Below are 144,179 nucleotides of genomic sequence, written 5' to 3'. Positions count from 1 at the left end.
CTGAACTTAGAACAAATGGCTCTAAGCAGTCGAGAAGTTATCACATGGAAAGAGACCAACAAACTGGCAACCTGTGACAGTGACGCCATCGTATTTATTTCACAGTCTCTGATGAAACCAGGTGTACTGTAATTGAGTAAACTAGCAGCAATTGGAGATCTAATGACTGAAATTAGGGCATAATCAGGGAGAAAGGAGCATTAAAGGGGAACAGCCAACCGGAACCATGACAGAATTCATCATCCTTTGGAACATCCCTGGAGCATTTTTCATCCCAAAGGGTAAAACATTGTACTCATATAATCCAGATGGTGTCACAAATGCAGATACTGGTGTCCCCCGCTTTTCGAATGTTCGCTTTGTCAACTCGGTGTTACAAAAGACCTACATTAGTTACCTGTTTTCGCTAACAGAAGGTGCTTTCACTGTTACGAAAAAAGGCAGCGAGCCCCAAGCAGCCGAGCTCCTTCCCCATAACTGCATTCTAGCCAGCATTGCTTAAACACGTGCCTATGAGCATCTGTGCTTTATGTTGATTTAGTTTGTGCATCCATTAGCAAGATGAGTTCTAAGGTATTGGAAAAGCCTAAAAAAGCGCATAAGGGTGTTACACTTAGCATAAAACTAGACATAATTAAGCGTTTTGATCATGGTGAATGAAGTAAGGACATACTGAGTTTGGCTAAGGGTTTGTGGAAGTTGACGAAGATGATGTTGAAGAGGTTTTGGCATCCCATGACCAAGAACTGAGAGATGAAGAGGAAAGGATAACGCAGTAGCGAATGGCCTGAAAGTGATGTCCAGGAACTGAACGGGAAGCAATTGTGTGAGATTTTCGCTGCGATTGACAATGCTGCAATGATTTCAGAAAAGTATGACTTTAACTTTGAAAGGGTACATAGGTTTAGGGCATATTTGCAGGACGGTTTGAGCGCTTACAAAGAACTGTATGATAGAAAAATACATGAGGCTAAGCAGTCAAGCATACTGTCATTTTTCAATCCTTCCACATCAGCCACAGCAGACGACGAAACTCGGCCTTCAACATTGAAGCAGGCAGACATAGAAAAAGGTGACCTGCCTGCCTCGATGAAAACAGATGATGATGAGCTGACACCCCAGTCTCCTATACCTCCCACCACCCAACCTCCGATGCCTCAGCCTAACACACCATCATCAGTGTCCTCACTGTCTTCCCAATTCTGGTAAGTGAAACTATACTGGGCATACATTATTTCTGCTTTATATAGGCTGTGTATTTTTATGTGTTATTCAGTAGTTTCATAGATTAAAGGTTACTGGAAAGAGTGTTTCAGCCAGGAGCACTTGTTCCGTGTGTTTTTACCACAAGTGCTTCCGAGAGCGCTTGCGTGAGATTTTCACTGCAGTGGACAGTGCTGCAATAATTGTAGAAAGGTACTCCTGCATTATATAGGCTGTGTATTTATCACATCATTCCTGCTTTTACTATATGTTACTGTTATTTTAGGTTTTATTTGTTATTTAGCATGATTTGGTAAGTTATTTTTTGGGTCTGCGAATGCTCACAAAATTTTCCCATATAAATAAATGGTAATTGCTTCTTTGCTTTACGACATTCTGGCTTACGAACCGTTCCAACAGAACGTTCTACCTTCGAATAGCGGGGAGATCCTGTATTTCTTTAGCCCTTTCTGTCAAAGGAACACACCAGTATCCTTTCAACAGGTCAATCTTTGTAAGGTATTTAGCCTTCCCCACTCTATCAATACAGTCATCCACTCTTGGGATAGGATAAGCATCTGTCTTGGTTATTGCATTAACTTTCCTGTAGTCAGTGCAGAATCTCATGCTGCTGTCCGGCTTAGGGACAATCACACAAGGTGACACCCAGTCTGAGGTGGTTGGCCTAATTATGCCGGCTGTTAGCATGCATTCAATTTCTTGTTCAACCATTTTATTTTTGTCTTGGTTCATTCTGTAAGGGTGCTGCTTAATGGGATCGACTCTATCTACAATTACGTCATGCACTGCAAATGTGCACGGTCTTGGAATGTCAGGGAATAAATCTTTATACTTGCTAATTAAGCTCTTCAGTTGTTTTTGCTGCTTTGGCTTCAAATGATGGACCTTTCTGTCAATATTTTCCAAAACAGCAGGATTTACGAATCTTGTGGGGACTACACTGAGCTCATTAAAATTATCTGGTATCTCAGTACCAGGCTCCACAATTTTATCTGTTGTCATAACAGAGCAAGCTGTCCATCATATAGTTCTGCCCTTCAGTTTCCAAGGAAAATCACAGACTTTCTGTTGCTCTTTCTCTCTCCCTGAAATAGCACACATGCTGTCCACTCCCTCCCTCTCTCTATTTAAAGGAACAGTCCACTTAGAATAATACTTCAGATCTCATCACAGTAGGCAGAGGGGATTGGTGTTGTGTAGGCAGACGGGATTGGGTGTCGTGTAGGCAGAGGGGAGTGGGCGTCGTGCAGGCAGACGGGAGTGGCTTGGTTGGCCATTTTAATTTAATCGGTTCAGCTCAACACTGTGGGCCAAAGGGTCTCTTTCTGTGCTCTACGTAGAGTTTCTCAGCCATAAGTAGTTTGATAAAGAGGGATTGTGATATTTTTAAGAGCAGCAGAGGCTGAGAGATGCAGAAAATTTATGGGAGGTATAGATGGGGCAGTTGGTCAGAATCATATCCCAAATTCACATGAAAGACGTCAGAAAACATTGGATCAAGGTGACAGGGAGAAAGTTTAAAGAAGAGCAGGAGATTATTTTATATAAATGGAGAGTAGTAGGTGCTGGGGGTTGTCGAAGCAGATGGATGAGATGGATGGATAGAAAAGATACTTTATTGATCCCAAAGGAAATGGAGCATCACTGTAGCATTACATGTGCACAGATATATAAATATTATAAGAATGAAATAATAAAAATAAGTTACCTTAAAGAAAGAGGTACCAGATTTACAAGTCAAAGATTACAAGATCACTTCCCCGGTTGTAGGTTGGCTCATTGTGGAGATGCTTCAGATAATCAGGCATCATGGTTAGTTCCTTAAGCTTGACGTAGTGGAGATGGGGATAATGGGGATAAGCTCCCACTGTCTATATTCAATGCTCTTAATGTCATGCATCTCATATAGTGTCTGACAACAAGTCCAGCTCCGGCCTTCATATGTGGCTTAGTTACTAAGCCTGGCAGTTTCTCTAAACCTGCCTACACTGGAGAGGGTGGGTGGGGATTGGTCATTTACAGAGCTGCCTACATTGGGGGGGAGGTGTTTACAGGCCTGCTGCCCACACTGACAAGGGGTTTTCAGACTTAGTTATATTGGGGGGGAGTGTTATTTACAGACTTGCCTGCATCGGTGTGGTGATGGGGGGGGGTGGTGTTATTTACAGACCTGCCTACATGGGGTTGGGGGACACTTACAGACCTGCCTACACCAGCGGGATAATTAAAGACCTGTCAAGACTGGGGCATTTAAAGACCTGAGTACACTGGGGGCATTTACAGTCCTGCCGACAATGGTGGGGGCATATACAGACCTGCCTACACTGGGGGACATATACAGACTGCCTGCACTGGGTGGGGGGGGGGGTTAGTTACAGATCTGCCTGCACTGGGGGGTGCAGTTAAAGACCTGACTACACTGGGGGGTGGGGCTTTACAGAAACTCATTCACCCACTTACTTAACTGTGGATGAAAGAGGAACCCAGAGCTGATACAAGCACAGGAAAACTCACAGAGCAACACACAGAAACTGCTGGAGGAACTCAGCAGGCCAAGCAGCATCAATGGAGGGGAACAAAGAGTCAACATCTCGGGCTGAGGTCCTTTATCAGTGCTACATCCCTGAGTCTTGAGAGAGGTTGCTGAAGAGATAACGGATTCATTGGTCATGATCTTTCAAAAATCACTTGATTCTGGTATAGGCCTGGAGCATTTTGAACAGGGCACAACAGAGCAAGCGCATGTAAGTCAGCCAGTGAGAACAGCAGGAAGAGTTTAAAAAGAAGATGGCTTTACAGAGCATGCATTACAGTAGTGGGAGACAGAATAGGAAAGCTTTGGCTCCTTTGGCAATAAAGGGTCGAGGCGAAGTAGATATCTGAATAGAATACAGAAAAAGTATGTGAGTGAGGCTGGTTTTCTGTGCTCGGTTTCAGAGATGGGAGGTCCTGGAGCCTCCCAGCCTCCCAGATGGCCACATCTGCAGTGTGTGTCGAGCTGCAGCTCCTTAGGGACCATGTTAGGAAACTGGAGATACAGCTCGAGGACCTTTGTCTGCTCAGGGAGAGTGAGGAGGTGATAGAGAGGAGCTATAGGCAGGTAGTCACCCCGGGGCCAGGGGAGACAGATAAGTGGGTAACAGTCAGGAGAGCGAAGGGCAGGAGTCAGAGGCTAGAGAGTACCCCAGTGGCTGTCCCCCTTGTCAATAAGTACTCCTGTTTGAGTACTGTTGGGGGGGGGCAGCCTGCCTGGGGGAAGCAACAGTGGCCGTGCCTCTGGCACAGAGTCTGGCCCTGTGGCTCAGAAGGGTAGGGAAAGGAAGAGGATGGCAGCAATGATAGGGGACTCTATAGTTAGGGGGTCAGACAGGTGATTCTGTGGTCACAGGAAAGAAACACAGATGATAGTTTGCCTCCCTGGTGCCAGGGTCCGGGACGTATCAGATCACATCCATGATATCTTGCAGTGGGAGGGAGACTAGCCAGAGGTTGTGGTACATATTGGTACCAATGACATAGGTAACAAAAGGGAGGAGGTCCTGACAACAAACTACAGGGAGTTAGGAAGGAAGTTGAGAAGCAGGACCTCAAAGGTAGTAATCTCGGGATTACTGCCTGTGCCACGTGACAGTGAGTATAGGATTAGAATGAGGTGGAGGATAAATGCATGGCTGAGGAATTGGAGCAGGGGGCAGGGATTCATATTTCTGGATCATTGGGAATTCTTTTGGGGCAGGTTTGACCTGTACAAAAAGGACAGGTTACACTTGAATCTGAGGGAGGAGGCAATATCTTGCAGGGAGGTTTGCTAAGGCTACTGGGGAGAGTTTAAACAAGAATTGCTGGGGGGTGGGAACCAAACTGATATGATGGAGGAAAGGGAGGTTGGCTCACAAATAGAGAAAGCTTGGAGACAGTGTGAAAGGGAGGATAGGCAGGTGACGGAGAAGGGACGCACTCAGACCGATGGTTTGAGATGTGTCTATTTTAATCAAAGGACTATTATGAATAAAGCGGATGAGCTTAGAGTGTGGATCAGCACTTGGAACTATGATGTTGTGGTCATTACAGAGACTTGGATGGTGCAGGGCCAGGAATGGTTACTTCAAGTACCAGGCTTTAGATGTTTCAGAAAGGAGGCAAAAGAGGTTGGGTGCATGGCACTGTTGATCAGAGATAGTGTCACAGCTGCAGGAAAGAAGAAAGTCATGGAGGGATTGTCTACGGAGTCTCTGTGGGTCAAAGTCAGGAAAAGGAAGGGGTCAATAATTCTACTGGGTGTTTTTTTTATAGACCACCCAATAGTAACAGGGACATTGAGGAGCAGATAGGGAGACAGATTCTGGAAAGGTGTAATAATAACAGGGTTGTCGTGGTGGGAGATCTTAATTTCCCAAATGCTGATTGGGATATCCCTAGACTGAGGGGTTTAGATGGGGTGGAGTTTGTTAGGTGTGTTCAGGAAGGTTTCTTGATACAATATGTAGATAAGCCTACAAGAGGAGAGGCTGTACTTGATCTGATATTGGGAAATGAACCTGGTCAGGTGTCAGGTCTCTCAGTGGGAGAGCATTTTGGAGATCCTTTACCATAGTATTGGAGAGGGAGAGGAGCAGAAAAGTCAGGAAAACATTTAATTGGAGTAAGGGGAAATATGAAGCGATTGGGCAGGAACTTGGACGCATAAATTGGGAACAGTTGCTCTCAGGGAAACATATGGAAGAAATGTGGCAAGTGTTCAGGGGGTATTTGCTTTGCATTCTGTATTGGTACATTCCAATGAGACGGGAAAGGATGGTAGGGTACAGGAACCATGGTGTACACAGGCTGTTGTAAATCAAGTTAAGAAAAGAAGAGACTATGAAAGGTTCAAAAAACTAAGTAATGTTAGTGATCTAGAAGATTATAAGGCTAGCAGGAAGGAGCTTAAGAATGAAATTAGGTTGATGATGAAATTCAATAAAAAAATAAATTACAAAAAAAAAGAATGAAATCAGGAGAGCCAAAAGGGGCCATGACAAGACCTTGGTGGACAGGATTAAAGAAAACCCCAAAGCATTCTACAAGTTTGTGAAGAGCAAGAGGATAAGATGTGAGAGAATAGGACCTATCAAGTGTGACAATGGGTAAGTGTGTATGGAACCAGAGGAGATAGCAGAGGTACTTAATACTCTACTTCAGTATTCACTATGGAAAAGGATCTTGGTGATTGTAGGGATGACTTGCAGTGGACTGAAAAGCTTGAGCATGTAGATATTAAGGAAGAGGATGTGCTGGAGCTTTTGAAAAGCATCAAGTTGGATAAGTCACTGGTACCGGATGGGATGAACCCCAGGCTACTGTGAGAGATGAGGGAGGAGATTGCTGAGCCTCTGGTGATGATCTTTGCATCATCAATGGGGATGGGAGAGGTTCCAGAGGACTGGAGGGTTGCGGATGTTGTTCCCTTATTCAAGAAAGGGAGTAGAGATAGCCCAGGAAATTATAGACCATTGAGTCTTACTTCAGTGGTTGGTAAGTTGATAGGGAAGATCCTGAGAGGCAGGATTTATGAACATATGGAGAGGCATAATATGATTAGGAATAGTCAGCATAGCTTTGTCAAAGACAGGCCGTGCCCTCTGAGCCGGATTGAATTTTTTGAGGAAGAGCATGTTGATGCAGGAAGAGCAGTAGATGTAGTGCATATGGATTTCAGCAAAGCATTTGATAAGGTGCCCCATGCAAGGTTTATTGAGAAAGTAAGGAGGCATGGGATCCAAGGGGACATTGCTTTGTGGATCCAGAACTGGCTTGCCACAGAAGTCAAAGAGTGGTTGTAGACAAGTCATATTCTGCATGGAGACCGGTGACCAGTGGTGTGCCTTGAGGATCTGTTCTGGGACCCTTACTCTATGTGATTTTTATAAATGACCTGGAATAGAAATGGAGGGATGTGTTAGTAAATATGCTGATGACACAAAGTTTGGGGGTGTTGTGGATAGTGTGGAGGGCTGTCAGAGGTTACAGAGGGCATCGATAAGATGCAAAACTGGACTGAGAAGTGGCAGATGGAGTTCAACCAAAATAAGTGTGAGGTGGTTCATGATGGCAGAATATAGCATTAATGGCAAGACCCTTGGCAGTGTGATCAGAGGTATCTTAGGGTCCGAGTCCATAGGACACTCAAAGCTGCTACGTAGGTTGACTCTGTGGTTCAGAAGGCATACAGTGCATTGGTCTTCATCAAAGTAATAGCCAAGAGGTAATGTTGCAACTGTATAGGACCCTGGTCAGACCCCACTTGGAGAACTGTGCTCAGCTCTGGTCACCTCACTACAGGAAGGATGTGGAAACCATAGAAAGAGTGCAGAGGAGATTTACAAGGATGTTGCCTGGATTGAGGAGCATACCTTATGAGAATAGGTTGAGTGAACTTCGCCTTTTCTCCTTGGAGAGATGGAGGATGAGAGGTGACTTGACAGAGATGTATAAGATGATGAGAGTCATTGATCATGTGGATAGTCATAAATGGTTTTCCCCCCAGGGCTGAAATGGCTAGCATGAGAGGGCACAGTTTTAAGGTGCTTGGAAGTAGGTACAGAGGAGATACCAAGGGTAAGTTTTTTTACATAAAGAGTGGTGAGTGTGTGGAATGGACTGCCGGTGGCAGTGGTGGAAACGGAAATGAAGGGTCTTTTAAGAGATTCGTGGTTGGATACGTGGAGCTAGAAAAATAGGTTATGGGTAACACTAAGTAATTTCTAGGGTAAGGACTTGTTCAGCACAGCTTTGTGGGCCGAAGGGCCTGTATTGTGCTGTAGGTTTTCTGTGTTTCTTTGTTTCTATGAATGGAAGTTTGCAAAGTCACTCCACTCTTCAAGAAGGGAGGATTGCAAAAGAAAGGAAATTATAGGCCAGTTAGCCTCATCTCAGTGGTTGAGAAAGTGTAGGAGCTATTATTGAGGTACTTGGAGACAAATAATTAAAATAAGTCAAAGTCAGCATTTCTGTAAAGGGAAAACTTGCCTGACAAATCTGTCAACGGAAATCTTATCTGACAAATCTATTAAGAGTTCTTCGAGGAAGTAACAAGCAGGATGGACAAAGGAGAGTCAGCAGATGTCATTTACTTGGATTTTCAGAAGGCGTTTGATAAAGTGCCACACATAAGGCTGCTGAACAAGATAAAATCCTGTGATGTTACAGGAAAGATACTGGCATGGATAGCAGAATGGCCGTCAGGCAGGAGGCAGTGAGTGGGAATAAAAGGGACTTTTTTGGTTGGCTGCAGTGACTAATGGTGTTCCTCAAGGGTCAGTATTGGGACTGCTGATTTTCACATTGTTTGTCAATGGTTTGGATAATGGAATTGATGGCTTTGTGGCAAAGTTTGTGGATGATATGAAGATAGATGGAGGAGCAGCTAGTGCTGAGGAAGCAATGTGATTGCAGCAGGACTTACACAAAAGTGTTGGGAAATGTATGGTGATGCATTTTGGTAAAAGGACCAATATTGTGGACTATTATCTAAATGGTGAGAATGTTCCAACATCAGAGGCGCGAAGGGACTTAGGAATCCTCATGGGAGACTCCCAGAAGATTGAGTCTGTAGCAAAGGCGACAAATGCAATGTTGGCATTTATTTCAAAGGGAGTAAAATATAAAAGCAAGGAGATAATGCTGAGCCTTTTTTAAGACACTAGTCAGGCTGCACCTGGAGTATTGTCAGCAGTTTTGGACCCCATATCTCAGACAGGATGTGTTGTCATTGGAGAGAGTCCAGAGGAGGTTCACGAGGATGATTCTGGGAATGAAGGGGTTAACATATGAAGAGCGTTTGGCAGCTTTGAGCCTGTACTCAGTGGAATTGAGAAGAATGCAGGGGGATTCTCATTGAAACCTACCAGATGTTGAAAGGACTAGACAGGGTGGATGTGGAGAGGATGTTTCCTATGGTGGGGGTATCCAGAACTAGAGGGCACAGCCTCAAAATTGAGGGGTGACATTTTAGAACAGAGGTAAGGAGGAATTTTTAGCGAAAGAGTAGCGAGTCTGTGGAATGCTCTGCCACAGACTATGGTGGAGGCCAAGTCCGTGGGTATATTTAAAGCGGAAGGTGATCATTTCCTGATCAATCAGGGCATCAAAGGATATGGCAAGAAGGCAGGTGTATGGGGTTCAGTGGGTTCCAGGATCAGCCATGATTTAATGGCGGAGCAGACTGATGGGCTGAATGGCCTAATTCTCCCTTTATGCCTTATGGACCAGAAAAGAAAGGCTGGTCTCACTGAGGAGGAGCATAAAACCGTAAAGTAGTGAGACGTCACACAAGGCAAGGCTTTCCAGTGTACCTCAGTACTTGTGACAATGATCAACCAATTTACTGAAACCAAGGAGTCCACTTGAGTTGCAGAAGCACAACAGCTCCTGGCTCGAAGGCAACTTCTGCCTCACTGTTATAAAATTCCTGAACACCCATCTGTACAATAAATTGCACTGATGATCTCCCATATACCCCATCATGGGCCTTTGTACCTCATTCAGCACCTGATTCAGGATTAGTTATAGCCCTGCAGACACTTGCCTCAGCACTGAACTGTCTCCAAGCCTGTGGACAAACTCTGCAGCTCATGTTCAATGTATTATTTGTTTTATTTTTTCATAACTATTTGCACAATGAGGTCTTTTGCCCAGTGGATGTTTGCTGCTCTTTGCTGTATCAGGTGTTTGTTTGTGGACTCCATTGTGTTTCTTTGTTTTGTGAATGCCTGCAAGAAGGTGACTATCAAGGTTGTAATGGTATACATACTTAAATAGTAAATGTGCTTTTAATTTTTAAGTTGCCTGCCTGCATTGCACTCTATGTAACTGTAACACTTTATCTGCATGCTGTTATTATTTTACCTTGTATGACCTCGATACACTGATCTGATGAAATCACCTGTATGGATTTTCCACTGTACCTCAGTCCATGTAACACTAATAAATCACAAGACCATAAAATATAGGAGCAGAATTAGGCCATTTGGCCCATTGAGTCTACTTCACCATTTCATCGTGGCTGATCCAATTTTTGTTCAGCCCCAATCTCCTGCCTCCTTCCTGATTCTGTTCATACCCTGACCAATCAAGAATCTATCAACCCGCCTTAAATATACACAAACACATGGCTTCCACAGCTGCCTGTGGCAAACAATTCCACAGATTCACCAATCTCTGGCTAAAGAAGTTCTTCATTTTCATTGTAAAAGGACGTCCCTTATTCTGAGGCTGTGTCCTCTGGTCTTAAGACTCTCCCACCACAGGAAGCATCCTCTCCACATCCACTCTTATCAAGCTCTGTCACCATTCGAAATGTTTCAATGAGGTCACCCTCATTCTTCTGAATTCCACTGAGTACAGACCCAGAGTCATCAAACACTCTTCATATGACAAGCCATTGAATCCTGGAGTCATTTCATGAAACTCCTTTAAACCCTCTCCAGTTTCAGCACATTATTTCCAAGATAAGGGGCCCAAAACTGCTCACAATACTCCAAGTGAAGCTACACCAGTGCTAGAAAGTCTCAGCATTACATTCTTACGTTTATAAGAGCATAACACATAGAGGCAGAATTAGGCCATTGAGCCCATTGAGTCTGCTCCGCCTTTCCATCATGGCTGATCCCGGATCCTACTCAGTCCTATACAGGTGCCTTCTCACCATATCCTTTGATACCCTGACTGATCAGCAAACTATAAACTTTCACCTTAAATATACCCACGGACTTGGCCTCCACCACAGTCTGTGGCAGAGCATTCCACAAATCCACTACTCTCTGGCTAAAACAATTCCTCCTTACCTCTGTTCTAAAAGGTCCACCCCTCAATTTTGAGGTTGTGCCCTCTAGTTCTGGATACCCCCAATATAGCAAACATCCTCTTGGCTACCTCCAATGACAACACATCCCAAAACTCTTGATGATATTCCAAGTGTGGACTGACTAGTGTCTTATAAAGGCTCAGCATTATCCCCTAGTTTTTATATTCTATTCCCCTGGAAATAAATGTCAACATTGCATTTGCCTTCTTTACCACACTCAACTTGTAAATTAACCTCCTGAGAGTCTTGTGTTACACCTGTGCCCCCCCTCCCTCCTTTTTGAGAATCGCAAGATCGCTATTAAGTCAGGTCAGGAGACCCAGGAAATGAGAGAGAGACGTTTGGAATGTCTTGGCCCCAGCGATACAAGCCACGGAACAGATCATTGTCTCTTGGAGACGGAATTGTGTATTGAATACTGTACTTCATGGAAGCCCTCGGGCAACGTGGGCTGGTTGGGGGATGGCATCATTCCACCCTGATTGACATCTGAGACCCTGTGAGTCAGGATAAAAGAGGGTCTGGGGAACAGCCCCTCAGAAGAAATGCTAGAACTACTGTAACAGCGTAATAGCGAAAGCCGGTGGAAAGTCCACCTTAGACCTTTGAGCTTGCCTAGCACTTTTCCTTTGTAATAGCAATGGCACTCACTCCTGCTCCCTGACACTCACAAACCATTAGAACACTGCTAGTGTCTTCTACAGTGAAGACAGATGTAAAGTACTCCTTAAGTTTCATCTGCCATTTCCTTCTCCCTATTACTACCTCAGTGGTCCAATAACAACCCTCACCTCCCTTTTACTCTTTATATAATCGAAAAAGCTTTTGGTATCCTACTTCGTATTACTGGCTAATTTGTCCTCATATTTCATCTTTTCACTTCTTTTACCTTTTATAGTTGCCTTTTGTTAGATTTTAAAAGGTTCCCAATTATCCAACTTCCCACTCAGTTTTGCAACTTTATATGCCATTTCCTTGGCTTTTATGCAGTCCTTAACATCACAAGTGAAAAGGATCTTGATCTGGATGAGGTCGAAGTTGAGCAGGCCTGTCTGCTGGACAATGTGGAGATTAAGGAAGAAGTGGTGCTGGATCTTCTTAAAAACATTAAGATTGATAAATCCCCAGGGCCAGATATGATACACCCCAGGTTGTTGTGGGAATTGAGAGAAGAGATCGCAGGAGCATTAGCTATGAGCTTTGAATCCTCTTTGGCTACAGGGGAAGTGCTGGAGGACTGGAGAATGACAAATGTAGTTCCCTTGTTTAAAAGCTAATAGGGAGAAACCTGGGAACTATAGACCTGTGAGTTTTACGTCGGTGGTCTGCAAACTATTGGAAAGGGTTCTTAAGGATAGGATCTACAAGCATTTGGAGAAGTACAGTCTACTCATGGATAATCAACGTGGCTTTGTGAAGGGAAGATCGTGCCTCACAAACCTGATTGAGTTTTTTGAAAAGTTAACAAAAGAAATTGATGAGGGTAGGGCAGTGGATGTGGTCTACATGGACTAGCAAAGCATTTGACAAGGTCCCTCACGAGAGACTCATCCAGAAAGTCATGAGGTATGGGATAAATGAAACCTTGGCTGTTTGGATAAAAAATTGGCTTGAAGGAAGAAAGAAGAGGGTAGTTGTGGAAGGAAAGTATTCTGCCTGGAGGTCAGTGACTAGTGGAGTGCCGCAGGGATCTGTCCTGGGACCCCTGCCATTTGTGATTTTTATAAATGACCTGGATGTAGAGGTGGAAGGATGGTTGAGTAGATTTGTGGATGACATGAAGATTGGAGGAGTTGTGGATGGAGCTGCAGGTTGTCAAAGGTTACAAGAGGATATAGTTATATATATAACTATATATAGAGGATATAGAGGCTGCAGAGTTGGGCAGAAAAATGGCAGATGGTGTTCGATCCGGACAAGTGTGAGGTGATGCAGTTTGGAAGGACAAACCAGAAGACTGAGTACAGGATTAATGGTCAGTTACTTAAGAGTGTGGATGAACAAAGGAACCTTGGGGTTCAAATCCATGCATCCCTCAAGGTCGCTGCACAGGTTGATAGGGTAGTTAAGAAGGCCTATGGGATGCTAGGCTTCATTAACAGGGGGATTGAGTTCAAGAGTAGAGAGGTCATGTTGCAACTCTACAAATCTCTGGTGAGACCACACTTACAAGAGTATTGTGTTCAATTCTGGTCACTTCATTATAGGAAGGATGTGGAAGCTATGGAGAGGGTGCAGAGGAGATTTACCAGGATGTTGCCTGGTTTAGAGAACAAGTCATAGAGAACAAGGTTAGCAGAGCTGGGACTTTTCTCTTTGGAGTGTAGAAGACTGAGAGGGGACTTGATAGAGGTCTACAAGATTATGAGAGGCATAGATAGGGTGGATAGTCAGTACCTGTTTCCCAGGGCACCAATAGCAAACACAAGAGGGCATATGTACAAAATTAAGGGAGGGAAGTTTTGGGGAGACATCAGGGGTAAGTTTTTTTACACAGAGGGTTGTGAGTGCCTGGAATGACTTGCCGAGGATGGTGGTGGAGGCTAAAACATTAGGGGTATTTAAGAACCTCTTGGACAGGCACATGGATGAAAGAAAAGTGGAGGGTTATGGGGTAGTGTGGGTTTAGTACTTTTTTTAAAGGATTATATGGGTCAGCACAACATGGAGGGCTGAAGGGCCTGTACTGTGCTGTAGTGTTCTATGGTTCTATTCTTTAAAAGCCCTGGTTGCCGACCCCTGCCATTTAAGAACTTTTTCCTCTGGGGGCATATCGATCCTGCATCTTGTGAACCATTTCCAGAAACTTCAGCCACCTCTGCCATGCCATTGTCTCTGCCAGTATCTGCCTCCAACCCACTCCACTTGGATTGGAGGAGCTATGCCTCTCGTGTGCCTCTGCAATTCCCTTTATTCCACAGTGATACTGCTACATGTGACTTATGCTTTTCCCTCTCAAATTGCAGTATGAATTATGATCACCTCCTAAGGGATCCTTTACATTAAACTTCCCAGTAAGATCTGGGTTATTACACAACACCAAATCTCAGATAGCCTTTTTCTGAGTAGGCTCAAGCACAAGCTGCTCTAAAAAGCCAATTCGTAGGTATTCAACAAATTCCCTGTCTTGCTATCTGACACCAATCTGATTTTCCTAATCCTCTTCCATCTTGAACTCCCTCATTTCAATTGTCACTACCCTTGTTAAAAGCCTTTTCCAGCTCCCTTTGCAATCTCAACTCCTCATCTTGGTGACTATTTGGAGGCCTGTATATGATTCCCATTGTGGTTTTTTTATCCTCGCAACTTAACTCCACCCACAAAGATTCAACATTCTCTGACCCTATGTCACTTGTTTCTAAAGATGCAATTCCATCTCTTAGCAAGAGCCACACCACCGACTACGCCTTCCTACCTGTCATTCTGATACAAAGTCTATCCTTTGATGTTAAACTCCCAACTATGGCCTTCTTTCAGCCACGACTCAGTGATGCTCACAACGTCATACTGACCAATCTCTCTCCGTGCCACAAATCCATCCACCTTATTCCAAATGCTACGCACATTTAAATACAACACCTTCAGTTCTGTAATCTTCACCCTTTTGAATTCTGTCTCTGTGGTACAATTTAACTCTTTGTTCTGTCTGCATTTGTACCCAATCATTGGCTTGTCCTTCCTTACATTCATGTTACACCCATCATCTCCTTGTACACCTGCTGGCTCATCCTCAGCTCTATCATCCAGGTTCCCATTACCTCTGCCATATTAGTTTAAACAACTCCCAACAGCTCTAGTAAATCTGCCTGCAGAATATTGGTCTCACTCAGATTCAAGTGCAACTCATACCTTTTGTACAGGTCATACCTGCCCCAGAAGAGGTCCCAATTGTCCAGAAATCTCAATCCCTGCCCCCTCCACTCCAATTCTTCAGCCACGCATTTATCTATCACCTCATTCTATTCCTATCCTCAATGTCACATAGCACAGGCAGCAGTCTCAAGATTACTAACCTTGAGGTCCTGCTTCTCAGCTTCCTTTCAAATTCCCTGTGTTCTGTTTTTTCTTGTCCTATATTCTTCCCTTGTCATTGGTACCAATATGTACCATGACTTCTGGCTGCTCACCCTCCCTTTTCAGGATATCGTGGGTGCGTTCGGAAACATCGCAAACCCTGGCACCTGGATGGCAAACTACCATCCATGTTTCTTTCTCGCATCCACAGAATCACCCATCTGTCCCCCTGACTATAGAGTCCCCTCTTCTTCTTCAGTTCCCTACCCTTCTGAGCCACCAGGCCAGACTCAGTGCCGGAGGTCCGGCCGCCTTTGCTTCCCCCAGAAAGGTCTATATTCTTATCCTCTTGAAATGAATGGCAATGTTGCAATTGCCTTCCTCACCAAAGACTCAACCTGCAAATTAACTTTTAGAGAGCCCTGCACAAGGACTCCCAAGTTACTTTGTGCCTCAGTTTTTTGTATATTCTCTCCATTTAGAAAGTAGTTGACCCTTTCATTTCTCCTACCAAAGTGCACGACCATACACTTCCCAACACTGTATTCCATTCTGCCATTTCTTAGACAGATTAGGAGAATGGGCAAAGTCCTTCTGTAGTTTCTCTAATGCCTCACAACTACCTGCCCCTCCACCAGTTTTCATATCTGCAAACCTTTCAAAAAAGCCATCAATTCCATCATCCAAATCATTGACATATAACGTTAGAAGAATTGGTCCTAACACAGATCCCTGTGGAACACCACTGATGACCGGCAGCCAGTCAGAAAAGGCTCCTGTTTCTGAACCCTGCAGTGTACAAGAAATTAAGTGGCTTATTTGGTCTAAGTGACTTAATACACTACTAACTGCTGCCCCAGTCACAGGCAGCACCCCACCAGACCGATCCCACTCTCCCTCCTGCACCAGCCCACATGGAAGGAACAAAAGCACGGAACATCTATTGTGTTTATTCAGCAACAGTGAGCTGATTCTCTACATCAGGCAGAGACACCCCAGCCTGCTCCAGGCACCTAGTCCAGGGGCCGAGAGGGAGCATCGTGTTCTGCAGGCTGGCACACAGGGCACCACCAGGTTGATCTCTGGAGACCATGGGAAGGGCCAAGCTCTGCCCTCTTCACTGCATGACCCCTGGGGCATTGGTCCTTCTGATAGATGTGATACTTCAGACCTGTACCCTTTTGCTTGTTGTCGAGCCATCCCTTGCTGAAGAGAAGAACGTGTTCCAGGAGACTGCAGAGTTTCTCAGCGCTGAGTTGGGAACCCAGCGACATGGGATGGATTCCAGACAGGTACAGCACCTCATTCTTGATGATGTTTCCTGGAAATAGAGAGCAACAAAATCCAATCATTGTGGCAAATCATAAGCACAAGAGATTCTGCAGATGCTGGAAATCCAGAGCAACGTAAACAAAATGTTGGAGGAATTAGGAAAGTCAGAAGGGGCCATGAGAAGGTCTTGAACCCCAAGGCATTCTACAAATATGTGAAGAGCAAGAGGATAAGATGTGAGAGAATAGGACCAATCAAGTGTGACTGTGGAAAAGTGCGTGTGGAACTGGAGGAGATAGCAGAGGTACTTAATGAATACTTTGCTTCAGTATTCACTACGGAAAAGGATCTTGGCAATTGTAGGAATGTCTTACAGTGGATTGAAAAGCTCGAGCATACAGACATTAAGAAAAAGGATGTATTGGAGCTTTTGGAAAGCATCAAAGTTGGATAAGTCTCTGGGACTGGACGAGATGTACCCCAGGCTACTGTGGGAAGCGAAGGATGAGATTGCTGAGCCTCAGGCAATTATCTTTGCAGGAGGATTGGAGGGTTGTAGATGTTGTTCCCTTAATCATCAAAGGGAGTAGAGATAGCCCAGGAAATTATAGACCAGTGAATCTTACTTCATTGGTTGGTAAGTTGATGGAAAAGATCCTAAGGGGCAGAATTTATGAACATTTGGAGAGGCATAATATGATAAGGAATAGTCAGCATGGCTTTGTCAAAAACAGGTGTGCCTTATGAGCCACATTAAATTTTTTGAGGATGTGACTAAACACAGTAATGAAGGTAGAGCAGTAGATGTAGTGCTTATGGATTTCAGCAAGGCATTTGACAAGGTACCCCATGCAAGGCTTATTGAGAAAGCAAGGAGGCATGGGATCCAAGGGGATATTGCTTTATGGATCCAGATTTGGCTTGCCCACAGAAGGCAAAGAGTGGTTGTAGATGGGTCATATTCTGCATGGAGGTCAGTGACCAGTGGTGTGCCTCAGGGACCTGTTCTGGGACCCCTACTCTTTGTGATTTTTATAAATGACCTGGATGAGGAAGTGGAGGGATGGATTAGTAAATTTGCTGAGGACACAATGGTTGGAGGTGTTGTGGATAGTGTGGAGGGTTGTCAGATTTTACAGTGGGACATTGATAGGATGCAAAAGAGGCTTTTCTCCAGGGCTGAAATGGCTAACACAAGAGGGCACAGTTCTAAGGTGCTTGGAAGTAAGCATAGAGGAGATGTCAGGGGTAAGTTTTTTTTTTAAACACAGTGGGTGGTGGGCGCATGGAATGGGCTGCTGGCGAAGGTGGTGGAGGCAGATAAGACAGGTACATGGAGCTTAGAAAAGTAGAGGGCTATGGGTAACCCTGGGTAATTTCTGAAGTAAGTACATGTTCGGCACAGTATTGTGGGCTGAACGGACTGTATTGTGTTGTAGGTTTTCTATGTTTCTATGGACCTCAGAAGGCCAGGCAACACTTATGGAAAAGAGTAAATAGTAAGTCGATGAAGGGCTTTAGACACCAGTCAGAGTGACTGAAGTACACAGACATCTGGCATACCAGTGACACAGCAGCCCACATACCGGACCTCAGTCCTTTACTGCATCGCAACAAACTGTCCCACCCGCATGAAACATGGACACCTCCACATCAGGTGCAAGGTCTTTGATCAAAAACCATTGCCCCTCTCTCCTTCAACCCTGCCAGATCTGGCCAGAGTTTCCAGCATTCTGCTTTGCTGAGTATATAACCATTATCGATCAAAGGGGAAAGTGGAGGAGGTAGGAAAGCTACTTGAGGTGGAGGAAAGAGTGAGGGGCACACAATGAACATATTTCAGAAGGTGCTGATCACCTACTCCAGCAGAGTGCTTGTGGATGGTCACTGTCCTGTGTATACCAACCATTAAATACCCGTTTATACTGACCCTATATCCCCATTGACCAATGGATGGTCCACATTCAGTGCATTTGTGATTCAAGTACTCACCCAGGCACCCACAAAGTGATTATTCTTTGCTCCATCCACACAGAATCAGGTTTAGTATCACTGACACACGTTGTGAATTTTGCTGTTTTGTGGCAGGAGTATATTGCAATACGTAATAATTAAACTATAAATTACGATGAACATATATACAAGAAGAAAAATAGGCAAGTAGTGAAAAAAGTGAGGTGATGTTGGGTTCATTGTCCATTCAGAAATCTGATGGTGGAGGGGAAGAAGCTGTTCTTGAAACACAGTGTGGGTCTTCAGTCTCCCTGATGGTAGCAATGAAAAGGCGGCATATCCTGGGTCATGGGGACCCTTAGTGATGGATGCTGCCTTTTTGAGGCATCACCATTTGAAGATGTCCTCGATGCAGGGTAAGTGAGTGCTGATGATGGAGCTGACTGTTTACAATGTTTTCCAATCTTGTGCATTGGCCTGTACACACCAGACGATGGGTTAGAATGTTCTCCACAGTACATCTATAGATATAGTAGATGCCTTTAATTCTTCTCAAACTCCTAATGAAATATAGTTGCTTGTAAATATGGAAACTTAGGTAAATATTGTTGTAAAAATGTCTAACTTGAAAATATTGCAAAAAATGTGTATAAGTGAGAGAATATTTGTTAATTAACTCCTCAAAAGTCATCGATCGACCATCACAAAATAAATCTGTAAAAGAATGAATATTTTTCCATAGAAGAAAAATGGGGTCAGTTGTTGAAGTTTTAAATGAGAAGTTTCGATATAAAAAACAAGTAACTTAAATTGTTTAAAATTTTAAAAATTACAAAACTGAACCCAAATCCGTAGGGATTGTTTAATAACCGGATAGTGATTTTAATTTGGAATTTTAGAGAGCTGTAAAGGTAATGGAGCTCCTAAAATTGAAGCTACTTTGTCACATATGTTCTGGTCATGTTCTGCATTAAAATCGTTCTGAAAATCTTTATTTTCTACAATCTCTAAATCTTTGAAAATTAATTTACAACCTAATAGATTGACTGTTCTATTTGGAATAGTGTCACATCATATTAAGGGTATCTCATTTTCAGATCAACATGTAATCACATTTGTTACACTACTGGTAAGAAGGGTTATCTTATTAAAATGGAGAGATATTTCTTCCCCTACATTAATTGAATGGTTTTCTCAAGTAATGTTATGTCTTAGTTTGGAAAAAATTAGAAGTAGAATTTTTGATCCTCGATTTGATTTTGAGAGAAGATGGAGTTCCTTTGCCAAATATTATCATTTAATTTGAATTGTTATATGGTATCCTTCCAATTTTATTATTTTTATATAAATATGAAGTGGCAGTTGATGACTTTTTTAATATATTTGACGATGGTCAAATGTATTGCTCCGGGGGGTTGATTCCTAATGGGTTTTTTTTTGTAGTTAGTGGGGTTTTTTTTTCCCTAGTTAAATGGGATTCTTTTTTTCCCTTCTTCTTCCTATATATAAAACTTTTTTTTCCCATTTTTATATTTTAAGATCAGTTTTTTCAGCTTTATTAATTGTATACATATTAATCTGCTGAAGTTTTGTATCATTTTATAGCTGTTGAAGATTATAAATAAAAAATTCTAAAAATGAAATATAGTCGCTGTTGTGTCTTCCTTGTAACTGCGTCAATATGTTGGGCCCAGGAGAGATCTTCTAAGATGTTGGCACCCAGGAACTTGAAACTGCTCACGCTTTCCATTGCTGATCCCTCAATGGGAACTGGTGTGTTCCCTTAACTTCCCCTTATTGACGTGCACAATTAATTTGTTGGTCATACTGCCACTTCAAACATTGCATTAACCTACATTACAATGTTGCCTTTCTTACACCAACCTCCACCGAACATTTACTATCACTGAGATACAATGTGAAATAGTGGGTGCCTCCTTTCAGCCATATTTCTAGGAATGACAATGTGGTCATTTACCTGTCAAGCTCTGTGCATTATCAGTTTAGTCTTTTGCTCCTCCCTATTCAGTGTACCTCAGCTATGAGCACTGTCTACCAGATGGACTTAGTTATCCTTTAGCCAGTGTGGTGAATCGGTGGAATTCATGGCTGTGGAGGCCAAGTATATTTAGATCATAGAAATCTACAGCACATTACAGGCCCTTCGGCCCACAATGTTGTACTGACCCCATAACCTACTCTAGAAACTGCCTAGAATTTCCCTAACACATCATAGCCCTCTATTTTTCTAAGCTCTGTGTACCTATCTATGAGTGTCTTAAAAGACCCTTTTGTATCTGCCTCCACCACTGTCACTGGCAGTGCATTCCATGCACCCACCAGTGTGTGTGAAAAACTTGCCTCCGACACCCCCTCTGTACCTACTTCCAAGCACCTTAAAACTATGCTCCTTTATGTTAGCCTTTTTCAGCTCTGGTGAAAAAGCCTCTGACTATCCACACAATCAATGCCCCTCATCATCTTATACATCTCTATCAGGTCACCTCTCATCCTCCATTGCTCCAAAGAGAAAAGACCGAGTTCACTCAACCTATTCTCATAAGGCATGCTCCCCAATCCAGGCAACATCCTTGTAAATCTCTGCACTCTCTCTGTAGTATCCACATCCTTCCTGTAAGTGAGGTAACCAGAACTGAGTACAGTACTCCAAGTGGAATCTGACCAAAGTCTTACACAGCTGTAACATTACCTCACGGCTCTTGAACTCAATCCCACTGTTGATGGAATGCCAATACACCTTAACAACACTGTCAACCTGTGCAGCTGCTTTGAGTGTCCTATGGACACGGACCCCAAGGTCTCTCTGATCCTCCACACTTCTAAGTATCTTACCATTAATACTATATTCAGTTTCAAATTGGACCAACTGAAATGAATCACTTCACACTTACCTGGGTTGAACTCCACTCACCTCAAAACCTGATGCGGAACCCCCTACTGCACCAGCTGACTCTTCTGTATCTCATACCCCCGCCAAAACAGTTTAGAGCCACAGCAGCCAGAAACAAGCCCACTTGCACAATTTCTCCACGCTGACCAATATAACTACCCAAAGGACTGTCACCATCCAGAACATGACCTCTTCTCATAACCAAACATCAAGGAGAAGGTACCGGAGCCTGAAGACACACATTCAATGTTTCAGCAGCAACTTATTTCCCTCTGCCGTCAGATTTCTGAATGTCCATGAACCCATGAACAACACCTCACTTTTTTTTTAAAAGAGGCCCTTCAAGTTGCACTGCCCAATAACCCCAAGCAACCCCCAAATTAACCCTAACCTAATCATGGGACAATTTACAATGATCAATTAACATACCTGGTATGCACGGACTGTGGAGGTAAAGCCGAGGACCCAGAATAAACCAGACATCCCACAGGGAGGACCCAGAATAAACCAGACATCCCACAGGGAGGACCCAGAATAAACCACACATCCCACAGGGATACCAGGACTGAACTTTAAACTCTGACACCCCAAGCTGTCGCACCATAGCACTAACCACTACGCTATCAGGCTCCCCAAATCTGATTCTGAATCCTCTCCTGCCGGTTCTTAGACCCACTCCTATTCAAACACAACCCACCCGGTTTAGAGAAGACATACGTTCCCCATAAACAGGCTCTCTCTGCTGCACCAGCTCCTCAGCCATGCAGTCTCCTGCCCACACCTGTGGTTCAGTATGCAAAGCCTGGGGATGAGGGGAAAGAGCAGAAGTGGACCTGTATAGGAGTGAGAGGAACTGTTACAGGAGCGGGGCAGGAGCGGCTGTCACAGAGAGGGGTTACAGGGTGCAAGCACACTGTGGAGTGGCTGTCTGAGTCACTAACTGGGGAAGGGCACTGAAGGTAATACCTTGGACATTCTGAAACGGCCTGGTCACACCAGCAGGGTAACTGTGAACAGAGGTCGATAGCAGTAGGCAGTCTGAGTGGTTCGGCAAGGACTGGATTGACCGAGCGGCCTGTTTCTATCTGTAGTGTTCTAAGACCATAACTACACACTCCCCTCCACAGGGCCAACTTTCCATATCTTGGTGTCCATCCCACCCAGCATGCCCCATCTCCACCGTTACTGCAGTACATCACGGACCCAGCCCAGAGAAGAGATGCTGGCACAGCAGGGTGTAACAGACAGGCTGAGCACGTTGGAGGGCACACAGAGCTTTGGCCTTGTCAAATTCCTGACTCAGGATGTCAGTGCGAGGGTCCAGTCGAGGATCACCACAGACACAGAGCCGGCAGTTGTAGAACACCAGGAAACGATCTCCAGGGAAGTAGAGAACCAGCCTGCAGAGAGAGGGGTCAGGATCAGCGTGAGGCACAACTTTAACGCTCCCTCCCTAGAGGTCACCCCAACACTCAAGCATATCGATTTGAGAGCAGACAGTTGGGTTCAGAGGTCAGTTTTAAATAGCATTCTAAGTACATTTATTATCAAAGTATGTATATGTTATACAATACTGAGATTTATCTCCTTACAGGCAGCCATGAAACAGACTCCCAAAGAACCTGTAAAAAAGATGCGCAGAGAAGGAAAACAACAAATCACGCTGACAGTAACCACAAGCAAACTGCATTCTGAACTGCAGTCCACAAAGAGAGTCCAAACCCATAGTTCAGCGCAGAGCCAAGGGAACATTGGAGCAGCAAACTGGACCTCACCGCCTCAATTCAGCCTGTACCTGACATTTGCGATTTGGCTGTGCTTAAATCTTTGTCCAAACATTGGGTTCAATCAGCTTGATTCTGCTCCAGGGCCTGGACCCCACCACCTCAATTCTGCCTGTACCCGACCTTTCTGATTTGACCCTGTTCTATCTTCATGCAAACATCGGGTTCAATCATCTCAATATGTTCTGGTGCCTGGACCCCAACACCTCAATTTGGCCTGTACCCCACCTTTTCAGTTTAGCATGATGCTTAAATTGATCAAACCTCAGGTCTTCGTCACTCCTGGTAAATGGTTCCGCTGCCTTTGGTTCCACATCAAATTGCCTCCAAGTCCAAAAGAAACATCTTCGTCAGGATGCTGTTCATCAACTCTAGCTCAGCATTTAATATCATTCCCACAATCCTGATTGAGAAGTTGCAGAACCTGGACTTCTGTACCTCCCTCTGTAATTGGATCCTCGACTTCCTAACCGGAGGACCACAGTCTGTGCGGGTTGGTGATAACATATCCTCTTTGCACTGGTGCACCTCAGGGGTGTGTGCTTAGTTCACTGCTCTACTCTCTGTATATACATGACTGTGTGGCTAGGCATAACTCAAATACCATTTACAAATTTGCTGATGATACAACCATTGTCGGTAGAAACTCAGGTGGTGACGAGAGCGCGTGGAGAGAGTGAGCAGCTTCAAGATCCTGGGTGTCAAGATCTCTGAGGATCTAACCTGGTCCCAACACACTGATGTAGTCATAAAGAAGGAAAGACAGTGGCTATACTTTATTAGGAGTTTGAAGCGATTTGTCATGTCAACAAATACACTCAAAAACCTCTATAGTTGTACTGTGGAGAGCATTCTGACAGGCTGCATCACTGGCTGCTATGGAGGGGCTACTGCACAGGACCGAAAGAAGCTGCAGAGAGCTGTAAATCTAGTCAGCTCCATCTTGGGTTCTAGCCTACTAAGTACCCAGGACATCTTTAGGGAAAGGCAGCATCCATTATTAAGGATGTCCAGCACCCAGGGCATGCACTTTTCTCACTGTTACCATCAAGTAGGAGATACAGAAGCCTGAAAGCACACACTCAGTGATTCAGGAACAGCTTTTTCCCCTCTGCCATCTGATTCCTAAATGGACGTTGAAGCTTTGGACACTACCTCACTTTTTTTAATATACAGTATTTCTGGTTTTGCACATTTTTAAGTAATCTATTCAATATACAAAATTGATTTACTTGTTTATTTATAACATCATGCAGATGTTTCTGTAAGAAAAAATGAATATTATTATTATTCTCTCTGCTATATTATGTATTGCATTGAACTGCTGCTGCTAAGTTAACAAATTTCACGTCACATGCTGGTGATAATAAACTTGATTCTGAAGTTCCAGTCTATTATTTACAATGATCATCTGGGACAACCATTGATCCTTGTAGATGGACAATGCTCCTGTGTACATCAAGAACTGATGTTGAGAGGGTTCAGAGCTTCAAGTTCCAAGAAATGAATTTCACCAATAGCCTGTCCTGGTCCAACAGTGTAGGTCAGAGGTTCTCAACTTTTTTATGCTATGGACCAATATCTACCATCAAGTAAGGGGTCTGTGTACCACAAAAGCTTATCCATACCTCTACTTCCTCAGGAGACCAAAGAAATTCAGCATGTCACCGTCATCCCTTACCAATTTCTATCGATGACCCATAGAAAGCCTCCTATCTGGATACAGAACCACTCTGTCCATCACGAGAAACTGCAGAGAGTCGTGGACGCAGCTCAGCACATCAGGGAAACCAGTCTCCCCTCCACGAACTCGTCTACACTTCTCACAGCCAGCATCGAAGTCCCCATCCACCCCGGACATTCTCCCCTACACCATCAGGCAGAAGGTACAAAATCCAGAAAGCACATCCCACCAGGGTCCAGGACAGCTTCTGTCCCACTGTTATCAGATTGTTGAACTGATCTCTTGTATGATACGGACTCTTGACCTCGCAATCTGCTTCCCTGTGATCGTGCACTTTATTGCTCACGTGCATGGCCCTTTCTCAGTGACTGTTACACGTTAGAAACATAGAAAACCTACAGCACAATACAGGCCCTTCATTGCTCACTCGCATGGCCCTTTCTCAGTAACTGTTATACGTTGTTCTGAATTATTCTTATATCACCCCATTCTGCCTAATTCCACTGATCCGATCAAACAGTTTGCAAGAGAAGTTATTTCTTTGAAACTGTCTCTTGATCTTTGTGCCAATAATAAACAAATTTCAATAGAGGACAGGATGATGATGGGGTCACCTTCACCCCTCGGTGAATAGACATTGGGGGAAAGGGCAGAGATGGGGTCACCTCTCCTGGTGAATTATCAATGGGGGGGGTGGTACAGAGATGAATCAACAGTGGGGGGAGGGCAATAAAGACAGCCTGCCCCAGCCACCCTTATCCCAATGCCCCAACACTTGCCCACTCTCACCCGCTGGAGACACGTTACCTGGGGGAGGGATCTTGCCAGTCTCCTCTCTTGTTTGCTTGCTTTGCTCGGGCAAACTCGTCACATCGGACGCTGCCGAACAAGCCGAAGCAGAAGCGAAGCCAAAGGTTTGGGGTGGGATTGCCTGAAATGCCACTCCCATCAGCAGAGACAGGCACACTTCTCCCACTGGGAGACACAGACTCCGGATCTTCAGTGAAAGCAGACCCGGGCCCATGACCAAATCCCAGGAAGAGACATTTCCCATGAACCTGAAGGAAGGGACAAGAAGTGGGTCAGGTAGACAGGTGGGTGTGGAAGGAGGATGAGGCATTCAGACAGGGAGAAATGGTGGAGGAGAGGAAGGGACATTCAGACAGGCGGAGACGGTGGGGGGGAGGATGGGGCATTCAGACAGGCGGAGACGGTGGGGGAGAGTAAGGGACATTCAGACAGGCGGAGACGGTGGGGGGGGGAGGATGGGGCATTCAGACAGGCGGAGACGGTGGGGGGGGGGAGGATGGGACATTCAGACAGGCGGAGACGGTGGGGGGGAGGATGGGACATTCAGACAGGCGGAGACGGTGGGGGGGGGAGGATGGGACATTCAGACAGGCGGAGACGGTGGGGGGGAGGATGGGGCATTCAGACAGGCGGAGACGGTGGGGGGGGGAGGATGGGGCATTCAGACAGGCGGAGACGGTGGGGGGGGAGGATGGGACATTCAGACAGGCGGAGACGGTGGGGGGGAGGATGGGGCATTCAGACAGGCGGAGACGGTGGGGGGGGAGGGAAGAGACGGGGGAAGGGAGGGAAGAGACAGGGGGAAGGGAGGGAAGAGACGGGGAAGGGAGGGAAGAGACGGGGAAGGGAGGGAAGAGACGGGGAAGGGAGGGAAGAGACGGGGAAGGGAGGGAAGAGACGGGGAAGGGAGGGAAGAGACGGGGAAGGGAGGGAAGAGACGGGGAAGGGAGGGAAGAGACGGGGAAGGGAGGGAAGAGACGGGGAAGGGAGGGAAGAGACGGGGAAGGGAGGGAAGAGACGGGGAAGGGAGGGAAGAGACGGGGAAGGGAGGGAAGAGACGGGGAAGGGAGGGAAGAGACGGGGAAGGGAGGGAAGAGACGGGGAAGGGAGGGAAGAGACGGGGAAGGGAGGGAAGAGACGGGGGAAGGGAGGGAAGAGACGGGGGAAGGGAGGGAAGAGACGGGGAAGGGAGGGAAGAGACGGGGAAGGGAGGGAAGAGACGGGGAAGGGAGGGAAGAGACGGGGAAGGGAGGGAAGAGACGGGGAAGGGAGGGAAGAGACGGGGAAGGGAGGGAAGAGACGGGGAAGGGAGGGAAGAGACGGGGAAGGGAGGGAAGAGACGGGGGAAGGGAGGGAAGAGACGGGGAAGGGAGGGAAGAGACGGGGAAGGGAGGGAAGAGACGGGGAAGGGAGGGAAGAGACGGGGAAGGGAGGGAAGAGACGGGGAAGGGAGGGAAGAGACGGGGAAGGGAGGGAAGAGGCAGAAAGTTCACCCCCCACCAGCCAGGGACAACACCTCATCCCCCTCTCCCCCCCAGTCGGTGGCAGCTCCCGGTGACATCGCCCCAGCACCACGGTCCGGCGGTTCGGGCTCGGACCTGGCTTTGCTGCAATGGCCGCCCCTCCAGCTGCCGGACGTCGAGCTGCCGAGTGCTACCCGCCGCCCGCTGCACCACAGAGCCCAGCAGCCGGCGGCTCCGCCCGTGAAACACCCGTAAAGACGGTCCCTCGGGCATCGCCGCACCGGGACAATATGAAGGAACCAGAGCAACGACCGACGGCTGCAGAACCTCCAAAAGCCGCAACACGTGCGGCGTACACCTCAGGACAATTTCGCCCCTCCCAGGCCACATTCCCCTCGTTGTACAGCCTCTCCTGCCTCGGGTCCTCAGGTCCGGCCAGTTCACCGGTGGCGGGTCTGCCAGCGACCCAGCAAGCGGCGTACCCGCTGGCAGTCAGCAGGGTCGGTGACTGTGAGAGCTCCACGCTCTGGCGTAGAACCAAACCGTTAACTCCTATGAAGACGGCACAGGAATGGCTCCACGAACCGAGTACGGCTGTCCCGACATGGCACACCCCCTCCCAAAGCAGAAGGGTACTGTCGAGGGACCTCACTGGGCACACCGCAGTACAGTAGTTGTCCAGCAAAATATGCTCGCAGAGTCCCAAGAAGGTATTCGTGGTCCACTCCCCCCCAGTCAAACGTCTTCTCGTCACGGGAGAGAAGAGCGGCTGACAGACCAGCCTCTCGGTGGATATTGTCCAGGATCGACTGGTTGGGGTGGGCCGCTTGAGCCAACATGGAGCCCAGGCGATTGGCCATTGTCCAGGCAAAGATCTTGTACTGGGCATTGAGGAGAGATACTGAGCACCCATTCTTTAGGCAATGGAGATCACCCTCCTTTGAGAGCAGGGCTGCAAGTGTACTGCACCAAGAGGGGGGCATTTCAGCTGTCCTTAGGCTTTTCCCCAAAATCCCTGTGACAGCCCCAGCTGTCAACCCATCCAGCCCTGCCAATTTGCTTCTCCTCAGCTGGTTGAGGGAACCGGACAGCTCCTCCAAAGATAGTGGAAAATAACACCATAAGACAATAAGATATAGAAGCAGAATTAGGCCATTTGGCCCATTGAGTCAAAAGGATTTGAATACAGGAGCAGGGAGGTTCTACTGCAGTTGTACAAGGCCTTGGTGAGACCGCACCTAGAGTATTGTGTGCAGTTTTGGTCCCCTAATCTGAGGAAAGACATTCTTGCCATAGAGGGAGTACAAAGAAGGTTCACCAGATTGATTCCTGGGATGGCAGGACTTCCATATGAAGAAAGACTGGATCAACTAGGCTTATACTCACTGGAATTTAGAAGACTGAGGGGGGATCTTATTGAAACGTATAAAATTCTAAAGGGATTGGACAAGCGAGATGCAGGAAGATTGTTTCCGATGTTGGGGAGGTCCAGAACGAGGGGTCACAGTTTAAGGATAAAGGGGAAGCCTTTTAGGACCGAGATGAGGAAAAACTTCTTCACACAGAGAGTGGTGAATCTGTGGAATTCTCTGCCACAGGAAACAGTTGAGGCCGGCTCATTGGCTATATTTAAGAGGAAGTTAGATATGACCCTTGTGGCTAAAGGGATCAGGGGGTATGAAGAGAAAACAGGTACAGGGTTCTGAGTTGGATGATCAGCCATGATCATACTGAATGGTGGAGCAGGCTTGAAGGGCCAAATGGCCTACTCCTGCACCTATTTTCTATGTTTCTATGAGTCTGCTTTGCCATTTCAGCATAGCTGATGCAATTTTTCTCTCAGCCCCAATTTCCTGCCTTCTCCCCGTATCCCTTCACGCCTTGACTAATCAAGAATCTATCAAGCTCTACCTTAAATATACATAAAGACTTAGCCTCCACAGCTGCCTGTAGAAAAGAATTCTGATAAGGGTGCAGAGGTGAGCACAGCCCAGACCTCCCATGTCCTCCAACCAAACTCCAGGTGGCTTGATGAGTCGTCAGCTCCAAGTTTGGATTGCACAGTACTGTGAATGGGGCTGTGATTCTTCGAAGATCATGACCATGCAAGTGTATGACAGTGCATTTTCCAACATTGTGTTTCATTTGCCACTTTCTTGCCCATTCTCCTAATCTGTCTAAGTCCTTCTGCATCCTGCCAGTTTCCTCAACACTACTTGCCCCTCCACCAATCTTTGTATCATCTGCAAACTTGACAACAAAGACATCTATTCCGTCATCTAAATCATTTATATACAGCATAAAAAGAAGTTGTCCCAAAACCGACCCCTGCAGAACACCACTAGTCACTGGCAGCCAACCGGACAAGGATCCTTTTATTCCCACTCGCTGCCTCCTACCAATCAGCCAATGCTCTAACCATGTTAACAACTTTCCTGTAATACCTTGGGCTCTTAACTTGGTAAGCAGCCACTTGTGTGGCATCTTGACAAAGGCCTTCTGAAATTCCAAATATACAACATCCGCTGCATCCATTTTATCTGTCCTACTTGTAATCTCCTTAAAGAATTTCAACAGGTTTGTCAGGTAGGATTTTCCCTTCAGGAAAACATGCTGACTTTGTCCTATCTTGCCCTGTGTCACTAAATAGTCCATAACTTCATCCTTGACAATTGACTCCAACTTCTTCCCAACCACTGTGGTCAGGCTAACTGGTCTATAATTTCATTTCTGCTGTCTTCCTCCTTTCTTAAAGAGTGGAGTGATATTTGCAATTTTCAAGTCATCTGGCACCATGGCAGAATTCAATGATTTTTGAAAGGTCATTAATAATGCCTCCACAATCTCCACCACTACATCTTTCAGAGCCTCAGGGTGCAGCTCATCTGGTCCGGGTGACTTGTGTGCCTTAGGTCTTTCGGCTTTTTGAGCACCTTCTCCCTTGTAATAGTAACTGTACCCACTTCTCTTCCTACACACACTACAGCATCTGGCACACTGCTACTGTCTTCCACAGTGGAAGATACCGCAAAATACTCTTTTAGTTCATCTGCCATCTCCTTTCTTCCCTGTTTTTATTTCTCCTGCTGCATTTTCCAGTGGTCTATATCCACTCTCACCTCTCTTATTGTTTACATGCATGAAAAAGCTTTTACTATCCACTGTGATATTATTTGCCAGCTCGCTTTCACATTTCATCTTTTCCCTTCTAGTGATTCTTTTAGATGCTCTCTGTAGGTTTTTAAAAGCTTCCCAATAATTTTTGCTTTGTCGTATGCCCTGACTTTTTTTTTACATTAGCTTTGACTTCCCTTGTCAGCTACTGTTGTACTATTTTGCCATTTGATTATTTCTTTGTTCTTGAAATGCATCACCTTTGTCGTTTTTCCCAGAAACTCATGCCATTGCTGCTCCCTGCCAGCAACTCCTTCCAATTTATTTTGGCCAACTCCTCTCTCATACCACTGTAATTTTTATTTACTCCACTGAAATACTGTCACATCAGACTTTACCTTCTCCCTATCAGATTTCAAATTGAACTCAATCATATTATAATCACTGGTTCCTAAGAGTTCCTTTACTTAAGCTCCAGAATCGCCTCAGGTTCATCACATAACAATCCAGTATAGCTGATCCCCTAGTAGGCTCAACACAAACTGCTCCAAAAAGCCATCTCTTAGGTATTCAACAGACTCACTCTCCATTACCTACCTGATTTTCCCAGTCAACCTCCCATGACTATCATAACATCCTTAATCAATTTTTAGAATATACTAGCAGAGTTGGTAAATGTTTTGGGCAGATAATTAGGGAATATATGTGAGAGTATGGTCTTGGGTATTTGAGGATTAGCCTACTGTGGCCTGGCCTGGAGTTGCACTGTGGAAATTTCTGGATGTGGAATAGATTTGATGTATCTGAGGGATAGAAAGGGTATTATGAGTGAGAGGGTGTCTGGTCATTTCCAACAGCAGTATTTTTCCTTTGCCTCTCTTTGCAGATGCTTCAAAAGACCAAGTTAACAAGCGGGTGAGCTCTGGGATACTTCTCCCCTTGTTTGATGTGGAGCTGGGGAAAAGGTTGCCAATGGGTTGTCTGTCTATACAGCAGAATTTTTGGCCATTATCATGAGGCTGCAGTAGTTTGAGCAAGTTCAGCCAAACAGAGTCGTGATCTGCTTGAACTCTGCCTCGGTACTGCTGTGGTTTGGAATTGAAGTGTTCAAGGAGACCTGATCTGTTGATGGAAGTGTACTATGACTTGGAGAGTGCGGGATTAGCAGAACAGTTCTATGTGGTCCCTGCACGTATAGGTGTATCAGGTAATGAAAGGGCAGATGTTACAGCAGAACAGGCACTTAATAAGTCAGAGGTAGATGTTATAGTCTTGTCCATACTGCACCAACCGCCACCACTGAGCTATAAACTATAAATAGTTAATATAGAAAAGTATGAAGCCGACTCTTGTATTAGGTTGGATCGGATTGGGAAATGGCAGAAACTGTGGGATAGGAGTGGATCAGGGAGCTGGTAATACAATTTGTTTCGGAGATGCTCCTTTTTGAGAAGGAATAGGAGGAAACAATAGAACAATACAGCACAGTACATGCCCTTTGGCCCACGATATTGTGCCGACCCTTAAACCCTGCCTCCCATAAAACTCTCCACCTTAAATTCCTGTCTAGTAGTCTCTTAAATTTTACAAGTGTATCTGCCACCACCACAGACTCAGGCAGTGCATTCCACGCACCAGCCACTCTCTGAGTGAAAAACCTTCCTCTAATATCCCCCTTGATCTTTCCACCCCTTACCTTAAAGCCATGTCCTCTTGTACTGAGCAGTGGTACCCTGGGGAAGAGGTGCTGGCTGCCCACTCTATCTATTCCTCCTAATATCTTGTATACCTTTATGATGTCTCCTCTCATCCTCCTTCTCTCCAGAGAGTAAAGCCCTAGCTCCCTTAATCTCTGATCATAATGCATACTCTCTAAATCAGGCAGCATCCTGGTAAATCTCCTCTGTACCCTTTCCAATGCATCCACATCCTTCCTATAGTGAGTCGACCAGAATTGAACACAGAACTCCAAGTGTGACCTAACCAGAGTTTAAAAGAGCTGCATCATTACCCCGTGACTCTTAAACTCTATCCCTCAACTTATGAATGTTAACACTCCATAAGCTTTCTTAACCACCCTATCTACCTGTGAGGCAACTTTCAGGGATCTATGGACATATACCCCCAGATCCCTCTGCTCCAACACACTTCCAAGTACCCTGCCATTTACTTTGTACTCTGCCTTGGAGTTTGTCCTTCCAAAGTGTACCACCTCACACTTTTCCGGGTTGAACTCCATCTGCTACTTGTCAGCCCACTTCTGCATCCTATCAATGTCTCTCTGCAATCTTTGACAATCCTCTACACTATCCACAACACCACCAACCTTTGTGTCATCCACAAACTTGACCCCCACATCCAGGTCGTTAATAAAAATCACAAAAAGTAGAGGTCCCAGAACCAATCCTTGTGGGACACCACTAATCACAACCCTCCAATCCGAATGTACTCCCTCTACCACGACCCTCTGCTTTCTGCAGGCAAGCCAATTCTGAATCCACCTGGCCAAACTTCCCTGGATCACATGCCTTCTGACTTTCTGAATAAGCCTACTGTGAGGAACATTGTCAAATCACATCCACTGCACTACCCTCATTTGTATGCCCGGTCACCTCGAAGAACTCTATCAGGCTTGTTAGACATGATCTGCCCTTCACAAAGCCATGCTGACTGTCCCTGATCAGACCACGATTCTCTAAATGTCCATAGATTCTGTCTCTAAGAATCTTTTCCAACAGCTTTCTCACCACAGACGTAAGGCTCACTGGTCTATAATTACCCGGACTATCCCTACTACCTTTTTTGAACAAGGGGTCAACATTTGCCTCCCTCCAATCCTCCGGTACCATTCCCGTGGACAACGAGGACATAAAGATCCTAGCCAGAGGCTCAGCAATCTCTTCCCTCGCCTCGTGGAGCAGCCTGGGGAATATTCCATCAGGCCCCGGGGACTTATCCATCCTAATGTATTTTAACAACTCCAACACCTCCTCTCCCTTAATATCAACATGCTCCAGAACATCAACCTCACTCATATTGTCCTCACCATCATCAAGTTCCCTCTCAGTGATGAATACCAAAGAGAAGTATTCATTGAGGACCTTGCTCACTTCCACAGCCTCCAGGCACATCTTCCCACTTTTATCTCTAATCGGTCCTACCTTCACTCCTGTCATCCTTTTGTTCTTCACTTAATTGAAGAATGCCTTGGGGTTTTCCTTTACCCTACTTGCCAAGGCCTTCTCATGCCCCCTTCTTGCTCTTCTCAGCCCCTTCTTAAGCTCCTTTCTTGCTACCCTATATTCCTCAATAGACCCATCTGATCCTTGCTTCCTAAACCTCATGTATGCTGCCTTCTTCCACCTGACTAGATTTTCCACCTCACTTGTCATCCATGGTTCCTTCACCCTACCATTCTTTATCTTTCTCACCAGGACAAATTTATCCCTAACATCCTGCAAGAGATCCCTAAACATCGACCACATGTCCATAGTACATTTCCCTGCAAAAACATCATCCCAGTTCACACACGCAAGTTCTAGCCTTATAACCTCATAATTTGCCCTTCCCCAATTAAAAATTTTCTTGCCCTCTCTGATTCTATCCTTTTCCATGATAATGTTAAAGGTCAGGGAGTGGTGATCACTGTCCCGCAGATGCTCAACCACTGAGAGATCTGTGACCTGACCCGGTTCATTACCTAATACTAGATCTAGTACGGCATTCTCCCTAGTCAGCCTGTCAACATACTGTGACTGGAATCCGTCCTGGACACCCTGTCTAAACCATTGGAACTAATCAGGTGCCAATCAATATTAGGGAAGTTAAAGTCACCCATGATAACACCCCTGTTATTTTTGCACCTTTCCAAAATCTGCCTCCCAATCTGCCTCGGTATCTCTGCTGCTACCAGGGGGCCTATAGAATACTCCCAATAAAGTAACTGCTCCCTTCCTCTTCCTGACTTCCACCCATACTGACTCAAAAGAGGATCCTGCTACATTACCCACCCTTTCTGTAGCTGTAACAGTATCCCTGACCAGTAATGCCACCCCTCCTCCCCTTTTCCCCCCTCTCTATCCCTTTTAAAGCACTGAAATCCAGGAATATTGAGAATCCATTCCTGCCCTGGTGCCAGCCAAGTCTCTGTAGTGGCCACTACATCATAATTCCATGTATGTATCCAAGCTCTCAGTTCATCACCTTTGTTCCTGATGCTTCTTGCATTGAAGTACACGCACTTTAGCCCTTCTACCTTACTACCTTTACACCCTTTATTCTGTTTCTCTTTCCTCAAAGCCTCTTTATATGTTAGATCTGGCTTTACTCCATGCATTATATTTGCAGTTCTCACATGACCTTTATCCTCCTCCACCTCACTATCTGCTCTAACACTCTGGTTCCCCTCCCCCTGCAAATCTAGTTTAAACCCCTGGAGCAGCACTGGCAAACCTCCCCACAAGGATGTTAGTCCCCCTACAGTTCAGGTGCAACCCGTCCCATTGGAACAGGTCCCACCTTCCCTGGAACCTTCCCAATTGTCCAGAAACATGAAGCCCTCCCTCCTGCACCAACTCCTTAGCCACGTATTTAGCTGCAATATCTTCCTATTTCTAGCCTCACTAGCATGCGGCATGGGTAGCAATCCTGAGATTGCAACCCTGGAGGTCCTGTTCTTCAACTTTGTACCTAACTCCCTAAATTCTCTTTGCAGAACCTCCTCTTTCTTCCTATCCACATCATTAGTCCCTACATGGACCACAACATCTGGTTGCTCACCCTCCCTCTTGAGAATACTGAGAAATCAATCTGAGATATCGTGGACCCTGGCACCAGAGAGGCAACAGACCATCCGGAATTTTCGATCTCTCCCACAGAACCTCCTATCTGTCCCCTAACTATCGAATCCCCTATCACTACTGCTCTCCTCTTTTCCCTCCTTCCCTTCTGAGCTGAGGGTCTAGTCTCGGTGCCAGAGACGCAACCACTGCAACTTGTCCCTGGTAGGTTGTCCCCACCAACAATATCCAAAACGGTATACTTATTGTTGATGGGAACGGCTACAGGGGTGCTCTACTCATTCTGTCTATTTCCCTTCCCTCTCCTGACAGTCAACCAACTACCTGTCTCCTGACTCTTCGGGGTGACTATCTGTTATTTCTCCTGGTGACTATCTGTTATAAACTCCTGTTTATTTCTGCCTCTGCATCCCGAATGATCCAAAGTTCATCCAGCTCCAACTCCAGTTCCCTAACTCAGTTTGTCAGGAGCTGCAACTGGATGCACCTTTTACAGGTGTAGTCATCAGGGATAATTGTGCTCACCCTGACTTCCCACATACTGCAAACGCAGCACTCAACTGCCCTAACTGCTGCCTCCATTACCTACTCCTAAGTTAATTCGATCAATTAAAGGAGCTTACCTGGCCTTACCTGCCTGGGAGCAAGCTCGTCCTCAGCCTCTGCTCACCGAAGCCTCTCGAGCCAAAGCCTTCCTACTCTGTCTCCCACTCTGTTAATCTGCTCGGTTTTTAAACTTTCCCAGTATATCACGGGCTGACTTTCACACGCTTGCGCAGTCGTGCCCCGTTCAAATTGCTGAAGAAATGACCAAGATATGGTCATACACGAGGAAATCTGCAGATGCTGGAAATTCAAACAACACACACAAAATGCTGGTGGAGCACAGCAGGCTAGGCAGCATCTATAGGAAGAAGCGCTGACGAAGGGTCTCAGCCCGGAACGTCGACAGCGCATCTCCCTATAGATGCTGCCTGGCCTGAAGATATGGTCATGTCTTGACCATATGTGAAGATATGTGTTTGGCGAGATTGAGGTCAACATGGGTTTGCACTTTGGCACTTGTTGGTAAACATGGAAACGGGTGGAGTGACTTTTGTAAGGTACCACAGTGATGCACCATCACACTGAGACGTAAGGCGAGATATCGGCTTTTATTGACTGGAAGAAGGAACCAGGAGTGAGTGTCTATCATACAATGTCTTGGAGACTGAGGCCGAGCGTCAGGCCGCAGATCTCCTTTATACAGGGGCCTGTGGGAGGAGCCACAGGAGCAGTCAGCAGGGGCGTGTCCCGACAGGCACATAGTTCACCACACACAGATAGTGGAACATGTGATCATGGTGTGCCTCAGATACTCATTAGAGTATAGGAAGCTGTTTTTGGGTAGATCTGGGGGGGGGGGGCCTAGGTTATAGGAAATTGTGGCAAGCATTTGGTCCATAATGACAGTTGAGGAAGCTTGTTAACTCAACAACCGTTCCATTTTTTTAAAACAAAATATACTTTATTCAAAAATAAAATTATATACAATAAACTAATGACTCTCAGTCCTTTACAAATGTTTCCATTACAGTCTTTACATTTCCACACTTCAGCCACCCAGGTGGCACTCTGTTACTTCATATTTACATACACTTGTTTAGGGGTATACACCCCGCCCCCTACCCCTCAACTCCCACGGGAGAAGGACCCTAGACTGTAGTCCTTCCCCACTGGGCCCTTGCGGTGGCTGCACCAAGTTTGAGTGCGTCCCTCAGCACGTACTCCTGCAGCCGAGAATGTGCCAGTCGGCAGCATTCCCCCACGGACATCTCCGTGTGCTGGTAGACCATCAAGTTTTGGGCCGACCAAAGAGCATCTTTCACCGAGTTGATGATCTGCCAGCAGCACCGGATGTTGGTCTCGGTGTGCGACCCCGGGAACAGCCCGTAGATCAGAGAGTCCTCTTTTATGCAGATGCTGGGGATGAGCCTCGACACTGTCCCTTCCATCCTCCTCCACACCTTCTCGGTGAACCCACAGTGTCCAAAGAGGTGGGTGACCGACTCCTCCTCACTGTAGTCCTTCCGTGGGCAGAGGGGTGTGGAGGTGACATTCCGGGCGTACAGGAGGGATCGGACTGGGAGGACCCCTCTCACCAGCCAGGGGAGGTCTTGGTGCCTGTTAGTGAGGCGTTTTGCCAGATGAACTTGTGATAAACACAAAACAGATCAGGCACCATGACCCTGAGAGTGAACCCAACCAGTCTCACACCCACGGGGGGGGGCTAAAAAATCTAACAATAAATGAAATGGAACATCCCACAAAAGCATTTTAACAGAACAATAAACAGCTGGTCATGAGAGGTGCAGGGGAGCGGGCCGTCGACCTCGCCCCGCTCTGCTCCGGTTTGGGAGGCAGAGCCGCTCCATTCCGGTAGGTGGCGCAATCCACCCCCGATCGGTGACCAGCTCCAGGACGTCATCATTCGGCGTCGGACGACAATGGCGGCGGCAGGAGAGCCCAGTGGCCCGAAGGCTGGCGCTGTCTGTCTGATCGTCCTCGGCATGGCGGGTTCTGGGAAAACCTGCTTCGTCCAGGTACCAGAGGAGGGACAGGGACTCGGGGAAAGCTGACGAGTTCGGGACTGCAGTGTCGAGACTCGGCTGGGGGAGTGGGTTCCCTCGGCCCGGCCAGAGGTGATGGCCGAGGTTGGGACGGGGACAGCGGCTTGGTGATTAGCGGCGGTCCGCTACCATCAGTGACTGGGATCTCCTGATGTGATGATCTGGGTGAAAATGCAGGTGGTTTTCAGGGCGATCTGCAGTCGTAGGTGCTGAGGAAGCATGTCAGGATACAGTTGCAAACACTGTTCGATTTCCTCTGCTGTCTGTAAGGGGTTTGTACATTCTCCCCGTGACCGTGTTAGTTTCCTCCGGGTGCTCCGCTTTCATTCCACAGTCCAAAGACGTACCAGTGGGTAGGTTAATTGGTTATTGTAAATTGTCCTGTGATTACATTAGGGTTCAACGCGGGGGTGAGGATGCTATTGCTGGACAGAGCAGATTGAAGGACTGGAAGGGTGTGTTTGCTGTGTCTCAATAAATAAACAAAGGGCAGATCGAGTTATACAGCACAGAAATAGACCCATTTTGATGAAGCACAGAGACAGGGTGAGCTGCAGAGGATGGAAGGGGTAGCGTGTGGATGATGGGGGTGGGGCTGGAGGAGGGAAAGGTGAGGTGTGAAGTACGGAGGGGATAGGCGCAGAGGATTGAGGGACTGGATTGAACATGATCTTGAAGGAAGTGGGTGGGATGGGCAAAATGGGGGTTGAGGCGGGGATTGGGGATCGAGGGAGTGATTTGGGATTGGGTATTGAGGTGGGGATTGGAGATTGAGGGAGTGATTAGGGATTTAGGGGGGATTGGGGATCGAGGGAGTGATTAGGGATCAAAAGGGGATTGGGGATCGAGGGAGTGATTAGGGATTGGGATTGGGGATCAAGGTGGGGATTGAGGGAGTGATTGGGGATTGAAGTGGGGATTAGGGATCGAGGGAGTGATTGGGGACCAAGGGAGTGATTAGGGATTGTGGGGGGATTGGGGATTGAGGGAGTGATTAGGAATATAGGAAGTGATTAGGGATTGGGGATTGAGGGAGTGATTAGTGATCGAAGGGGGATTGGGGATCGAGGGGGAATTGGGGATTGAGGGAGTGATTGGGGATCAAGGGGGGATTGGGCATTGAGGGAGTGATTGGGGATCGAGAGAGTGATTAGGGATTGGGGATTGAGGCGGGGATTAGGGATAGAAGGAGTGATTATGGATCGAGAGGATTGGGGGTCGAGGTGGGAGGGATTGAACACGGTGGTGGGTGATTGAACTGGGCAGGCATGAACAAACTCTGAACCTCTGATTTCTTTCTGGTCCTCAGAGACTGACTGGTCATCTACACACTAAAGGATCTCCTCCATATGTGATCAACCTGGACCCTGCAGTGCATGAGTTTCCTATCCCAGCTAATATTGGTGAGGGCTTGGGGCTGGAGGTACAGGGTGGGTGATGTTACAACAGGATGGTGAAAGTTCTGGCTGCTGGGAGCCACAATGTGATGCTACTTGTTTTTCAGATATTCGGGACACTGTGAACTACAGGGAGGTGATGAAGCAATATCCTTTGGTCGTGGAGACGGGTGGTGGAAGTGTGAGCAACAAACTGTAATAGTGTGTGTGCAAACCTAACACTATCACTCACAAGAAGAGGGGGAGGGAGGGACAGAAGGTGACTTGTAGTCCAGTTGGCCTGAACTTTTGTCAAAATCCTGCAATCCATTAAGAATGAGGTAACAAATTGTACGTTCTTGTGGAAAGTATTTGAAATGATAGATAAGAAGGAAGGAATATCTTTTTTCAAAGACAATTTTATACTGTGTAAGAGTCTTGGGTTTGCACACACATGGTGGGGGGAGTGATAGAAAATGTTTCCTCTGCAAGCCATGATAGCCTTCAATAGCCTGTCCACTACACCATCAATCTTGGTGTCATCCACAAATTTGCTGATCCAGTTAACCACATTATCATGTAGTTTGTTGATGGAGATGACACCGGACCGAACACTGATCCCTGCTTCACATCACCAGTCACAGCTCTCCAGAGAGGCCACCCTCTACTGTAATACCACTCTCTGGCTTCTCCCACAAAGCCAATGTCTAATCCAATTTACTACCTCATCCTGAATGCCAAGTGACTGAACCTTCTTGACCAGCCTCCCATGCAGGACTTTGTCAAGTGCCTTGCTAAAGTCCATGTAGACAACATCCACTGCCTTGCCTTCATCCATTTTCTCTAACTTAACATAGAACAGTACAGCACATTACAGCCCCTTCGGCCCACAATGTTGTGCCAACCCTCAAACCCTGCCTCCCATATAACCACTCACCTTAAATTCCTCCATATACCTGTCTAGTAGTCACTTAAACTTCACTAGTGTATCTGCCTCCACCACTGACTCAGGCAGTGCATTCCACGCACCAACCGCTCTCTGAGTGAAAAACCTTCCTCCAATATCCCCCTTGATCTTTCCACCCCTTACCTTAAAGCCATGTCCTCTTGTACTGAGCAGTGGTGCCCTGGGGAAGAGGCACTGGCTGTCCACTCTGTCTATTCCTCTTAATCTCTTGTACACCTCTATCAAGTCTCCTCTCATCCTCCTTCTCTCCAGAGAGTAAAGCCCTAGCTCCCTTAATCTCTGATCATAATCCATACTCCCTAAACCAGGCAACATCCTGGTAAACTTTTGTACCTCTGTACCCTTTCCAATGCTTCCACATCCTTCCTATACTGAGGCGACCAGAACTGGACACAGTACTCCAAGTGTGGCCTAACTAGAGTTTTATAGAGCTGCATCATTACATCGCGTCTCTTAAACTCTATCCCTCGACTTATGCAAGCTAACACCCCATAAGCTTTCTTAACTACCCTATCTACCTGTGAGGCAACTTTCAGGGATCTGTGGACATGTACCCCCAGATCTCTCTGCTTCTCCACACTACCAAGTATCCTGCCATTTACTTTGTACTCTGCCTTGGAGTTTGTCCTTCCAAAGTGTACCACCTCACACTTTTCTGGGTTGAACTCCATCTGCTACTTGTCAGCCCACTTCTGCATCCTATCAATGTCTCTCTGCAATCTTTGACAATCCTCTACACTATCCACAACAGCTCCAACCTTTGTGTCGTCTGCAAACTTGACCCCCCACATCCAGGTCGTTAATAAAAATCACGAAAAGTAGAGGTCCAAGAACCGATCCTTGTGGGACACCACTAGTCACAACCCTCCAATCTGAATGTACTCCCTCCACCATGACCCTCTGCCTTCTGCAGGCAAGCCAATTCTGAATTCACCTGGCCAAACTTCCCTGGATCCCATGCCTTCTGACTTTCTGAATAAGCCTACCGTGTGGAACCTTGTCAAATGCCTTACGAAAATCCATGTAGATCACATCCACTGCACTACCCTCATCTATATGCCTGGTCACCTCTTCAAAGAACTCTATCAGGCTTGTTAGGCACGATCTGCCCTTCACAAAGCCACGCTGACTGTCCTTGATCAGACCATGATTGTCTAAGTGCCCATAGATCCTATCTCTAAGAATCTTTTCCAACAGCTTTTCCACCACAGACGTAAGGCTCACTGGTCTATAATTACCTGGACTATCCCTACTACCTTTTTTGAACAAGGGGACAACGTTCGCCTCTATCCAATCCTCCGGTACCATTCCCGTGGACGACGAGGTCATAAAGATCCTAGCCAGAGGTAAAGCAATCTCTTCCCTTGCCTCGTGGAGCAGCTTGGGGAATATTCCGTAAGGCCCCGGGGACTTATCCGTCTTAATGTATTTTAACAACTCCAACACCTCCTCTCCCTTAATATCAACATGCTCCAGAACATCAACCTCACTCATATTGTCCTCACTGTCATCAAGTTCCCTCTCAGTGGTGAATACCGAAGAGAAGTATTCATTGAGGACCTTGCTCACTTCCACAGCCTCCAGGCACATCTTCCCACTTTTATCTCTAATCAGTCCTACCTTCATTCCTGTCATCCTTTTGTTCTTCACATAATTGAAGAATGCCTTGAGGTTTTCCTTTACCCTACTCGCCGAGACCTTCTCATGCCTCCTTCTTGCTCTTCTCAGCCCCTTTCTTGCTACCTTATATTCCTCAATTGACCCATCTGATCCTTGCTTCCTAAACCTCATGTATGCTGCCTTCTTCCACCTGACTAGATTTTCCACTTCACTTGTCACCCATGGTTCCTTCACCCTACCATTCTTTATCTTCCTCACCGGGACAAATTTACCCCTAACATCCTGCAAGATATCCCTAAACATCGACCACATGTCCGTAGTACATTTCCCTGCAAAAACATCATCCCAATTCACACCTGCAAGTTCTAGCCTTATAATTTGCCCTTCCCCAATTAAAAATTTTCCTGTCCTCTCTGATTCTATCCTTTTCCATGATAATGCTAAAGGTCAGGGAACGGTGATCACTGTACCCCAGATGCTCACCCACTGACAGATCTGTGACCTGACCCAGTTCGTTACCTAATACTAAATCTAGTATGGCATTCCCCCTAGATGGCCTGTCAACATACTGTGACAGGAATCCATCCTGGACACACTTAACAAACTCTGTCCCATCAAAACCCTTGGAACTAATCAAGTGTCAATTAATATTAGGGAAGTTAAAGTCACCCATGATAACAAACCTGTTATTTTTGCACCTTTCCAAAATCTGCCTCCCAATCTGCTCCTTGGTATCTCTGCCTCGACCAGGGGGCCTATAGAATACCCCCAGTAAAGTAACTGCTCCCTTCCTGTTCCTGACTTCCACCCATACTGACTCAAAAGAGGATCTTGCTACATTACCTACCTTTTCTGCAGCTGTAATAGTATCCCTGACCAGTAATGCCACCCCTCCTCCCCTTTTCCCCCCTCTCTATCCCTTTTAAAGCACTGAAATCCAGGAATATTGAGAATCCATTCCTGCCCTGGTGCCAGCCAAGTCTCTGTAATGGCCACTACATCATAATTCCATGTATGTATCCAAGCTCTCAGTTCATCACCTTTGTTCCTGATGCTTCTTGCATTGAAGTGCACTCATTTTAGCCCTTCTACCTTCCTACCTTTATACTTTTATACCTTCCTACCTTTATTCTGCTGCTCTTTCCTCAGAGCCTCTCTATATGTTAGATCTGGCTTTACTCCATGCACTTCTTTCACTGCTCTATCGCTCCGGGTACCATCCCCCTTGCAAATTAGTTTACTAACTTCCTGGAAAAACTATAAGATTGGTTTGACACGACCTACCGAGCACATGACGACAACCCTTAATCAGTCCATGTCCATTGAAATACTCATATATCCGGTCCCTTAGAATATTTTCCAATAACTTTCCCACAACTGATATCAGCACTCACCAGCCTCTGATTCCCTGGTTTACTCTCAGAGTCTTCTTAAACAGCAGAACAACATTGGCTATCTTTCAATCCTTCAGCACTTCACCTGTTGTGGAAGATGATTTAAATATCCCTGCGAGGGCACCATATATTTCTGCATTTGTCTCCCAACAGGGTCCAGACGAACACCTTGTGAGGCCCTGGGGATTTATCCACCCTGATGTGGTGACATGACAAGATGCAGGACCTTAAATACCAGTCTGAAACGTAGTCCTCATAGCCTAACTCTAAACTTGGCATGCTGGTGTATGTCCAGTGCATTCTGAATGAGTTCTTGGGAAGAGCCTGCACTCTGGGCCCTGCCTGGTTGTGTCCATTGCATGTCCCTTGGGCAGAGCTTGCACCTGCTGATTTCTTTCCCTAACCCAGTGGTTCAGATATGGACTTGGGCCCAATGGTGGTATTGTCACGTCTTTGAATTTGTTTGCGACACGGTTTGATCAGGTGAGCTTCTGTATTTCATTCCTGCCTTCGGGATTGGGAAGGAGGGATGGAAGGAGTGGGGAGGGGGACAGGGGATTAGAGGGAGGAATGGAGGGACGAAGAGAGTGGGGCAGAAAGAGGTGAGGTCTGCGTGGGCATATTGTCCGCCAGCAATGGGGGTGGGTTATTCACACTGTTTATTCCCTCCATCTTCTACAGGTTATGAAGTTCATTGAGAAGAGGCAGCAGGATTGTCGGTGAGTGGTTTCAATGTGCAAAGCCACTCTGGCTTTTACTGATGATGAGTGGGTGATCCCTGTCACAGCTTGAGGACCATGGTGTTGTTCAGCATAGAAGCAGGACCCTTTGGCCCAACCTGTCTGTGTTGACCTGAAATGAAAATGTAGTACAAATTTCCATAAAGTGGGGGCTAGATCTGCACACAATGCTTGTGTATGACCTGAGCGCCATTTTGTAGCCCTGTAGCATGCTGAGTACTGATGAAGGCAAATACACCAAGCACCACCTTCAGCACAGTTGCCACTGTCGGTGAACCATGTACCTGTACTCCCACTTCGACCATACACTTCACACTTGACTGAGTTAAGTTCTACCTGCCAGTCCTTTGCCACTTTCCCAGTTGATCTAGATCCTTTTGTAGCTGGAGGCCTTCCCCACTGTCCATAGCCTCAAGATTCAGGGGAGTAAATTTAGGATGGAGATGAGAAGGAACTGATTTTCCCAGTAGTGGTGAATCTGTGGAAATCTCTGCCCCATTATTGTGTACAGTTTTGGTCTCCAGGGTTAAGGAAGGACATCCTGGCTGTAGAGGAAGTGCAGCGTAGATTCACGAGGTTAATTCCTGGGATGTCTGGACTGTCTTATGCAGAGAGATTAGAGAGACTGGGCTTGTACACGCAGGAATTAAGGAGATTGAGAGGGGATCTGATTGAAACATATAAGATTATTAAGGGTTTGGACAAGATAGAGGCAGGAAATATGTTCCAGATGCTGGGAGAGTCCAATACCAGAGGGCATGGTTTGAGAATAAGGGGTTGGTCATTTAGGACAGAGTTAAGGAAAAACTTCTTCTCCCAGAGAGTTGTGGGGGTCTGGAATGCACTGCCTTGGAAGGTAGTGGAGGCCAATTCTCTGGTTGCTTTCAAGAAGGAGCTAGATAGGTATCTTATGGATAGGGGAATCAAGGGATATGGGGACAAGGCAGGAACCGGGTATTGATAGGAATTGATCAGCCATGATCTCAGAATGGCGGTGCAGGCTCGAAGGGCCAAATGGTCTACTGCACCTATTGTCTATTAAGCAGTGGGGTCTATCTCAGCAAATATATTTAAGAGAAAGTTGGATAGATTTTTGCATGGTAGGGGAATTAAGGTTTATGGGGAAAAGGTAGGTAGGTGGAGGTGAGTCCATGGCCAGATCAGCCATGATCTTACTGAGTGGTGGAGCAGGCTTGGCGGGCTGGATAGCCTACTCCTGCTCTTATTTCTTTTGTACTACCAGTTTAATGTTGTCGGTAAGCTTCCTAATCGAGCCCCTTACATTCTCATTGAAAACTTGAATATAGTTGACAAACAGCAAAGCCCCTGGCACTGCTCCCTGTGGCACACCACTGGTCACAGGGCAATCTGAGAAACAGCCCTCTTTCCACCAAGCCAATTATATATCTCATTGGTTAGTTCACCCTGCTAGAGGCCTATCTAAAGTCCATGTAGCCAACCTTGACTGTCCTACCCTTGGACTCACCTAAAAAAAAATTATGCTGTCTGTCCCTAATCAGACCTTGCCTGTCCAAATGCAGATCAGTCCTTTCTCAAAACCCCTGCAGAAACTTGCCCACCTCTGACACTAGGCTCACTGTACTGCAGTTCCGTGCTGCTCTTCAATAAAAGCACAGCATCAGCCATGACCAGTAACTCACCTGTGCTAACTAAAGTTCAAAATAAATTTTATTTTCCAAGTACACACATCATCATATACAACCCTGAGATCCGTTTTCCTGTGACATAGTCAGCAAATCTACCAAATAGTAACTATGACAGGATCAATGAAAGATCAACCAGAGTGCAGAAGACAACAAACTGTAAAAGCAAATATAAATAAATAGCAATAAATAACAAGAACATGAGATAAATTGTCCTTAAAGTGAGATCAGCTTGAGAGCATCTCAGTGGATGAACAAGTGAGTGTAGTTATCCGTTTATTCAAGAGACTGATGGTTGAAGGGTAGTAACTGTTCTTGAACCTGGTGGTGCGAGTCCTGAGGCTCCTGTACCTTCTACCTGATGGCAGCAGTGAGAAAAAAGCACGGCTGCTGGTAAGGTCTTTGATGATGGACACCGCTTTCCTATGACAGTGTTTCACATAGATGTGCTCAATGGTTGGGAGGGCTTTACTGGTGATGTACCAGGCTGAATCCACTAGCTTTTGTAGAATTTTCCTTTCAAAGGCATTGGTGTTTCCATACCAGGTCGTGATGCAGCCAGTCAATACACTCTACCACTACACATCTATAGAAGTTTGTCGAGGTTTTAGATGTCATGCAGAATCTCTGTAGACTCCTACTGTGATTTTTTTTTGCAGTTGCACTGGGTCCAGGACAGGTCCTCTGAAATAGTAACACCCATGAATTTAAAGTTTCTAACCTTCTCCACCTCTGATTCTCCAATGAGGACTAGCTTATTGACCTCTGGTTTCCCACTCCTGAAGTCTGCAATCAGTTTCTTATTCTTGCAGATATTGGTTTCCCACTCCTGAAGTCTGCAATCAGTTTCTTATTCTTGCAGATATTGAGTGAGAGGCTGTTGTTATGACACAGCATCTATAACATCAGCCATGCCCAGTCCCTCCCTTGTGGTTACCAGATTTACAAATATCTCAGCCAGCTCCCAACTCTCTCTTCCCTTGCTTCCCATGGTTCAACTGGTCACACTCAAGGCATTCTACACCAGCTCCTTCGTAATGTTGGTGTGGTCCCCTCCCCGAACGCTCCTGTCATGGTAAACACAGGCGAGGTGTTCATTTACAACCTCCTCCATCTCTTTCGGTTCCACACGTAAATCTCTATCTATCTTTAAGGGGACTTACAATCACTTGAGCTGCTGAACCGCCCTTTTACTCTGAATGTCCTTGTCGAATCTTTTGGATTCTCCTTGGTCTTATCTGCCAGGGATATTTCATGACCCCTTTTTGCCTTATAATTTCTGTCTTAAATGCATTTCTATATCCCTTATGCTCAAGGGATTTACTGAATTACCACTGACATGTGCCTTTTTACTGACCAGAACCTTAGTACAGGAATATGTGTCGCAGAAAAGTAATACAGATTAGTCGGACCCAGAGAGCATCTGCTTCAGAAATCTTTATTGTCACATGAAGAGCACAGGCTCTTAAAAGCGGAGCTTCGCAGCTCTGCCCAACAGAAGATGACACTCACATTTATATCCCAAACATATGTGACAAAAAGTACTAAAACCTGAAGGAGGAACTCCAGCAATTCTACTGAATAGGGAAGTAGCAAAAATATGTCCTTGAGCAGCTACACATTTTACTTAAGTGTTAGTTTTCAAAAAATGCATCAGGCCAGCTGGCTCACCACAGACATATGAAAATTCTCAGAACAAACAGTTGTTGTTGTTGTTCGTCCTCTGGAGTCGAAGACGACCACGACTTCTGTCAGGTGGAGGGTTTGTGACTGTGGGTCCGGAGGTGACTGGTGAGGCCAATCTGGGCCCTGAATGCTCACCCACATGTGGGACACATGAGTGTAAGTGGAGGTAGTTTGAGCCTTGTGCGCGGCGCGTTTCCTCTGAGCCTCTGCAGTGCGTCTGATTTCTGCTGCATACACTCCTTTAGTGGTTCTGCTCCACCAGGTTGGGCGATCCAGAGCAAACGATTCCCAGCTACTGGGATTGATGTTGAGGACTTTGAGGGACACTTTGAGGCAGTCTTTGAAACGTTTCTTCTGCCCTCCAACTGAGCATTTGCCCTGGCTCAGCTCTCCATACAGCAGCTGTTTTGGTAGTCGACTGTCAGACATCCTGACGACATGGTCAGCCCATCTGGCTTGGGCTTTCTGTAGGAGGGTGTAGACGCTGTGGGTGCTAGCCCACTCCAGTACCTCCGTGTCTGGGACTTTGTCCTGCCATAATACGTGGAGAAATCTGCGGAGGCAGCTCAAGTGGGAGTGGTTGAGCTGTTTAGCGTGTCTGCTGTAGACAGTCCAGGTCTCGCTGGCATAGAGGAGGGTGGTGAGAACCACTGCTCGGTAGACCTTCAGCTTGGTGGTAAGGCTGAGTCCTCTCCGCTCCCATACATTCTCACGGAGTCTCCCAAAGGCGGCACTGGCTTTGGCAATTCTGTTGCTGATCTCTGCATCTATGTTCACCGCTCGTGATAGAGTACTGCCCAAATAAGTAAAGCTGTCGACTGCCAGTAGCTTCTGCCCCTTTACTGTGATGTGTGGTTCCTGGCAGGGCTTTCCGGGTGCGGGCTGGTACATAAATTCGGTCTTTTCGGTGCTGATTGTAAAGTTGTCACAGGTTCATGAGAGCAGTCCATTTCTCGTTGCATCTTCTGCTCTGTGCTGGCATTGAGGGCACAATCATTAGTGAATAAGAGGTCTCTGATGATGGTCTCCTTTACCTTTGAAACAGCCTGTAGATGCCGGAGGTTGAATAGCCCACCACCAATCCTGTATCTGACGTGTATACCATCCTGACAATCGTGGAAGGCATCATTCAGCATAGCAGAGAAGACCATGCTAAAGAGTGTAGGGGCGAGAACGCATCCTTGCTTCACACCGTTCATCACTGGGAAGGCTTCTGACTCATCACCATCATCCAAAACTTTCACCATCATGCCATTGTGGAATTGCCGAACAATCGTGATGAACCTGCTAGGGCAGCTAAGCTTCTTCATTATCTTCCATAAGCCATCTCTGCTGACCGTATCAAATGCTTTGGTCAGATTGACGAAGATCATAAAGAGGCCACTGTGCTGCTCTTGACATTTTTCCTGGAGCTGCGTGCAGCAAATATCATGTCGACAGTTCCATGTTCTACACGGAAGCCACACTGCTTTCTGGGAGGAGACCTTGCTCAAGGTGTTGGAGAAGGCGATTAAGCAGGACGCGAGCCAAGATCTTCCCAGCTATGGACAGGAGAGAGATGCTTTGGTAATTGTCACAAGACTGGTGGTTGCCTTTCCTCTTGTAGATGTGGACAATGCTGGCACCTTTCAACTGTTGCGGGACCTTTCCTTCGTTCCACATAGACTGGAAGAGCTCAGTCAGCTTCTGCATCATGAATGGGCCTCCTGCTTTGTAGACTTCAGCAGGGATGGCATCTGATCCTGGTGCTTTGCTACAAGAAAGTTGCCTGATGGCTTTTCTGACTTCTTCTTCTGTGGGGAGGTTGTCAAGGTCCAGGTTGATCTCCACCCGAGGTAGGCGAGCAATGGCCTCATCATTGATTTCGGCAGGGCGGTTGAGGACCTGGTTGAAGTGTTCAGCCCGTCTCTCCAAAATCTGTTTATTCTCTGTCAGCAGCCGAGTCCCATCTGCACTGAGGAGGGGGGAGGAGCCAGAGGACTGAGGTCCATACATAGCCTTCAAAGCGTCGTAGAAACACTTGATGTCGTGACTGCGTAGCCCCAGATCTCATCGGCCTTATTGCTGAACCAGACATCCTGCATCTCACGGAGTTTCTTCTGCACTTTCCGTCTTGCACTGGTGAAGGCATCTATCTTTGCTTGTGATGTGGGATCGTTCTGGTGCGTTCCAAACAGTTGGTGTTTCTCTGACAACAGTGCCTGTATCTCCTCGTCATTCTCATCAAACCAGTCTTGATGTCTGCAGATTGCTGGTCCGAGGTGTTCGAGAGCAGTAGAGTAGACTGCATCTCTGAAAGCCGTCCACTGCTCTTCAATGTTGGTGTGGTCATCCTGGGGTGTGTCAAGCAGCCTGCTATCTAGGTCTTCACAAAATTCTTCTGCAGCTACGCTGCTGTTCAGCTTGGAGACATTGAGCCTCTTTGCAGTCTTCTGACCTTGGGGTCTTCTCACAGGCAGGATGCAAAGTTTAAACTTGGACATTATGAGTCGGTGATCCGTCCAGCAGTCAGCACCACACATGGCCTTTGTCACTCTCACGTCTTGCCAGTCCCTCTTTCTGGTGATGACATAGTCGATCAGATGCCAGTGTCTAGAGCGTGGATGCATCCAAGATGTCTTATTACAGGTAGGGAGGCGGAATAGGGTGTTGGTGATGACAAGGTCATGCGTAGTGCATGTCTTGAGGAGCAGCAGGCCATTGCTGTTACACTTGCCAATACCATGTCTTCCAAGAATCCCTTCCCAGGTCTGGTAATCTGTCCTCACTCTGGCGTTAAAGTCCCCGAGGATAATAAGCTTCTCTGACTGTGGGACTGCTGCTATGAGGGCATCAGGTTCTTCATTGAACTTATCTTTGATGACATCTGGATTGGTCATTGGGTTATTTTTATATATTAGTTGCGAGGCACATTTCAATCACACAGAGTACATTTGTTACAGATAAATGATTGTAGACTTTGAATCCACAAATTAAAACAGATCATTAGCCCCTCAATGCCTATTACAATATACAGCCTTATTATTTTCTTACACATTATGTGAAGTGAAATTTTCTGTTTTGTGGCAGCAGTACGATACAAAGCCACAAAATTACTCTAAATTACAAACAATGAGGTAGTCCATCCAGTCCCAATGTTAACTATTCCTCTCTGTTGATACTACTTGACCTGCTTGCTGAGTTCTTCCAGCTTTTTGTTTGTGTTACTTTGCACTTCCAGCATCTGCAAGAATCTCTGGAGTTTACAGTGAGGTGTTGTTCATGGGTTCCAGAATTTACAGTGAGGTGTTGTTCATGGGTTCCGGAGTTTACAGTGAGGTGTTCATGTGTTCCGGAGTTTACAGTGACATGTTGTTCATGGGTTCCGACAGTGACGTGTTGTTCATGAGTTCCGGAGTTTACAGTGAGGTGTTGTCCATGTGTTCCCGAGTTTACAGTGAGGTGTTCATGGATTCTGGACTTTACAGTGAGGTGTTCATGGGTTCCGGAGTTTACAGTGACGTGTTCAGGGGTTCCGGAGTTTACAGTGAGGTGTTCATGGGTTCCGGAGTTTACAGTGATGTGTTCAGGGGTTCCGGAGTTTACACTGAGGTGTTGTTCATGGGTTCCGGAGTTTACAGTGAGGTGTTCATGGGTTCCGGAGTTTACAGTGATGTGATGTTCATGTGCTCCGGAGTTTACAGTGAGGTGTTCATGTGTTCCCGAGTTTACAGTGAGGTGTTGTTCATGTGTTCCGGAGTTTACAGTGACGTGTTCATGGGTTCCGGAGTTTACAGTGAGGTGTTGTTCATGGGTTCCGGAGTTTACAGTGAGGTGTTGTTCATGGGTTCCGGAGTTTACAGTGACGTGTTGTTCATGGGTTCCGGAGTTTACAGTGAGGTGTTGTTCATGGATTCCCGAGTTTACAGTGAGGTGTTCATGGGTTCCGGAGTTTACAGTGACGTGTTGTTCATGTGTTCTGGAGTTTACAGTGAGGTGTTCATGGATTCCGGAGTTTACAGTGACGTGTTGTTCATGTATTCCGGAGTTTACAGTGAGGTGTTGTACATGTGTTCCAGAGTTTACAGTGACGTGTTCAGGGGTTCCGGAGTTTACAGTGAGGTGTTGTCCATGTGTTCCGGAGTTTACAGTGACGTGTTGTTCGTGTGTTCCGGAGTTTACAGTGACGTGTTCAGGGGTTCCGGAGTTTACAGTGAGGTGTTGTCCATGTGTTCCGGAGTTTACAGTGACGTGTTGTTCGTGTGTTCCGGAGTTTACAGTGAGGTGTTGTTCATGGATTCTGGACTTTACAGTGACGTGTTGTTCATGTGTTCTGGAGTTTACAGTGAGGTGTCCATGGGTTCTGGAGTTTACAGTGAGGTGTTCTTGGATTCTGGAGTTTACAGTGAGGTGTTGTTCATGTGTTCCGGAGTTTACAGTGAGGTGTTCATGTGTTCCGGAGTTTACAGTGAGGTGTCCATGGGTTCTGGAGTTTACAGTGAGGTGTTCTTGGATTCTGGAGTTTACAGTGAGGTGTTGTTCATGTGTTCCGGAGTTTACAGTGAGGTGTTCATGTGTTCCGGAGTTTACAGTGAGGTGTCCATGTGTTCCGGAGTTTACAGTGAGGTGTTCATGGATTCTGGACTTTACAGTGAGGTGTTCATGGGTTCCGGAGTTTACAGTGACGTGTTCAGGGGTTCCGGAGTTTACAGTGAGGTGTTCATGGGTTCCGGAGTTTACAGTGATGTGTTCAGGGGTTCCGGAGTTTACACTGAGGTGTTGTTCATGGGTTCCGGAGTTTACAGTGAGGTGTTCATGGGTTCCGGAGTTTACAGTGATGTGATGTTCATGTGCTCCGGAGTTTACAGTGAGGTGTTCATGTGTTCCCGAGTTTACAGTGAGGTGTTGTTCATGTGTTCCGGAGTTTACAGTGACGTGTTCATGGGTTCCGGAGTTTACAGTGAGGTGTTGTTCATGGGTTCCGGAGTTTACAGTGAGGTGTTGTTCATGGGTTCCGGAGTTTACAGTGACGTGTTGTTCATGGGTTCCGGAGTTTACAGTGAGGTGTTGTTCATGGATTCCCGAGTTTACAGTGAGGTGTTCATGGGTTCCGGAGTTTACAGTGACGTGTTGTTCATGTGTTCTGGAGTTTACAGTGAGGTGTTCATGGATTCCGGAGTTTACAGTGACGTGTTGTTCATGTATTCCGGAGTTTACAGTGAGGTGTTGTACATGTGTTCCAGAGTTTACAGTGACGTGTTCAGGGGTTCCGGAGTTTACAGTGAGGTGTTGTCCATGTGTTCCGGAGTTTACAGTGACGTGTTGTTCGTGTGTTCCGGAGTTTACAGTGACGTGTTCAGGGGTTCCGGAGTTTACAGTGAGGTGTTGTCCATGTGTTCCGGAGTTTACAGTGACGTGTTGTTCGTGTGTTCCGGAGTTTACAGTGAGGTGTTGTTCATGGATTCTGGACTTTACAGTGACGTGTTGTTCATGTGTTCTGGAGTTTACAGTGAGGTGTCCATGGGTTCTGGAGTTTACAGTGAGGTGTTCTTGGATTCTGGAGTTTACAGTGAGGTGTTGTTCATGTGTTCCGGAGTTTACAGTGAGGTGTTCATGTGTTCCGGAGTTTACAGTGAGGTGTCCATGGGTTCTGGAGTTTACAGTGAGGTGTTCTTGGATTCTGGAGTTTACAGTGAGGTGTTGTTCATGTGTTCCGGAGTTTACAGTGAGGTGTTCATGTGTTCCGGAGTTTACAGTGAGGTGTCCATGTGTTCCGGAGTTTACAGTGAGGTGTTCTTGGATTCTGGACTTTACAGTGAGGTGTTCATGGGTTCCGGAGTTTACAGTGAGGTGTCCATGGATTCTGGACTTTACAGTGAGGTGTTCATGGGTTCCGGAGTTTACAGTGAGGTGTTGTTCATGTGTTCCGGAGTTTACAGTGAGGTGTTCATGTGTTCCGGAGTTTACAGTGAGGTGTCCATGTGTTCCGGAGTTTACAGTGACGTGTTGTTCATGGGTTCCGGAGTTTACAGTGAGGTGTTCATGTGTTCCGGAGTTTACAGTGAGGTGTTGTTCATAGGTTCCGGAGTTTACAGTGAGGTGTTGTTCATGTGTTCCGGAGTTTACAGTGAGGTGTTCATGTGTTCCGGAGTTTACAGTGACGTGTTCATGTGTTCCGGAGTTTACAGTGAGGTGTTGTTCATAGGTTCCGGAGTTTACAGTGACGTGTTCATGTGTTCCGGAGTTTACAGTGAGGTGTTCTTGGATTCCGGAGTTTACAGTGACGTGTTGTTCATGGGTTCCGGAGTTTACAGTGACATGTTGTTCATGGGTTCCGGAGTTTACAGTGATGTGTTGTTCATAGGTTCCGGTGTTTACAGTGACGTGTTGTTCATGGGTTCCGGAGTTTACAGTGACGTGTTCATATGTTCCGGAGTTTACAGTGAGGTGTTCATGTGTTCCGGAGTTTACAGTGAGGTGTCCATGTGTTCCTGAGTTTACAGTGAGGTGTCCATGTGTTCCGGAGTTTACAGTGAGGTGTCCATGGGTTCTGGAGTTTACAGTGACGTATTCATGTGTTCCGGAGTTTACAGTGAGGTGTCCATGTGTTCTGGAGTTTACAGTGAGGTGCCCATGTGTTCCGGAGTTTACAGTGAGGTGTCCATGTGTTCCGGAGTTTACAGTGAGGTGTTGTTCATGTGTTCCGGTGTTTACAGTGACGTGTTCATGTGTTCCGGAGTTTACAGTGAGGTGTTCATGGGTTCCAGAGTTTACAGTGAGGTGTTGTTCATGTGTTCCGGAGTTTACAGTGAGGTGATCATGGGTTCCGGAGTTTACAGTGAGGTGTTCATGGGTTCCGGAGTTTACAGTGAGGTGTTGTTCATGTGTTCCGGAGTTTACAGTGAGGTGTTCATGTGTTCCGGAGTTTACAGTGAGGTGTCCATGTGTTCCGGAGTTTACAGTGACGTGTTGTTCATGGGTTCCGGAGTTTACAGTGAGGTGTTCATGTGTTCCGGAGTTTACAGTGAGGTGTTCATGGATTCTGGACTTTACAGTGAGGTGTTGTTCATGTGTTCCGGAGTTTACAGTGAGGTGTTCATGTGTTCCGGAGTTTACAGTGACGTGTTCATGTGTTCCGGAGTTTACAGTGAGGTGTTGTTCATAGGTTCCGGAGTTTACAGTGACGTGTTCATGTGTTCCGGAGTTTACAGTGAGGTGTTCTTGGATTCCGGAGTTTACAGTGACGTGTTGTTCATGGGTTCCGGAGTTTACAGTGACATGTTGTTCATGGGTTCCGGAGTTTACAGTGATGTGTTGTTCATAGGTTCCGGTGTTTACAGTGACGTGTTGTTCATGGGTTCCGGAGTTTACAGTGACGTGTTCATGTGTTCCGGAGTTTACAGTGAGGTGTTCATGTGTTCCGGAGTTTACAGTGAGGTGTCCATGTGTTCCTGAGTTTACAGTGAGGTGTCCATGTGTTCCGGAGTTTACAGTGAGGTGTCCATGGGTTCTGGAGTTTACAGTGACGTATTCATGTGTTCCGGAGTTTACAGTGAGGTGTCCATGTGTTCTGGAGTTTACAGTGAGGTGCCCATGTGTTCCGGAGTTTACAGTGAGGTGTCCATGTGTTCCGGAGTTTACAGTGAGGTGTTGTTCATGTGTTCCGGTGTTTACAGTGACGTGTTCATGTGTTCCGGAGTTTACAGTGAGGTGTTCATGGGTTCCAGAGTTTACAGTGAGGTGTTGTTCATGTGTTCCGGAGTTTACAGTGAGGTGATCATGGGTTCCGGAGTTTACAGTGAGGTGTTCATGTGTTCCGGAGTTTACAGTGACGTGTTGTTCATGGGTTCCGGAGTTTACAGTGAGGTGTTCATGGGTTCCGGAGTTTACAGTGAGGTGTTGTTCATGGATTCCCGAGTTTACAGTGAGGTGTTCATGGATTCCGGAGTTTACAGTGAGGTGTCCATGGGTTCTGGAGTTTACAGTGAGGTGTTCATGGATTCCCGAGTTTACAGTGAGGTGTCCATGTGTTCCCGAGTTTACAGTGAGTGTTCATGGGTTCCGGAGTTTACAGTGAGGTGTCCATGGATTCCCGAGTTTACAGTGAGGTGTTGTTCGTGTGTTCTGGACTTTACAGTGAGGTGTTCATGGGTTCCAGAGTTTACAGTGAGGTGTTGTTCATGGGTTCCCGAGTTTACAGTGAGGTGTTGTTCATGTGTTCCGGAGTTTACAGTGAGGTGTTCATGTGTTCCGGAGTTTACAGTGAGGTGTTCATGGATTCTGGACTTTACAGTGACGTGTTGTTCATGTGTTCCGGAGTTTACAGTGAGGTGTTCAGGGGTTCCGGAGTTTACAGTGACGTGATGTTCATGTGTTCCGGAGTTTACAGTGAGGTGTTGTTCATGTGTTCCGGAGTTTACAGTGAGGTGTTCATGTGTTCCGGAGTTTACAGTGAGGTGTTGTTCATGTGTTCCGGAGTTTACAGTGAGGTGTTCATGGGTTCCGGAGTTTACAGTGACGTGTTGTTCATGTGTTCCGGAGTTTACAGTGACGTGTTGTTCATGGGTTCCGACAGTGACGTGTTGTTCATGTGTTCCGGAGTTTACAGTGAGGTGTTCATGGATTCTGGACTTTACAGTGAGGTGTTCATGTGTTCCGGAGTTTACAGTGACGTGTTGTTCATGTGTTCCGGAGTTTACAGTGAGGTGTTCATGGGTTCCGGAGTTTACAGTGACGTGTTGTTCATGTGTTCCGGAGTTTACAGTGACATGTTGTTCATGGGTTCCGACAGTGACGTGTTGTTCATGTGTTCCGGAGTTTACAGTGAGGTGTTCATGGATTCTGGACTTTACAGTGAGGTGTTCATGGGTTCCGGAGTTTACAGTGACGTGTTGTTCATGTGTTCTGGAGTTTACAGTGAGGTGTTCATGGGTTCCGGAGTTTACAGTGACGTGTTCATGTGTTCCGGAGTTTACAGTGAGGTGTTGTTCATGGGTTCCGGAGTTTACAGTGAGGTGTTCATGAGTTCCGGTGTTTACAGTGAGGTGTTCATGGGTTCCGGAGTTTACAGTGACGTGTTGTTCATGTGCTCTGGAGTTTACAGTGAGGTGTTCATGGGTTCCGGAGTTTTCAGTGACGTGTTCATGTGTTCTGGAGTTTACAGTGAGGTGTTGTTCATGGGTTCCGGAGTTTACAGTGAGGTGTTGTTCATGTGTTCCGGAGTTTACAGTGACGTGTTGTTCATGTGTTCCGGAGTTTACAGTGAGGTGTTCATGGGTTCCGGAGTTTACAGTGAGGTGTTGTTCATGTGTTCCGGAGTTTACAGTGAGGTGTTCATGGGTTCCGGAGTTTACAGTGAGGTGTCCATGTGTTCCGGAGTTTACAGTGAGGTGTTCATGGGTTCCGGAGTTTACAGTGAGGTGTTCATGGGTTCTGGAGTTTACAGTGAGGTGTTGTCCATGGGTTCCGGAGTTTACAGTGAGGTGTTGTTCATGGGTTCCAGAGTTTACAGTGACGTGTTGTCCATGTGTTCTGGAGTTTACAGTGAGGTGTTCATGGGTTCCGGAGTTTACAGTGACATGTTGTTCATGGGTTCCGGAGTTTACAGTGACGTGTTGTTCATGGGTTCCAGAGTTTACAGTGAGGTGTTGTTCATGGGTTCCAGAGTTTACAGTGACGTGTTGTCCATGTGTTCTGGAGTTTACAATGAGGTGTTCATGGGTTCCGGAGTTTACAGTGAGGTGTTGTCCATGTGTTCCGGAGTTTACAGTGAGCTGTTCATGGGTTCCGGAATTTACATTGAGGTGTTGTTCATGTGTTCCAGAGTTTACAGTGACGTGTTGTTCATAGGTTCCGGAGTTTACAGTGAGGTGTTGTTCATGGGTTCCGGAGTTTACAGTGACGTGTTCAGGGGTTCCGGAGTTTACAGTGACGTGTTGTTCATGGGTTCCAGAGTTTACAGTGAGGTGTTGTTCATGGATTCCCGAGTTTACAGTGAGGTGTTCATGTGTTCCGGAGTTTACAGTGACGTGTTGTTCATGGGTTCCGGAGTTTACAGTGAGGTGTTCATGGGTTCTGGAGTTTACAGTGAGGTGTTGTTCATGGATTCCGGAGTTTACAGTGAGGTGTTCATGTGTTCCGGAGTTTACAGTGACGTGTTGTTCATGGGTTCCGGAGTTTACAGTGAGGTGTTGTTCATGGATTCCCGAGTTTACAGTGAGGTGTTCATGTGTTCCGGAGTTTACAGTGAGGTGTTGTTCATGGGTTCCTGAGTTTACAGTGATGTGTTCATGGGTTCCGGAGTTTACACTGAGGTGTTCATGGTGGAGTTTACAGTGAGGTATTCATGGATTCCCGAGTTTACAGTGACGTGTTGTTCATGTGTTCTGGAGTTTACAGTGAGGTGTTCATGGGTTCTGGAGTTTACAGTGACGTGTTGTTCATGGGTTCCGACAGTGACGTGTTGTTCAGGTGTTCCGGAGTTTACAGTGACGTGTTCATGTGTTCTGGAGTTTACAGTGACATGTTCATGGGTTCCGGAGTTTACAGTGACGTGTTCATGTGTTCCGGAGTTTACAGTGACGTGTTCATGTGTTCCGGAGTTTACAGTGAGGTGTTCATGGGTTCCGGAGTTTACAGTGACGTGTTCATGTGTTCCGGAGTTTACAGTGACGTGTTCATGTGTTCCGGAGTTTACAGTGAGGTGTTCATGTGTTCCGGAGTTTACAGTGAGGGTTTCATGGGTTCCGGAGTTTACAGTGAGGTGTTGTTCATGGGTTCCAGAGTTTACAGTGACGTGTTGTCCATGTGTTCTGGAGTTTACAATGAGGTGTTCATGGGTTCCGGAGTTTACAGTGAGGTGTTGTCCATGTGTTCCGGAGTTTACAGTGAGCTGTTCATGGGTTCCGGAATTTACAGTGAGGTGTTGTTCATGTGTTCCAGAGTTTACAGTGACGTGTTGTTCATAGGTTCCGGAGTTTACAGTGAGGTGTTGTTCATGGGTTCCGGAGTTTACAGTGACGTGTTTAGGGGTTCCGGAGTTTACAGTGACGTGTTGTTCATGGGTTCCGGAGTTTACAGTGAGGTGTTGTTCATGGATTCTGGAGTTTACAGTGAGGTGTCCATGGGTTCTGGAGTTTACAGTGACGTGTTGTTCATAGGTTCCGGAGTTTACAGTGAGGTGTCCATGGGTTCTGGAGTTTACAGTGACGTGTTGTTCATAGGTTCCAGAGTTTACAGTGAGGTGTTCTTGGATTCTGGAGTTTACAGTGAGGTGTTGTTCATAGGTTCCGGAGTTTACAGTGAGGTGTTCATGGATTCTGGACTTTACAGTGAGGTGTTCATGTGTTCCAGAGTTTACAGTGACGTGTTGTTCATAGGTTCCAGAGTTTACAGTGAGGTGTTCTTGGATTCTGGAGTTTACAGTGAGGTGTTGTTCATGGGTTCCGGAGTTTACAGTGAGGTGTTGTTCATGGATTCCCGAGTTTACAGTGAGGTGTTCATAGGTTCCGGAGTTTACAGTGAGGTGTTGTTCGTGTGTTCTGGAATTTACAGTGAGGTGTTCATGGGTTCCGCAGTTTACAGTGAGGTGTTCATGGGTTCCAGAGTTTACAGTGAGTTGTTGTTCATGGATTCCGGACTTTACAGTGACGTGTTGTTCATGGGTTCCGGAGTTTACAGTGAGGTGTTCATGTGTTCCGGAGTTTACAGTGACGTGTTGTTCATGTGTTCCGGAGTTTACAGTGACGTGTTGTTCATGGGTTCCGGAGTTTACAGTGAGGTGTTCATGGGTTCTGGAGTTTACAGTGAGGTGTTGTTCATGGATTCCGGAGTTTACAGTGAGGTGTTCATGTGTTCCGGAGTTTACAGTGACGTGTTGTTCATGGGTTCCGGAGTTTACAGTGAGGTGTTGTTCATGGATTCCCGAGTTTACAGTGAGGTGTTCATGTGTTCCGGAGTTTACAGTGAGGTGTTGTTCATGGGTTCCTGAGTTTACAGTGACGTGTTCATAGGTTCCGGAGTTTACACTGAGGTGTTCATGGTGGAGTTTACAGTGAGGTATTCATGGATTCCCGAGTTTACAGTGACGTGTTGTTCATGTGTTCTGGAGTTTACAGTGAGGTGTTCATGGGTTCTGGAGTTTACAGTGACGTGTTGTTCATGGGTTCCGACAGTGACGTGTTGTTCATGTGTTCCGGAGTTTACAGTGACGTGTTCATGTGTTCTGGAGTTTACAGTGACATGTTCATGGGTTCCGGAGTTTACAGTGACGTGTTCATGTGTTCCGGAGTTTACAGTGACGTGTTCATGTGTTCCGGAGTTTACAGTGTGGTGTTCATGGGTTCCGGAGTTTACAGTGACGTGTTCATGTGTTCCGGAGTTTACAGTGACGTGTTCATGTGTTCCGGAGTTTACAGTGAGGTGTTCATGTGTTCCGGAGTTTACAGTGAGGGTTTCATGGGTTCCGGAGTTTACAGTGACATGTTGTTCATGTGTTCCGGAGTTTACAGTGAAGTGTTCATGGATTCCGACGTTTATGATGGACCATAGCACTCCATTCCGTCTCCCATCCAATGTTCCCTCATCTCTGCAGTTTTCTGGATCTTGGAGCCACAGTGTGACTATGAGGCAGCAAACCCACTAGCTGTGCCAGTGTCCCAACTTCAATTTGCTTCTCTGGGTGCTCAGTCTGTGGTAGGTCCAGTTGCTGTCTTGGTGGTTCCTGGGAAGCCTGAGCAACTGCAGGAAATGTGTCTGGGCACTGGGGGGCGCTGCCTGCTCAGAGCAGTGAGACAGAGCTGGGATGCCTGAGGAACTGCAGGAAATGTGTCCAGTCACTTTTTTTTATTACAAAATCCTTTATTACAAATATCGGTGCTATACAATATATATAAAACACTGCAAACACAATTACTAAACTACAAATAGACAATAGACATTACACCAAAATGTTGCCATCTCTATCCACAATGGCATTTACACCCCGCGGATCCCAACGGTCTCGAAACTCCTCTAGGGTCGCCGTGGACTGCGCGTGTTCTTTTTCAATATTTACCGGGCACGAACATACCCTCTAAACATTGCCAGGCAGCATATCCAGTCACTGGGGGGCGCTGCCTGCTCATTGTTACGGTAAACTCAACGTAATTGCGGTGTTGAGTGATGGTGGGGGGAGGGGGGTTGGTGAGCAGAGGAGATTCTCCAGGATGGGCAGGAAATGATCACCACATCACTGAAGCACTGAAGTCTATGAATTAGATCAAACTAGAACATTCTGGAATGTCATTAGGGTGTTTGTAGAGCGTTGACAGAAGCTGATGAAGCCAATATATTTGTTTTAAAGGTATGTTGTAATAGATACTCCTGGACAGATTGAAGTCTTCACCTGGTCCGCATCTGGAACGATCATCACAGAAGCTTTGGTAGGTGTTGCCATGTGATGAGACGTGAGGTTCAGCAACTTCAAAGCAAATTTATTATCAAAGTGCATGCATCTCACCATCTACAACCCTGAAATACATTTTCCTGCAGGCATTGACAGTAGATACAAAGAAATACAATAGAGTCAATGCTAAACCACACACAAGCGAAGACTGGCCCACAGTCTGTGCAAATACAAAACGGAAAGCAAATTATAATCATAACAAATAATTAAAATTAAGAAGCTGTGTTTTAGAGCTTGAATAACTTTTGCTTTGCTCATACGCCTGGGCTTCAGTTGCTCAGAGTATTTCACTGAAGCTTCACTATATAGCTAAATTACTGCTGTCCCTCTCCTGGGAGTGATCCAGTGTAATGGACTAGTAAATCAGTTCAGTAAGATACACTGAAAAAGCTTCTCTTGCATACCGTTCATACAGACCAGATCTTTACAACGTACCTTGAGGTAGAACAAGGTAAATTAATACAATGAGAGGGTCCAGAGGAGGTTGACAACAATGATTCCAAGAATGAAAGGGTTAAGATATATTTGATGGCTCTAGGCCTGTACTGTCTGGAGTTTAGAAGAATGAGGGGGGAATCTCATGGAAGCCTATTGAATTTTGAAAGGCCAAGGTAAAGAGGATGTTTCCTGTAGTGGGGAGTCTAGGACCAGAGGGCACACCCTCAGAATAGAAGGGCGCCCCTTTACAGCAGAGATGAGGAGGAATATCTTTAGCCAGAGGGTGATGAATCTGGAATTCATTGCCACAGACAGCTGCAAAGTATACTTAAAGCAGAGATTGAAAGTTCTTGATTAGTCAGGGTGTCAAAGATTATGGGGAGAATGCAGGAGAGCAGGGTAGAGAGGAAAAATAAATCAGCTCTGATGGAATAGCAAAGCATACTTGATGGCTGAATGGCCTAACTCTATCTCTTATAACAATGCAGAATAAATTTAACAGTTATAGAAAGTGCAGTGCAGGCAATAACCTACAAGGTCATAATGAGGTCGTCTGGGAGGTTGAGTTCATCTTCTGTGAATTGGGGTTTAGGGTTCAGTGTTCACCCAATCAGAAATTATCCTTGGCATTCACTAAATGAACAAAAATACTAACTCAGCATCCTGTGACTTAATTGAGGTTTGTGCTCTCTCTTTATAAACCAGTTACCTGGAGGGAGCTTTTTTTTAAAAACTTTTTTTATTGATTTTTCAAATGATTACAGAAAGAAAAAAAAATACCCTTCCCCCCTCCCCTTAGCCCCTCCCCCCCAACATCCCAATAGAAAAAAAGAAAAAGAAAGAAAGGGAGAAAGAATGCCTGGATATCGGAAGATCCCCACATACTCCACGGAGTTCATAACTTTAGTATATATATTTCTTTCTTTCCCCAAATAACCAATTATTTTATCTTTGGAGCACCTATATATTTAATCCTATCTTTCGTAAATTTTCAAAAATGTTTCATATTTATCTCTTAAATTATAAGTAATTTTTTCAAGTGGAATACAGCTGGAAATTTCATTCTTCCAACGATCTATACTTAAGTATGAATCCGATTTCCAAGTAACTGCAATAGCCTTTTTGGCTACTGCCAGTGCAATTTTTATGAACTCTTTCTGATATTTATTCAATTTGGGTTTCGATTTTATCTCTTCAATATCGCCTAATAAAAATAATATTGGATTATGTGTAAGTTGTGTTCCAATAATTTGTTCCAGTAAAACTCTTAAATTTGTCCAAATGGTTGAATTTTAGAACAAGACCAAGTAGAATGTAAAAAAGTACCGATTTCTTGATTACATTGGAAACACTGATCAGATAAATTTGGATTTAATTTATTTATTTTTTGTGGTGTAATATATAATTGATGTAAAAAATTATATTGCACTAATCTTAACTGGACATTTATTGTATTTGTCATACTATCAAGACATAGTCTTGACCAATTTGTTTCTTCAATTTTAATATTCGAATCACTTCCCCATTTTTGTCTTGACTTAAGGATTCCTTGTTTAATTGCCTGTTCTGGAATCAAGCTATACATACAAGAAATAAATTTTTTAGTTTTTTCTTTTTGAATTAAAGTTTCTATTTCATTAGATTTCGGCAATAACATTTGACCTAATTTTTCTCTTAAATAAGCCCTTAATTGGAAGTAACAAAAAAGAGTATTGTTTGATACTTTATATTTATTCTTTAATTGATCAAATGACATTAATATACCTCCTTCAAAACAATCTCCTATATATCTAATCCCTTTTTGAAACTAATTATATAAAAGTTGATTACCCATTGTAGAAGGAATAAGTCTATTTTGAATTAAAGATCTCTTTGCTAATAAAGATTTCTTTATCTCATCATCAACATTTATCTTATTCCATAAGTCAATCAAATGTTTTAATATAGGAGATGCTTTCTTTTCCCGTATCCATTTAGATTCCTATTTATATATAAAATCTTCTGGTGTATTTTCTCCTATTTTATCTAGTTCTATTCTAATCCATGCCGGTCTATCTTTCTCAAAAAAAGATGCAATAAATCTAAGTTGATTTGCTTTATAATAGTTGTAACCCTCCTAGATCAAATTTCCATGTCAATTTTTCCAACGATATTCCTGATATCTTACCTTTCCAAAGGAACTTCCTCACATATTTATTGAACTCTTGAAAAAACTTCTGGGGTAGTTGTATTGGTAGTGATTGGAATAAGTATTGTAATCTAGAGAATATATTAATTTTTGTGGTATTTACTCTACCTACTAATGTTATTGGTAATATCATCCATTTATCAAGATCTTCTTGAATTTTTTTCAATAATGGTAAGTAATTTATATAAGTTCTTTATATCATTATTAACTCTTATACTTAAATATTTTATACCGTTTGTCGGCCATCTAAATTGAGTTATTAATCGACATTGACTATAATCTCCTTTAGTAAGAGGTAAAATTTCACTTTTATCCCAGTTTATTTTGTAACCTGATATTTTCCCATATTCTTCTAATCTAGAGGATAACTTATGCAACGAGTGCAATGGGTTTGTTAAATAAAGCAGAACATCATCAGCAAATAAGTTAATCTTGTATTCTTCCTGGTTAACTCTGAAACCCTTAATATCTGGGTCCATTCTAATTAATTCAGCTAATGGTTCTATCGCCAACACAAATAAAGCAGGTGATAATGGACAACCTTGCCTAGTTGACCTTGTTAACTGAAATGGTGTTGAAATTTGACCATTTGTCACTACTTTAGCTTTGGGATTAGTATTTAAGGTTTTAATCCATTTTATAAAAGATACTCCTAATCCATATTTTTCCAATACCTTAAATAAAAAATCCCATTCCAATCTATCAAATGCTTTTTCTGCATCCAAAGCAACTGCCACACTCATTTCCTCCCTCTTTTGAGCCAAATGAATTATACTAAATAACCAAGTTACTTTATTTGCCGATTGTCTATTTTTAATAAATCCTGTTTGATCCATATGTATTAATTTTGGTAAGTATTTAGATAACCTGTTAGATAAGATTTTTGCTATTATTTGATAATCAGTGTTTAATAAAGAAATAGGTCTATATGATGTTGGCTTTAAAAGATCTCTATCTTTTTTTGGCAATACTATTAAAATAGCTGTCGAAAAGATTCTGGAAGTTTATGCGTTCTTTCCGCTTGATGTATTAACTCCATAAAAGGAGGAATTAATAAATCTTTAAACTTATTGTAAAATTCAGGCGGAAAACCATCTTCTCCTGGAGATTTATTACTTTGAAGTGATCCTAGAGCTTCTTCGACCTCTTTTAATGTAAAAGGCATATTTAATCCCTTCTGTTCTTCAATATTCAATTTTGGAAGAGTTATTTGTGATAAAAACCTTTCTATCTTGACATTATCATTTTGTGATTCTGATTTATACAATTCAGAATAAAAATTCTTGAAAGTTTCATTAATTTCTAAAGGTTTATAAGTAATTTTATTTACTCTTGTTCATTTGTGCATTTATCATGCATGTGCATTTACTCTTGTGCATTTATCATTTTAGAAGTCTGGTCTGTTTTTAACATGTTTTTAACCTTATGTGATCTTTCACCTAGTTCATAATATCTCTGTTTAGTTCTCATAATTGCTTTTTCTGTTCGATATGTCTGAAGTGTATTATATTGTAACTTCTTGTTAATAACTTGTCTTCGTTTTTCTTCTGTCATATATTTTTGAGATTCTTTTTCTAATTTTGTAATCTCTTTTTCAAATTGATCTATTTCTGTCATATATTCCTTCTTAATTTTAGAAGTATAACTTATTATCTGACCTCTCAAATATGCCTTCATTGCTTCCCACAATATAAATCAACTGAATGTGAATTTGTATCTAAAAAGAACGGAATCTGCTTTTTCATAAAATCACAAAAATCTTGACCTTTTTAGTAATATTGAATTAAATCGCCATCTATAAATTGATTCCTCTTTATCTATCATTATCATTGTCATTATCAAAGGAGAATGATCTGACAATATTCTCGCTTTATATTCCATATTTTTCACTGTCTTGAATATTCGTTGATAATAGGAAAAAATCTATCCTTGAATATGTTTTATGTCTATTTGAATAAAATGAATAATCTCTTTCTTTTGGGTTAATTCTTCTCCATATATCAATCAAATTTAAATCTTTCATCAATGATATAGTTAATTTTGCTACTTTTGATTTTGTGACCTTTGTTGATCTATCTGGATCTAGACAAAAGTTAAAATCTCCACCTATTAATATTTTGTCATGTGCGTTAGCCAAATTCAAAAAGACCTCTTGTATAAATTTTACATCATTTTCATTTGGTGCATAAATATTCATAAGAGTCCATAGTTCTGAAAAAATTTGACAATGTATAATTACATATCTCCCCGCAGAATCAATTAATACATTTTGTATTTTAATTGGTAAATTTTATTAACCAAAATTGCAACTCCTCTCGCCTTTGAATTAAATGAAGCTGCAATAACATTTCCAACCCAGTATCTTTTTAATTGCTGATGTTCTATCTCTGTTAAATGTGTTTCTTGTAAAAAAGCTATATCTATTTTCATTTTTTAAATATATGTTAAGATTCTTTTTCTTTTCACTGGTCCATTAAACCCATTAACATTAAAACTTAAAAAATTAAGTAAATTAGTCATTATTTTTAATTATGTTACTCCAATCTATAATTATACCTAATCTTTCAACTTTCGTGGTATCTTGGGAAATCTTTTTAAAATTCTCCATGTTGCTATGTGTGTCCGCACCGATCATCCAGGCAGAAAGATAGAAGAAAAATAGATTATAAAGAAAAAAACAAAATACCCCCCTACTAATGTTGTGAAAAAAAAAGAACACAACATTACCCTCCTCTGTTGTACGGGGGCCATGATTACACACGTGAATCCCGCAGTAATCGATCCAAAGCTCCCCAGCCCCCCCGCAATATAAAAAAGTATATATATAAGAAGAAAAAAAAATACTATTTTCAATTAGTATTTCTGAAATTTTGTCTTTCTCCCTGTATCATCCTTAAATGTCCATCACTTCCATTCACTGTCTGTCTTCATCTTTAATCCATTACGCTTGGAAATCTCTATGTGTAGTTAGTCAATAGTTGGGAGTTTTTGTGCGAACTCCTCCGCTTCTCGATAATCGGTAAAAAATCTTCTTTTTCCATCCTCCAAAAAAATTATCAGTGTTGCTGAGTGACGCATTATAAATTTATAACCCTTTTCCCATAAAGCTTTTTTCACTGTGTTAAATTCCTTCTTTCTCTTCAAAAGGTTATAACTTATATCAGGCTAGAAAAGAACTGCTTTCCCTTCTATCATCAATAGCCCGTTTCTCTTTTTGGCACATTGGGCAGCTGACTTCAGGATCTTTTCTTTATCTTGGTATCTTAAGCATTTTATCAAAATTGATCGTGGATTTTGATCAGCTTGAGGTCTTGACCTTAAGGCTCTTTGAGCCCTTTCAATTTCAATTAGAGTTTCTCCTTCCATTTCCAAGTTTTCAGGGATCCATTTTTGAAAAAAATTTATTAGATCTTCTCCTTCTATATCTTCTTTAAGTCCAACAATTTTAATATTGTTTCGTCTACTAAAATTTTCAAGCTTATCCATTTTTTCCAACAACTGTTTTCTTTCTGATGTCCAGGCGGTAATATCATCTTCCATTGTATTCATTCTTTCAACCATGTCTTCCGTTGTAGCGTCCAAATCTATAATTCTCTTTTCCATTTTTTCCTGTCTTTTTGTCATTTTATCAAACATAATCTCCATATTTATCATTTTTTAATTACTTTTAATGCGTTTAATTTTTCTAATTTACGCATTATTTGCATCAAAGTCTTTTCTATATTTCCAGAAAAACTTTTACCTCCATCTTCGTCTGATTTTTCCAGAGAATCTGAATCTACCTCAGATTCACTTTCACTTTCGGTTTCAGTCGTAACTGGGATTTGTAGTTCAGGTTGCTCTCGTTTGCGCACGCTCCTTCCTTCACGTTTGCGCAGTTCTCGTTGGTCTTTTTATTTAGAAATGGTCGATGTTGCCGCAATTTCCTGTTCTGTATCGCCGGAGGTGAAATGTACCTGAGCCCGCGGTTCTTTGGCAGAAATGGGCCTTGATTCTGTTCCAATTTGCGTTGTCTTCACGGTAGTAGTTTTCTTCATCTTCTGTTTGTGAGGCATAACCTGAAACAATCCGGAGTAGTTTATAAGTAACTTTTAGAAAGTACTAACTAACTTTTCTTCACTTAAACGTTAATTTACTGATTTTTTACGGGAGAGCTGGGTTCCCGCGTCTCGATCCTACGTCATCACGTGATGTCCCCTGCAGGGAGCTTCTAACCCATGATGCCCCATTTCTTAGAATGTGTGACAGAAAAGTGTAGAGGGAGGTGTCAGAGGTAGATGAGTGTGTAGAAAACTTCGCCGGGGTGGTGACAGATACATTAGGGGCTTTTAAGAAGCTTAGATAGGCACATGGACGATAGAAGTTTGGAGGGCTAGAAGGAAGAGAAGGGTTAGATTGATCTTGGAATAGGTTACAGGGTCAGCAGAACATTGGGCCAAAGGGTTTGTACTGTACTGACGTATGTTCTCTGTTCCTAGGCATCCACGTTCTCCACCGTCATTGTCTACGTAATGGATACATCGCGGAGCACGAACCCCGTCACCTTCATGTCTAACATGCTGTATGCATGTAGGTACGTGTGTGGGCTTTGCACTGGGAGGAGTTGGTGTGCATATACCCATCAATGACTTTGTGCTGGGCCCACCAGGTTATTGGTTAGCATTGATGGAAATGGACACTGTAAAATGAAACACCAAGGGAGCTGCTGGGACACAGATTGGATTTGTTCAGGCAGAGCAGATGGAATTCGAAGCCTGAGACGGGTGGTCAAAAAGTAAGAGGAGAGGGCTTGAGGGAGTTTTGGCTCATGAGACCTTACAACTAGAAATTGATGTACAACCCTGCAGAGCAGCCAATAGAATAACAGGATTTAAGGAACATACTGTTTCGGATGTGAACATGAATTTTTTACAAAACTTACCTGGGGGTTGGTGAGAGTTTGCAGTTTGGCTTCTGTTGTACGAAACAGACGTGAAAGGGATCGAGCAGAGTACTGACTGTTTGATGTAAAGAAATGGTTAACTGAGATGAGATGGAGACAAATTACTGCAAAAGCTCAAAATTGAATATATTATCAGCCCCAAAAGCTGCTTCAGATATGTTATGACACCTTTGTAGTGTGGCCTCATGAACTTCAGGCGGAGTGCAATTCCATTGTCATCGGAACAGCATACATCCGAATATTCAGTTCATGATGGCAATGGAGAAGAATGGCTCCTGGGCATTGTAATATGATGGAAACTGGATGGTACCCTCGGGCATTGAATCTATTGGAAGCCTACTCACACAGCCTTATACCTCCCAACATAGAGTGGTTCTATCTACTGTAATTAACCATACAAAAGCTATTTTGGACCTGGATAGTCTCCAAGAGGAAATAAGACGATTGCACATGATGTTCCTACAGAATGGTTACAAGTGAAGGAAATCAGTCGAGCCCTTAAGAGGGCTGACAGGAAAACCAGGAAACCTAATGATGAGGAGGGAGCCAGTCACTACTGCTGTCTTCCCTATATTTCCATAGTTTCTGGAAGGATTGCCAGGATCTTGAAGGAGTACTGGATAAATATCCACAAACCCGTAAGGAAGCTCAAATCCCAGCTTACGTGAATCAAGGATGACCTGAGAATCAGACAGCTGGCGATTACTGGAGCAGTGTACAAAGGCCAGACATTGGAAACCTGCATCAAGGAGAACAGGAGGCGTATCTGTTGGGTTACCTGGAGAACATTGGATTCGCAATGATCACAGGATTTCTGGACGGCACAGAACTACTGTGCTGCTCCATGGCTTTTGGGACTACCTGGTGAGGAAACCATTGAAACAAGACTGGAGAATAAGAATTTCAACAAAGATGAAAGTCTCACTCAAAGGAAGAACTGGAATATAATTTTAAACAAGGTGGAACAGTGGAAGCCTGATTGGTTGAGGACTAAACATTCAGGAGGGACGGACAACAGGAGTTGAATATATAGACCACCAGAGTTTACGTGCCTAGGCATCATCCTTGATGAAGATGGTGGACAAAACATTAGTTAAAATTGATACCTGCACCCGCTGGAAGCCCAAGAAGAGTATATGTGAGCTTTATTATCATTGGCATACATACATCATTAGGTGTTTTTTGCACAGCAGTACAAGAGCAATGCAGTAAATAAAAATATTATGCATTATAATAAGACAAAAGATAATGAATAGTGCAAAAAGAGATGAAAATAATGCGACAGGTTAATTGATTCATTATCCATTCAGAAATCTGATGGTGGAGGGGAAAATGATGTTCCCAAAAAGATTGCATAGAACATAGAACAATGTTGTGACCATGTCACTTACTCTAGAAACGTCCTAGAATTTCCCTAGCACATAGCCCTCTATTTTTTCTAAGCTCCATGTATCTATCTAAGAGTCTTAAAAGACCCAATTGCATCCATCTCTACCCACCGTTACTGTAGTGCATTCCACACACCTACCACTCTACTTTCTGCTTAAAAAACTTACCCCTGTGACATCTCCTCTGTACCTACTCCCAGGCACCTTAAAACATGCCCCTCCATTTTAGCCATTTCAGCCCTGGGGAAAAAGCTTCTGACTATCCACATGATCAATGCCTCTCATCATCTTATACATCTCCATCAGGTCACCTCTCATCCTCCGTCGCTCCAAAGAGAAAAGGCTGAGTTCACTCAACCTATTCTCATAAGACACGCTCCCCAATCCAGGCAACATCCTTGTAAATCTCCTCTGCACCCTTTCTATAGTTCCCACATCCTTCCTGTAGTGAAGTGACTAGAACTGAGCACAGTTCTCCAAGTGGGGTCTGACCAGGGTCCTATACAGCTGTAACATTACCTCTCAGCTATTGAACTCAGTCCCACAGCTGATGAAGGCCAACACACCATATCTTCTTAACAACATTGTCAACCTGCATAGCAGCTTTGAGTGTCCTATGGACACGGGCCTCAAGATCTCTCAGATCCTCCACACTGCCAAGAGTCTTACCATCAATACTATATTCTGTCTTCAAATTTGACCTACCAAAATTAACCACTTCATACTTATCTGGGTTGAACCCCATCTGCCATTTCTCAGCCCAGTTCTGCATCCTATCGATGTCCCTCTGTAACCTCTGACAACCCTTCTGTCTATCCACATACCCCCAACCAAACTTACTAACCCACCCTTCTACTTCCTCATCCAGGCATTTATAAAAGTCACAAAGAGGAGGGGCCCCAGAACAGATCCCTGTGGAACACCACTGGTCACTGACATCCAAGCAGAACATGACCCATCCACAACCACTCTTTGCTTTCTGTGGGCAAGCCAATTCCGGATCCACAAAGCAAGGTCTCCTTGGATCCCATGCCTCCTTAATTTCCAAATGAGCCTTTCATGAGGAACCTTATTAAATACCTTACTCAAATCCATATACGAGGGGTGATTGATACGTTTGTGGCTTAAGGTAGGAGATGAGTTATACAGCTCTCATTACATGCACATGCAGGTCAACTCTTTAAGTGATTATGCTGAAAGTTTGAAGTTAAAAACGTATCTTCTACCTTAGGCCACAAACTTATCAATCACCGCCCCGCCCCCCGGTACACTACATCCACAGCTCTACCTTCATTAATGTGTTTTGTTACATCCTGGAAGGATTCAATCAGGCTCGTAAGGCACAACTTGCCCTTGACAAAGCCATGCTGATTATCCCTAATCAGATTATGTCTCTCCAAATGCTCATAAATCCTTCCTCTCAGGATCTTCTCCAACAACTTGCGAACCACTGAATTAAGACTCACTGGTCTATAATTTCCTGTGTTATCTCTACCACCTTTCTTGAACAAGGGATGAATATTTGCAACCCTCTAATTGTCTGGTACTTCTTCTGTCACTATTGATGATGCAAATATCATTGTCAGGGGCTGAGCAATCTCCTCCATCGATTCCCACAGTAGCCGGGGTATATCTCATCCAGTCCCAGTGACTTATCTAATTTAATACCTTTCAACAGCTCCAGCACATCCTCTTTCTTAACATCTGTATACTCAAATGTTTCAGTCTGCTGTGAGTCATCCCCACAGTTGCCAAGGTCCTTTTCCCTGGTGAATACTGAAGCAGAGTATTCATTAAGTATCTCTGCTACCTCATCCAGCTCCACGGGTGTATATCCATAATCACACCTGATTGGTCCTATTACTATTCACATACTTGTACAATACTTTGGGATTTTCCTTAATTCTGCTCAACAGGGCCTTCTCATGGCTCTCCTAATTCCATTATTAAGTTCCTTCCTAGCAACCTTGTAATTTTCTAGAGCTCTAACAGAACCTAGTTTCTTGAACCTTTCGTAAGATTTTCTCCTTAACTAGATTTTCTACATACTTCGTATACCATGGTTCTTTTACCTTACCCTCCTTTACCTGCCTTAATGGAACATACCTATGCAGAATGCCAAACAAATGTTCCCTGAGCATTTGCCACATTTCTACTGTGCATCTCCCTGTGAACATCTGCTCCCACTTTTGCTCCCAAGTTCCTGCCTAATAGCATCATATTTCTCCCTACCCTAATTAAATGTTTTTTTCCAAATTGTCTGCTGCTGTACCTCTCCATATGGTAAAGGAGATGGAATTGTGATCACTATCTCCAAAATGCTCTCCCACCGAAAGATTTGACACCTGACCAATTTCATTTCCTGATACCAGATCAAGGACAGCCTCTCCTTTAGTTGGCTTATCTACATATTGTGGAAGGAAACTTTCTTGAACACACCTAACAAACTCCACCCCATCTATGGAGATGCCAGTCAGTAGTAGGAAAGTTAAAATCACCCATCGCAACAGCTATTATTATTGCACTATTCAAGAGTCTGCCCCCCATGTTCTCTCCCTTCGATATCTTTGTTACTATTGGGGGTGTCTATAAAAACACCCAGTAGAGTTATTGCCCCCTTCCTGTTTCTGACTCCACCCACAATGACTCAATCGACAATCCCTCCTCCTTTTCTGCAGTTGTGATACTATCCCTGATTAGCAATGCCATGCTTCCACCTCTTCTGCATGTACATCTTCAGGCCTCTGAACTGCTTCTGGGTGATGGGGGTCCTTAACGATGGATACACCTTTTTGAGGCACCGCTTTTCCAAGATATTATCGATGATGGAGAAGCTAGTGTCCATGAAGGACCAGCAGCAATTACTGTGACACATCACTAGTTCAAAGCAATCCTGCTCCGCCATCCTGTGAGTCCTAACACCAAACCAGTCTTGTAGCATTGCTGACTGTCTTGGGCCGAGACCCTTCAGCAGGACTGAAGACATAGATGAGTCATTAAGAAAGCTGGGGGAAGGGGAGGAAGAACCACAAGGTGATGGGTGAAACCGGGAGGGAGGGGTGAGGTAAAGAGCTGGGAAGTTGATTAGTTAACGAGAAACAGGGCTGGAGCAGGGGGGAATCTGACCAGAGAGGACAGTAGCCCATGGAAGAAAGAAAAGGGGAGGAGCAGTAGAGGGAGGGAGATGATAGGCAGGTAAGGAGATATGGTGAGAGGAAAATGGGAATGGGGAATGGTGAAGGGGGGGCATTACTGGAGGTTTGAAAAAAGGATGCTCGTGCCATCGGGTTGGAGGCTACCCAGATGAAATATAAGGTGTTGTTCCTCCAGCCTGAGTGTGGCCTCATCACAGCAGTGGAGGAGGCCATGGATTGACATATGGGAATGGGAAGTGGAATTAAAATAGGTGGCCACCAGGAGATCCCGTTTTTTCTGGCAGATAGAGGGTAGGTGCTCGGCAAAGTGGTCTCCCAATCTACATCAGGTCTCGCCGATAAGCATGAGACCACACCGGATACATTAGGTGACCTCTACAGACTCATGGGTGAAGTGTTTCCTCACCTGGAAGGACTGTTTAGGGCCCAGCGTGGTAGTGAGGGAGGAGGTGTAGGGGCAGGTATGGTACTTGTTCGGCTTGCAAGGATCCTGCTGGAAATGCAGAAGTTATGGAGAATTACGTGCTGGATATGGATACTGGTGGGTTGGCAGGTGAGGACAAGGGGGACTCTATCCTTGGTGGGCATATTGTTTTTCACATAAATGACACATTTCAAGTTAAGTCAAGTTTATCGTTACTTAACCGTATACTTGTATATAATACATATAACCATATAACATATATAGAAAGGAGACAATGTTTCTTCCAACCAGGGTGTAAAACAGGTAACACACGTTAACTTATGAAGGTAAGGATGAAACCTACCTATGACTCACACATATATAACAAACTAAGGTGCATTCATTTTGAATATTGTAAGGTACGGAGCAGATTAACCAGTGACACTTCAAATGCGATGCGTTCGGGAGTTCAGAACCCTGGGGGAAGAAACTTCCTCATTTTACTACAGGTGTAAATGTACAGTATTAGTTACATCTCAATCTGAAATTGATTCACCAGGATATTGCTTAGAATGGGAGGGCTTTAGTTAACAAGGAGAGACCGGATAAACTGGGATTGTTCTCACTGGAATGCTGGAGGTCGAGAGGTGCTTAGAGAAGTTTGTAGAATAATGAAGGTAGATAGTCATAAACACTAGAGATTCTACAGATGCTGGAAATGCAGACAGACAGACACGATGCTGGAGGAACTCAGCAGGTCAGGCAGTATCTATGGAAATGAATAAGCTGTTGACGTTTTGGGTCAAGGCCCTTACCATGGAAGGGTGTCAGCCTGAAACGTCAGCTGTGAAGGTAGATAGTCAAGCTTTTTCTAAAGGCAGGAGAGGCCAAAACTCAGGGACGTAGATGACGGGGATTAAGTTCAAAGGAGATATAAGGCAAGTTATTTGATACAGAAGGCAGCCAAAGAAAGAGGTGTTGGCAGGAACCACTGGTGTGTAAACAAAAAAAAAAGAAACTAAATAAAAACTGGACAGGTGCATGGATGGGGATAGGAGCAGAAGGATGTGGACTAAACACAGGAAAGTGTCATTACTATTGATAAAGGGGTCTCTGTATCTGCTGAGCAAGTAACAGCATTTTCTTTTCTCCAGTATCCTCTACAAAACCAGACTGCCGTTCATTGTCGTCATGAATAAGGTGAGTATTCAACCTTCTAGGTTGAGGAAAACCTTGGACCTGTTTGTCCTTCCATTCTCTGGCAAATGAAATCTGAACAATAAATCTAAATCTGACTCTGCTACACCTATCTAAGAATGGGGGGGGGGGGGATCTCATTGAAACCTATTGAAAGACCTACACAGATAGGGTGTTTCCTGTGGTAGGGAAAGCCCAAGACAAGAGGACACAGGCCCAGAATAGAGAGACATCCTTTTAGAAAAGAGATGAGGAGGAATTTCTTTAGCTAGAGGGTGGTGAATCTGTGGAATTCATTGCCACAGGCAGCTGTGGAGGGCAAGTCACTGGGTATATTTAAACAGAGGTTGATAGGTTCCTGTTTGGTAAAGGTGTCAAAGGTTATGGGGAGAAGGCAGGAGAATAATGTTGAGAGGAATAATAAATCAGCCATGACGGAATGCAGACAGAATGGGCCAAATGTTTGAATTTGCTTCAATGTCCTATGGTTAATACTGGGACCTTTGCTGTGGTGCCTCAGCTGCCACAATCCACGGGCAGAGAGCTTGATATTCTCAGCTCTCAGTTGTTTTCCACTAGCCAACTTGTACAAGGTCACATGGTGTTAGAAAGAGGCAGTGCCATCACCTTTAAAGGGTGTTTGACGCCTATCGTAAGTCCCCACTGTCACCTCAAATGCCACTGCTGCAACACCCCACCCACCGCTGCTGTCTCCTTTCTACCATCACCTGCAACACCGGCTGCTTGTCCAATGAGCGTAACGTTCTCCCAACTAGCTGTGGGAAGACAAAAGCTGAATCTTCGGTTGCTGTAGTATGTTCCTTGATCACCAATGGCAGTGTCAGGACGAGTGTGAGACCACAGTGATGCCTGTCATCTCAGTTCTGCATGGTTCTGTGCTTCTGCCCACCTCTGTAAACAGTGCTCATGTACAAGTCTGAACTCTCACAGACCTCTTTCCTTGTCACCACTAACTGATGGCCCTTGAGTAATGATGACCTTTTGGTTTAAAAGTCATATGACACCATGTTCTATCTTCTCTCGTCCTTCAACTTTCTCATCTGTCCTTTCCCAGTTTGGTCATTGATTACCCTTAACTTAAGTGGCTCCACCTTTATCTCTATTTTTCTTTCTTCTAACTGATCCTTAACAAAGCTCTTGCCTTGTCTCTATGTGACTTGTTCAAGTCAAGTCAACTTTTATTGTCATTTTGACCATAACTGCTGGTACAGTACATAGTAAAAATGAGACAATGTTTTTCAGGACCATGGTGCTACATGACACAGTACAAAAAACTAGACTGAACTGCGTAATAATGAAAAAACAACACAGAGAAAGCTACACTAGACTACAGACCTACACAGGACTGCATAAAGTGCACAAAAACAGTGCAGGCATTACAATAAATAATAAACGGGACAGTAGGGCAAGGTGTCAGTCCAGCTTGGGGGAGAAACTGTTACACAGTCTGGTCATGAGAGCCCGAATGCTCCGGTGCCTTTTCCCAGACAGCAGGAGGGAGAAGAGATTGTATGAGGGGTGCATGGGGTCCTTCATAATGCTGTTTCCTTTGTGGATACAGCGTGTAGTGTAAACGTCCGTGACGGCAGGAAAAGAGACCCCGATGATCTTCTCAGCTGACCTAACTATCCGCTGCAGGGTCTTGCGATCCGGGATGGTGCAATTTCCGAACAAGGCAGTTGATGCAGCTGCTCAGGATGCTCTTTGATAATACTCTGTTGAAGTGCATCGGGTAATTTTGTTTCTGATGGTATTGGAATCGGTTTATTATTGTCAGCGAGATACAGTGAAGAATTTGCTTTGCAGGTGAAGTGCCGTGCAGGTAGACAATAAAGTGCAAGGTGGTATGTTGTGAGGTCACGAGTCCATCTTATGCAAGAAATCTGTTCAATAGTGGGATAGAAGCTGTCTTTGAGTCTGATGGTACATGCTTTCAGGCTTTTTGAAAGAAGGAAGAAGAGAAAATGTCTGGGTGGGTGGGTTTTTTACTGAGCCAGTGAGAAGTGGAGGCAATGGAGGGGGAAGGCTGGTTTCCATGATGTGCTGAGCTCTGTTCACAACTCCTCTGCTGTTTCTTGCAGTCATGGGCAGAGCATTTACCGTGCCAAACCTTGATACATCTGGATAGGATACTTTCTATGCATTGATAAAAATTGATGAGGGTCACCAGGGAATATGCCAAACTTCTTTAGCCTCCTGAGGAAGTAGAGGCATTAATCAGCTTTCTTGCTTGTGATGTGGACAGTTACATTCCAGAAGGATAAGCTATATGATGGAAAGGTATGCATATAATGATTTTTCACTCAATCAGTATAACAAAATAATTCATGAAGGCCTACCTGATAAAAGCATTTTTATTCAATGTTTTCCAATGTCGCTCACAGATTTTGTTCTGTTTATTAATTTAATTTGAAGATTATTGCATGTAAGTTTAAAATTGTGCCCAAAGAGCATGCCACAGTGGTGTAGTGGGTAGTGCAGTGCTGTTACAGCTCCGGGTGTCAGAGTGCCAAGTTCATTTCCAGTGCCTTCTGAAAGGAGTCTGTATGCTGGAGACAAGGTAAATTCATTCCTTATTTCTTTTAGCTCATTTAACTTGAGAGAATAGCAGGTATGTCTTCAGGGCCAGTGTTCTGTTCTGGCTGTCACCTGTGGGATTTCAGGAAGATGATCATATCTGCACCAGGTCCATCGAGATGCAGCTCCTTAGATACTGTGTTAGTGATCTGCAGCTTGATGATCTTCGGCTCGTTAGGGGAAGTGAAGAGGTGATGGAAAGGAGCTACAGGGAGGTAGTTTCCTCAAGGCCACAGGAGAGGGAAGGGAGAACGTCAGGTAGTGGAGACCACCCCTGTGGCCGTACCCCTTAACAATAAGTACTCCATTTTGAGTATTGTTGGGGGGGGTGTGGGGGGACCTACCCAGGGGAAGCAACAGTGGCCATGCCTCTGGCCCTGTGGCTCAGAAGGGTAGGGAACGGAAGAGGATGGCAGCAGTTATAGAGGACTCTATAGTCGGGGACAGATAGGTGATTCTGTGGACACGAGAAGAGGCACTGATGGTAGTTTGCCTCCCAGGTGCCAGGGTCCATGATGTTTCTGAACGCGTCCATGATATCCTGAAAAGTAGTACATATTAGTACCAATGACATGGGTGAGAAATGAGAGGAGGTCCTGAAAACAATACAGGGAGTTAGGGAGGAAGCTGAGAAGCAGGATAGTAATCTTGAGATTGCTGCCTGTGCCACACGACAGTGAGGATAGGAACAGAATGAGGTGTTGGATAAATGTGTGGCTGAAGAATTGGAGCAGGGGGCAGGGTTCAGATCTCTGGACAAGTGGGACCTCTTCTGGGGCAGATGTGCCTGTACAAAAGGGATGGGTTTCAACTGAGTCCAAGGAGGACCAATATTCTTGCAGGCATATTTACTGGAGTTGATGGGAGTGGTTTAAACTAAAATGGCAGGGGGATGGGAACCGGTATGATAGAGCTGAGGATGACCCAGCAGGTTTGCAAGTAGATGATGGATGTAAAGGCCATATCAAGTAGCAAAAGTGAAAGCAAGACTCCTGGAAGGTTAATTTACAGGTTCATTCTGGTATTTAATTTAAGGGGAATACAATATAAAACCAAGGAGATAATGCTGATGCTTTATAAGACTCTAGTCAGGCCACACTTGGAGTATTGTCAGCAGTTTAGTGCCCCATTTCTCAGAAAGATTGTGCTGTCATTGGAGAGAATCCAGAGGAGGTTCACGAGGATGAAACCACGAATGAAGGTGTTAACATATGAGGAGCATTTGGCAGCTCTGGACCTGTACTCACTGGAATTCAGAAGAATGCGGGGGGATCTCACTGTCATGTGGCATAGGCAGCAATGGTATATAAGTCACCCGGACAAGAGGATCTGCACCTGAGGTAGCGTTAGCGATTGTGGTTGCATTAGAAATGATTTTTCAAAAATTATTGGACTCTGACATGGTGCCAGAAGACTGGAAAATTGCAAATGTCACTCCACTCTTTAAGACAGAAGGAGGCAGCAGAAAGGAAATTATAGACTAGTTAGCCTGACCTCAGTGGTTGGGAAGATGTTACAGTCAATTGTTGAGGTGATGGAGTACTTGGTGACACAGGATAAGGTAGTACAAAGTCAGCATGGTTTCCTTCAGGGAAAACCCTACCTGACAAACCCGCTGGAATTCTTTGAGGAGATTTCAAGTAGGATAGATAAAGGAGATGCAGTGGATGTTGTATATTTGGACTTTCAGAAGGCCTTTGACAAGGTACCACACATAAGGCTGCTTACCAAGTTAAGATCCCATGGTATTACAGGAAAGATACTCACATGGTTAGGGCATTGGCTGATTGGTAGTAGACAGCAAGTGGGAATAAAAGGATCCTTTTCTGGTTGGCTGTCAGTGACTAGTGGTGTTCCACAGGGGTTGGTGTAGGGACCACTTCTTTTTATGTTGTATATAAATGATATAGGTGATAGATTAGATGGGTTTGTTGCTAAGTTCGCAGATGATACCAAGATTGGTGTGGGGGCAGGTAGTGTTGAGGTAGGATGCAGAAGTTCTTAAACAGATTAGGAGAATGAGCAGGAAAGTGGCAAATGAAATATAATGTTTGAAAATGCATGGTCATGCACTTTGGTAGTTGAAGTAAATGTGTGGACTATTTTCTAAAAGGGAGAAAATCCAAAAATCTGAGATGCAAAGGGACTTGGGAGTCCTTGTACAGAGCACCCTGAAGGTTAACTTGAAAGTTGAGTCAGTGGTGAGGAAGGCAAATGCTGTGTTAGCATTCATTTCAAGAGGTCTTGAATACAAGAGCAGGAATGTGATGCTGAGGCTTTATAAAGCACTGGTGAAGCCTCACCTTGAGTACAGGTAGCCCCTGAGTTACGAATTTCCGACTTATGAACCGAGGAAGGAGAACATTGTCTGCCATTTTAAGTCGGATCACAACTCTGTCCGCCATTTTAAGTCATTGCCGTTGACACTGTGTTGAGTGTGTAACTTTCTATTTGGCTTAAATTTTTACAGAGATGTAGAGAAATTTCTTTAGATGATAATTCTGTGGAATTTGTTGCCACATGCAGCTGTGGAGTCCAGGTCGTTTGGTGTATTTAAGGCAAAGATCGATTGGTTCTTGATTGGAAATGGCAGCAAAGGTTACGGGGAGAAGGCTGGGAACTGGTGTTGAGGAAGAGAATAAAAAAGAATCAGCCATGATTGAATGGCGGAGCAGACTCGATGGGCCAAATAGCCTAATTCTGCTCCTCTGTCTTATGGTCTAAATGTGAGGTGGTTTACTTTGATAGGTCCAATTTGAAGATGATATAATATAAACGTAAGATTCTTGGCAGTGTGGAGAAGCTGAGAGATCTTGGGTTCCTTGATAGGACACTCAAAGCTGCTGTGCATGTTGATATTGTTAAGAATGCGTATGGTGTGTTAGCATTCATCAACTGTGAGGTAATGTTACAGCTACATAAGACCTTGGTCAGATCCTCTTGGAGTACTGTGCTCAGTTCTGGTCACCTCACTACAGGAAGGATGTGCAATCTATAGAGAGAGTGCAGAGGAGATTTACAAGGATGTTGCCTGGGTTGGAGGGCGTACTTTATGAGATTAGGTTGTGTTCTTGGCCTTTTCTGCTTGGAGCGACAGAGGATGAGAGGTGACCTGACAGAGGTGTATAAGATGATGACGGACATTGATCGTGTGGATAGCCAGAGACTTTTTCCCCAGGGCCGAAATGGCTAACACAAGGGGGCATCGTTTTAAGATGCTTGGAAGTGGGTACTGAGGGGATGTCAGGGGTGTGTTTTTCACACAGAGTGGTTGGTGCGTGGAATGCACTGCTGGCGGTAGTGTTGGAAGCGAATGCAATAGGGTCTTTTAAGAGACTCTTAGATAGCTACGTGGAGCTTAGAAAAACAGAGGGCTACGCACTGGGGAAATTCTAGGCAGTTTCTAGAGTAGGTTACATGGTCAATATAACATTGTGGGCCGAAGGGCCTGGAATATGCTGTAAATTTCTATGTTTTATGATCTCATTGAAACCTACTGAATGTTGAAAGGATGAGATAAAGACGATGTTTATTTGGTGGGATTATCCAGAACTGGAAAGCACAGCCTCAAATTTGAGCGATAACCTTTTAGAACAGAGGTAAGGAGGATTTTTTTTTTAGCCAGAGAGCAGTGACTCTGTGGAGGCTCTGTCTATGGGTTTATTTAAACCGGAAGTTGATCGCTCCCTGATTTGTGAGAGGGCATCAAAGGATATGGCAAGAAGGTAGGTGTATGGGATTGAATGGGATCTGGGTTCAGACATGATGGAATGACAGCAGACTCGATGGGCTGAATGGCCTAACTCTGTTCCTATGTCTCATGGTCCTCCTCATGGAACATGTGTGTTTTCTCTGGGTCCTCTGGTTTCCTTCTATGATCCAAAGCCATACTGGGTAGGTTAATTGGTTATTGCAGATTGTCCCGTGATTAGGTGAGGGTTAGATCAGGGATTGTGGGCGGTACAGTTTGAAGGGCCAGAAGGGTATATTGAATTGAATTGAACTGTATTTCGGTTTATTGTCATTTAGAAACCACAACTGCAATGCGGTTAAAAAATGAAACAACGTTCCTCCAGAGTGATATCACAAAGCACATGACAAAACAGACTACACCAGAAAATCCATAAAATGTTTGGCAATCCCTAAATCCAGAGTCCGGAGAGGCTGCTGCGTATTAGTATCGCGCTACCGTCTTAGTGTGTTCCCCGGAAAGGAGCTCCAAACCCAACAGATAAAACAAGACTACCCAGACACACCAAGTCAGGAGACCAACTCTACCATCCAACAAACCAAAAACTAAAGCTACAAGATCTACACAAAACCACATAGTTACAAATAGTTATAGTTAACATATAGTTACAACAGTGCAAACAATACCATAATTGATAAAAACAGACCATGGGCACAGTAAAAATAGTCCAAAGATGTTAAAAGCCTATTAGTTCGAAAGAAACCACCACACAGTTTCAGGCACGTCATCCCACTCAGGCGGTAGAAGAGGAATGCCCCCACTGCGGACTTACACGGTGCCGCCGGACTCAGCCTTGCAGACGCAGCACACAGTGAAAGCGCCCCGACTGCTGTGGACTCCGTCCGTTGAGCCTCTGAGCCTCCGACCATCCCCTCCGGCGCAGCCTCTCTGAGCACCATCCTCTGCCGAGTGCACTACGACGCCCCGCCACCAGCCACCGGCAACACAACCCTGAGGACTGGGGGCCTGTTCTTCCCAGCAGAGACCCGGACCTCACAACAGCAGCAGCAACGAAGAAGGGCATCCTGGAGATTTCCAGATGTTCCTCTGTGCTCCCACGTCTGTTTTTCATCAGATTAGGATTGTGCATGGCACCCCGCTTAACAAATAACAAATATCAACTCTGGAGAGGCAGCTGCAAACTGCGTCATGCAGCCATCTTGAAGCAACTTCTGTGCTGTATCTCTGACTACCTGCATTGTGAGAGTTGGGCTCGGTGGGATGTGCAGAGAGTAGTGAAATGATAAACTGGATTAGCGTGAGGAAGAACAGTTATGAGAGAAGTTTGCTCACTGGTATTGAAAGTTAGTTAAAGTTTACAGAACAACCTGGAGCTACCGGGAAGAAAACCTGTCCCCTGCTCAGTCCATCAGTACCCCTCAGCTTCAAAATGCCCCCACGTTAATTCTCTGTTGCACTCCCGCAGTGAGCCTTCTGCCATTGGTGCTTCGTACTGTTCCCACAAAGCCATGGTAGCGGTCAGGGTGAATCGTCGTGCCCCTTGATTGGCCAGGCTGTGGTGAATCCTTGTGCCCCTCGATTGGCCAGGCTGGGGTGAATCCTCTTGCCCCTCAATTGGCTGGGCTGGGGTGAATCCTCGTGCCCCTCGATTGGCCAGGCTAGGGTGAATCCCCACACCCCTCGATTGGCCAGGCTGGGGTGAACCCTCGAGCCCCTCGATTGGCCGAGCTGGGGTGAATCCTCGAGCCCTTTGATAGACCAGGCTAGGGTGAATCCCCACACCCCCCAATTGGCCAGACTGGGGTGAATCCTCGAGCCCCTCGATTGGCCGGGCTGGGGTGAATCCCCACACCCCTCGATTGGCCAGACTGGGGTGAATCCTCGTGCCCCTCGATTGGCCGAGCTGGGGTGAATCCTCGAGCCCCTCGATTGACCAGGCTAGGGTGAATCCCCACACCCCTCGATTGGCCAGACTGGGGTGAATCCCCACACCCCTCGATTGGCCAGACAGGGGTGAATCCCCACACCCCTCGATTGGCCGGGCTGGGGTGAATCCTCGTGCCCCTTGATTGGCCGGGCTGGGGTGAATCCTCGTGCCCCTTGATTGGCCGTGCTGGGGTGAATCCCCACACCCCTCGATTGGCCAGACTGGGGTGAATCCTCGTGCCCCTTGATTGGCCGGGCTGGGGTGAATCCTCGAGCCCCTCGATTGGCCAGGCTGGGGTGAATCCTCGTGCCCCTTGATTGGCCAGGCTAGGGTGAATCCCCACACCCCTCGATTGGCCAGACTGGGGTGAATCCCCACACCCCTCGATTGGCTTGCTGAACTTCATTCTTGGGCCCCTCGAATGGCCAGGTAGGGTGCTGAGTGACCTGTGGCAGAGGGTCATGAATCCGTGGAATTCATTGTTACAGGCAACTGTGGGGACCAAGTCATTGAGTATATTTCAGGCAGAGATTATTTGGTCCATATGTTTTAAGATGTACAGCACCTCTACTTTAATGTGAACTTCCCGCAAGACATACCCACTAACACAGAACGTAAAACAGTACAGGCCCTTCAGCCCACAATGTTGTGCTGACCTTTTTAAATTGACTCCATGATTAATCTAACCCTTCCCTCCTACACAGCCCATAACCCTCCATTTTTCTTGCATCTTTTGCCTATCTAAGAGTCTTAAATGTCCCGATTGTGTCAGCCTCTACCATCCCCTCCGGCAGTGTATTCCAGACACCCATCACTCTGACATCTCCCCTAAATTTTTCTGCACTCACCTTAAATGGATGTCCTCTGGTGTTAGCTATTGTCCTGGCTGTTCATTCTATCTGTGCCTCTGAATCTTCGACAAATCTAACATTCCTGTTCCAGATTTCTTTCTTAGTATCCGGTATCTGGTATACCCCTCTGGGGATTCACAATCCCAGCTGTCTGTGCCTGACCCAAACTGTTTTCCCGGCCAACGACGTATTATCTAATGTAATCCAGGGTTCCCTACCTTATATCTGCCCTTCACTCAAAGAGGAACATGCAGATCTTGAACTCTTGTAATTTTAAGGATCCTGCTGTCTGGACACCCCTTTGCAAACATCCTACTCCAATTGAAATCTGAGGAAATGAGACTGCAGTAGCCGTGTGTGTCCCAACTGCAATCCTGCGTATTGACTACACCTTCTGGCTTTAGGACGATGTATCACCTATAACAATAAATCAGCCATGATGGGCCAAACAGCCTAATTCTGCTCCAATATTTTATGGTTTTATGCTTCTGTTGTAGATTGACATTGTGGATCACAGTTTCGCTGTGGAGTGGATGACAGATTTTGAAACATTTCAAGATGCATTGAACCAAGAGACAACCTATGCCAGCAATCTAACTCGTTCCATGAGCCTTGTCCTGGATGAATTCTACAGTAACCTGCGGGTAAATCACGACAGCTACCTTTTCAGTTACCATCAGCTTCTCTCCGTTTCTATACCATGTGTGACGGCATTTACCTGGAGTGAGACTGTACCATGTGTGACGGCATTTACCTGGAGTGAGACTGTACCATGTGTGACAGCATTTACCTGGAGTGAGACTGTACCATATGTGACAACATTTACCTGGAGTGAGACTATAACATATGTGACAGCATTTACCTGGAGTGAGACTGTACTGTGTGTGACAGCATTTACCTGGAGTGAGACTATAACATATGTGACAGCATTTACCTGGAGTGAGACTGTACTGTGTGTGACAGCATTTACCTGGAGTGAGACTGTACCATATGTGACAGCATTTACATGGAGTGAGGCTGTACCGTGTATGACAGCATTTACCTGGAGTGAGACTGTACCGTGTGTGACGGCATTTACCTGGAGTGAGACTGTACCATGTGTGACAGCATTTACCTGGAGTGAGACTGTACCATATGTGACAGCATTTACCTGGAGTGAGACTGTACCATATGTGACAACATTTACCTGGAGTGAGACTATAACATATGTGACAGCATTTACCTGGAGTGAGACTGTACTGTGTATGACAGCATTTACCTGGAGTGAGACTGTAACATATGTGACAGCAATTACATGGAGTGAGGCTGTACCGCGTGTGACAAGTTGTTTGACAGCCTTTACCTGGAGTGAGGCTGTACCATGTGTGACAACATTCACCTGGAGTGAGACTGTAACATATGTGACAGCATTTACCTGGAGTGAGACTGTATGGTGTGTGACGGGTTGTATGACAGGCTTTACCTGGAGTGAGACTGTACCATGTGTGACAGGTTGTTTGACAGCTTTTACCTGGAGTGAGACTGTACTGTGTGTGACAAGTTGTTTGACAGCATTTACCTGGAGTGAGACTATAACATATGTGACAACATTTACATGGAGTGAGGCTGTACCATGTGTGACAGCATTTACCTGGAGTGAGACTGTACTGTGTGTGACAGCATTTACCTGGAGTGAGACTGTACCATATGTGACAGCAATTACATGGAGTGAGGCTGTACCGTATGTGACAGCATTTCCCTGGAGTGAGACTGTACCATGTGTGATAGCATTTCCCTGGAGTGAGACTGTACCGTGTGTGACAGCATTTCCCTGGAGTGAGACTGTACCGCGTGTGACAGCATTTCCCTGGAGTGAGACTGTACCGTGTGTGACACCCTTTACCTGGAGTGAGACTGTACCGTGTGTGACGGGTTGTTTGACAGGCTTCACTGGAGTGAGATTGTATCGTGTGTGACTAGTTGTATGACACCCATTACCTGGAGTGAGACTGTACTGTGTGTGACAAGTTGATTGACAGCATTTACCTGGAGTGAGACTGTACCATATGTGACAACATTTACCTGGAGTGAGACTGTATCATGTGTGACAGCATTTACCTGGAGTGAGACTGTACCATGTGTGACAGCATTTACCTGGAGTGAGACTGTACTGTGTGTGACAGGTTGTTTGACAGTCTTCACTGGAGTGAGATTGTATCATGTGTGACTAGTTGTATGACACCCTTTACCTGGAGTGAGACTGTACTGTGTGTGACAAGTTGATTGACAGCAATTACCTGGAGTGAGACTATAACATATGTGACAGCATTTACCTGGAGTGAGACTGTACCATATGTGACAAATTTTTCCTGGAGTGAGACTATAACATATGTGACAACATTTACCTGGAGTGAGACTGTACCGTGTGTGACAGGTTGTTTGACAGCATTTACCTGGAGTGAGACTGTACAGTGTGTGACAAGTTGTTTGACAGCATTTACCTGGAGTGAGACTATACTGTGTGTGACAGCATTTACCTGGAGTGAGACTGTACTGTGTGTGACGGGTTGTTTGACAGTCTTCACTGGAGTGAGATTGTATGATGTGTGACTAGTTGTATGACACCCTTTACCTGGAGTGAGACTGTACTGTGTGTGACAAGTTGATTGACAGCAATTACCTGGAGTGAGACTATAACATATGGTACAGCATTTACCTGGAGTGAGACTGTACCATATGTGATAAATTTTTCCTGGAGTGAGACTGTACCATGTGTGACAGGTTGTTTGACAGCATTTACCTGGAGTGAGACTGTACAGTGTGTGACAAGTTGTTTGACAGCATTTACCTGGAGTGAGACTATAACATATGTGACAGCATTTACCTGGAATGAGACTGTACAGTGTGTGACGGGTTGTTTGACAGCATTTACCTGGAGTGAGACTGTACAGTGTGTGACAGGTTGTTTGACAGCACTTACCTGGAGTGAGACTATACTGTGTGTGACAGCATTTACCTGGAGTGAGACTGTACTGTGTGTGACGGGTTGTTTGACAGTCTTCACTGGAGTGAGATTGTATGATGTGTGACTAGTTGTATGACACCCTTTACCTGGAGTGAGACTGTACTGTGTGTGACAAGTTGATTGACAGCAATTACCTGGAGTGAGACTATAACATATGGTACAGCATTTACCTGGAGTGAGACTGTACCATATGTGATAAATTTTTCCTGGAGTGAGACTGTACCATGTGTGACAGGTTGTTTGACAGCATTTACCTGGAGTGAGACTGTACAGTGTGTGACAAGTTGTTTGACAGCATTTACCTGGAGTGAGACTATAACATATGTGACAGCATTTACCTGGAGTGAGACTGTACAGTGTGTGACGGGTTGTATGACAGGCTTTACCTGGAGTGAGACTGTACCGTGTGTGACAGGTTGTTTGACAGCACTTACCTGGAGTGAGACTGCACTGTGTATGAGGGTGTATAGTCTACGTTGGGCAGTGTTGGGTTGTTTAACTGTGGCCGCTCTAATTCGGTTTGTTTCTTTCAGGTGGTTGGGGTTTCAGCAGTCGAGGGCGTTGGGATGCATGAATTCCTGCAGCAGGTCACGGAAGCAGCAGCTGAGTACGAACGGTGAGCTGAAAGACCTTGCACAATATTTGGTGGTGAAGGGTCCTTCCTCTCTCCAGATGTCTGTGTTCACTGTGTTTCTGCTTGTTGCTGCAGGAATACAGAAACACTTGACTAGTTGTCCCAAACCCATTGCCTCAGACCTGGCTACTAAGTTTTGGTGATTTCAGGACTCTCAGACACTATTTAATTTGAGTTTTCTTGTCTTCGTACAGTGATTATCGACCTCATTATGAGAAGATGCAGCAACACCTGGTGAGTGATGTTTGCGTGACAGTGCTCAGAGTATTAGTGGCTTCTCCCCAGCTGCCCCCTCCCTGGTTCCCGTGGACCTGTCTTTCAGATCCCTCACTCACCCACCCACGATGGCGGTGCTGCCCAGGAGGAGGTGGCCCGTTCCGCTCATCCTCTTACAGAATGCACCGAGCATGTGGATTAGTCCAGTTCCACCTCGCGGTTCATCACTGAAATAGCGCCCCTTCAGTGAGAATGGTTTCTGCCTCCACTCATCAGCTTTCCCACCTTCTCGGGAGAAGTTTTCTCTCTTTCTCCTCTCCCTCTAATTCTTCACATTTTCAAAGCCATGACCTCTCCTTGCTGAGATTTATCTTCTCAGTTCACTCTGAATAAACTCCTTGTCAAAATATCCCTTTATTCTGTATTTGTTCCATTGAAGACCACTTCAACTTTGACATAAAAAGTAAATCTCTGCATCTTTCCCCCGCTGTGATCTGACTGTTGTCAACAATATACTCACCCTGCTCTTGCATTCACTACCTTGGCAAATACAGGAAAGTGTCCTTCCTGCCTTTTAAGCCGCCCATGCTTTTGTAGTCTACATCCTCCCTCGCTCACCCCTATCCCCATCACCCACTTCTTTGTGTTCTTGGCTGCCAAAGAGGTGAAAAACCCCTCCTTCCCCTCTATCCCCTCCCACCCACAGTTTAATCTCCTCTTTGTAGCCTAGGTGAAGGAGGTGACGAACCCCTCCCTCACCTCTGTCCCCTCCCCACCCACAGTTTACTCTTTTTGTGTCCCAGGCTGCCAAGGAGGCGAAGAAGCGTGAAGACCAACTAGAACAACTGCGAAAAGACATGGGGGAGATTGCCATGGATTCCAGCCCCATTCCTGCCAATGGTGAGTGGGATTGCTCACCCTTGCTCTCTGACCAGCCCTGGTCATTCTGGGGTGTCTGCGTGGGAGGGCTACTGGAAGCTGAGGCTGCCTGGTTTGGGGGTTCAGAACACGAACAGGAGCTGGAATAAACTGTTTGAACCTTCGAACCTGTTCTCCAGTTATCAAAATCAGAGCCGATAGTCTAACTTAGAGCCATTTTTTGAATAAGAATCAGGTTTCCTATCATGGATGTATGTGGTGAAATGTGTTGTTTTGTAGCAGTAGTAAAAAAAACTACAAGTTTCAATCAGAAATATAAAACAATGAAGTAGCGCAAAAACAGAGCTAAAGGGTGATCTGGTGTCCATGGCTTCGTAGGCTGTTCAGAAATCTGACAGTGGAGGGGAAGAAGCTGTACCTAAAATGTTAAGTGTGTGTCTTCAGGCTCCTGTACCTCCTCCTTAATGGTGGTAATGACACGAGGGCACATCCTGGACGGAGAAGGCTCTGGGAGGCTAGTGCCCATGATGGAGCTGGCTGACTTGACAACCTTCTGCAGCTTTTTCTGATTCTGTGCATTGGTGCTTCCATATCAGACGGTGATGCAACCAGTCAGATGCTCTCCAGGGTACATCTATAGAAATTTGCTACAGTCTGGATCTCCTTAAACACCAAATGAAGTGTAGCCACTGGATCATCTTATTCTTCAACATCCAGAAAGATTCGCTAATATCCAGAAAAGTTCCCTTCACATCCTGATCAATAGTGTTTGGAGGTAGTGGTGTGCAGGAGAGAAGGAATGTGCGAGGATGTGCCTCCTCACCTCTGTGTAGTGGAATTGAATATGCTTCTTAACTTTTCATGTCTAGCAGATGAGGAACATGAGGTGGATCCGGGTCCCTCAGGTCTAATCCTAACCCGTGGGATTGCTGATGAAGAGGATGAGGAAGTTGATTCAGATACGGATGACCTGGATTATCAAAGTAAGTGGCACATCCTTCAGCCTGCAGGTGAGGACTCTGCATGACAGACAAAGCCATTAAACAGGGAAAGTTCCATGTTGTGGATGCGGAGGGAATGGGACTTGGACTGCGCACATCTCCATGTTGTGGATGGGGAGGGAATGGGACTTGGACTGTGCACATCTCCAGGTTGTAGATGGGGAGGTGATATGGGACTTGGGTAGTGTGTGCTCTCTGCTCTGTTTGTATCTCATTGTTTTCTCTTCCATCGGCAGAAGTGGAGGAGCAGAGCGAGGAACCTGCCTTCCAAAGATACCTGGAGCACAGAAAACAGCGAAACCTCCCTGTTGCCAAAGAATGACGAGGGATCAGCTTGGCCAGGTGCCTCAGCCAATCAGCTGAGCACAGCTGTTGCCAGTCAGTGCGTTTGCGTGGACCCTCCATCCTCAGAAACCCTCCCTGAGTGGATGGCAGGTTGAGATGTGTTGAGTGCTTCCACACTTCACCTGGCCAACGACTCAATCAGTGGTAGAGTGGTGGGGTCCTACCTTGTTCCACCTGAACACTTGACTTGCTATAATTTCATACATCATCGGTGTCTGGTATTTATTCAATAAAAGCAGTTTGTTATTTTCATAAAGATCTGAGAATGTTTGCTGTGTCTGGAGCTACAGTTATTGGGTTATGTGCCCCTGACCTCAGAGATTCTGATTTATTCAGCCATCCATCACCACTACATTGAAACATGGATGTTGCTAGGAGCAGCCCACAATGTCGTCACACATTCTGGTGTCAACATAGCATGTCTGCAATGTTCAGCAGAACATGTCAAGCATCAACAACCTCAGAAACAGCACAACAAGCCTTTTCCACCGACTCACACATGTAGATAGGCTTCTAACATGAGGACAAGCTGCCTGTCAGACTCCTTCCCTGGCAAAGGCATTCAGACCCGTGGAGATCAGGCTTCCAACTGACAGATGTGATGACCCAGGGACTTTGACCGTCAGGCATCAACTTCAAGACTTGCCAACTTTGGTCCTGATCTTTGACCTTCAGTATCAACCTCAGGACTCACCAATGACAGACTTGATAAAGTCCGTGCCTTGACCTCTGTACTCACAAGGATCTCTGACCCTGGGACTCACTGACTTGATGAGTCACCATCCTTCATGACTCCTACCCACACAGACCTCTAATCTGTGACTCAAGACTTTGGAGTGTCGTTTTCCCCAGCCCTTCGTCCATGGGCTGGATATAGACTACGATCTTGCTCATTGACCTTGGGGATCGCTTGTCTGTATCTTCAGTCAACCCGAAAGATCTGAGTTGGACTCTTCATTTACAGCCCTTAACTTCTAAATCCCCCACATCCCTGTCCCTGTGCCCAAAAACATCCCTACAAATCTAAAGAAACAAGCAAGTCTGAGCCACATCAATAGTCATCACAGCTTGGCACCACCTTGACCAGAGATCATGGCATCACGTGTTTGACACCATCTTGACCGGAAGATCACAGGATCACGTGTTCGGCACCATCTTGACCAGAAGATCGTGAGATCATGTGCAGGGCACCACCTTGACCAGAGGTCAAGGGAGCATGTGTTCGGCACCTCCTTGAAGATCATGTGATCACTTGTTCAGCTCCAACTTGACTGGAAGATCGTGGGATCATGTGTTTAGTTCCAGCTTGGCTGGATGATCACGTGATCATGTGTTTGGCTCCAGCTTGAACAGATGATCATGGGATCACGAGTTTGGCACAACCTTGACCAGAAGATGCCACCCTCAAATCCTTTTGCTCTGGATCTGGCTTACCTTGTGCTGCTATGTTGGCCATTCTGGCTGCCTGAAGAATTCATGGGCATGCCTGAAGAATTCATGTGTACATTCCCTCATGGGCAGATAACGAGCTGACTCTCAAAGAACGAGGCGAGACTATTAACATCCAAGAACCAGCGCTCTCAGAGGCTGCTTTCATCGTCGCTGGAGACTTTAATCAAGCATCTCTGACTGAAGCTTATCCAAGTTCTGACAACACATCCTGGTGACCATACAGGGTGGAAGCTTACTCAGCCTCAGCGACTTTCCCTTCCGCAATGCCTACAAGGTGCCCCTCTGTCCATCGTTTGGGAACTCTGACCACTTCTCCATCTTGCTCCTGCCCTTGTATAGGCAGAAGCTGAAACAGGCAGTGGCCATAGTGAAAACCATCCACTGGTGGTCCAACTAACCAGACTCCATGTTACAGGGCTGCTTTGATGACGTCAGCTGGGATGTGTTCTGACTTGAGGATGTCTCCAAGTACATGGAAGTAGTCACGGGCTTCAACTGGAAGTGCATCAATGATGTTGTGCCCCAAAAATCGGTCTGGATCGACCCAAACTAGAAACCTTGGATTGCTAGTTCTGTGTGCACTGCACTCACTGTATGAGACAAAGCCCTGGTCTCGCTCGAGAAATGTCACTACAATTTACAAAGAGCCATCAAGTTCCAGGTGTCCAGCACTCTATGTAAGTGTATACTTACCACTTACATCTCCTTTAAACTTCCCCCTTACACCTTAAAGCCTCTGGTATAATATTTCTATCCTGTGAAAAAGATTCTGACTGACTATCCAATCTTTGCCACTCATAATATTATTCAGGAAACTATTTGGAAGGCATAGTGTATATACAGCCCAAAGAAGAAGTATTCAAATGGAAAGATGGCCCAACCGTGGTTGACATGACAAGTTAAAGCCAATATAAAAGCCAAAGAGAGGGCATAATGTAGAGCAAAAGTTAGTGGGAAGTTAGAGGATTGGAAAGCTTTCAAATACCAACAGAAGGCGACTGAAAATGTTATTAAAAAGGTAAAGATGGAACATGCAAACAAGCTAGCCAATAATGTTAAAGAGGATACCAAAAGTCTCCTCGATACATAAAGTGCAAGAGAGGTGAGAGTGGACATCGGACCACTGGAAAATGATGCAGGAGGGGGGAATGGAAATGGCAGGTTAAGTATTTTGCATCAGTCTTCACTGTGGAAGACACTGGCAGTGTGGTGGAAGTTCGAGAGTGTCGGGGGCATGAGGATCCCCCAGAGAAGGTTATTGGAAAACTGAAAGATCTGAAGGTGGATAAGTCACCTGGACCAGATGGTGTCCATGCCAAAGTGCTGAAAGAGGTGGCTAAAGAAGTTAAGAATGCACTCATAACGATATATCAAGAATCATGAAATTCTGGAAGACAGGAAAATGACAAATGTCACTTTACTCTTCAAAAAAGGAGAGAGTCAGAAGAAAGGAAACTATTGGTCAGTTAGTCTGACCTCAGTGGTTGGGAAGATGTTGGAGTTGATTATTAAAGATGTGGTCTCAATATACTTGGAGGCACATGAGAATCAGTTGATGTTTTGTATTTGGATTTTCAGAAGGCCTTTGACAAGGTGTCATGCGTGAGGATGCTTAACAAGATTAGAGCCCATGGTATTACAGGAAAGGTTCTAGCATGGATAAAGCAGTGGCTGACTGGCAGGAGGTAAATAGTGGGAATAAAGGGAGCCTTTTCTGGTTGGCTGCAGTGACTAGTGCTGTTTCATGGGGGCTGTGTTGGGACTGATTCTTTTTACACTACATGTCAATGATTCAGATGATGGAATTCATTGCTTTGTTATGAAGTTTGCAGACAATGAGAAGGTAGATAGAAGGGCAGGTAATTTGAGGAAGTAGAGAGGCTCAAAAGGACTTAGACAGATTAGAAGAATGGGCAAAGAGTAGCAGATGGAATAGTGTCAGGAAGTGCATGGTCATGCATTTTGGAAGAAGAATTAAAAGGGTATTTTCTAAATGGAGAGAAAATACAAAAAACTGAGGTGCAAAGGGAGTTGGGAGCCCTTGTGCAAGATTCCCTAAAGGGTAATTTGCAGGTTAAGTCTGTGGTGAGGAAGGCAATGTGAGGAAGTCTGTGTGAGCATTCATTTCAGGAGGAATAGAATATAAAAGCAAGGGTGCATTGTTGAGACATAAAGCAGTACTGAAACCTCACTTGGAGGATTGTGAGTTTTAAGACCATAAAACATAGGAGCAGAATTAGGCCATTCAGCCCATTGAATCTGCCTTCTTGCCATAACCTTTGATGGCATGACCAATTATGAAACGATCAATTTTTACTTAAAATATACACAGCTGTCTGTGGCAGCGCATTCCATAGATTCACTACACTCTGTCTAGAAGTATTCCTCCTTACCTCCGTTCTAAAAAGTTGCCCCACTATTTTGAGACTGTGCACTCTTGTTCTGGACACTGACATCCTCTCAACATCCACAGTATAGACAATAGACAACAGACAACAGGTGCAAGAGCAGGCCATTTGGCCCTTCAAGCCAGCACTGCCATTCACTGTGATCATGGCTGATCATCCACAATCAGTACCCCGTTCCTGCCTTCTCCCCATATCCTTTAACTCCACTATCTTTAAGAGCTCTATCTAACTCTTTCTTGAAAGCATCCAGAGAATTGGCCTCCACTGCCTTCTGAGGCAGAGCATTCCATAGATCCACAACTCTCTGGGTGAAAAAGTTTTTCCTTAACTCCATTCTAAATGGCCTACCACTTATTCTTAAACTGTGGCCTCTGGTTCTGGACTCCCCAACATCGGGAACATGTTTTCTGCCTCTAGCGTGTCCAATCCCTTAATAATCTTATATGTTTCAATCAGATCCCCTCTCATCCTTCTAAATTCCAGTGTATACATGTCAGGAATGGGGGCAAGATTGGACCCAAATGCAGGACGCAGACACTGAAGTACTAGGGGTAGGACAGGATGGGGATACCGTGGCATGCAAGGGGATAAGGTGGGTGGGGCAGGAGGATCCCAGTGTTCGGGGGGGGGGCAGGAGGATCCCTCATGACGGGCCGCATGGATCCCAGGCAGGGCCGCCTCCCAGACGGAAACACAGAAGCCTGGGCCAGTCGCAGACACCTGGGCAGGTGTAGGGCACAACCCATGGGAAACGAGGGGAGGAAAGGGTAGGAGACCTTAGGGTGGGCTGCATGGATCCCGGGCAGGGCTGCCTCCCAGGCGGAAAACACGGAGGCCTGGGCCAGTTGCGGACACCTGGGCAGGTGTGGGGCACAACCCTTAGGGAGCAATAGGTGAAAAGGGCAGAAACCCCTGCCGGCCAGTGGCAATCTGGCTGGACCTGCCCAACAGAGGCAACAGGTAGGAAGGGGCAGAACCCCGCCGGGCAGCGGCAGTCCAGCCAGATCTGCCCAACAGAGGCAACGGGTAGGAAGGGGCAGAACCCCCGCCGGGCAGTAGCAGTCTGGCCGGACCTCCCCAAAGGAGGCAACAGTTAGGAAGGGGTAGAACCCCCATCGAGCAGCAGCAGTCCAGCTGGACCTCCCTGACGGAGGCAACAGGTAGGAAGGGGCAGAACCCTTGCCAGGCAGCGGCAGTCCAGCCGGATCTGCCCAACAGAGGCAATGGGTAGGAAGGGGCAGAACCCCCGCCGGGCAGTAGCAGTCCGGCCAGACCTCCCCGACAGAGGCAACAGGTAGGAAGGGGCAGAACCCCCATCGAGTAGCAGCAGACTGGCTGGAACTCCCCGACAGAGGCAAGGGATCAGAAGGAAGCTGGGTCCAGGGTGAGCAGCAGGACTACCGTGATACACCGGGTGCATTGGTAAAGGCAACCAACAGTGCAGGCAAGGCAAATAAGGTGGAACAGTGGGACCAGCACACAGGAGAGAAGCAGGGGAACAAGACCAACCAGATAGAGCATATACAGAACAGGCCAGCAACCAGGGCAGAGCAGGATGGCAACAAGGGTGGAACCGGGTCCAGAGCGGGCAAAACAGGTACAGACAGGATTCAGAGCCCACAGTCCAGGTACAGAGCAAGTTAATCCAGCTTCAGAGCAATTCAACCCCACAATTAGGCTCAGTCCCTGAGCCCCTTATAAACACCTGCCCCCTAATAGGCAACAGGTGTACTTCCTTAAGCCAAGATGATCCATTGGCTCCGTGTGACAGGAGGGCTGGCTGAAAGGCCCGGAGTCCAGAGTCCGCGGACTGGAGCAAGACCCGGAAGGCGGGCTCCGGACCAGACCCCAACAATACAAGCCCAGTCACTCAGTCTTTCAACATTATGACAGACCCGCCATCCCAGGAATCAACCTTGCAAACCTACGCTACACTCCCTCAATAGCAAGAATGTCCTTCCTCAAATTTGGAGACCAAAACTGAACACAATACTTCAGGGGTGGTCTCACCAGGGCCCTGTACAACTGCAGAAGGACCTCTTTGCTCCTATAGTCAACTCCCCTTGTTATGAAGGCCAACATGCCATTAGCTTTCTTAGCTCCTGATGAAGGGTTTCGGCCCGAAACGTCGTCACTACCTCCTCCCATAGATGCTGTCTGGCCTGCTGAGTTCTGCCAGCATTTTGTGTTTTTATTTATTTCCAGCATCTGCAGATTCACTCATGTTAGCTTTCTTCACTGCCTGCTGTACTATCCAGCCCTTTCAACATTTGGAAGGTTTCAATGAAATCCCAACACATTCTTCTAATTTCCAGTGAATACGGACCCAAAGCTGCCAAAAAATTCTCGTATGTAACCTCTTCATTCCCAGAATCATCCCCATGAACATATGTGAGCGTATGAAGTAAGTGACAAACTTTCCCACAGGGACATGAGTGTGTGGAACAAGGGACAATGTTTTCCAGAGTGTGGTGTGTGTATGGAATGAGGGAGAATTTTTCCCAGAGGGAGGTGAGTGTGTGAAATGAGGGAGAACACTTCCCTGAATGAGGTGAGTGTATGAATGAGGGACAACATTTCGCAGAGGGAGCTAAGTGCACAGAATGAGGGACAGTGTTTCCCAGAGGGAGGGGAGTGTATGAAATGAGGGACAATGCCTCTTAGAGGAGGGGAGTGTGTGGAATGAGGAATAACATTTCATTAAAAAGGAAAAGATGAAATATGAAAGAAAGATAGCAAATAATATCAAAGTGGATAGTAAAAATTTCTTCAGCTACGTTAACAACAAAAGAGAGATGAGAGTTAGAAAAGGAGTCAGTTGAAATAATAACAGGGGTCAAGGAGGTGGATGATGAACTAAAAGAGTACTTTGCATCAGTCTTCACTGTGGAAGATACTAGCAGGATGCCTGATGTTGTAGCGTGTGAGGGAAGAGAAGTGAGTGCAGTTACTATTACAAAAGAGAAGGTGCTCAAAAAGCTGAAAGATCTAAAGGTACATAAGTCACCCAGACCAGAGGAACTGCTCCCTAGGGTTCTGAAGAGGTAGCATTAGAGATTGTGATAGCATTAGAAATGATCTTTCAAAAATCATTAGACTCTGACATGGTCAGAATCAGGTTTATTATCACTGACATGTGACATGAAATTTGTTAACTTAGCAGCAGCTGTTCAATGCAATGCATTATCTAGCAGAAGGAAAAAAGTAATAATAAATAAACAAGTAAATCAATTATATACATTGATTAGATTTTTGAAAGTGCAAAAACAGAAATACTGTATATTAAAACAAAGTGAGGGTAGTGTCCAAAGATTCAATGTCCATTTAGGAATTGGGTGGCAGAGGGGAAGAAGCTGTTCCTGAATTGTTGAGTGTGTGCCTTCAGGCTCCTGTACCTCCTACCTAATGGTAACAGTAAGAAAAGGGCATGCCCTGGGTGCTGGAGGTCTTTAACAATGTCTTTCTGAGACACCACTCCCTAAAGATGTCCCGGGTACTTTGTAGGCTAGTGCCCAAGACGGAGATGACTGGATTTATAACCCTCTGCAGCTTCTTTCGGTCCTGTGTAGTAGCTCCCCCCCTCCCCCCCCACCTGCTACCTCATACTAGACAGTGATGCAGCCTGTCAAAATGCTCTCCATAGTACAACTATAGAAGTTTTTGAGTGTATTTGTGGACATCCCAAATCTCTTAATGAAATATAGCTGCTGTCTTGCCTTCTTTATAACTGCCTCAGTTATAACCTGGGACCAGGTTAGATCCTTAGAGATCTTGACACCCAAAAACTTGAAGCTGTTCACTCTCTCCACTTCTGATCCCTCTATGAGGATTGGTATGTGTCCCTTCGTCTTACCCTTCCTGAAGTTCACAATCAGCTCTTTCGTCTTACTGACATTGAGTGCCAGGTTGTTGCTGCAGCACCAAACCACTAGTTGGCGTATCTCACTCCTGTACGCTCTCTCGTCACCACTTGAGATTCTACCAACAATGGTTGTATCATCAGCAAATCTACAGATGGTATTTGAGCTATGCCTAGCCAAACAGTCATAGTGTATATAGAGAGTAGAACAGTGGACTAAGCACACACCCCTGAGGTGTGCCAGTGTTGATCGTCAGCGAGAAGGACATGTTATCACCAATTCGCACAGATTGTGGTCTTCCAGTTAGGAGGTCAAGGATCCAATTTCAGAGGGATGTACAGAGGCCCAGGTTCTGCAACTTCTCAATCAGGATTGTGGGAATGATGGTATTAAATGCTGAGCTATAGTCGATGAACAGCATCCTGACGTAGGTGTTTGTGTTGTCCAGGTGGTCTAAAGCTGTGTGGAGAGCCATTGAGATTGTGGTGAGAGGCAAATTGCAATGGGTCTAGGTCCATGCTGAGGCAGGAGTTCAGTCTAGTCATGACCAACCACTCAAAGCATTTCATCACTGTCAATGTGAGTGCTACCGGGGCGATGGTCATTAAGGCAGCCCACATTTTTCTTCTTAGGCACTGTATAATTGTTGCTGGAGAACTGAAAAATTGCAAATACTACTCTGCTCTTTAAGAAAAGAGGAATGCTGCAGAAAGGAAATTATAAACCAGTTAGACTGACCTCAGTGGTGGAAAGATGTTAGAGTCAATTGTTAAAGATGAGGTGATGGAGTCCTTGGTGACACAGGAAGATAGTACAAAGTCAGGATGGTTTCCTTCAGGGAAAATCCTGCCTGACACACCTGTTGGAATTTTTTGAAGAGATTATAAGTAGGATAGATAAAGGGAATGGAGTGGATATTGCCTATTTGGACTTTCAGAAGGCCTTTGACAAGGTGCCACACATGAGGCTGCTTACTGAGTTAAGAGCCCATGGTATTACAGAAAAGTTACTAAGATGGTTAGAGCATTAGCTGATTGGAAGAAGGCAGCAAGTGGGAATAAAAGGATCCTTTTCTGGTTGGCTGTCAGTGACTAGTGGTGTTCCGCAGGGGTCGTTATTGGGACCACTTCTTTTCTTTTTTATGCTGTATATCAATGATTTAGATGATGGCTTTGTTGCCGGGTTTGCAGATGATACAAAGATTGGTGGAGGGGCAAGTAGTGTTAAGGAAACAGGTAGGATGCAGAAGGTCTTAGACAGATTAGGAGAATGAGCAAGAAAGTGGCAAATGAAATGCAATGTTGGAAAATGCATGGTCATGCACTTTGGAAGTAGAAATAAATGTGCGAACTAGTTTCTAAACAGGGAGAAAATCCAGGAATCTGAGATGCAGAGGGACTTGGGTGTCTTTGTACAGAACACTTTGAAGGTTAACTTGCAGGTTGAGACAGTGGTGAGGTAGGCAAATGCCACTTCAGCATTCATTCAAGAGGTCTAGACAAGAACAAGAATGTGATGCTGAGGCTTTATAAGGCACTGGTGAGGCCTCACCTTGAGTATTGTAAACAGTTTTGGGCTTCGCATCTTAGAAAAGATATGCTGGCTTTGGAGAGGGTCCAATGGTGGTTCACAACGATGATTCCAGGAATGAAAATATATACCGTACGAGGAACGTTTGATGGCTCTGTGTCTGTCCTCGTTGGAACTCTGAAGGCTGAGTGGCGACCTGGAAAAGTGAGGTGGTGATAGCGAAAAGCTATAGGTAAGTTGTCACACCACAACCTCAGGAGACAGGTAAGTGGGTAACAGTCAGGGGAGGGAAGGGCAAGAGTCAGATACTAGAGAGTACCCCTGTGGCTGTCCCTTAACAATAAGTTCTCTTGTCTTAACAATAAGTATATCTGTTTGATTACTGTTGGCGGAGATGGCCTACCTGGGGGAAGCGACAGTGGCTGTTCCTCTGGCACAGAGTCTGTCCCTGTGCCTCAGAAGGCTAGGGAAAGGGAGAGGAAGGCAGCAGTGATAGGGGACTCTATAGTTAGGGAATCAGACAGGCGATTCTGTGGATGCAGGAAAGAAACTCGGATGGTAGTTTGCCTCTCAGGTGCCAGGGTCTGGGATGTTTCCGATCGCGTCCGCAAAATCCTGAAGTGGGAAGGTGAACAGCCAGAGGTCGTGGTACATATTGGTACCAATGACATAGGTAGGAAAAGGGAGGAGGTCCAGAAAACAGACTACAAGGAGTTAGGAAAGAAGCTGAGAAGCAGGACCTCAAGGGTACTAATCTCAGGATTATTGTCTGTGCCATGTGACAGTGAGAATAGGAACAGAGTGAGGTGCAGGATAAATGCGTGGCTGAGGGATTGGAGCAGGGGGCAGGGATTCAGATTTCTGGATCATTGGAACTTATTTTGGGGTAGGTGTGACCTGTATAATAAAGATGGGTTGCACTTTAATCCGAGGGGGACCAATATCCTGGCAGGAAGGTTTGCTGATGCTGTTGGGGAGAGTTTAAACTAGAATTGCTTGGCGGGGTGAGGAGGGGGGAAATCGAACTGATGTGACGGAGGAATGGGTGTTTGGCTCACAAATAGAGAAAGCTTGGAGACAGTGTGAGAGGGAGGATAGTCAGGTAATAGAAAAGGGATACACTCAGACCCATAGTTGAAGATATGTCCTTTTAATGCAAGAAGCATCATGAACAAAGCTTATGAGCTTAAAGTGTGTGGATCAATACTTGAAGCTATGATGTTGTGCATTACAGAGACTTGGATGGCTCAGAGGCAGGAATGGTTACTTAGAGTGCCAGGCTTTAGATGTTTCAGAATGGACAGGGAGGGAGGTAAAAGACATGGGGGCATGGCACTGTTGATCAGAGATAGTGTCACAGCTGTACAAAAGGAGCAAGGTATGGAGGGATTGTCTACAGAGTCTCTGTGGTTGGAAGTTAGGAACAGGAAGGGGTCAATAACTCGATTGGGTGTTTTTTATAGACCACCCAATAGTAACAGGGACATCGAGGAGCAGATAGGTAGACGAATTCTGGAAAGGTGCAATAATAACAGGGTTGTCATGATGGGAGATTTTAATTCCCCCAATATTGATTGGCATCTCCCCAGATAGGGTGGAGTTTGTTAGGTGTGTCCAGGAAGGTTTCTTGACTCAATATGTAGATAAGCCTACAAGAGGAGAGGCTGTACTTGATCTGGTATTGGGAAATGAACCTGATCAGGTGTCAGGTCTCTCAGTGGGAGAGCATTTCGGAGATAGTGATCACAACTCTATCTTCTTTACCATAGCATTGGAGAGGGATAGGAGCAGACAAGTTAGGAAAATGTTTAATTGGAGTAAGGGGAAATATGAAGCTATCAGGCAGGAACTTGGAAGTGTTATGAAATCCCATAACTGGATCACTTACCAGCAAAGATAGTCAGTTGAAGTCTGATGGTACTATTTTTAAAAGTCTTTATTTATGAAAGAGGCACAAACATAAGATTAATACAAACATTCAGATAATATACGTAGTCACTACTTAATCTAAAAGCGCGGGTCTAATAATCATCAATAAGAAACAGCTCAATCGTTTGTCTAGTAGGGGATAATATAGTGTCCGATGGAAATATAAAAGTCACTCAAATTCCTACAGGCTTCTGGCTTTCGGGGGGGAGGTGCTGGGTTTCCACTTGTTGGAGAGAGAGAGAGATTGGTGAGAAAAGAAAAACTTGCCTGGGTCTTTATGAAGCAAATCCGTTGAATCAGGGGAGCAGGCTTCCCCGTTGTTAGCTAAAAGTGGTTTTCCGTGATTCCAGCCACAGACTCCAGGCCCGGAATCTAACGCACGTGGCTTCCTTCAAAATGGCTTCCCGCTACGACGGGATCGCTAGTGTGTCTTCTGGTGCGTCTTAAGGGGTTGTCCCCCCCAGACTCTCCTTTATACTTCCTCACGGGGTCTCCGATGTCAATCAGGTTGGGATGATGCAATCTCTCTCTCAACCAGCCCACTTTGCCCGAGGGCTTTACACGTGGTCTCCATGAAACAATAGTTAATGTTGCCTTATTTTGCATCGCGGTGGAACGCGGTATTCAGCACGTCTCTCTCTCTCCCACTTCCTGGGTCTACTGACCCCCCCTCAACTAGTGCTCTGGCGATTCTCACAAAGGGGGGGCTGCGGACATAACAGAAGCATAAATTGAGATCAGATGTTCTCAGGGAAATGTACTGCAAAAAGTGTGGCAAATTTTCAGGGGATATCTGTGTAGCATTCTACATAGGTACATTCCAATGAGACAGGGAAAAGATGATAGGGTACAGGAACCATGGTGTACAAAGGCTGTTGAAAATCTTGTCAAGAAGAAAAGAAAAGCTTACAAAACTAGGTAATGATCAAGATCTAGAAAATTATAAGGCTAGCAGAAAGGAGCTTCAGTATTCACTATGGAAAAGGACCTTGGCAAATGTAGGGATGACTTACTGCGGACTGAAAAGCTTGAGCGTATAGACATTAAGAAAGAAGATGTGCTGGTGCTTTTGGAAAGCATCAAGTTGGATAGTCACTGGGACTGGATGAGATGTACCCCAGGCTACTGTGGGAGAGAAGGGAAGAGATTTCTGAGCCTCTGGCAATGATCTTTGCGTCATCAATGGGGACTAGAGGGTTGCAGATGTTGTTCCTTTATTCAAGAAAGGGAGTAGAGATAGCCCAGGAAATTATAGACCAGTGAGTCTTACTTCAGTGGTAAGTAAGTTGATGGAAAAGATCCTGAAAGGCAGGATTTATGAACATTTGGAGCCGCATAATACGATTAGGAATAGTTAGTGTGGCTTTGTCAAAGACAGGTCGTGCCTTAAGAGCCTGATTGAATTTTGTGAGGATGTGACTAAACACATTGATGAAAGTAGAGCAGTAGATGTAGTGTATACGGATTTTAGCAAGACATTTGATAAGGTGCCCCATGCAAGGCTTATTGAGAAAGTCAGGAGGCATGCGATCCAAGTGGACATTGATTTGTGGATCCAGAATTGACTTGCCCACAGAAAGCAAAGTGTGGTTGTAGATGGGTCATATTCTGCATGGAGATTGGTGATCAGTGGTGTGCCTCAAGGATCTGTTCTGGGACCCCTTCTCTTCGTGATTTTTATAAATTACAATGAGGAATTCGAGGGATGGTTTAGTAAATTTGCTAATGACTCAAAGTTTGGGGGTGTTGTGGACAGTGTGGAGGGCTGTCAGAGGTTACAGCTAGACATCGATAGGATCCAAAACTGGGCTGGGAAGTGACAGATGGAGTTCAACCCAGATAAGTGTGAGGTGGTTCATTTTGGTCGATCAAATATGATGACAGAATATAGTATTAACGGTAAGACTCTCTGCAGTGTGGAGAATCAGAGGGATCTTGGGGTCTGAGTCCATAGAACACTCAAAGCTACTCAAAGCACAGTATACAGTGTATTGGCCTTCAGCAACCATGGGATGGAGCTTAAGAGCTGAGAGGTAATACTGCTGCTATATAGGACCTTGGTCAGACCCCACTTGGAGTACGGTGCTCAGTTCTGGCCACCTCACTACAGGAAGAATGTGGAAACTGTAGAAAGGGTGCAGAGGAGATTTACAAGAATGTTGCCTGGATTGGGGAGCATGCCTTATGAGAATAGGTTGGCCTTTTCTCCTTGGAGTGACAGAGGATGAGAGGTCAGAGATGCTTGATTAAAGTCTCCATCCAGCCAAGCTGGAGCCAAACAGACAGACATACTTTATTGATCCCGAGGGAAATTGGGTTTCATTACAGCCGCACCAACCAAGAACAGTGAAGAAATATAGCAATATAAAACCATAAATAATTAAATAATAATAAGTTAATCATGCCAAGTGGAAATGAGTCCAGGACCAGCCTATTGGCTCAGGATATCTGACACTCCGAGGGAGGAGTTGTAAAGTTTGATGGCCACAGGTAGGAATGACTTCCTATGATGCTCAGTGTTGCATCTCAGTGGAATAAGTCTCTGGCTGAACGTACTCCTGTGCCTAACCAGTACATTATGGAGTGGATAGGAGTCATTGACCAAGATGGCATGCAACTTGGACAGCATCCTCTTTTCAGACACCACCGTCAGAGAATCCAGTTCCACCTCCCACAACATCACTGGCCTTACGAATGAGTTTGTTGATTCTGTTGGTGTCTGCTACCCTCGGCCTGCTGCCCCAGCACACAACAGCAAACATGATAACACTGGCCACCACAGACTCGTAGAACATCCTCAGCATCATCCGGCAGATGTTAAAGGACCTCAGTCTCCTCAGGAAATAGGGACGGCTCTGACCCTTCTTGTAGACAGCCTGTGTTCTTTGACCAGTCCAGTTTATTGTCAATTCGTATCCCCAGGTACTTGTAATCCTCCACCATGTCCACATTGACCCCTTGGATGGAAACAGGGGTCACCGGTGCCTTAGCCCTCCTCAGGTCCACCACCAGCTCCTTAGTCTTTTTCACATTAAGCTCCAGATGATTCTGCTCGCACCATGTGACAAAGTTTCCCACTGTAGCCTTGTACTCAGCCTCATCTCCCTTACTGATGCATCCAACTATGGCAGAGTCATCAGAAAACTTCTGAAGATGGCAAGACTCTGTGTTGTAGTTGAAGTCCGAGGTGTAGATGGTGAAGAGAAAGGGAGACAGGACAGTCCCCTGTGGAGCCCCAGTGCTGCTGACCACTCTGTCTGACACAGTGTTGCAATTGCACGTACTGTGGTCTGCCAGTCAGGTAATCAATAATCCATGACACCAGGGAAGCATCCACCTGCATCACTGTCAGCTTCTCACCCAGCAGAGCAGGGCGGATGGTGTTGAATGCACTGGAGAAGTCAAAAAACATTATCCTCACAGTGCTTGCTGGCTTGTCCAGATGGGCGTAGACACGGTTCAGCAGGTAGATGGTTCAGCACGTAGACGGTTCAGCACGTAGAGGGCCTACCAGCCCTCAACTCCTAGTCGGGGCTGGTAGGCGAACTGGAGAGGGTCTGAGTGTGGCCTAACCATAGGCCGGAGCTGCTCTAGAACAAGTCTCTCCAGGGTCTTCACGATGTGGGAGGTCAATGCCACTGGTCTGTAGTCATTGGAGCCACTGGGGCATGGCGTCTTCGGTACAGGAATGAGGCAGGACATCTTCCACAGCACAGGAACCCTCTGGAGACTCAGGCTCAGGTTGAAGACATGGTGAAGTACTCCACATAGCTGGGGGCACAGACTTTGAGCACCCTGGGGCTGACACCATCCGGGCCTGCAGCCTTGCTTGGGTGGAGACATTTCAGCTGTCTTGTTCAGCTGTGAATCCCACTGTGGTGGTTTCAGGTGTGGGAGGGGTGTAGTCACGAGAGCAGGGTGGGGGGCTGTGAGGTGGTGTAGGAGGGGAGAGTGGAGTATGTGTTGGTTGGGGGCCGACAACAGATGAATCATGTGGGGGATGGGCAGGGACCACAGTGTCAAATCTGTTGAGGAACAGGTTAAGTTCGTTGGCCCTGTCCACACTGCCTTCAGCTCCTCAGTTGCTGGTTTGTCAGAACCCAGTGATGGTCCTCATCCCACTCCAGACCTCTCTCATGTTGTTCTACTAGAGTTTCCACTCAAGCTTCCTCCTATACCTGTCTTTAGTCTCCCTGATCTTGGCTTTCAAGTCCCTCTGTATTGTCCTCAGCTCCTCCCTATTTCCATCTCCAAACACCCTCTTTTTAGTGTTCAGGATGTCCTTAGTTACCCATCACTTGTTATTTGAATAACAAAGGACAGTTCTTGCCGGAACATTGCAGTCCACACAGAAGTTGATGTAACCAGTGATGCACTCTGTGAGCCCATCAATGTCCTCTCCATGTGGCTCACAGAGTGCCTGCCAGTCTGTTGCCTCAAAACAATCCTGGAGTGCCTCATAAGCCTCCCCGGACCTTCCTCACTGACCTCGAGGCTGCAGGTTTACTCTTCACCAGAGGTACGTAGCAGGGTTTGAGATGCACCAGGTTGTGATCTGACCTTCCCAGTGGGAGGAGGGGAGAGGAGCTGTAGGCATCCTTAATGTTAGCATACATCAAGTCCAGGGTCCTCTCCCTCTGGTTGTACAGCTCACATACTGTGAGAAGTTGGGCAGTGTTCTAGCCATGGTAACATGGTTGAAGTCACCCAAGATGGTAATGAGATGTGATCAAACGTGTGATCCTATGATCATCCAACCAAGCTGGAACTGAACACGTGATCCCACGATCTTCCAGTCAAGCTGGAGCTGAACACATGATCCAATTATCTCCGGTTAAGGTGTTGCCGAACAAGTGATCCCACAATCTTCCCGTAAAAGTGGTGCAGAACACATGATCCTGTGACCTTTTGGGCACAGCCCAGGGAGTTAGGGCACAGGGACAGGGATGTGGGGGATTTAGAAGTTAAGGGCTGTAAATGAAGAGTCCAACTCAGATCTTTCGGGTTGACTGAAGATACAGACAAGCGATCCCCAAGGTCAATGAGCAAGATCGTAGTCTATATCCAGCCCATGGACGAAGGGCTGGGGAAAACGACACTCCAAAGTCTTGAGTCACAGATTAGAGGTCTGTGTGGGTAGGAGTCATGAAGGATGGTGACTCATCAAGTCAGTGAGTCCCAGGGTCAGAGATCCTTGTGAGTACAGAGGTCAAGGCACGGACTTTATCAAGTCTGTCATTGGTGAGTCCTGAGGTTGATACTGAAGGTCAAAGATCAGGACCAAAGTTGGCAAGTCTTGAAGTTGATGCCTGACGGTCAAAGTCCCTGGGTCATCACATCTGTCAGTTGGAAGCCTGATCTCCACGGGTCTGAATGCCTTTGCCAGGGAAGGAGTCTGACAGGCAGCTTGTCCTCATGTTAGAAGCCTATCTACATGTGTGAGTCGGTGGAAAAGGCTTGTTGTGCTGTTTCTGAGGTTGTTGATGCTTGACATGTTCTGCTGAACATTGCAGACATGCTATGTTGACACCAGAATGTGTGACGACATTGTGGGCTGCTCCTAGCAACATCCATGTTTCAATGTAGTGGTGATGGATGGCTGAATAAATCAGAATCTCTGAGGTCAGGGGCACATAACCCAATAACTGTAGCTCCAGACACAGCAAACATTCTCAGATCTTTATGAAAATAACAAACTGCTTTTATTGAATAAATACCAGACACCGATGATGTATGAAATTATAGCAAGTCAAGTGTTCAGGTGGAACAAGGTAGGACCCCACCACTCTACCACTGATTGAGTCGTTGGCCAGGTGAAGTGTGGAAGCACTCAACACATCTCAACCTGCCATCCACTCAGGGAGGGTTTCTGAGGATGGAGGGTCCACGCAAACGCACTGACTGGCAACAGCTGTGCTCAGCTGATTGGCTGAGGCACCTGGCCAAGCTGATCCCTCGTCATTCTTTGGCAACAGGGAGGTTTCGCTGTTTTCTGTGCTCCAGGTATCTTTGGAAGGCAGGTTCCTCGCTCTGCTCCTCCACTTCTGCCGATGGAAGAGAAAACAATGAGATACAAACAGAGCAGAGAGCACACACTACCCAAGTCCCATATCACCTCCCCATCTACAACCTGGAGATGTGCACAGTCCAAGTCCCATTCCCTCCCCATCCACAACATGGAGATGTGCGCAGTCCAAGTCCCATTCCCTCCGCATCCACAACATGGAACTTTCCCTGTTTAATGGCTTTGTCTGTCATGCAGAGTCCTCACCTGCAGGCTGAAGGATGTGCCACTTACTTTGATAATCCAGGTCATCCGTATCTGAATCAACTTCCTCATCCTCTTCATCAGCAATCCCACGGGTTAGGATTAGACCTGAGGGACCCGGATCCACCTCATGTTCCTCATCTGCTAGACATGAAAAGTTAAGAAGCATATTCAATTCCACTACACAGAGGTGAGGAGGCACATCCTCGCACATTCCTTCTCTCCTGCACACCACTACCTCCAAACACTATTGATCAGGATGTGAAGGGAACTTTTCTGGATATTAGCGAATCTTTCTGGATGTTGAAGAATAAGATGATCCAGTGGCTACACTTCATTTGGTGTTTAAGGAGATCCAGACTGTAGCAAATTTCTATAGATGTACCCTGGAGAGCATCTGACTGGTTGCATCACCGTCTGATATGGAAGCACCAATGCACAGAATCAGAAAAAGCTGCAGAAGGTTGTCAAGTCAGCCAGCTCCATCATGGGCACTAGCCTCCCAGAGCCTTCTCCGTCCAGGATGTGCCCTCGTGTCATTACCACCATTAAGGAGGAGGTACAGGAGCCTGAAGACACACACTTAACATTTTAGGTACAGCTTCTTCCCCTCCACTGTCAGATTTCTGAACAGCCTACGAAGCCATGGACACCAGATCACCCTTTAGCTCTGTTTTTGCGCTACTTCATTGTTTTATATTTCTGATTGAAACTTGTAGTTTTTTTTACTACTGCTACAAAACAACACATTTCACCACATACATCCATGATAGGAAACCTGATTCTTATTCAAAAAATGGCTCTAAGTTAGACTATCGGCTCTGATTTTGATAACTGGAGAACAGGTTCGAAGGTTCAAACAGTTTATTCCAGCTCCTGTTCGTGTTCTGAACCCCCAAACCAGGCAGCCTCAGCTTCCAGTAGCCCTCCCACGCAGACACCCCAGAATGACCAGGGCTGGTCAGAGAGCAAGGGTGAGCAATCCCACTCACCATTGGCAGGAATGGGGCTGGAATCCATGGCAATCTCCCCCATGTCTTTTCGCAGTTGTTCTAGTTGGTCTTCACGCTTCTTCGCCTCCTTGGCAGCCTGGGACACAAAAAGAGTAAACTGTGGGTGGGGAGGGGACAGAGGTGAGGGAGGGGTTCGTCACCTCCTTCACCTAGGCTACAAAGAGGAGATTAAACTGTGGGTGGGAGGGGATAGAGGGGAAGGAGGGGTTTTTCACCTCTTTGGCAGCCAAGAACACAAAGAAGTGGGTGATGGGGATAGGGGTGAGCGAGGGAGGATGTAGACTACAAAAGCATGGGCGGCTTAAAAGGCAGGAAGGACACTTTCCTGTATTTGCCAAGGTAGTGAATGCAAGAGCAGGGTGAGTATATTGTTGACAACAGTCAGATCACAGCGGGGGAAAGATGCAGAGATTTACTTTTTATGTCAAAGTTGAAGTGGTCTTCAATGGAACAAATACAGAATAAAGGGATATTTTGACAAGGAGTTTATTCAGAGTGAACTGAGAAGATAAATCTCAGCAAGGAGAGGTCATGGCTTTGAAAATGTGAAGAATTAGAGGGAGAGGAGAAAGAGAGAAAACTTCTCCCGAGAAGGTGGGAAAGCTGATGAGTGGAGGCAGAAACCATTCTCACTGAAGGGGCGCTATTTCAGTGATGAACCGCGAGGTGGAACTGGACTAATCCACATGCTCGGTGCATTCTGTAAGAGGATGAGCGGAACGGGCCACCTCCTCCTGGGCAGCACCGCCATCGTGGGTGGGTGAGTGAGGGATCTGAAAGACAGGTCCACGGGAACCAGGGAGGGGGCAGCTGGGGAGAAGCCACTAATACTCTGAGCACTGTCACGCAAACATCACTCACCAGGTGTTGCTGCATCTTCTCATAATGAGGTCGATAATCACTGTACGAAGACAAGAAAACTCAAATTAAATAGTGTCTGAGAGTCCTGAAATCACCAAAACTTAGTAGCCAGGTCTGAGGCAATGGGTTTGGGACAACTAGTCAAGTGTTTCTGTATTCCTGCAGCAACAAGCAGAAACACAGTGAACACAGACATCTGGAGAGAGGAAGGACCCTTCACCACCAAATATTGTGCAAGGTCTTTCAGCTCACCGTTCGTACTCAGCTGCTGCTTCCGTGACCTGCTGCAGGAATTCATGCATCCCAACGCCCTCGACTGCTGAAACCCCAACCACCTGAAAGAAACAAACCGAATTAGAGCGGCCACAGTTAAACAACCCAACACTGCCCAACGTAGACTATACACCCTCATACACAGTGCAGTCTCACTCCAGGTAAGTGCTGTCAAACAACCTGTCACACACGGTACAGTCTCACTCCAGGTAAAGCCTGTCATACAACCCGTCACACACTGTACAGTCTCACTCCAGGTAAATGCTGTCACATATGTTATAGTCTCACTCCAGGTAAATGCTGTCAAACAACTTGTCACACACTGTACAGTCTCACTCCAGGTAAATGCTGTCAAACAACCTGTCACACATGGTACAGTCTCACTCCAGGAAAAATTTATCACATATGGTACAGTCTCACTCCAGGTAAATGCTGTACCATATGTTATAGTCTCACTCCAGGTAATTGCTGTCAATCAACTTGTCACACACAGTACAGTCTCACTCCAGGTAAAGGGTGTCATACAACTAGTCACACATCATACAATCTCACTCCAGTGAAGACTGTCAAACAACCCGTCACACACAGTACAGTCTCACTCCAGGTAAATGCTGTCACACACAGTATAGTCTCACTCCAGGTAAGTGCTGTCAAACAACCTGTCACACACTGTACAGTCTCACTCCAGGTAAATGCTGTCAAACAACCCGTCACACACTGTACAGTCTCACTCCAGGTAAATGCTGTCACATATGTTATAGTCTCACTCCAGGTAAATGCTGTCAAACAACTTGTCACACACTGTACAGTCTCACTCCAGGTAAATGCTGTCAAACAACCTGTCACACATGGTACAGTCTCACTCCAGGAAAAATTTATCACATATGGTACAGTCTCACTCCAGGTAAATGCTGTACCATATGTTATAGTCTCACTCCAGGTAATTGCTGTCAATCAACTTGTCACACACAGTACAGTCTCACTCCAGGTAAAGGGTGTCATACAACTAGTCACACATCATACAATCTCACTCCAGTGAAGACTGTCAAACAACCCGTCACACACAGTACAGTCTCACTCCAGGTAAATGCTGTCACACACAGTATAGTCTCACTCCAGGTAAATGCTGTCAAACAACTTGTCACACACTGTACAGTCTCACTCCAGGTAAATGCTGTCAAACAACCTGTCACACACGGTACAGTCTCACTCCAGGTAAATGTTGTCACATATGTTATAGTCTCACTCCAGGAAAAATTTGTCACATATGGTACAGTCTCACTCCAGGTAAATGCTGTCACATATGTTATAGTCTCACTCCAGGTAATTGCTGTCAATCAACTTGTCACACACAGTACAGTCTCACTCCAGGTAAAGGGTGTCATACAACTAGTCACACATGATACAATCTCACTCCAGTGAAGACTGTCAAACAACCTGTCACACACAGTACAGTCTCACTCCAGGGAAATGCTGTCACACACGGTACAGCCTCACTCCATGTAATTGCTGTCACATAAGGTACAGTCTCACTCCAGGGAAATGCTGTCACACACGGTACAGTCTCACTCCAGGGAAATGCTGTCACACACGGTACAGCCTCACTCCATGTAATTGCTGTCACATATGGTACAGTCTCACCCCAGGTAAATGCTGTCACACACGGTACAGCCTCACTCCATGTAATTGCTGTCACATATGGTACAGTCTCACTCCAGGTAAGTGCTGTCACACATGGTACAGTCTCACTCCAGGTAAATGCTGTCACACACGGTACAGTCTCACTCCAGGTAAATGCTGTCACACATGGTACAGTCTCACTCCAGGTAAATGCTGTCACATAAGGTACAGTCTCACTCCAGGTAAATGCTGTCACATATGGTACAGTCTCACTCCAGGTAAATGCTGTCACACATGGTACAGTCTCACTCCAGGTAAATGCCGTCACACACGGTACAGTCTCACTCCAGGTAAATGCTGTCACACACAGTACAGTCTCACTCCAGGTAAATGCTGTCACATATGTTATAGTCTCACTCCAGGTAAATGCTGTCACACACAGTACAGTCTCACTCCAGGTAAATGCTGTCACATATGTTATAGTCTCACTCCAGGTAAATGTTGTCACATATGGTACAGTCTCACTCCAGGTAAATGCTGTCACACATGGTACAGTCTCACTCCAGGTAAATGCCGTCACACATGGTACAGTCTCACTCCAGGTAAATGCCGTCACACATGGTATAGAAACGGAGAGAAGCTGATGGTAACTGAAAAGGTAGCTGTCGTGATTTACCCGCAGGTTACTGTAGAATTCATCCAGGACAAGGCTCATGGAACGAGTTAGATTGCTGGCATAGGTTGTCTCTTGGTTCAATGCATCTTGAAATGTTTCAAAATCTGTCATCCACTCCACAGCGAAACTGTGATCCACAATGTCAATCTACAACAGAAGCATAAAACCATAAAATATTGGAGCAGAATTAGGCTGTTTGGCCCATCATGGCTGATTTATTGTTATAGGTGATACATCGTCCTAAAGCCAGAAGGTGTAGTCAATACGCAGGATTGCAGTTGGGACACACACGGCTACTGCAGTCTCATTTCCTCAGATTTCAATTGGAGTAGGATGTTTGCAAAGGGGTGTCCAGACAGCAGGATCCTTAAAATTACAAGAGTTCAAGATCTGCATGTTCCTCTTTGAGTGAAGGGCAGATATAAGGTAGGGAACCCTGGATTACATTAGATAATACGTCGTTGGCCGGGAAAACAGTTTGGGTCAGGCACAGACAGCTGGGATTGTGAATCCCCAGAGGGGTATACCAGATACCGGATACTAAGAAAGAAATCTGGAACAGGAATGTTAGATTTGTCGAAGATTCAGAGGCACAGATAGAATGAACAGCCAGGACAATAGCTAACACCAGAGGACATCCATTTAAGGTGACTGCAGAAAAATTTAGGGGAGATGCCAGAGTGATGGGTGTCTGGAATACACTGCCGGAGGGGATGGTAGAGGCTGACACAATCGGGACATTTAAGACTCTTAGATAGGCAAAAGATGCAGGAAAAATGGAGGGTTATGGGCTGTGTAGGAGGGAAGGGTTAGATTAATCATGGAGTCAATTTAAAAAGGTCAGCACAACATTGTGGGCTGAAGGGCCTGTACTGTTTTACGTTCTATGTTAGTGGGTATGTCTTGCGGGAAGTTCACATTAAAGTAGAGGTGCTGTACATCTTAAAACATATGGACCAAATAATCTCTGCCTGAAATATACTCAATGACTTGGTCCCCACAGTTGCCTGTAACAATGAATTCCATGGATTCATGACCCTCTGCCACAGGTCACTCAGCACCCTACCTGGCCATTCGAGGGGCCCAAGAATGAAGTTCAGCAAGCCAATCGAGGGGTGTGGGGATTCACCCTAGCCTGGCCAATCTAGGGGCACGAGGATTCACCCCAGTCTGGCCAATCGAGGGGTGTGGGGATTCACCCCAGCCCGGCCAATCTAGGGGCATGAGGATTCACCCCAGCCTGGCCAATCAAGGGGCACGAGGATTCACCCCAGCCTGGCCAATCGAGGGGTGTGGGGATTCACCCCAGCCCGGCCAATCGAGGGGTGTGGGGATTCACCCCAGCCCGGCCAATCAAGGGACACGAGGATTCACCCCAGTCCGGCCAATCGAGGGGTGTGGGGATTCACCCCAGCCCGGCCAATCAAGGGGCACAAGGATTCACCCCAGCCCGGCCAATCGAGGGGTGTGGGGATTCACCCCAGTCTGGCCAATCGAGGGGTGTGGGGATTCACCCCAGTCCGGCCAATCGAGGGGTGTGGGGATTCACCCCAGCCCGGCCAATCAAGGGGTGTGGGGATTCACCCCAGTCTGGCCAATCGAGGGGTGTGAGGATTCACCCCAGCCTGGCCAATCGAGGAGCACGACGATTCACCCTGACCGCTACCATGGCTTTGTGGGAACAGTACGAAGCACCAATGGCAGAAGGCTCACTGCGGGAGTGCAACAGAGAATTAATGTGGGGGCATTTTGAAGCTGAGGGGTACTGATGGACTGAGCAGGGGACAGGTTTCCTTCCCGGTAGCTCCAGGTTGTTCTGTAAACTTTAACTAACTGACAATACCAGTGAGCAAACCAATCCTTACACTCTTCTCTCATAACTGTTCTTCCTGACGCTAATCCAGTTTATCGTTTCACTACTCTCTGCACATCCCACCGAGCCCAACTCTCACAATGCAGGTAGTCAGAGATACAGCACAGAAGTTGCTTCAAGATGGCTGCATGACGCAGTTTGCAGCTGCCTCTCCAGAGTTGATATTTGTTATTTGTTAAGCGGGGTGCCATGCACAATCCTAATCTGATGAAAAACAGATGTGGGAGCACAGAGGAACATCTGGAAATCTCCAGGAAGGCCTTCTTCGTTGCTGCTGCTGTTGTGAGGTCCAGGTCTCTGCTGGGAAGAACAGGCCCCCAGTCCTCAGGGTTGTGTTGCCGGTGGCTGGTGGCGGGGCGTCGTAGTGCGCTCGGCAGAGGATGGTGCTCAGAGAGGCTGCGCCGGAGGGGATGGTCGGAGGCTCAGAGGCTCAACGGACGGAGTCCACAGCAGTCGGGGCGCTTTCACTGTGTGCTGCGTCTGCAAGGCTGAGTCCGGCGGCACCGTGGAAGTCCACAGTGGGGGCATTCCCTTCTACCGCCTGAGTGGGATGACGAGTCTGAAACTGTGTGGTGGTTTCTTTCGAACTAATAGGCTTTTAACATCTTTGGACTATTTTTACTGTGCCCATGGTCTGTTTTTATCAATTATGGTATTGTTTGCACTGTTGTAACTATATGTTAACTATAACTATATGTAACTATGTGGTTTTGTGTAGATCTTGTAGCTTTAGTTTTTGGTTTGTTGGATGGTAGAGTTGGTCTCCTGACTTGGTGTTTCTGGGTAGTCTTGTTTTATCTGTTGGGTTTGGAGCTCCTTTCCGGGGAACACACTAAGACGGTAGCGCGATACTAATACGCAGCAGCCTCTCCGGACTCTGGATTTAGGGATTGCCAAACATTTTATGGATTTTCTGGTGTAGTCTGTTTTGTCATGTGCTTTGTGATATCACTCTGGAGGAACGTTGTTTCATTTTTTAACCGCATTGCAGTTGTGGTTTCTAAATGACAATAAACCGAAATACAGTTCAATTCAATTCAATATACCCTTCTGGCCCTTCAAACTGTACCGCCCACAATCCCTGATCTAACCCTCACCTAATTACGGGACAATCTGCAATAACCAATTAACCTACCCAGTATGGCTTTGGATCATAGAAGGAAACCAGAGGACCCAGAGAAAACACACATGTTCCATGAGGAGGACCATGAGACATAGGAACAGAGTTAGGCCATTCAGCCCATCGAGTCTGCTCTGTCATTCCATCATGTCTGATCCCAGATCCCATTCAATCCCATACACCTACCTTCTTGCCATATCCTTTGATGCCCTCTCACAAATCAGGGAGCGATCAACTTCCGGTTTAAATAAACCCATAGACAGAGCCTCCACAGAGTCACTGCTCTCTGGCTAAAAAAAAATCCTCCTTACCTCTGTTCTAAAAGGTTATCGCTCAAATTTGAGGCTGTGCTTTCCAGTTCTGGATAATCCCACCAAAAGAAACATCGTCTTTATCTCATCCTTTCAACATTCAGTAGGTTTCAATGAGATCATAGAACATAGAAATTTACAGCATATTCCAGGCCCTTCGGCCAACAATGTTGTGTTGACCATGTAACCTACTCTAGAAACTGCCTAGAATTTCTCCAGTGCATAGCCCTCTGTTTTTCTAAGCTCCACGTAGCTATCTAAGAGTCTCTTAAAAGACCCTATTGCATTCGCTTCCACCACCACCGCCAGCAGTGCATTCCACGCACCAACCACTCTGTGTGAAAAACACACCCCTGACATCCCCTCGTTACCCATTTCCAAGCACCTTAAAACTGTGCCCCCTCGGGTTAGCCTGGGAAACAGCCTCTGGGAAACAACCCTAACCCTAATTCTGCAACCTCTCTCAGGAATCTAGGATGTAGTCCATCTGGCCCATGTGACTTATCTCCCTAAGACCTTCGAGTTCGCCAAGCACTTTTTTCCTTTGTAATAGCAATGACACTCACTCCTGCTCCCTGACGCTCACAAACCACTGGCTTGCTGCTAGGGTCTTCCATGGTGAAGACAGATGCAAAGTACTCATTAAGTTAATCTGCCATTTCTTTGTTCCCCATTACTACCTCACCAGCATCATTTTCCACTGGTCCAATATCGACTCTCACCTCCCTTTTACGTTTTACACAACTGAAAAAAACTATGGCATCCCTCTTTATATTATTGGCTAGTCTGCCCTCATATTTCATCCTTTCCCTTCTTTTAACTTTCTTTTATTGCCTTTTGTTGGATTTTAAAAGCTTTCCAACCATCCAACCTCCCACTCACTTTTGCTACTTTATATTCCCTTTCCTTGGCTTTTATGCAGTCTTTAACTTCCTTTGTCAGCCACAGTTGCCTCTCCCTGCTATTTGAGAACTTCTTCCTCTGTGCGACATATCTACTCTGCACCTTGTGAACAATTCCCAGAAACTTCAGCCACCTCTGCTCTACCGTCATCTCCGGCAGTATTCTCCTCCAATCTGTTGGAGTTTTTTGAGGGTGTAACAAGGATGTTAGATGAGGGTAAGCCAGTGGATGTAGTATACCTAGATTTTCAGAAGGCATTCGATAAGGTGCCACATAGGAGATTGGTGAGTAAAATCAGAGCTCATGGCATTGGGGGCAGGGTTTCAACATGGATAGAAAACTGGTTGGCAGATAGAAAGCAAAGGGTAGCAGTGAATGGGTGTTTCTCGGACTGGCTGGAGGTGACTAGTGGGGTACCACAGGGCTCTGTATTGGGACCACAGCTCTTTACGATTTATGTCAACGATTTAGATGAGGGCATTGAAAACTATATCAGCAAGTTTGCTGACGATACTAAACTGGGTGGCAGTGTGACACGCGAAGAGGACATTAGGAGAATACAGGGAGGCTTGGATAGGCTGGGTGAGTGGGCAGATACTTGGCAGATGTCATTCAATGTGAATAAATGTGAAGTTATCCACTTTGGAAGCAGGAACAAGAGGGCAGAGTATTGTCTGAACGGTGTAGAGTTAGGTAAGGGAGAAATGCAAAGAGACCTAGGAGTCCTAGTTCACCAGTCAATGAAGGTGAATGAGCAAGTGCAACAGGCAGTGAAGAGGGCAAATGGAATGTTAGCCTTTGTTACAACGGGAATTGAGTACAAGAGCAAGGATGTCCTTTTGCATTTGTACAGGGCCCTGGTGAGACCACACCTGGAATATTGTGTACAGTTTTGGTCTCCAGGTTTAAGGAAGGACATTCTGGCAATTGAGGAAGTGCAGCGTAGATTCACTAGGTTGATTCCTGGGATGGCAGGGCTGTCTTACGCAGAGAGATTGGAGAGATTGGGCTTGTACACGCTGGAATTGAGGAGATTGAGAGGGGATCTGATTGAAACGTTTAAGATAATTAAAGGATTTGATAGGATTGAGGCAGGAAATATGTTCCAGATGTTGGGAGAGTCCAGTACCAGAGGGCATGGATTGAGAATAAGAGGTCAGTTATTTAAAACAGAGTTGAGGAAGAGCTTCTTCTCCCAGAGAGTTGTGGAGGTGTGGAATGCACTGCCTCGGAAGACGGTGGAGGCCAATTATCTGGATGCTTTCAAGAAGGAGCTAGATAGATATCTGATGGATAGGGGAATCAAGGGATATGGGGACAAGGCAGGGACTGGGTATTGATAGTGAATGATCAGCCATGATCTCAGAATGGCGGTGCAGACTCGAGGGGCCGAATGGTCTACTTCTGCACCTATTGTCTATTGTCTATTGTCTAATCAACTCCATCTGCCTGTGTAATTCCCTTTATTCCATTTGTGACTTACACTTCTCCCTCTCAAACCGCAGTATGAATTATGATCACTGCCTCCGAAGGGTTCCTTTACATTAAACTTCCCAGTAAGATCTGGGTTATTACACAACACCAAATCTCAGATAGCCTTTTTCCAAGCAGGCTCAAGCACAAGCTGCTCTAAAAAGCCATCTTGTAGGTATTCAACAAATTCCCTGTCTTGCTATCTGACACCAACCTGATTTTCCCAATGCTCTTGCATCTTGAACTCCCCCATTACAATTGTGTCATTACCCTTATTACATGCCTTCTCCAGCTCCCTTTGCAATCTCAACCCCTCATCTAGGCTACTATTTGGAGGTTTTTATATGATTCCCATAATGGTTTTTTTACACTTGCAATTTCTTAATTCCACCCACAATGATTCAACATTCTCTAACCCTAAGTTACCTCTTTCTAAAGATGCAATTCCATCTCTTACCAACAGAGCCACACCACTGCCTATACCTTCCCGCCTGTCCTTTTAACACAAAGTATATCATAGAACACAGAAAATTCCAGCACATTACAGGCCCTTTGGCCCACAATGTTGTGCCAACCATGTAACCTACACCAGAAACTGCCCAGAATTTTCCCTACTGCATAGCCCTTGATGTTTCTAAACTCCATGTACTTAACTAAGAAGCTCTTAAAAGACCCTATTCCATCCACTTCCACCACCGCCACTGGCGATGCATTCCACGCTCCCACCACTTTCTGTGGTCCCCTTGGTACCTATTTCCAAGCACCTTCTAAACGATGCCCCCTTGTGTTAGCCATTTCGGCCCTGGGGAAAAAGTCTCTGGCTATCCACACGATCAATGTCCGTCATCATCTTATACACCTCTGTCAGGTCACCTCTCATCCTCTGTCGCTCCAAGCAGAAAAGGCCATGAACACAACCTAATCTCATAAAGGTGGAGGCAGATACGATAGGGTCTTTTATCAGACTTTTGGATAGGTACATGGAGCTTAGAAAAATAAAGGGCTATAGGTAAGCTTAGTAATTTCTAGGGTAGGGGACATGTTCGGCACAACCTTGTGGGCCGAGGAGCCTGTACTGTGCTGTTGGTTTTCTATGTTTCTATGAAATTATAGACCAGTTAACCTGACCTCAGTGGTTGGGAGGATGTTATTAGAGTCAATTGTTAAAGATGAGGTGATGGAGTACTTGGTGACACAGGACAAGATAGTACAAAGTCAGCATGGTTTCCTTCAGGGAAAATCATGCCTGACGAACCTATTGGAGTTCTTTGAGGAGATTTGAGGAGAGGGAAGGGCAAGAGGCAGATACTAGAAAATAGCCCTCTGGCTGTCCATTTAACAATAAGTACTCCTGTTTGAGTACTGTTGTGGGGGAGCAGCCTACCTCGGGAAAGCAATAGTGACTGTGCCTCTGGCACAGAATCTGGCCCTGTGGCTCAGAAGGGTAGGGAAAGGAAGAGGATGGCAGCAGTGACAGGGACTCCATAGTTAGGGGGTCAGACAGACGATTCTGTGGACGCAGGGAAGAAGCCCAGATGGTAGTTTGTCTCCCAGGTGCCAGGGTCCGGGATGTTTCTGATTGTGTCCACGATATCCTGAAGTGGGAAGATGAGGAGCCAGAGGTCGTGGTACATATTGGTACCAATGACATAGGTAGGAAAAGGGAGGAGGTCCTGAAAACAGACTACAAGGAGTTAGGAAGGAAGTTGAGATGCAGGACCTCAAAGGTAGTAATCTCAGGATTGCTGCCTGTGCCACGTGACAGTGAGTATAGGAATAGAGTGAGGTGGAGGATAAATGCGTTTCTGAGGGGTTGGAGCAGGGGGGCAGGGATTCAGATTTCTGGATCATTGGGACCTCATTTGGGGCAGGTGCAACCTGTACATAATAGACAGGTTGCTCTTGAATCCCTGGAGGACCAATATCCTGGTGGGGAGGTTTGCTAGGGCTATTGGGGAGAGTTTAAACTAGAGTTGCTGGGGGGGGGGGAAATCAAATTGAAGAGATGAAGGAAGGGGCAGTAGGCTCTCAAATAGAGAAAGCTTGCAGGTAGTGTGAGAGGGAGGATAGGCAGGTGATGGAGAAGGGATGCGCTCAGACCGAAGGCTTGAGATGTGTCTATTTTAATGCAAGGGGTGTTGTGAACAAAGTGGATGAGTTTAGAACGTGGATCAGTACCTGGAGCGATGATCTTGTGGCCATTACTTGGATGGCTCAGGAACAGGAATGGCTATTTTGAGTGCCAGGCTTTAGAAGTTTTAGAAAGGACAGGGAGGGAGACTAAAGAAGTGGAGGCATGGCACTGTTGATTAAAGATAGTGTCACGGCTACAGAAAAGGAAGAAGACATGGAAGGATTGTCTACAGAGTCTCTGTGAGTGGAAATAAGGAACAAGAAAGGGTCAATAACTCTACTGGGTGTTTTTTTATAGACCACCCAATAGTAACAGGGACATCGAGGAGCAGATGGGGAGACAGATTCTGGAAAGGTGTAATAATAACAGGGTTATTGTGGTGGGAGAGTTTAATTTCCCAAAGATCAATTGTCATGTCCCGAGAGTGAGAGGTTTAGATGGGGTGGAGTTTGTTAGGTGTGTTCAAGAAGGTTTCTTGACACAATATGTAGATAAGCCTACAAGAGGAGAGGCTGTACTTGATCTGGTATTGGGAAATGAACCTGGTCAGGTGTCAGGTCTCTCAGTGGGAGAGCAATTTGGAGATGGTGATCACAATTCTATCTCCTTTAGAGCATTGGAGAGGGATAGGACCGGACAAGTTCCTGGGAAAGGATGGTAGGGTACAGGAACCATGGTGCACAAAGGCTGTTGTAAATCTAGTCAAGAAAAGAAAAGCTTACGAAAGGTTCAAAGAACTAGGTAACTGTAGAGATCTAGAAGATTATAAGGTTAGCGGGAAGGAGCTTAAGCATGAAATTAGGAGAGCCAGAAGGGGCCATGAGAAGGCCTTGGCAGACAGGATTATGGAAAACCCCACGGCATTCTACAAGTATGTGAAGAGCAAGAGGATAAGATGCAAGAGAATAGGGCCAATCAAGTATGACAGTGGAAAAGCATGTATGGAACCAGAGATAGCAGAGATAGTGAGTACTTTGCTTCAGTATTCACTATGGAAAAGGATCTTGGTGATTGTAGGGATGACTTACAGTGGATTGAAAAGCTTGAACATGTAGATATTAAGGAAGAGAATGTGCTGGAGCTTTTGGAAAGCATCAAGTTGGATACGTCTCCGGGACCAAATGAGATGTACCCCAGGCTACTGGGAGGTGAGGGAGGAGATTGCTGAGTCTCTGGTGATGATCATTTTGGTAAGTCAAATATGATGGCAGAATATAGTATTAATGGTATTAATGCAGTGTGGAGGATCAGAGGGATCTTTGGGTCTGAGTCCATATGAAGCTCAAAGCAGCTGTGCAGGTTGAATCTGTGATTAAGAAGGCATACGGTGCATTGGCCTTCATCAATCATGGGATTGAGTTTAGGAGCAGAGAGGTTAATGTTGCAGCTATATAGGACCTTGGTCAGACCCCACTTGGAGTACTGTGCTCAGTGTTGGTCGCCTCACTACAGGAAGGACGTGGAAGCCATAGAAAGGGTGCAGAGATTTACAAGATGTTGCCTGGATTGGGGAGCATACCTTATGAAGACAGGTTGAGTGAACTCGGCCTTTTCTCCTTGGAGGGACATGAGTGTGTGGAATGAGGGACAATATTTCCCTGAGGGAGAAGAGTGTGTGGAATGAGGGAGAATGTTTCTCAGAGGGACGTGAGAGTGTGGAATGAGGGAGAATGTTTCTCAGAGGAAGGTGAGTGTGTGGAATGAGGGACATTGTTTCTCCGAGGATGTGAGTGTGTGGAAGGAGGGAGAATGTTTCTCAGACGGAGGTGAGTGTGTGGAATGAGGGAGAATGTTTCTCAGAGGGAGGTGAGTGTGCGGAATGAGGGATAATGTTTTTCAGAGGGACGTGAGTGTGTGGAATGAGGGACAACGTTTCATAGAGGGGGGTGTGTGTTGGAATGAGGGACAACATTTTCCAGAGGGAGATTGGTGTGTGGAATGAGGCAGAAAATTTTCTCCCTGGACGTGTTGAGTGTGTGGATCGAGGGTCTGTTTCTCAGATATATTCCTCAGTGTTTACTTTCGTTCTTCTTTCAAACTCTTTCATGGCCGCACCTCCCCCACACCCCTGCCCCGTCCTCCAGCTGCACCCATAGAACAATAGAACACTATGGCACAGTACAGGCCCTTCAGTCCTCTATGTTATGCCGACCCATATAATCCTTAAAAAAAGTACTAAACCCACACTGCCCCGTAACCCTCCAATTTTCTTTCATCCATGTGCCTGTCCAAGAGGCTCTTAAATACTGCAATGTTTTAGCCTCCACCACCATCCCTGGCAAGTCATTCCAGGCACTCACAACCCTCTGTGTAAAAAACTTACCCCTGATGTCTCCCCAAAACTTCCCTCCCATAATTTTGTACCTATGCCCTCTGGTGTTTGCTATTGGTGCCCTGGGACCCAGGTATCTAAGCCTCTCATAATCTTGTAGACCTCTATCAAGTCCCATCTCATTCTTCTCCGCTCCAAAGAGAAAAGTCCCAGCTCTGCTAACCTTGCTTCATATGACTTGTTCTCCAATCCAGGCAACATCCTGGTAAATCCCCTCTGCTTTCTTCCTTTAAGCCAATTTTTTATCCAAACAGCCAAGGTTCCACTTATCCCATGCCTCATGACTTTCTGGATGAGTCTCTCATGAGGGACCTTGTCAAATGCTTTGCTAAAGTCCATGTAGACCACATCCATTGCCCTACCCTCATCAATTTCTTTTGTTACCTCTTCAAAAGACTCGATCAGGCTTGTGAGGCACAATCTTCCCTTCACAAAGCCATGTTGACTATTCATGAGTAGACTGTACTTCTTCAAATGCTCGTAGTTCCCAGGTTTTTCCTTATTACTTTTTTTAAACAAGGGATCTACATTTGCCATTCTCCAGTCCTCCGGCACTTCCCCTGCAGACCCGACCTTGTCTCTCATCAATGCCTGTCAACCTCAGGGTCTACGGATTCTCCGTAATCCATACTCTCTCTGCTGTGCCTTTGAATATTGTAACTCCAGCTGACAATACCCAGTGTCTGGAATTCCACAATTCCTTGGAGCAGAATTGAGCTGTTCCATCATGGCTGATTTATTAGCCGTCTCAATCCCATTCTCCTGCCTTTTCCCTGTAATGCTTCATTCCCCAATTACCTTCAAGGCTACTGACACTTTTCAGCACCCTCCTTATTTGAAAAGGTCCTTGTGTCTCAGAGTCTCATCTTTTCAGGATGTCTTTGGAACATTTTTCATTCCTTTATCACTGAGTTGAAGTTGCCATAAAGTGGAAGTTGAATACTCTTGGGGCTTTGCTATGTGTCAGGACCTACCAGGATAAGTATGTGATAAATCCCAGGCAGAGGGAAGGTCTGAAGCCTTGGAGCCTGTTTATACAACTCTGTCAAAGAGCCAACATAGGCAGGAGGGATGAAAAGCCTTCTGTTCCACAAAATCCTCTGGTTATTCAATTTTGCAATTGTCTGAGAGATGTAATTCTTTTCCAGTTGTAATCTATAAATAAATTCAGCTGTAAGATGTCAGCTTTTCAAATATTACATGGCAGCAGATTCTGAATCTATCCTGTGCTAAGTGGCAGTGAGGGCTTTTCCTGTTTCTGGGTGAAAATGTGGTTCTCTGTGCAAAAGGAGCGGATATAACTCTCCTCGATTAAAACTGCAATAACAGAGTGAATAATAATCCCTTTGAGAGCTGGACTGTGTCACGCCTGAACACTGTTTCCAGTGGAGCTCGTTCAGCACAATGCCCTCTGCAGTTCCCCAAATGACTTCCTCTCACACACCCTGCTTTTCAACCATTATAATTATCTCTGTCAAATTCCTGAGACATGTTTGCTGTCTGGGAGTGATGGTATCTCAGAATTACAGAAAGGACTGTTTGATCCATCCTTCCTGTGTCAGAGATCCTGTGTCTCGTGCTTTTTCAAAAGCCCTGTACACTGAATTTAATTTCCTTTTAAACTGTTTCGTTCAGGCGGCATGTTCAGATCACAGGATGTCTGCAGAAAATTGAAGGCCCTCTGCTGCCACTGGTTTTTGTTTTCCTCATTCTCAACCTTCTCAATAATGGGTGTACTGTTCTAGAAATACTTACACAGTTTTCACCAGGGAGGTGGTTATTTGGATAAGCTCAGGGTCACAGCTATTGAGGCAGCTGGACTATCCAGTGGGAGTAGAGAACACAGAAGAGTAGAGTTTGGCCCACAATGTCATGCCAAATTAATTAAATCTCTGACTCCAAATTAATCTAATCCTTACATCCATTCCTTCCCTCATATTCATGTCCAAGCATCCCCACGAGACACAAATGCTGAAAATCCAGAGCACGCTCACAGAATGCTAGAGGAACTCAGAAGATCAGACAGCATCTATGAAAATGAACACACAGTCAATGCTTTGGGCTTCGACACTGGAAAAGTGAGGAGATGCCAGAATAAAAGAGTGGGGGGAGCTGGTGGGTGCTTCTTGAATCCGAATGGGAATGATGTGACAGACAGGAAAGGAAAGGCGTGGAAGAAGAAAGCATCTGATAGGAAAGGGGAGCAGGCCGTGGAAGAAGGGGAAGAAGGAGGGTAGTTGAGGAAGGGAAGTGAGGGTATTGGGAAGATCGTGAGGGTGGGTGAGGGAAAAGGAACCAGAGGGTTGGCATGGGGCGGGACAGATGGGAGCAATCCCGTAAGTTAGAGGTATCAATGGTGCTATGTTCAAAACTTCCCCAATGGAATAGGAGGTGTTGCACCTCCAGTCTGTGTTTGGCCTCATCATGGCAGAAGAGGGGGCATTGGACTGACATGTTGCTGAGGGAATGGGAAATGGAGTTGAAATGGATGCCCAGAGGGAGAACTGCCTGTCACACCAGAGAGAGTGAAGCTGCTTGACGAAGCAGACTGACAGTCTGCATCAGGCCTCACTGACACAGGAAGCACCGGATAAAATGCATAACATTGCTGGACAATGTGGTGGACTCTGGGCTCTGACCCAGCAACAACTCATTTCTTCTGGGCAGGTGATTTCTGATCTCCCCATTGAGAGAGAAACATAGAAACATATACAAACATAGAAATCCTACAGCACATTAAGGGCCCTTCGGCCCACAATGCTGTGCTGAATATGTACATACATTAGAAATTACCTAAGGTTACCCATAGCCCTCTAATTTTCTAAGCTCAATGTCCCTTTCAGGGAGACTGTTAAAAGACCCTATCGCGTCCAATGAAATGTTGATTGTAGGAGCTTTGTGGCATTGCTGCAGACAGCGATCGGAAGCTGTCATGGGAATCCACAGCAACACGGGGGTGGGCACAGTAACAGTGTCTAGAGGTCATATGCAGACAGGGATGTTACAATTACTGTGTGTACTAGGCATTTCGACAGGGAGGGAGCTGTTTGTATAACGGTGTGAACTGGTCATTTGGAGATGGTGAAAGGTGTTTCTATAATGGTGTGTACTGGTCGTTTCGAGAGGGAGGGAGGTGTTTCTATAACGGTGTGTGCTGGTCGTTTCGAGAGGGAGGGAGGTGTTTCTATAACGGTATGTACTGGTCATTTGGAGAGGGAGGGAGGTGTTTCTATAATGGTGTGTACTGGTCATTTGGAGAGGGAGGGAGGTGTTTCTATAATGGTGTGTAATGGTCGTTTGGAGAGGGAGGGAGGTGTTCCTATAACGGTGTGTACTGGTCGTTTGGACAGGGAGGGAGGTGTTTCTATAATGGTGTGTACTGGTCGTTTGGACAGGGAGGGAGGTGTTTCTATAATGGTGTGTACTGGTCATTTGGAGAGGGAGGGAGGTGTTTCTATAACGGTGTGTACTGGTCATTTGGAGACAATAGACAATAGGTGCAGAAGTAGACCATTCGGCCCCTCGAGTCTGCACCGCCATTCTGAGATCATGGCTGATCATTCACTATCAATACCCAGTCCCTGCCTTGTCCCCATATCCCTTGATTCCCCTATCCATCAGATATCTATCTAGCTCCTTCTTGAAAGCATCCAGAGAATTGGCCTCCACTGTCTTCCGAGGCAGTGCATTCCACACCTCCACAACTCTCTGGGAGAAGAAGCTCTTCCTCAACTCTGTTTTAAATAACTGACCTCTTATTCTCAATCCATGCCCTCTGGTACTGGACTCTCCCAACATCTGGAACATATTTCCTGCCTCAATCCTATCAAATCCTTTAATTATCTTAAACGTTTCAATCAGATCCCCTCTCAATCTCCTCAATTCCAGCGTGTACAAGCCCAATCTCTCCAATCTCTCTGCGTAAGACAGCCCTGCCATCCCAGGAATCAACCTAGTGAATCTACGCTGCACTTCCTCAATTGCCAGAATGTCCTTCCTTAAACCTGGAGACCAAAACTGTACACAATATTCCAGGTGTGGTCTCACCAGGGCCCTGTACAAATGCAAAAGGACATCCTTGCTCTTGTACTCAATTCCCGTTGTAACAAAGGCTAACATTCCATTTGCCCTCTTCACTGCCTGTTGCACTTGCTCATTCACCTTCATTGACTGGTGAACTAGGACTCCTAGGTCTCTTTGCATTTCTCCCTTACCTACTCTACACCGTTCAGACAATACTCTGCCCTCTTGTTCCTGCTTCCAAAGTGGATAACTTCACATTTATTCACATTGAATGACATCTGCCAAGTATCTGCCCACTCACCCAGCCTATCCAAGCCTCCCTGTATTCTCCTAACGTCCTCTTCGCATGTCACACTGCCACCCAGTTTAGTATCGTCAGCAAACTTGCTGATATAGTTTTCAATGCCCTCATCTAAATCGTTGACATAAGTCGTAAAGAGCTGTGGTCCCAATACAGAGCCCTGTGGTACCCCACTAGTCACCTCCAGCCAGTCCGAGAAACACCCATTCACTGCTACCCTTTGCTTTCTATCTGCCAACCAGTTTTCTATCCATGTTGAAACCCTGCCCCCAATGCCATGAGCTCTGATTTTACTCACCAATCTCATATGTGGCACCTTATCGAACGCCTTCTGAAAATCTAGGTACACAACATCCACTGGCTTACCCTTGTCTAACATCCTTGTTACACCCTCAAAAAACTCCAACAGATTAGTCAAACATGATTTGCCCTTGGTAAATCCATGCTGGCTCGGCCTAATCCTATTTCTGCCATCAAGATGTGCCACTATTTCGTCCTTAATAATGGACTCAAGCATCTTCCCCACGACTGACGTTAGGCTAATAGGGAGGGAGGGAGGTGTTTCCGTAACGGTGTGTACTGGTCATTTGGAGATGGTGAGAGGTGTTTCTGTAACGGTGTGTACTGGTCATTTGGAGAGGGAGGGAGGTGTTTCTATAATGGTGTGTAATGGTCATTTGGAGAGGGAGGGAGGTGTTTCCGTAACGGTGTGTACTGATCATTTGGAGATGGTGAGAGGTGTTTCTGTAACGGTGTGTACTGGTCATTTGGAGAGGGAGGGAGGTGTTTCTATAATGGTGTGTAATGGTCATTTGGAGAGGGAGGGAGGTGTTTCTATAACGGTGTGTACTGGTCATTTGGACAGGGAGGGAGGTGTTTCTATAACGGTGTGTACTGGTCATTTGGAGAGGGAGGGAGGTGTTTCTATAACGGTGTGTACTGGTCATTTGGACAGGGAGGGAGGTGTTTCTATAATGGTGTGTACTGGACGTTTCGAGAGGGAGGGAGGTGTTTCTATAATGGTGTGTACTGGTCGTTTGGAGATGGTGAGAGGTGTTTCTATAACGATGTGTACTGGTAATTTAGTGGTATAAGGGGAATTACAGAGGGAAGAGGGAGCAGTTGGCCAGAATTTATTGGAGAAGTGATGACAGCCGAACAGCAATGGCTGGAATTTCTAAAAGTAATTTGGAAGTCACGGGGTATATACAGCCCAAAGAGGAAGATGTATTCTAAAGGCCAGAGGGCACAACCATGGCTGTCAAGGGAAGCTTTTAAAAGGCAAGTAAAACAGTCATTAAGAAGGTAATGATGAAATACAAAGTAAGCTGGCTTAAAGAGTATACCAAAGTTTCTTCAGATACATAAATTGTAAAAGAGAGGCGAGAGTAGACTGCCAGAAAACAATGCTGGAAAAGTAAGAATCTGTGACAAGGAAATGGTGGATGAACTGAATAAGTATTTTGCATCAGTCTTCACTGTGAAACACACAAGCAGTACGGTGGAAGTTCCAGGTTCAGGGTCATGAAGTGTTTGAAGTTACCATTACCACAGAGAAGGTTCTTGGGAAAGTGAGAGGTCTGAAGGTAGATGAGTCACCTGGACCAGGTGGTATACACCACAGGATTCTGAAAGAGGTGGCTAAAGAGACTGTAGAGACATTAGTAATGATCTTTCAAGAATCACTGGATTCTGGAATGGTTCCAAAAGACTGGAAAATTGCAAATGTCACTCTGCTCTTCAAGAAAGGAAAAAGGCAGAAGAAAGGAAACTATAAACCAGTTAGGCTGACCTCAGTGATTGGCTAGATGTTGGAGTTAATTGTTAAAGATGTGGCTTGGGATATTTGGAGGCACATGATACATTAGGCCATAGTCAGCATGGTTTCCTCAAGGAAAAATCTTGCCTGACTAATCTATTGGAATTCTTTGAAGAAATATCAAGCAGGTTAGATGAAGGAGAGTTGATTGATTTGTGTAGTTGCATCTTCAGAAGGCCTTTGACAAAATGTCATACATGAGGCTATTTAATAAGTTATAAGCTGATGGTATTACAGGAGATTCTAGCATGGATAAAACAATGGCTAATTGGCAGGAGACAAAGAATGGGAATAAAGGGAGCCTTTTCTGATTGGCTGACTAGTGGTGTTCCACAGGGGTGTGTGCTGGGACGAAATCTTTTTACATTTTATGTCAATGATTTGAATGATGGAATTGATGGATTTGTTGCAAATTTACAGACAATACCAAGACAGGTGGAGAGGCAGGTGGTTTTGAGGCAATAGGGAGGCTACAGAAGGACAGATTCCGAAATGGGCAAAGAAGTGGCAGATGGAATATTGTGACAGGAAATGTATAGCCATGCACTTTGGTAGAAGAAATTAATTGGTTGAATATTTTCTAAACGGAGAGAAACTACAAAAATCTGAGGTGCAAAGGGATTTGAGAGTCCTTGTGCAGGATTCCCTTGAGGTTAATTTGCAGGTTGAGACTGTGGTGAAAAAGGTAAATGCAATGTTAGCATTCATTTCCAGAGGACTAGAATATAAAAGTAAGGATGTAATCTTGAGACAAGTGCTGGTGTGGCCTCACTTAGAGTATCGTGAGCAATTTTGGGCCCCTTATCTTAGAAAGGATTTACTGAGACTGGAGAGGGTTCAAAGGAGTTCACAAAAATGACTCCAAGATTGAATGGCTTGTCCTGTGAAGAGCGGTTGATGACTCTGAGCCCCTATTCACTGGAATTCAGAAGAATTCTGAATTGAAATCTATTGAATGGTGAAAGGCCTTGATAAAGTGGATATGTAGAGGATGTTTCCTATGGTGAGAGAGTCTAGAACCAGAGGACGCAGACTCACAATAGAGGGGTGTCCTTTTAGAATGGAGATGAGGAGGAATTTCTCTAGCCAGAGGGTGTTGAATCTGCAGAATTCATTGCCACAGGCCTCTGTGGAAGTCAAACCTTTATGTATATTTAAGGCAGATGTTGATAGATCCTTGATTAGTCAGGGCATGAAGGGATACAGGGAGAAGGCAGGAGAATGGGGCTGGAAGGAAACATGATGAAATGACAGAGTGGACCCGATGGGCCAAATGGCCTAATTCTGCTCCCATATTTTATGGTCTTATGGGTGATGAGATCTGGGTGGTTACAGGGAGTCATAATCTTCTAGCCTTGTCGATGAAGCTGTTTCTTATCCTAACAGTCTTTGTCCAAGTGCTATGTTATTTCCTTCCTGATGGTAGGGGATCAAAGAGATTGCTTGATCGATCTAATGCATATGCGGAGCTCCTGGTAAGTATGGCGGATGAGTGCAAGAGGGCCTCTGATGATGCTCTCAGCAGCTCGTGAGATCTATTGCAGTCAAAGCTCCCAACAGGATATACACTAGTTGCAAGCATGTGCTGAGAAATGGCAGGGGAGTTTAATCCAGGCAAGTGTGGTGTATTCTGGAAGGTTCCATAGAGGGAAGTCTGCAGTAAATGGCAGGACAGTATTGATGTACAGAGGGATGTTGAGGTGTGGATCCATGGCTCCCTGACAATGGGAACACATGCAGATGTTGGGAGGGATGGAAGACATGTGGCATGGGGCATGCCTACCTTCATCGGTCGGAGCATCGAGTAGGAAAGTTTGCAAGTCAGAATCAAAATCAGGTTTGCTGTCACAGACATAAGTTGCGAAATGTGTTGTATAAAATATTCACTGAAGAACATTTGGTGTGCACTGTGTGCAGTTGTAGTCACATCGCCATATTACAGAAGATGTGCAGGCTTTGGGAAGGATTCCGAGGAGTTTCACCCCAGTGCTGCCTTGATTAGCGAGTGTTAGCTACACATTGAGTCATAGAATCACCAGGTCATTCAGCACAGATATAGCAAACAGATCATACTGACCAGATTTCCATCTAAAGTACTCTCCCTTCGTGTCCATTCACCTGTCAAGTACTTTTTAAACATTAATGTACCCTCTTCAACAGCTCCCTCTGTCATCCATACGATGTTTCAGGTCAAGACCTTTTATCAAGACTGGAAAGGAAGCAACAAGAAGAAGATGGTGAGTGGAGAGGGAGGGAGCTAGCAGGCAGTACATCAGAGTAGCTCGCCAGATAACAATGCTGCTGCCTGCTGGGTCAGTAAGTTGTGGACCCGCTACGTTGGTGCTGGAAGTATTGCGACATTTGTAGGCTATGTTAGTCATTGATGAGAATGGCACATTTCACTGATGTTCAAAGTACAAGTGTCAAATAAACCATATCTTTCTTTAATCTTAATCGGTGATGGGTGAACATCGATTTCTACCTTCCGGTTGAATATTGATTTTTCAACTTCAAGTAATTTTTCCCCTTCTCCTTCCCTCTTCTTCTACTACTCGCTCTATGTTCTCACCTCTTCTCCTCACCTGCCTATCACATACCCCGGTGCCCCTCCTCTTTTCCTAGCTCCCATGATCCACTCTCCTCTCCTGTCAGATTCCTTCCTCAGCCCTTTACCTTTCCCACCCATCTGGCTTCACCTTTCACTTTCAAGAGAAGATCTGTAGATGCTGGAAATCCAAGCAACCCACACAAAATGCTGGAGGAACTCAGCAGACCAGATAGTATCTGTGGAAAAGAATAAACAGCTGAAGTTTCATGCCCAGATCCTTTGGCAGGTCTGGGGAAAAAATGATGAGGAATCCATAAGACCATAAGATATAGAAGCAGAAGTTGGTCATTCAGCCCATTGATTCTGCCCACCATTCAGTCATGGGTTGATCTAGTCCTGCCCACTTCCCTGCCTTCACCCCATACCCTTTGATGCCCTGGCTAATCAAGAAGCTATCTATCTCTGCCTTAAATATACCTAATGACTTGGCCTCCACAGCTGCTCATGACAGCAAATTCTACAGATTTACCACCCTCTGACTAAAGTCATTTCTCCGCATCTCTGTTCTAACTGGATGTTCTTCAAACTTGAAGTCATGCCCTCTTGTCCTAGACTCCCCTACCATGGGAAATAACTTTGCCATATCTAATCTGTTCAGGCCTTTTAACACTTGGAATGTTTCTACAAGATCCTTATTCTCTGAACTCCAGGGAATACAGCCCAAAGCTGTCAGATGTTCCTCATACAGTAACCCTTTCATGCCTGGAATCATTCTCATGAATCTTCTCTGAACCCTCTCCAATGTCAGTATATCCTTTCTAAAATAAGGAGCCCAAAACTGCACACAATCCTCCAAGTGTGGTCTCATGAGTGCCTTATAGAGCCTCAACATCACATCCCTGCTTTTATATTCTATACCCCTAGAAATGAATGCCAACATTGCATTCGCTTTCTTCACCACTGACTCAACCTGCAGGTTAACCTTTAGGGTTTCCTAAACAAGGACTCCCAAATCCCTTTGCATCTCTGCGTTTTGAATTCTCTCCCCATCTAAATAATAGTCTTCCCATTTATTTTTTCCACCTAAATAATAATCTGCCTGTTTATTTTTTCTACCAAAGTGCATGACCATACACTTTCCAACATTATATTTCATTTGTCACTTCTTTGCCCATTCCTCTAAACTATCTAAGTCCCTCTGCAGGCCCTCTATTTTCTCAACACTATCCTCCACCTATCCTTTTATCATCGGCAAACTTAGCCACAAATCCATTAATCCCATATTCCAAATTATTGACACACATCATAAAAAGCAGCGATCCCAACACTGACCCCGATCAAACTCCATTGGTAACTGGCAGCTAGCCAGAATACGATCCCCTTATTCCCACTCTCTGTTTTCTGCAAATCAGCCAATGTTCGACCCATGCTAGTAACTTCCCTGTAATTCCCTGGGATCTATCTTGCTAAGCAGCCTCATGTGTGGTGCCTTGTCAAAGGCCTTCTGAAAATCCAAGTACACCACATCTACTACATCTCCTTTCTCTACACTGATTGTAATTTCCTCAAAAAATTACAGTAGGCTAGTCAGGCAGGATTTTCCTTTCAGGAAACCATGTTGGCTTTGGCCTATCTTGTCATGTGCCTCCAGGTACTCCGTAATATCATACCTAACAATCAATTCCAACAACTTCCCAACCACTGATGTCAGGCTAACAGGTCTATGGTTTCCTTTCAGTTGCCTCCCACCCTTCTCAAATAGCAGAGTAACATTTGCAATTTTCCAGTAAAATGCTCAAATCTATTGATTCATGAAAGATCATCGTTAATGCCTCCACAATCTCTCCAGCTACTTCCTTCAGAACCCAATGGTGCATTCCATCAGGTCTAGGAGATTTATCCACCCTCAGACCAGCTTCCTGAGCACCTTCTCAGTCGCAATTTTTACTGCACATACTTCACTTCCCTGACTCTCTTGAATGTCTGGTATACTGCAGATGTCTTCCACTGTGAAGACTGATGCAAAATACACATTCAGTTCCTCTGCCATTTCTGCATCTCTCATAACAATATCTCCAGCATAATTCTCTTTTGGTCCTATATCTAACCTCAACTCTCTTTTACCCTTTATATATTTAAAAAAGCTTTTAGTATTTTCTTTGATATTAGTTGCCAGCCTCCTTTCATAATTTATCTTTTCCTTCCTAACAACCTTCTTAGTTTCCTTACACAATTTTTAAAAGCTCCCCAATCTTCTATCTTCCCACTAGCTTTGGCTTTCTTGTATGCCCTCTCTTTTGCTTTTACTTTGGCTTTGACTTCACTTGTCAGCCACAGTAGTGTCCTTCTACCGTTCAAAAATGTCTTCTTATTTGGAATATATCTGTCTTGCACTTCCCTCATATTTTGCAGATACTCCAGCCATTGGTGCTCTGCTGTCCTTTCTGCTAGTGTCCCTTTCCAGTCAACTTTGGCTAGCTCCCCTCTCATGCTATTGTAATTTCCTTTATTCCACTGAAATACCGACACATTGGAATTTAGTTTGTCCTTCACAAATTTCAAAGTGTCCTTGATCATATTGTGATCACTGTTCCCTAAAGGTTCCTTAACCTTAAGCTCTCTTAGCACCCCCGGATCATTGCACAACACCCAATTCAGCACAGCTGATCCCCTAGTGGGCTCAACAACAAGTTATTCCAAAAAGCTACCCCTTAGACATTCTGCAAATTCTCTCTCTTGAGGCCCAGTACTGACCTGGTTTCCCCAATCCACTTTCATGTTAAAATCTCAAATGATTATCATGACATTGCCTTTCTGACACGCCTTTTCTATCTCTTGCTGTAATTTGTAATCCACATCCCGGCTGCTGTTTGGAGGCCTGTGTACAACTGCCATTAGGGTCCTTTTACCCTTGCCATTTCTTAACTCAATCCATAGATACTCTATACCTTCCAATCATATGTCATCTCTTTCTAATAATTTAATATTATTTCTTACACACAGGGCCACACCACCCCCTCTGCCCATTAACCTATCTTTCTGATACACAGTATATCCTTGGATGTTCAGCTCCCAATGGCAGCCATCTTTTAGCCAAGTTTCAGAGATGGCCACAATGTCATATTTGCCAATCTGTAGCTGAATTTCAAGGCCGTCCATTTTATTCCTTAAGCTGCATGCATTCAAATATAACTTACAGTCCAGTATTTGTTGCTTTCTGTTTTAACTGCACTACACATCTATTGCCCTGTAACTCATCCCACAGGCTGTGATTTTGCCTCATCTCCTGCCGGTCCTTTTTATCATCTCCGTTGCACGCTATCTTTAATTTATTTCTGTTTTCTTTTTCCTCAGCCCTATCACTCTGGTTCCTATTCCCTTGCCAAATTAGTTTAAATGCTTCCTAACAGCCCTATTAAACCTGCCTGCTAGGATATTGGACCCCTTTGGGTTCAGGTGTAACCCATCCTTTTTGTACAGGTCATACCTCCCCAAAAGAGCCTCAATGATCCAGGAATCTGAAGCCCTGCCCCCTACACCAGTCTCTCAGCCACGCATTAATACGCCTGATCATGCTATTCTTGCACTCGTTAGTACGTGACACAGGCAGCAATCCTGAGATTACAGCCCCGGAGGTCCTGCTTTTCAGCTTCCTACCCAACTTCCTGAATTCTCTCTTCAGGATCTCCTCCCTTTTTCTACTTTTGTCATTGGTACCAACATGTACCAAGACTTCTGGCTGGTCACCCTCTCCCTTCAGAATACTCTGCACCCGATCCAAGACATCCCATACCCTGGTACCTGGGAGGTAACACACCATGTGGGTATCTCTATCAGGATGACAGAACCTCCTGTCTGTTCCCCTCACTATGGAATCCCCTATGACTATCGCATTCCTCATCTTCCTCTTTCCCTTCTGCACCATGGAACCAGGCTCAGTGCCAGAGACCTGATCACCGTGGTCATCCTCTGTCAGGTCACCCCACCACCCCCCCCCCCCCACAACCCCATCAACCACATCCAAAACGAGTTAACGATTACCGAGGGGGATGACCACAGGGGTGCTCTCTACTATCTGAGCTCTTCCCTCCCTTCCCTGACAGTCAACCACTTATCTACTCCCTGCAACCTCAGGGTGACTAACTCCCTGAAACTCCTATCTATCTCCTGATCACTTTTCCTAGTAATCTGTAGGTCATCAAGCCGCAGCTCCAGATCCCTAACGCGGTCTCTCAGGAGCTGCATCTCGGTCCACCTGGCACAGATGTGGCCATCTGGGAGTCTGGAAGATTCCCAGGATTCCCACATCTGACACCCAGAGCAAAGTACTAACCCTACAGACATCTTCTTTATTCCTCCGAAAAAAAATGCAAGGGAGAAAGAAATTATGTCCACTTACCCGCTTACCTCGCTGAAGCCCGAATGAGCCAAAGCTCTACCAGTCTGACTCAGACCACTTCATCGATGACCGCTCCGCTTGGCAGTGTCTTCCTTTTATGCCTGAAACTTCCCTGCTCTTCAACAGATGGTTGGTGTGTCATTTATAGCTGAGTTCCTGTGAAGCTTTCCCCCTTTAAACTTTGCTCCTGGGCCTGTTGCCCGCCTCCTCTCTCAGAGCTCTTTAACTCACGACTGGTGCACCGGTTATCAGAGTCAGAGGAAGAAGGTGGGGAGAGAGGAGAAAGAATCACAAAGCGACAGGTGAAACCAGGCGGGTAGAGAGGCCAAGTAAAGTGCTGGGAAGTCAGTTGGTGAAAGAGATACAGGCTGGAGAAGGGGGCCAAAGGCCATGGAAAAAAGGGAAGGGGAGGAACACCAGAAAGAGGTGGTGAGCAGGTTCAGAGATAAGGTGAGAGAGAGAAATGGAAATGGGGAACTGTGATGGGGGTGGGGGGGGGGAGTCAATTACCAAAAGTTTGTGAAATTGATATTTATGCCATCAGGTTGAAGGCTACCCAGATATTTTTCCTCCTACCTGAGTGTGGCCTCATCGTAACAGTTGAGAAGGCCATGGACTGACATGTCAGAATGGAAAAGGAAAGTAGAATTGAAATGAGTGGCCACTCGGAGATCCTGATTTGTCTGATGAACAGAGCACAGGTACTTGACAAAGTGGTTTCCCAATCTATGTCAGTCTCACTGATATACAGGAGGCTCAGATAGAGTAGGTGGCGCCAGCACTCCCTAAGTGACTCCGTTGTCTATTCGTCCCTCCCCACTGATATCCCTCGTTTTACTTAACCTCACAAGTGGAACAAGTGCCACACCTGCCCTACACCTCCTCCCTCACTACCATTCAGGGCCCCAAACAGTTCTTCCAGGTGAGAAAGTACTCCACCTGTGAGTCTGTTGGGGACGTATATGGTGTCCTGTGCTCCCGGTGTGGCCTCCTGTACATTGGTGAGACCCAATGTAAATCGGGAGACTGCTTTGCCGAGCCCCCACACTCAGTCTGCCAGAGAAAATGGGATCTCCCAGTGGCCACCCATTTCAATTCCACTTCCCATTCCAATATATCCATCCATAGCCTCCTCAACTGTTGTGATGAGGCCAAACAATACCTTATATTCCATCTGGCTAGCCACCAACCTAATGGCATGAGCACTGATTTCTTGAACTTCTGATAATTGCCTTCCACCCTTCTCACAGAAACATAGAAACACAGAAAACCTACAGTTCAATACAGGCCCTTCAGCCCACATGCCAAACATGCACTTACTTTAGAAATTACATTGGTTTACCCATAGCCCATTATTTTTCTAAGCTCCATGCACCTATCCAGGTGTCTCTTAAAAAACCTGATCATATCAGTCTCCACCAATGTTGCCTGCAGCCCATTCCATGCACTCACCACTCCGAGTAAAAAATTTACCCCTGACATCTCCTCTGTACCTACTTCCAAGCACCTTAAAACTGCCCTCTCATGTTAGCCATTTCAGCCCTGAGAAAAAACCTCTGACTATCCACACAATCAATGCCTCTCATCATCTTATACACCTCTATCAGGTCACCTCTCATCCTGTTGTTCTAAGGAGAAAAGGCCAAGTTCACTCAACCTATTCCCATAAAGCATGCTCCCCAATCCAGGCAACATCCTTGTAAACTTCCTTTGCACCCTTTCTATAATTTCCGCATCCTTCCTGTAGTGAGGCGACCAGAACCGAGCACAGTACTCCAAGTGGGGTCTGTCTGCAGTCCTATATACCTGCAACATTACCTCTCAGCTTTTAAACTCAATACTACGGATGATGAAGGCCAATGCACTGTATGCCTTCTTAACCACAGAGTCAATATGCACAGCAGCTTTGAGTGTCCTGTGGACTCGGACTCCAAGATCCTTCTGATCCTCCACACTGCCAAGAGTCTTACCATTAATGCTATATTCTCCCATCATATTTGACCGACAAAAATGAACCACCTCACACTTATCTGGGTTGAATCCCTCAGCCCAGTTTTGAATCCTATCAGTCTCCCGCTATATCCTCTGTCAGCCCTCCACACTATCCACAACAACCCCAACCTTTGTGTTATCAGCAAATTTACTAACTGTCCCTCCACTTCCTCATCCAGGTCATTTATAAAAATAATGAAGAGGAGGGGCCCCAGAACAGATCCCTGAGGCACTCCACTGGTCACCAACCTTCATGTAGAATATGACCTGTCTACAACCACTCTTTGCCTTCTGTGAGCAAGCCAGTTCTGGATCCACAAAGCAAGGTCCCCTTGGATCTCATGCCTCCTTACTTTTTAAATAAGCCTTGCATGGGGTACCTTATCAAATGCCTTGCTGAAATCCATATACACTACTTCTACTGCTACCTTCATCAACGTGTTTAGTCACATCCTGAAAAAATTCAATCAGGCTCCTCCCTCTCAAGATCTTTTCCATTAACGTACCAACCATTGAAGTAAGACTCACTGTTCTATAATTTCCTGGGCTATCTCTATTCCCTTTCTTGAATAAGGGAATGACATCTGCAACCCTCCAATCCTCCAGAACCTCTCCCGTCCCCATTGATGATGCAAAGATCATTGCCAGAGGCTCAGCAATCTTCTCCCTCACCTCCCATAGTATCCTGGGGTACATCTCATCCAGTCCCGGAGACTAATCTAACTCGATGCTGTCCAGAAGCTGTAGCACATCCTCTTTCTTAATGTCTATATGCTCAAACTTTTCAATCCGCTGTAAGTCGTCCTACAATTGCCAAGTTCATTTTTCATAGTGAATACTGAAGCAAAGTATCTCCTCTGGTTCCATACACACTTTTCCACTGTCACACTTGATTGGTCCTATTCTCTCACATCTTATCCTCTTGCTCTTCACATACTTGTAGAATGCCTTGGGGTTTTCCTTAATTCTGCCCGCCAAGGCCTTCTCATAGCCCCTTCTGACTCTCCTAATTTCATTCTTAAACTCCTTCCTGCTAGCCTTATAATCTTAGATTATTATTATTCCTTAGCTCTCTATCATTACCTAGTTTTTTGAACCTTTTGTAAGCTTTTCTTCTTGACTGGATTTTCAACAGCTTTTATATACCATGGTTCTTGTACCCTACCATCCTTTCCCTGTGGAAACATACCTATGGAGAATGCCATGCAAATATCCCATGAACATTTGCCACATTTCTTCTGTACATTTCCCTGAGACATTGCTGCCCCTGAGCCATCCAAGTCTCTAATGGTTTCAACAAGATAGCTCCAAGTACTAATCCACTCTCTAAGCTCATCTGCTTTGTTCATGATGCTTCTTGCATTAAAATAGACAAGTCTCAAACCATCGGTCTGAGCATGTCCCTTCTCTATCACCTACATATCCTTCCTCTTGCACTTTCTCCAAGCTTTCTCTATTTGCGAGCCTACCGCCCCTTCCTCCGTCTCTTCAGTTCAGTTCCCAGCCCCCAGCAATTCTAGTTTAAACCCTCCCCAATAACCTTTGCAAACCTCCCTGCCAGGATATTGGTCCCTCTCAGATTCAAGTGCAACCCATCCTTTTTGTACAGGTCACACCTGCCCCAAAAGAGGACCCAATGAACCAGAATCTGAATCCCTGCCCCCTGCACCAATCCCTCAGCCACACATTTATCCTCCATCTCACTCTATTCCTATACTCACTGTCACATGGCAGTAATCCCAAGATTAATACCTTTGAGGTCCTGCTTCTCAACTTCCTTCCTAACTCCCTGTAGTCTGTTTTCAGGACCCCCTCCCTTTTCTTGCCTATATCGTTGGTAGCAATGTGTACCATGACCTCTGGCTTCACCATTCCCCATTCCCATTTCCCCCTCTCACCTGCCCATCTCCTCCCTTTTCCCTTTCTTCCATGGCCTTCTGTCCTCTCCTATCAGATTCCCCCTTCTTCAGCCCTTTATTTCTTTCATCAATCAACGTCCCTCCTCTCCTTTTTGCCTACACCTACTACCTCTCCTCACCCACCTTCTTATCCAATTTCTCAGGTTTTTCCTCCAGTCCTGCTGAACGGTCTCAGCCCAAAATGGCAACTGTACTCTTTTCCATAGATGCTGCCTGGTCTGCTGTGTTCCTCCAGCATTTTAGAAGCTGTTCCTTGTCACCTTCATCACTGGCTGCATCACTGCCTGGTATGGGAACTGCAATCGCAGGATTCTGCAGAGAGTGGTGGGACAGCCCAGTGCATCTGTAGCTGTGAACTTCCCACGATTCAGGACATTTACAAGGACAGGTGTGTAAAAAGGGCCCGTAGGTTCATTGGTGACCCAAGCCATCCCAACCACAGTCTAATCCAGTTGATACCATCCGGGAAACAGTACCACAGCATAAAAGCCAGGACCAACAGGCTCCGGGGACAGCTTCTTCCACCAGGCCATCAGACTGATGAACTCATGCTGATCTGAGTGTCCTCTATATTACATTGAAAATTTTACTATAAATTATCATAAATTCCTATGATTGCGCATTGCACATTTAGATGGAGACGTAAAGATTTTTATTCCTCATGTATGTGAAGGATGTAAGAAATAAAGTCAATTCAATTCAATTTAATAGCTCTGGGCTTGTATTCACCTCAATGAAATATATTGAATATTGTAAAACCTTGATAGAGTGGATGTGGAGAGGATGTTTCCTATAGTGGGGGAGTCTAGGACCAGAGGACACAGATAGAGTGGATGTGGAGAGGATATTTCCTATAGTGGGGGAGTCTAGGACCAGAGGACACAGATAGAGTGGATGTGGAGAGGATGTTTCCTATAGTGGGAGAGTCTAGGACCAGAGGACACAGATAGAGTGGATGTGGAGAGGATGTTTCCTATAGTGGGGGAGTCTAGGACCAGAGGACACAGATAGAGTGGATGTGGAGAGGATGTTTCCTATAGTGGGGGAGTCTAGGATCAGAGGCCACAGATAGAGTGGATGTGGAGAGGATGTTTCCTATAGTGGGGGAGTCTAGGACCAGAGGACACAGATAGAGTGGATGTGGAGAGGATGTTTCCTATAGTGGGAGAGTCTAGGACCAGAGGACACAGATAGAGTGGATGTGGAGAGGATGTTTCCTATGGTGGGTAAAATAAAAGATCAGAGTGGACAGCCTCAGAATAGAGGGATGTCAAGAGACATTTCTTTAGCCAGAGAGTGGTGAATCTATGGAATTCTTTGCCATGTGGAGGCTAAATCATTGAGTATATTTAAGGCAGAGGTTGATAGATTCTTGATTGGTCAGGACATGAAGTGATATGGGGGGAATGCAGAAGTTTAGGGCCAAGAGGAAAAGGGATCAGCCATGATGAAATGGTGGAACAGGCACAATGCGCCGAATGGCCGAATTCTGCTCCTATGTTTATGTATTGAGATACAGCTTGGAATCGGCCTTTCTTACCCTTTGAGCCACACTGCTCAGCAGTTCCCCCAATCACGGGACAATTTACAATGAACAATTAACCTACCAAGTAGTACATTTTTGGACCCTGGGAGGAAACCTGAGCATCTGGAGGAAACCTAAGAGGTTATGCGGAAAATGTAGAAACTCCTGACAGACAGCAATGAAGGTTGAGCCCAGATTAATGGTACTGTAAAGCATTGAGCTGACCAGTAAACCACTGTGAGATTGACACTAAACCACTGTGAGATTGACATTAGGAAAGAAACTGTGATGAGTAGACTGATAGGACTGAAGGCTAATAAATCCCCGGGTCCAGATGGTCTGCATCCGAGGGTTCTAAAAGAGGTGGCTCAGGAAATTGCGGATGCATTGGTAATCATTTTCCAATGTTCCTTAGATTCAGGATCAGTTCCTGAAGATTGGAGAGTGGCTAATGTTATCCCACTTTTCAAGAAGGGAGGGAAGGAGAAAACGGAGAACTATCGCCCTGTTAGCCTAACGTTAGTCATGGGGAAGATGCTTGAGTCCATTATTAAGGATGAAATAGTGGCATATCTTGATGGCAGTAATAGGATTAGGCCGAGCCAGCATGGATTTACCAAGGGCAAATCATGCTTGACTAATCTGTTGGAGTTTTTTGAGGGTGTAACAAGGATGTTAGACAAGGGTAAGCCAGTGGATGTAGTGTACCTACATTTTCAGAAGGCATTCGATAAGGTGCCACATAGGAGATTGGTGAGTAAAATCAGAGCTCATGGCATTGGGGGCAGGGTTTCAACATGGATAGAAAACTGGTTGGCAGATAGAAAGCAAAGGGTAGCAATGAATGGGTGTTTCTCAGACTGGCTGGAGGTGACTAGTGGGGTACCACAGGGCTCTGTATTGGGACCACAGCTCTTTACGATTTATGTCAACGATTTAGATGAGGGCATTGAAAACTATATCAGCAAGTTTGCTGACGATACTAAACTGGGTGGCAGTGTGACATGCGAAGAGGACGTTAGGAGAATACAGGGAGGCTTGGATAGGCTGGGTGAGTGGGCAGATACTTGGCAGATGTCATTCAATGTGAATAAATGTGAAGTTATCCACTTTGGAAGCAGGAACAAGAGGGCAGAATATTGTCTGAACGGTGTAGAGTTAGGTAAGGGAGAAATGCAAAGAGACCTAGGAGTCCTAGTTCATCAGTCAATGAAGGTGAATGAGCAAGTGCAACAGGCAGTGAAGAGGGCAAATGGAATGTTGGCCTTTATTACAAGGGGAAAAGAGCAAGGATGTCCTTTTGCATTTGTACAGGGCCCTGGTGAGACCACACCTGGAATATTGTGTACAGTTTTGGTCTCCAGGTTTAAGGAAGGACATTCTGGCAATTGAGAAAGTGCAGCGTAGATTCACTAGGCTGGTTCCTGGGATGGCAGGGCTGTCTTACGCAGAGAGATTGGGCTTGTACACGCTGGAATTGAGGAGATTGAGAGGGGATCTGATTGAAATGTTTAAGATAATTAAAGGATTTGATAGGATTGAGGCAGGAAATATGTTCCAGATGTTGGGAGAGTCCAGTACCAGAGGGCATGGATTGAGAATAAGAGGTCAGTTATTTAAAACAGAGTTGAGGAAGAGCTTCTTCTCCCAGAGAGTTGTGGAGGTGTGGAATGCACTGCCTCGGAAGACGGTGGAGGCCAATTCTCTGGATGCTTTCAAGAAGGAGCTAGATAGATATCTGATGGATAGGGGAATCAAGGGATATGGGGACAAGGCAGGGACTGGGTATTGATAGTGAATGATCAGTCATGATCTCAGAATGGCAGTGCAGACTCGAGGGGCCGAATGGTCTACTTCTGCACCTATTGTCTATTGTCTATTGAGACCAGGCAATGGGGAGATGGGTGGAAGGATGAAGTAAGAAGCTGGGAGATAATAGGTGGAAGACGTAAAGGGCTGAAGAAGAAGCAATCTGACAGTGGAGGAGAGTGAACCATGGGAGAAATGGAAGGCGGAGGAGCACCAGAGGGAGATGATGGGCAGGTGAGGAGAAGAAAAGGGATGATAGGAAACCAGAATGGGGACTAGAAAAAGCATTTCCTAACCATGGCATTGGTGTAGCTTCATGTACCCATGCTGAGCTTGTCAATTTCATTTGCTTTACTCCCTCTCAAACTCATTTGTTTGCCTCTCTGGCACCTCTTCTTCCTTTTCTCTAGCTCTGGAGACAAACTGCCCACTGATGTCTTTTACAAACCAACTGACTCAATGTTATCTTGCAACTTTCTGCATTCTCCCTGCAGATTCCCACTGATGATAAGGGCTGAATCAAAGGTGGTGAGAGTGCCGTGTAGGAGATATTGAAAATCTGCCCACTGAGCAGTGGGAGAAGATTTTACAATTAGTCAATTCTTCTTCTATTTGTGCTAAACATGCCCTAATACAATTTAAGTTTGTACATAGAGCTCATATGTCTAAGGATAAGCTTGCTCGATTTTATTCTTACGTTAATCCAACCTGTGACAGATGTCATTCTGATGTTGCTTCATTGACCAACATGTTTTGGTCTTGCCCTTGTTTGCAAAATTACTGGAAAGATATTTTCGGTATTATTTCAACAGTTCTGAATATCAATTTCCAACCGCAACCTATTACTGCAATTTTCGGTTTACCACTGGCAGATAATAGTTGTTTATCCCCCTCATCTCGACGGACGATTGCATTTGTTACATTAATGGCTAGAAGATCTATTTTATTGAATTGGAAAGAAATTAATCCTCCAACTATATTTCAGTGGTTTTCTCAAACTATCTCTTGTTTGAGCTTAGAAAAAATTAGAAGTGTTGTCTTTGATCCTTCAGTTAAATTTGAAGAAACTTGGAGACCATTTATTCAACATTTTCATATGAGTTAAATTGTCTTTTCCGAAACCTCACTTTTATTATCCTTAATTACTTGGATGGAGGTTCGGCGTTATTGGCACTACTGTATATATTTGACATAATGCAATGGCCCATGTTGGTTATGTTTTTTTTCCCTCTTTTTTTGGTTTTTTTTCACTTCTTTTGTTCGCAATTACCATGAGTTTGGGAGGTTATTATATATTGATTATCATCTATTTGAATGTTTATTTAAACTATTAACTATGTACCCTCAAACTCTCTGTAGTCATGTTTCATTTATGTTTGTTTAAAAATTCATAAAAAGATTTAAAAAGAAAGAAAAAGAAAATCTGGCTGAATGGTACCACAACATCAGCAAGACCAAAGGGCTGATCATTGACTGCAGGAGGAGGAAGCTGGAGGTCCATGGGCCAATCCTCATCAGGGGATCAGAGGTGGAGAGGGTCAGTAATTTTAAATTCCTTGCTGTTATATTAGAGAATCTTTCCTGGGATCTGCATTCAAGTGCCATCCCGAAGAAGACATGACGACATCTTTACTTTCTTAGAAGTCTGCACAGATTCATCTAAAACTTGGACAAACCTGAAGATGGACAGTGGAGAGTTTCCGGACTGGTTGCACAATGGCCCGGTATGGAAACAGCAGTGTTTGAGAATGGAAAAGCCTACAGAAAATGGTGGATACAGCCCAAAGTCCTCTTCATTTGTGATGGACCTCTCCCTCAGTGTTGCAAAAACCAAGGGACTGGTTGTGGACTACAAGGGGAATGGAGACAGGCGAATCCCTATTGACATCAATGGATCTGGGGTTGAGAGGGTGAACAGCTTTAAGTTCCTCAGCATATGCATCACTGAGGATTTCACGTGGTCTGTACATACTGGCTGTGTGGTGAAATAAACACAACAGTGCCTCTATCACCTGAGATGGTTGAGGAAGAGTGGTAAGAGTCCCCAAGTCAGATAACATTCAAGAGGGGGAAGGGCAAGAGCCAGATACTAGAGAGAACCCCTATGGCTGTCCCCCTTAACAATAAGTGCTCCTGTTTAAATACTGCTGGGGGGTACAGCCTACCTGAGGGAAGCAACAGTGGCCGCACCTCTGGCACAGCATCTGGCCTTGTGGCTTAGAAGGGTAGGGAAAGGAAGAAGGCAACAGTGACAGACAGGTGATTCAGTGGACGCAGGAAAGAAACACTGATGGTAGTTTGCCTCCCAGGTGCCAGGATCTGTGTTCTGATCACATCAACATAATCCTGCAGTGGGAAGGTGAACAACCAGAGGTCGTGGTACATATTGGTACCAATGACATAGGCAGGAAAAGGGAGGAGGTCCTGAAAACAGACTACAGGGAGTTAGGAAGGAAGTTGAGAAGCAGGAATCTCGGGATTACTGCCTGTGCTACGTGACAGTGAGTATAGGATTAGAATGAGGTGGAGGATAAATGTGTGGCTGAGGGATTGGAGCAGGGGGCAGGGATTCAGATTTC

The 144,179-nt window shown here is 45.4% G+C and overlaps 3 protein-coding genes across 5 annotated transcripts; 1 reads left to right on the top strand and 2 right to left on the bottom strand.

Annotated features, from left to right (window-relative positions):
• Nucleotides 1-15,962: 15,962 nt before the first annotated feature.
• LOC132403304 (endonuclease 8-like 2) lies at nt 15,963-27,232 on the bottom strand. Its single transcript, XM_059986757.1, has 4 exons — nt 27,095-27,232; nt 25,494-25,744; nt 22,422-22,618; nt 15,963-16,403 (listed from the first exon to the last, which is right to left on the bottom strand). The coding sequence occupies exons 1-4, from the start codon at nt 27,230-27,232 to the stop codon at nt 16,096-16,098; spliced, it is 894 nt and encodes a 297-aa protein (XP_059842740.1). The 3' UTR covers nt 15,963-16,095.
• Nucleotides 27,233-37,298: 10,066 nt separating this feature from the next.
• gpn1 (GPN-loop GTPase 1) lies at nt 37,299-89,485 on the top strand. Of its 2 annotated transcripts, none has more exons than XM_059985401.1 (14): nt 37,299-37,454; nt 38,791-38,884; nt 38,986-39,029; nt 43,259-43,321; nt 43,520-43,557; nt 60,250-60,328; nt 67,456-67,550; nt 74,020-74,065; nt 83,648-83,794; nt 86,688-86,770; nt 86,983-87,022; nt 87,808-87,904; nt 88,756-88,866; nt 89,121-89,485. In XM_059985401.1, the coding sequence occupies exons 1-14, from the start codon at nt 37,359-37,361 to the stop codon at nt 89,204-89,206; spliced, it is 1,119 nt and encodes a 372-aa protein (XP_059841384.1). In that variant the 5' UTR covers nt 37,299-37,358; the 3' UTR covers nt 89,207-89,485. The 2 variants fall into 2 exon arrangements, with proteins under 2 accessions (XP_059841384.1, XP_059841383.1); XM_059985400.1 differs by having other exon boundaries at nt 88,753-88,866.
• Nucleotides 89,486-106,087: 16,602 nt separating this feature from the next.
• LOC132402542 (GPN-loop GTPase 1-like) lies at nt 106,088-129,596 on the bottom strand. Of its 2 annotated transcripts, none has more exons than XM_059985398.1 (7): nt 129,486-129,596; nt 111,120-111,266; nt 108,803-108,885; nt 108,551-108,590; nt 107,669-107,765; nt 106,707-106,820; nt 106,088-106,452 (listed from the first exon to the last, which is right to left on the bottom strand). In XM_059985398.1, exons 1-7 carry the CDS (start codon nt 129,579-129,581, stop codon nt 106,367-106,369), a joined length of 663 nt encoding a protein of 220 aa, XP_059841381.1. In that variant the 5' UTR covers nt 129,582-129,596; the 3' UTR covers nt 106,088-106,366. The 2 variants fall into 2 exon arrangements, with proteins under 2 accessions (XP_059841381.1, XP_059841382.1); XM_059985399.1 differs by having other exon boundaries at nt 106,707-106,817.
• Between the last annotated feature and the right edge of the window lie 14,583 nt (nt 129,597-144,179).

The sequence above is a fragment of the Hypanus sabinus genome, chromosome 12, assembly GCF_030144855.1.
Source record: "Hypanus sabinus isolate sHypSab1 chromosome 12, sHypSab1.hap1, whole genome shotgun sequence".
Lineage (NCBI taxonomy): Eukaryota > Metazoa > Chordata > Chondrichthyes > Myliobatiformes > Dasyatidae > Hypanus > Hypanus sabinus.
Note: the sequence above shows the minus strand (reverse complement) of the source record. Positions and strands in the feature narration are given on the sequence as shown.

Excerpts from the sequence above, each read along its gene's own strand:
- LOC132403304 (XM_059986757.1), bottom strand. The coding sequence starts at position 27,232 with ATGCCCGAGGGACCGTCTTTACGGGTGTTTCACGGGCGGAGCCGCCGG. Across the intron at positions 25,745-27,094 it reads GGCCATTGCAGCAAAGCCAG|GTTCATGGGAAATGTCTCTT; the intron begins GTCCGAGCCCGA and ends CCCTTCCTTCAG. Across the intron at positions 22,619-25,493 it reads TGGCAAGATCCCTCCCCCAG|GCTGGTTCTCTACTTCCCTG; the intron begins GTAACGTGTCTC and ends CTCTCTCTGCAG.
- gpn1 (XM_059985400.1), top strand. The coding sequence starts at position 37,359 with ATGGCGGCGGCAGGAGAGCCCAGTGGCCCGAAGGCTGGCGCTGTCTGT. Across the intron at positions 43,322-43,519 it reads TTGCGACACGGTTTGATCAG|GTTATGAAGTTCATTGAGAA; the intron begins GTGAGCTTCTGT and ends CATCTTCTACAG. Across the intron at positions 87,905-88,752 it reads CAGCCCCATTCCTGCCAATG|CAGATGAGGAACATGAGGTG; the intron begins GTGAGTGGGATT and ends TTTCATGTCTAG.
- LOC132402542 (XM_059985398.1), bottom strand. The coding sequence starts at position 129,581 with ATGACAGAGGGAGCTGTTGAAGAGGGTACATTAATGTTTAAAAAGTAC. Across the intron at positions 108,886-111,119 it reads AATTCTACAGTAACCTGCGG|GTGGTTGGGGTTTCAGCAGT; the intron begins GTAAATCACGAC and ends TGTTTCTTTCAG. Across the intron at positions 107,766-108,550 it reads AGAAGATGCAGCAACACCTG|GCTGCCAAGGAGGCGAAGAA; the intron begins GTGAGTGATGTT and ends TTTGTGTCCCAG.